The sequence below is a fragment of the Carassius carassius genome, chromosome 39 (assembly GCF_963082965.1).
Source record: "Carassius carassius chromosome 39, fCarCar2.1, whole genome shotgun sequence".
NCBI classification, from domain to species: domain Eukaryota; kingdom Metazoa; phylum Chordata; class Actinopteri; order Cypriniformes; family Cyprinidae; genus Carassius; species Carassius carassius.
This window is the reverse complement of record NC_081793.1, coordinates 13,628,918-13,773,096: the sequence shown is the minus strand read 5'-3', so window position 1 is coordinate 13,773,096 and position 144,179 is coordinate 13,628,918. Positions and strand designations below refer to the sequence as shown.

The following is a 144,179-nucleotide window of genomic DNA, read 5'->3' as shown; positions in this document are numbered from 1 at the left end:
CCCTCCACCAGCTGGGTGATCTCCTCCGCGGTGCCTGGCGGTGGCACTGGACGGCCCTCGGCGGACGGCACGACACTCCTCCGCCGCCCGGTGGACGGCGACGGCTCCTCCGGTTTTGGGCAGCCGGCAGGAGTCCCCCGTTCCCTGCTCCTCCCCGTTCCGGCGGATGGCAGCAGGCTCCGGCCACCTGGCGAACGGTGCCGACTCCTCCGCTCCCTCACGGACGGCAGCCGTCTCTCCACATCGTGGGCGACCGGTAGCGAGCTCGCCCGTCCCCGGCAACTCGCTCCAGCCCACCGCCTCGAGCGTCCATGGCGGCACACTCCTCGCCTGCTCGTTGGCACCGCGGATTCACCACAGCGGCGAGGGATCTTCAGCAGCGCGTCCCTCCTTCTCCCGGGTTTCGGCACCACTGTAACGATAAAGACCTTCATATTCGGAAGAAGGAGGCGGGAACCGGCGGACAATCAACATGAAAATTTAATTACAAAAATAAACACAAAACAGCGCACCAGCCCCTCACGGACGACTGGTGCGCACAAAATAAAACCAAAACACAACTAAAATCCCAGGCCTGGTCCTCTCTAGTCCTTCACTGTCGTCGCTCCAGTTTTATATCCTTCCATCTCCTCCGTGGGCCTCGAGACCGGTGGGTCGAACAGGTGTAGCTCATCTCCAATCACTCCACCGGCCTCGCTCCCATGTCCCTCGGCCCCGCCCCACTCGTCACAGATATAAAATAAATGAAATGCCATATGAACATACAATAATAAACCTTTGTTTTTATCAAAAGTAAATCATGACACCACAAAAAATATAAAAAGGTGTAACAATTTTTCCAGTTTAATAAAAATAAATGAATACTAATAAAATAAAGTGTCGGAATGTTTGAAAACAGTATACCATCGCTCAGCCTTTTGGAACTTCTTTTTGCCCCCAAACGAAAAATTATAACGAACTTTGTTTGAAGTATATCTGGGCCTTAACAGTGAATTAAACCTGCTTAATACATCTTATTAACCACAAAGAAACCATTTAAAATACATACAGCCACATCTAAACAACCACTCAGAACACCCTAGCAACCACATAGCAATGTGCCACCAATCGGAACACTTTAACAGTGGTCTAAACCACTCAGAACACCCTATCAACTTTAGTCTTGACACAACACTTTAACATTGTGCTAAAACCACTTGGAACACTGCATCATAAACACTCAGCGACCGCATAACAATGTGCTACAACCACTCAGAACACCTTAGCAACTCACACTATCTAGAAATGCCCTCGCAATGGCATGGAATGACGAGAGTTACTTAACTCTACAATCTAGATTGTAATGTTTAAATGTGTCTTATTATGCTCTTTAACAAAGTTTTGATCTTGTTTTGGGGTTGTACTAGAACAGGCTCTCATATGAGGTTGTTTGAAAATCACATTATTTTTCACATATCTTACATTATTACAATTCTTCTCTCCCCAGTCTGGCATGAACGGCTCGAACATTTCCTGTATCAAATGAAGACCCGCATTCTGGAATACTAGATGTGCTGTGATTGGTTAGCTGGGCCAGTGTGTGTTATGATTGACAGCACTCGGCACCTGGTTGGGAAATGTCCTGCCTCTTACCATAGCTGCCAATGCGAGCTTCAGTTCAAATATTGCATCAAAATCAAATCAATTTGAGTGTGATTTAAACCCAGATGATTGTAACCACTCTAAATTAATCTGTCTTGGGAACACTAGCGCGTCTCCGACATAGTGATAACACTCATTGTCTTCTCTAGTGCAGCTCAACCAGGTCTCTTCCCATTCGTCGATCTTTGTGATTTCACAAATCCCAGAAAATATGCGTTGTAGTCCAAACGAGTTGTGACAAGTTATTTCTGTTAAATAAAATATCTACTTTTGAATTAGACTTTGAGCTTTGTAACTTTGCAGATATTTTTTATGCTCAAACAGCAACATTTCAAACAAACTAAAGTTGAAGTGGGGGGGGGGGGTGGCTTTGGGGTTTGGGTTGTTGTTTTATTTGATTTGGCTAATTCCAGAATTTCTTGACATGTTGCCATAAGCTTTCATTTTAATTGAGGTTGGTTTTATTTTTGTCAAGAAAGAGTTGAGAGAGCTGGATTTCCTGAAGCACTTTTTCTTGGTATTAATTTGCAATTATTGAGGGGGAAGTGATTGCTCTTTAGAGGATGATTTGCTGCCATAAATATGTATGTTAATGAAACTGCCTCTATAGGATTATGAAAGCTTTAATACACCATCATTTTGATTTCCTTTAGTTAAGGCTTTGAAACCTCTCTTGTGTGTGTTTGTGTGATTCAGTGTGTCTGTTTATCATTTTGTGTGTCTTAATATGATTGTGGCAGCTTCTTTGAAATATCCCTCTGATTAATGTTTATAGAATTTCAAGGTTTAATCATAAATAAGAATTGAATAAAGCAGTTGCTATCGAGCTAATTTGTAAAGAGAACTTTATAAAGCATCAATATCCTATATTCATGAAATCGCCAAACCAGACTGAACTCAAACCGAGAACAAGCTATTAAAGGTAATGGCTATGAGTGAAACTGTAATGGCCTGCTGCTTGTGACTAAGCCTTATTTGTTATTCTGCTCACTCTCATCTTCAACACTCAAGACCTACCAATGTGATTTTTAGTGTCACTGTGCTTTTTACATATCTGTTCTCCCAGTGCACGATGGGAAAGAGTGGGTACACTTATGGTATTGCTCTGGGTCATGGATCATGAGAAATGTTTTTTCATCAACGTGTTTGTTAGTGTGTATGAATGCTGCAAAATTCAAAACAATTCAAAATTCATAATGTATGATAAATGAACTCTCATTTGTGGTTCATATGAAAAAGTTAAATTAGTTAACATCATGTTAATTGTTTTAGAAGTCACATCTTTGATTTGTGCACTAACGTTAAAAGATTATTTAAAACAAGTTTATACTGTTATTCAACAAGGACAAATTAAATCGATCAAAAGTGATAGTGAAGGCATAACATTAAAATAATTTTGTTTCAAATAAATGCAGTTCTTTTGAACTTTCTATTTATCAAAGAATTCTGAAGAAAATGACTCAGTTTTCACAAAAATATTAAGCAGCACAACGGTTTCAACCTTGAATAGTAGGAAATGTTTTTTGAGAATCAAATCAGCTTATTAGAATGTGACACTGAAGACTGCAGTAATGGCTGCTCACAAAAAAAAATTACATTTGAAATATCATAAAATAGAAAACAGATTGCAATAATATTTTATGATGTTACAGTTTTTTTGCATTTTTGATCAAATAAATGCACCCTTGGTGAGCAAAAGAGACTTGAAAATTAAAAAAAATATTTTCATCAGTCACACTTTAGTTTCGAACCAGTTCTAAATATTAACTACAGTTTTTGTTTTCTACCGGGTGTCTGTTGGATCACAACACTGGAGTATAGAGCATTATGAATTGTTCTTCATCCGCACAGTAGCGGAAATTTTTAACTCTTAAAAGAAATGGCTCAATAAACTATTGCACAGATATATTACCTTCCGAATTTATAACCCCTTGTGTTGTTTCAAGTGCGTCATGCTGCGCACGAGAAGCATATAAACGCTTTGTGTCGCTCTGTATGCAGTATGGAGCCTTTCATGTTTATAATTCTTTTGCGGAATGAAGGATTAATAGCTTTTCTTGTTGTCTTATCCATCATGTGTTGCTGCCTCATTACTGTGCTATACATTTAAAAGAATTGTATTTTAATTGTATAATAGCCTATATTAATGAATATACCGTATTTGAATGAATGTGTTTTGCAACAATACAAATAGCAGTGTGTAACGTTTTACTAGATTTAGCCCTTCAGTTATTCACTTTTATTTGTTCCCCACTAAATGTTTTTTTTCCAACTTAAATGTTTATATTTTATAAAATTATTGTGCACACAGTAGTAACTTCTGCTACTGATTTATCCACTAACATTGTTTATAGTAGTATTTTTCTCATAGATCATTCTTATTTATTTTTTTGTTTTTTGTTTTTCTTTACAATTTAGTTGTTACTGTAATTTGATTACTTTTTTAGTAACGGAGTAATCTAACGCGTTATAATTTTCAAAATAGTAATTAGAGTATAGTTACAAGCCAAAGTCTCTGTACGTTAATGCCGCGTTACATTGCCGACAGAATGCAGTTATAATCTAGAGATTGTAACGAGGATGTAGCACATGCACGGTCAAGTCAAGTGCCAGTGGATTAGAGACCTTATCCCGCGAGACCCGATGCAACAGAGTGCAGCGCGTGGGACAAGACTTAATAGGCGAGTGCAGAGACTCATGTGTGTGTGCGGGATGCAGGCGCAAGTGTATGCAGAGTTTCTATTTAGACTGTATCACGTGTTTGCAACGTTGAGCAATGCAATGCTGAAATTTGCATGCTCACGTTTCCTTTCATTATAACATACAAATTGTAGACATTATGAAATATTAATTATGCACATATTTATTGTGTTATAACAGAGATTTGTGAGATTGAGATTAACTGAGATGTCTTTTAGAGATTATAAATGCAGCACTCTTTGCTTGCATTCTACCAAACCATGCACACAGCAGCCGCTTGGTTTAGTTAAAAAATAACAGTGTTCTGTGAATGTTGATGCTTTAATAACAAATATTTATCGGGAGCATGTATGCTGGGATTTCATAAATTTCATAGAGAAAAAAGTAATGTAACTTGTAATGTAACTAATTACTTTTGAAATAAAGTAATCAGAACAGGAATGTGATTACTTTTAAAAGGAGTAATCAGTATTTGATTACATTTTCAGAGTAACTTGCCCAACGCTGTTTATAAGTACTAATAATCAGCCTGTGTGCTATTAATATGCCTGCTAATAAGCAACTAGTTAATAGTGAGAATTGGTCCCTAAACTAAAGTGTTACCCTTTCGTCACTGTTACTATGGGTACTGGCTGCAAGCTGTTGCATAAACAATAGAAGAATTACAATGGAAACTTGCAATAGCCCGTAGAATGCAGTTTTAGTCTTTAAAGCCATTGCAGTTATTTTGGTGTCTAGTTTGCATGCATGATTTTTTTAGGTTATTGCACTGACGCTGTAATGCCAGTGGCTTTAGATCAGCTTGAGTTTGACACTGTCAGCCTGGCCTCGCAGGTGCTAACATGCTGTTAGAGTCTAACCTCTCATGAGATCCTGTTACTAAAGCCAGACATGCACACTCTCTGCCTTGCGTCCCCGGTGGATTCACTGCTGTCTGTTCAAGAGACTTAAGCATGCGCTTTGCTGTGATCAGAGGTCTTGGTTGGGTAATTCGAGCCAGGCTCCTCTGTCCTGCTCTGAAGGAGGAAGCGAAGTGTGAAAATAGCATCCCTCTTCTCCTATCTCTCTCCTCTTCCTTGTGTTGTTGTCCCTGCACTGCACTTCTAGATATAGTCCCTTATGTCTATCTGGCTATGGCACCATGGGAAACCTGATGCAGATGCAAATAATAACGAGACCAACAACAGCAAAATGACACATCAGATACTCATCACTGTAACCCGTGACATTTTCTGCATTTTTTTTTCAGGTGTACATTAGAATCTTGGACAACGAGTGGAATGTGTACCGGCGCTATGCTGAGTTTAGGGCACTGCACAATTACCTGCGGCCGCAATTCCCACAAGTCGACACATTCAATTTCCCACCTAAAAAAGCCATCGGCAACAAGGTATGTACTGCGGGTTTTCTCTATAATGGCAGGTTCTCAGGTTTTTCCTTGTCCTTCTATTGTTTGGCTCACCTGAAAATACAGGATTAGTAGGCAGGTTAGTAGGTAGGTTAGTAGTAATTAGGAGTGAAAAGGGGTTGAAATTCAATAGAAATTTCTATAATTGCTATAAGTGACACACTTTGAATATTAACTTGACATAGCCTTGTGTAAAAGTTGAAATCCAGATTCACATTTTGAATCCATTTCTTAAATTTAGAATTTGGCATAACTCTGTACTGCAAAGAAAATTGCGTCCAGAACAGCATAGCAAGGTGAATCTACAAACTTTTACTCTGACGTAAATGTGTTTTCAAGCGATTCACAGTTTTGGGAAACAATGTATCATGCACTCGAAAGTTGATTGTTGATTCTGTGCACAGCTGGCAGAAAACAATGGCAATGGCAAAGTTTGTAGGCCGCAACATTTAAACTTTTTAAATGACATTAATCCAAAAATATGAGATGAAAACATGTCAGCAGAGCACAAAAGGCAAAATAAAGAGAATGCTACAGAAAAGAGAACCAGAGCCACCCAAAAACAAAAACTTTCCATCAGTGCCACTGTAACAGCATGCATGACATCACTGTTAGTGGCTGGGCCCCCATCTCAGCCCTCACAGTTTTTGTGAAGGTAGTTTTGCAACAAAAAGTGTCGCAAAACTGCAATGCTGTAATCTGCTGTCTTTGGCTACTTCTTCAGCACTTCCTGGACTGATCGTTCTCTGTTCTCTGACTGACTGGTCTGAACCACACAACAAGATCTCACAGTACCGGGGCAGAAATAAACTTTTTTATTAAGGGGCAGTATTTACCCCTGAAATTGAAATGGCATTTTTTTACCTTTAAGGAAATTGCCTTATTAAATGTGTAGTCTTCTATGACAAATATTTACATTTAAGCAATTATTTTAATCAATCAGAATGCTACAGAAGAGAGTCCAATACAATTTTATCATCATCAACAAAATCTATCCTTAACTGCAAAGGTGGAAAAAGCAGCATTTATGTTGAATTAATTGACATGCAGAAATCGTGCAAAGAACATTCCCCATCACTAAAATAGTCCATGACCTCAATCTATGATAGCAGCCCTCTAGGGACACTTTGGAATTTGAATCGCCATTGGCTAGTAAATTTTTTAGTTTACTCACCACAGACTGATATGCCATATGCGTGTGTGTTTTATATATATATATATATATATATATATATATATATATATATATATATATATATATATATATATATATATACTATATATTAGTGCTGGGCAACGATAAATTTTTTGAAAATTGCGATTAATCACATTATTGTTTGCGATGAATTGCAATTAAATGCATTGTTATGTACAAAACTAATAATGCATTCAAAAGTAATGTTTTGTGCACTTTTTTTCATTTAAAAGTATGCCTACTGCTATATGAACAAAAGTGTATTAACATTTGGTTTGCAAACACTTTAAATAAATAAGGTGCTTTTTTACAGCAGTGTTCCTTTTACATAGTAGCAGTTAAAATATTTAGGACATTAATGTTTTTATAGAAAATTTTTTATAGTTTGTTATAGAAAAACAAGTTATGCAAGTTTTTTTGGCAGGCTAAAGAATTCCAAGGGAACTCCGTTATTTTGACAGGAAAACAACAAAGTATATCGTTACATGTAGCGTGTCAATTCTACATGGTATGCAAGACTCTCTCGCTTGCTCTCTCTTTGCATGTGTGTGAGACAAAGTGACGGTGAGTCATGCGCAGTTACACTAGAGTTTACGCTACGTCAAACATAGGTGTGATGGGCATCCATTCAGATGAACTGAAAAATATTACAGATTGCTTGACAGAGAGAGACTCTGAAGCGCTTAGTCTGTTCGACAAGTAAAAATATATCTACGCTAAACTCCAACTCACACACTGGCGAGTAAAATCCGAGAATTTAGCTAATTAGGCTAATATTACACATCATTTAGTCACCAAGAGTGAAGATTTAGTTGCATATGCAAGTGATTTACTCGCAATGTAGAGGGTTGAATTGGTAATACTCAGTGCTGTCAAAAACGTGTAAAAAGAAATCTATTGCAATATAAGCAGATCTAAGTGTGATGTAAACACAGTTGACACTTGTCATTCGTTTTCAGCTTTCATTTTAATAATAAAAAAAAAATGCAGTTATAGATTTAGTTTAACTGGGTAGGGTTATTTTTAGCTCCCTTTTCTGGAAATCTTGAAACATGGATAATTTTAGTGTTTCTGTTTTTGTCGTGCCAAGCAACCATTTTTTGACCCTGTAATATATTGATATATAGAGCTTGGGTGGCCAACTTCAGTTCTATCACCACTGATTTTGCCACTTTGGAGGTGTTGACACTTTTTCCCAGTTTATCTACAAGGCTGCTGTGCAGTGAATATAAGGGGAAGATTGCTGTGTCATATGTTCCTGCCCTCTGCCCCAGTGCTCATCAGCATCATCTGCGGGGCAGCACTGTATGCACTAATGTGGAGAGTCCACTCTGACAGCACTCTGATCCCCCACCTGTCTTTTCATTTTTCTTCCTTTTTTTCCCCTGTTCACCCAGGGGCAGATAATTGGCTTGTGGCAACGCTTCCTCTCGCTGCCTGTGATTTTTGAGAGTGTGCCAGGCAGAGCCACTGGCCCCTTCAAAGGTAGACTTTTTAGAGCGTGAAAGACAGACTGATTTACCAGGACCCAAACAGGGACCGCCAGCCTGCGTCCCACCTCAAGGACGGCCAATCAAAAGAGTCCATCAACCCCAGGGCTAGCGTGAAGATAGCATGCTTTGTACCTGCTCTAAGCACATTAGTTTTGCTCTACCAGCATTCGTTTGTTGCTCTGGACTTCAAAAAGAGTTATTTTTAACCCTGCGCCACATTTTGCCATCTTGCTTTTAACGTATCACCAAGGAGTGAAAACAACTGAGCAGTTATCAATTAGGGGATGTGTCCTCGAGTAACTCGCTCAGTGATAAGTTCCTGCCCTCTCAGGGAAGCAGGTTTCGTCTTTGTGCTGTGCTGCACACATATACATGACAGAAGGAGCCTCTCTGTTCTTGTTTTTTTCAGAGCCGAGAGCTGCTAACTGCCTTGTGCTGAAGTTTTAGCTGAAACTTTGACATGCAAATTAAACTGGAGAGTGGAAACCTTCAGGGCTCAGTTAGAACAAGAATTCAGGGAGAAAAAGGGTGCGTTGAGAGCAGGCGAAGTCGAAATGACTGCAACTGTGGAGGGTTTTGATGGCGACAGGCCTTTGTTGGTAATCATCGGCCAGTTGTGATTAGCTGTCATGTAATTGTTGATTCTGTTATTATTTTGTGGGAGCTCGGTGGCAGTTTGTTAAAAAGGGGCTGCGTTCTTTTTCCATGCTATAAAGGCCATTTCAAACATATACAAATATGATATCTGATCTTTCACAGACCTGAGCTTTGAGCAGTACTCTAAAACAGGGCCTGTAGAATAATTTTTCCTGGATCCACTTAATCAAAGGTTAGCAGGGTACTTCAGATTTATTAAAGGGATTTCACTTTCTCGTGAACGTGCATAAGACAGTTAGCGGAAGCTAGACATTACAGTTTATAAAGTTTTAAATATGGGTATTTTTCCTACACAAACAAATCAGTTCACTTCAAAAGGTCTTTATTAGGAGCCGTATGGAGCACTTTTTTATGATGGATGCACTTTATTTTGCTTCAAAATCTCAACCCCCATTCGCTGCCATTATAAAGCTTAGAGCCAGGACATTTTTTTAGTGTAACTTTGATTGAATTTGTCTAAAAGAAAAAAGTCATTTACACCTAGGATGGCTTGAGGGAGTAAATCATGGGTTAATTAACATTTTGTGGGTGAACTATTCCTTTTATTAATTGGTTCCTCATTATCAGAAATACAGAGCTCTGCACGTGCCATGCATACAAAAATATATCTATCGTTCCCACAAATTAGAAATTAGTTCTTTCTTGGGTAAGTCGTTTTCATGTGCTAAATCATTCTGTTGTTTCTGGTTTATTTAGTTAACATGGACACAATTTACTGAATTGGGGGAATGAATTCTTAACCCTCTGGGCTTCTTCGCCCGAAAACGGGCGAAAACTTGAACGTTTTGAAATGTTTAATTTTTTTGCTTCATCGGATGGGGATGAAACTTGGTGACTTTTGTTGTATTACCTATATGAACACACAAAAAAATCAAGGAGATGATTCTGATATGTTAAAGGGTCGTAAAAAAAAAAGTCACACTTAGCTTCCTCCCGCCCGAAAACGGGCGACATAGGAAATGAATGGGAAATACGAAAAAATAGGAAAACTCAGAGAAACTTTTGGTGGTACAAGCTACAGATCAGCAACTGTGCTGAAAAAAAGTGTACAGCAATGAAGGGGTGACACTCTAGAACATCAAGAGTGCAAAGAAGACCCCCCCACACACACACACACACACACCCACGCACACAAACACACACACACATACACAGATAAACTGGCGACTGCAACAGCAAATTTGTAGAATATTCCACATAAAATCAATAAATGAAACAAAAAACTTGCTCAAATGCACACACACACACAGAGAGAGAGAGAGAGAGAGAGAGAGAGAGAGAGAGAGAGAGAGAGAGAGAGAAAGAGAGAGACTGGTAAGACTGCAACAGCAAATTTCGAGAATATGCAAAAATAAATAAATAAAAAATACAAAAAGAGACTCTCGCTCAAATGCAACACACACACACACACACACACACACACACACACACACACACACACACACACTCACTCACACACACACACACACACACACACATTGTGTTCCCTTTCTAACCAAATGCTATAGTTTGATTGTAATCATAATGCAAAACCTGATACTTATCTAAACATTTTTGTTAAGAAAATAAAGTAATCATCTTTTAGAATATCTAAATGTATATCTAAATAAAAAAAAACGAATAAGATAGAGAAATCATGTCTAAAACAACAAAAGGAATCAACAAGCCTTTCTATATAGGATATATAGGAAGCTATAGGCAGCCTACAGGCTGGTACAGGACATTACACAAAAGTGGCTATTTTTTAAAGCCACTAGATGAAGTTCTTCTCCTGGAACATTTTTTTTTTAGGCTGGCACTCTATTTTGATGTGAAATGCTGCATTTATTGAATTTTTTTTTTTAATAAATATAAAATAAAAAATGATATATTAATTCTAATGGAAAAAATAGCTCATAAAAATTATATAATTAATTCAAAGTATCATAAAAAATTCTAAAAATTCTAAATAATAATCAGAAAACATTATAGAACAAAAATATATTTGATTGGTTATCCTGGGAAAAAGTAAAGTACAATTTTAAGGCTTCGCCCGTTTTCGGGCGGGAGGAAGCTAAGTGTGACCCATTTACGAAGAAGCCCAGAGGGTTAATTAGTGAACACAATTGAACTAAAACGAGAGAACGAATTAAGAAGTGGGAATGAATTCTTAATTTGTGGCCACACTAAATATATTTTTGTCTGCATGTCACAGACAGGCCTCTGTACACATAAGATGAAATAGGTGAATGGATATTCAGACAGCTTCAGAGTATGCTTATTTTTATTCTAATATCTTAAATGCGTGTTTGTGCTAAGTAAAATTCTTAATTTTATGTAATAAAAATAAAATATTCACAAACATCTTCAATAATTGTTTAAAAAAACTCATTTAAAAAAGTAAATGTTTTTTTTTCATATATTAAAATGAATTTTTTTTTAATATATACATTTTTTATACATTATTTTGATGCAACCTTGCTGAATAAAAGTATTAATTTCATTAATCAAAGATAAAAGTTTTACAAAAATATTCTATTTCAAATAAATGCTGTTCGTTTTGTGATTAAGTATAATGGTTTCCAAAAAAGATCTCTGCCACTAGTTACAATGAGAAGAGTAATGATAAGGAAATGCAAATAATGCCTCTGTTGAGAAAACTTATGCCCCTTTGAAAGTGTGTGCTGCTTGTTATCTGTACTTGCTGGATGAACAAGCCTTGTGTAATCTTCATCTGTGAGTCTCTTATTGCTAGTCTCATCATTCATCTTGAGACAGCAGCTTGTGCAATTACCCATCCAGACCTTTCATGTGCCTCGTTCAAACCAGTGCAACACTAATCCTGCTCTTGCGTCTCTGACATTTGGTCTAAAGAAACTGTTGCTTTGTTTTCCACCACTTAGTGAATCAAATAGATGTGATACTTTGGTGATTGCACAGAAATTCCAACCATGCAATGTTAAATAATTTTTGGCCCTTTTGTTCATTCACCAGGTATAAAAGTCTGACACTTTAGGAAAAATTTTAATGTAAAAGATTCCTCATAGCTTCCATACATTGTGTTAGTGTGTGTAATATCCTTCAGTCTCTGAGACTGTAACATTATTTCATTCCTTCCGGATTGTCGTGAAGCTCTCTGAGTTTTGGAATGGAATATGAATTTGGTGTCTTGTTGTGTCCATTGCTCCATCTGCAGTTGCTGATCAGCCATACTGACAGCTCCTAAACAGCTGATCTGTCAGAGGCTTGCCGGGCAAACACGCTAAACGCTCCTCAGCCTACCTGTCAGATGTGCCCTGAATACATAGCAGAGCCGCGCTGAACCCAGCTAACCACAGGAAGAATGATGACATCAAAGAGAGGCGACTGTCAGCACTCCAGTCAAACTGTCAACTCATAAGCTCCTCAGCTGTTTGGATTTCTTTTTTTTTTTTTTTTTTACATTTTTATGGCTGAGTTTTTTTTAGTTTTTTTTTTTTATCAGGATCACATTTATAGGCTCCATTTTGAATCTGCATTTTCTTGTTCATGCTTCAGGACTTTAAAGGGGAGTAAATCTTAAGGGAGCAATTGAGAGATCATGGAAAGTAGCCAGTGTTATCCTGTTAAAAACTCTTGGGATGAGTAGTTGTCTTCTCACTGACACAGGTAGAGTTTCTTAAATAGATTTAGGTCAAACTCTCAGTGCTCTGAAATGGTCAATTGGTTCAGGGCTGGAGTAACATTTTGCTCAGTTGTCCACTTTTGCTGACCTTATAAACTTAAACCATAGATTTTTGGGGGGATGTTTTAATCTCCCCCCACCCTTTTTTAATTTACCAATGGAAATGTCATTAAAAGATAATTTTTTTTAGCTAGCTGTTGTTATAGTTGTATAATTTGCTGTTATTGTGGATGCAGCCAAATTTATATATATATATAGTGAGTGTGTGTGTGTGTGTGTGTGTGTGTGTGTGTGTGTGTCACAGTGTTGAATGAAGGATCCAAAAGCAGAGATGACCGGAATAACAGTATTTAAAGAAATAATAAATAACAAAGGCAGTCCGTCATTAAAGCACACCAAACTGGTAAATGGAACTTGAAAGGAAAGACTCCTGTCTTGTTGAATAACAGACGAGGACTCCCTTGAAGCAGACTGGAAGCTCAGGAGTAGACAACTCAGTCAGGGTGGGAGAACCGCAGAGGTTTATATACAGCAGCAACACAGCAAATACTTTGGGCTAGACTGTTCCAGTCAAACAAGACAAGAATTCGGTGAGTACTTGTCAATACAGACAGGATGAAACTGCTGACGAAACACATGACATGTAACAATAATCCGAAAAAGAATCTACCAGAGCAAACACCAGATAAAGGGTGAACACTTAGGGCAAAGTAGAAACAGGTGTCAAAGCAAATCAGCGCAAGCGCTGATTGCAATGACAAACAGGTGCATGAAGAGAGAGAGGTCAGCAGAACAGAGAAAGAGAAAGTGTAATATGGTAATGAGCTAATAAGGTGTATGTGCGTGCGCGTGTGTGTGTGTGTGTGTGTGTGTGTGTGTGTGTGTGGGTGTGGGTGTGTGTGCAGGTAAATGAGTGAGAGAGAGAAAAAGGAAGAAACCTGACTCATGACTATATATATATATATATATATATATATATATATATATATACACAATTTACAAATTTTTGAAGAAAATATTATTTTAATTGATATTAAATTAATGTAATACATAATTATTAATAATAACATGGTAATTATTATGAAATATGATACTGCAAAATGACTTATTATTATTATAATTTTTTTATTTGTTTGTAAATTATATCAAATTAATTTAATAACAATAAATATGTCAGAGAGAGTTTGACTTCTAACCCTTAGGTTGTAGGTTCGAGTCTCGGGCCGGCAATACCACAACTGAGGTGCCCTTGAGCAAGGCACTGAACCCCCAACTGCTCCCCAAGCGCTGCAGCATAAATGGCTGCCCACTGCTCCGGGTGTGTGTTCACTGCTGTGTGTGTGTTCACTGCTCTGTGTGTGTGCACTTTGGATGCGTTAAACGCAGAGAACGAATTCTGAGTATGGGTCACCATACTTGGCTGTATGTCACTCACTCACTTTTTCACTTTATGATGGATTTTTCAAGACTAATATGCTTTTCTTGTAAAATGTTTAGAGATACAATAATATAAACTGTTGTGCTTGTTGTTCTTTGTCTTCATCTTCGTTTTTGTATTTTTGTTCATCTTTCTTTTTGTAATTGCCTCCTTTGTTTTTTTTTCATTTGTTAAGTTAAACAAATATAAAATTCTGTTTAATTAACATGTTTTTAATATGTTAGTAATAGAATAATATAAGCTTTCTCTATGCCCCTCACTAGAGTTTAGTATTCTTGTATAAGTCTTTGCATCTCTTTTGGTTCCAGATCGCTCATTTTCACTCACCTGAGTGTTCGTCTAAGTGACTGTGTTGTTTCATGTGTGTGTGTGTGTGCTTTTGCGGTAGGTTTATTTCATCCACTCATAGGTTGAGAGGCTGATGGAGGGATTTAGTGAGTCTGTCTGAGGTCTATTGCGGTCTGGGGATTGGCTGTTTATAGGATGTGAGAACAGAGATAATGTGCATGTGCTCCCCAGGCACCGTTCTCACTGTCCCTGCTCTCAGCTGATAGCCTCACAGCAAAACAGGACAATGCCGGTGTGTAATACCTGCTCGCTTTACCCACATATGCAGACAGATAAGTATAGCGATGTATCACTATTTCCTGGGTGTTTTGTAGTAAAGGCATATATTGATGTTTGGAGCATAATATACTTCCTTGTCATACGTTTAACCCAGCTGTGTGTATTAAGAACACGGCCCTATAGACTGTGTAATTGAACCATTTATTTATTCTGCTATTATGACTCATTTTCATTTAAAAACTCCTTGTCAGAAAGTGGCGGAGGTGATTTCTGCAACAACAATAGTAGTTATTAAGCTGATGCTTTAATCTAAAGGTACATTTATTACAGTAAACTTGACACAGGGCCAATATCTAAGTGTTTTGCTCAAGGGCATAATGGCGTTAGTTTATTGATTGCCGCTTATGGTATTCAAATCTACAATCTTTAACTTCACTGCCTAAATATGTTACCATTGCACCATACCACCACAAACTTACAAACAAGGGGTTTGCAATTAATCAGTCCAGAAACTGATGTAAAAATGTTTATATACGGACACATGTACAAGAAAAAAATGAGAGAACCATCTTTATTTGCAAGTGTGAATAAATGAGAACTTAGTTTGCAAAATGACTAAATGTCATTGTAACTTGTTGAACTGACTGAATGAATGAAAAAAAAATGGAGACCACATAAGACATGCACAATAATACTCCAAAATGACTACAGAATTAGTCATTTTCCTATTATGCATGCATTATGTCAGTGTCTCAGTACATAACAGTGTAATAATTTTTTCTTCAAGAATCGATCAAAAGTGAAAGGATCATCATCATACTAATATGCATCACTTTCATCATACTAATGTGCACCAAATCAGAATATTAGTATGATTTCTAAAGGATCATGTGACACTGAGACTGGAGTATCTATTTAATATTATAATAATATTTCTCAATATTACTGTTTTATTGTATGTTTGATCACATAGATGCAGCCTTGTTGGACATAGATGGCTTCTGTGCCCCCCCCCCCCCCCCCAAAAACCTATTCAATTCATCCTGTTGTTGCGGTTATGAATGTAAATAATTAGTTTGAATGCATTATTCAAATGTGGAGTAATAAATGACTAGAGACGTAGAAAAGATTAATAGCTTGGAAAGAGTGCTTGTCTTAGTTTATTTAAAATACATTTTCCATGTATGCAGAAATAAAAAGTAGCTATACACTAGTGAACATGTAAACCTCTTTTCAGATTAAAGGTTTAATGAGAATATGGACTTTAATCTGAAAAATGTATGTAAATGTGGTCTAGGAATGAATCTAACACTGGTTATTAATATTAATCTGATTAGAATAATGAGTTCTATAAAAGGGCAAAGCTGGGGACCTTGCTAACGTCACATTAAAAATGAATAACCTTTGTCTAGATTATCTGTGCACTCACATTTTACTCATATTGTTCATCACATCTCTTGTCTCCAGGGGGAACAATTACAGACCTTTGACCATCCCTGTGACCCACATTTAAAATGATTAAAATTAGCAAATGTTCAAGGTTTTTCTTCTTCTTTTTTTACGCTTTGGTACATACAGTGTGATCTTCACTGCAGCTGGGTTGCACAGATGTAGAGAGAGATGATACTGTACTAAATAGCCACAGGCCAGAAAGAGAGCACAGATTCAGAGGTAGTTTAAGGGAATACTTAGATGTTGTACAGCCTGTGTCCGAATATACTTTCTTCCCTATTACACAGGATGCAAAAAAAGTATGTCAAATGGTCTGGATGGCATAACACTTCTGTATTAAATGTATAATGTAAACCCTGTGGTGTAATATACATATATATATATATATATATATATATATATATATATATATATATATATATATTTATATATATAGACGGTTTCAACGGCAACAACATAAACATAAACGTTACTGCGCATGCGCGCTTTTGTGGACCTAACTTAACTTCCGGTAGACTTCCAAATAGAATCAATAACAACAGCCAAGTCCCTCTAGAGTAGATATTTTTTGATAACAAACAAAATATGTCTGCTGCGTGGATCAGGCGGACTTAATGAAAATGCAAATTCATTCTTTGCCAGCAGGAGATGTTTTAAAGCATAGACATAAAGCGCGAGAAATAGAGGTTTCCCCAGTAACAGTTGTAAACAAAGCAGAGCTCGTACGCTCACACGCTGCTTTATCAGGCATATAACATGCAAGTCTTCCTTCAGAAATAAAGCGATATAAAAACACCTGTGCCTCGTTTTGATATTTAAACATATAAATGTAAGGAATTATTATTATTAAACGTGCAGTACATAATGTTACTCATGTTTATTCAATGAAGCCTTTTTGAAAATCGATCAGTTTTAAAATTGTGATGAGTCTCCAAAAATAAATAAATGTATGGGAAACACATCCCGCAGCACAACCACCTGAGCCCAACTTCAGTCTACTCATCACCTTGACTTTAACTGCGTTTGTAGAAGGCACTGCAGCCAGACTGATATACACAACACAGAAGTTAACTTAGGTCCAGGCGCGTGCACACGATGAAACCGTCTATATATATATATATATATATATATATATATATATATATATTAGGGCTGCACGATATTGGGAAAAAATTACATTGCGATATTTTATTTTTCTGCGATATATATTGCGATATGAAATCTAATCTAATTTTTTCTTACAAATAAAAATGGGGTGAGCAGATTTACATTCTCATTTTAAATTATTTAAACATCGACACCATCGTGTCAATTGATTAATATGCGTGAGGGAGAGAGAGCAAGACAGCGCTCGTGTTGTTTGAAGCGCGCTTTCTCTCGCTCCCTCTCCCTCTGTCTCTCTCTCTCTCTGTCTCTCTCTCTCTTTCTCTCTTTCTCTCGCTCTCTCTCTCTCTCTGGCGCTCTCTCTCGCACTCTCTCTCTCTGTCTCGCTCTTTCTATCTCTCGCGCTCTCTCTCTCTGTCTCGCGCGCTCTCTCTTTCGCGCTCTTTCTCTCGCGCTCTCCTGCGATGTGACTATCATGGATTCATACATCGCGATATCGATGCTTAAACGACACATCGTGCAGCCCTAATATATATACACATTTCTTTTGAGTAGAGCTGTTGATTTAACATGTTAATTTGGTATGATTATGGAAAAATCCACAACACTTTTGAGTGGAGGTTGAGACTTCCTCTTCTGACCCACCTTCTGCTGTGTGCTGAATTATTCACTGAAATTCTGCAGGTTCTTGTGCATTTACTTGTGCATTGACCCATTTGTTCTCATCATTGGCCTTTCCCAACACGTGGTTTGATGCATTAGTATCCATATTTTCTTGAGTGCAAGAGTCTAGAAGATTCTTTATGGTTCATAACATGTGGTCATTGTGGGACCGGCTACCTGCATCATACATTATTGATTTCCCCCCATTTGGCTTAAAAAAGGGTTGAGGGATGTGCAAAAATAGAAGACAGTCTGTTGTCTCTTTTGACTTCTTGGGCGCAGCTTTAATTGAACTCCACATTATCTTTGCATTAAAGATGACAGCCCCAGGAGGATCTGCCCTGTTCTCATTAATGCAGTGTTTGCCATTTCTGCTTTCACTAGTCAAAGTGAATAAATTATGACTCCTGTATTTTGTATGCATATGCAACACGGCTGATGCGTGTGCCAGTTGTTTCTTGATCCAAACATGTGCAGAGAACACACAGGAAACATGTGATCTCTCATAACTTGCTTGGTTCTAATGAAAACTTTCTTAATGAAAAGGTGTCAGAGTGTGATACTGCATTTGTGAAGTACCTTATCCATATCCTTAGATATGGTACCTTAGACCATATCCTAAACAAACCTGATAGGACAGATAAAAAAAATAAAAAATAGAGCAGTAGACAAATTGCTTGTCGTTGCATTAATAATGTGTAAATGATTGTGCCATTCAGAATTGCATTGAAAATGTCTTGTGAATTCCAGTTCAATTCTTAATTTGAATAGAATTTAAAATGAGGTAACACACAAAATGCATTTAAATGTGAATTTAAGAAAGTCGAATTTAAATTCATTTGTAAATTTGTACAAAATGTGAATATTGGCTTCACAAAGCCTTGTTTGAAGGCTTAAAGTCTGTAGCTTTATAGGTCTTTATAGGTCTATAGGAAAGAGTGAATGATAGAGACAATCGCAGTTTACATGATACTCAGGATTTTCTCCATCATCGCATCTTCCCACCTTATGTATTTTGTACCGAGCTGAATCAAATAAAATTTGTTCATAACTAAAAAAGGTTTACACGCAATTTTTGACTTTGTAGGTCTTCTGGCTTCAGACCTTTACAAGTACTGATTATCCTATTTTCTCTTCTGATAAAGCACAATAAGTGTGTTCCATTGTCTAATTTTCCCTTTAATAAATTAGCTTTTGTGTTCCAGGGTGAAAGAACATTGTTAAATTTCTGTAAATTCCAGTTCGATAAATTCCAGTTCATCTTCTTGTAGGATGTCAAGTCATCTTTATTTTTGCAGCACTTTATTCAATAGAGATTGTTTCAAAGCATCTTAACATGATTAAACAGGAAAGTAGCATAATCTGTGATGAAAATTTAAATACATGTTCTCCTGTAAAGTATCTCAAACAAGACAGTGTCATTATTCAGCTCCAGTCAGTTCCTGTGAGTAGGAGCTCAACTGTAGACAGTAGTGTAATTATTCAACTCAAGTCAGTTCAATGTTGATTCAGTTTGGTTCAATAACAGAGTTGTGAACAAATTTGGGCAATAAAAAGCATCTCTACAGGAGACAATACTGTTTATTATTCAAATCAATTCAGTTCAAGTTTTGTTCTCATCCAATAGTGCTGGTGCAGTAAATCGATAATATTACTGAATATTAAATTAATATTAAACTCTAACTAAGCAAGGCAGAAGAAACCGTCACAAGGAATCCAGATTTCTTCAGGTGATAGAAATGGAGAAGAAAACCTTGGGAGAAACCAGGCTCAGTGGAGGATCTCTCCTCCCCTGGCCAGTTCAGTTCAGTTCTCAATTCTGAATTTTGCACAATCCTGGTTTTGTAAAATGGCTTTTTCAATGACTGCGTTAAAAGTTGGAGTCACAGGATTATGTCCGGAATGCGTTGTAAATCATTTTGGATAAAACCGTCAAGCAAGTGCATAATTGCTCACATCATGCCTGGTTCGTTACTGCAGATATGCCTAGAATGATTGATCGGCTTGATGTGGTTTGGTACAGTAAATCCAGTTTGTCAGACAGTTGTGGGCAGTGGCTACGTAAAGTGATAAACTAGAGTAAATATTTACCATCAGTTTTTGTTTTTAGGATGAATGAGGTTATTTCCCCATTCAAAAAGCAATGTACAACCACTTTTACAGCAACCTTCAGTGGGACGGTCAGCGTGATAAATCACCTCTTTCAGTCATAACAGTTTAATTCCCAGGCAGAGTATGATGGGTTGTGCTGCGCTTCACTGTACCAGCTTGAATCACCCTCACACTTTGTCATTTTGATGAGGTGTCTCCTTCATTCAGATCTGCACACGTGTCCATACATGCTGCACGTGTGATTGGACAAAAGCGAACACAAACAGTTTTCATTGTATACCACCAGCTGGCTAAAGTCCTGGTCCAGACAATAGCCTGTGAAGTTGGAGAAGCACTCCAGCAAGTCTTTAATGGCTATAATAGCATCGTTTGGCAGTGATTCTGTCAGACACAGACGATCAGCAGAACTGTGCTTTGAGGAATTTGGAGAGAAGCCTGTCGTTTAAGGAAAGAAACAAAACTGGCCCAAAGACAGAAGCCTGAGAAAATTATTTGCAGAGAAACACTCTTGTTTTCATCAAGAGAAGAGATTGCAAAGTGCTTTTCTGGTTTTATCACAAGTTGTTTGTGTGAATTGCAGGCTGGTGTTTGTGTTAAAAGATTGTCTGTAGGTCCTACTGAAGCTCCATGCATAAAAAACTTATTGGATGCACATGCCATAATGCTGTGCATGTGTGTGCTTGACTTGTTTAATAAGGTGTTTGGTCTTAATGGTCCCTCAGTGAAAAGATGTTTCAGTATTTTGTTATCCTGATAGAATCCAATTAGTAGCATAATACATCCTCAAACTAGGAATGTGTTCGAAATAATCCTTTTCCTAAGAAAACCAAAGGCTGTCATATCAAACCATTTACCGTATTTTATGAGTATAAGTCGCATCAGTCCAAAAATATGTCATGATGAGGAAAAAAACATACAAGTCGCACTGGACTATAAGTCACATTTATTTAGAACCAAGAGAAATCATTACCATCTACAGCCGCGAGAGGGCGCTCTATGTCTTCAGTGTAGACTACAGGAGCACTGAGCAGCATAGAGCGCCCTCTCGCGGCTGTAGACGGTAATGTTTTCTCTTGGTTCATTTCTCTCAGTTCATGTCAAATTAATTGACATATAAGTCGCAGGACCAGCCAAACTATGAAAAAAAGTGTGACTTATAGTCCAGAAAATACGGTATATTGAAGGAACGGTATGATATTTGAGCCAGTTTATACTATTAGATGTAGTTTTCCTATTAGATATTTTAATGTTTTTGCTACGTGAGCCTCAAGTATGCAGATATGTATTTGGTACTATATATATGTTTTTACTTAAGTCCTAAAATACAAATACTAATTTTAATACATTATAAAGCAGGGTGTCCCTGCTTCGTCTCAAGGGGACATTAATAACATTTCTATCTTTCTCCCGATGTCCCTTGTTCTTTCTCATTAGCTTTTGATGTCACCCCCACCACAGCGCTGACTTTGATCTGGTTATCTATCAGCTTGAAATGCTGGGTACAGTCTTGTTGATAATGTTTTGATGCTGTAAATTCAACGCAAGTCCTTGCTTTAGAGCTATATTATCATGTTTATATATATATGTATGTATATGTATATATATATATGTGTGTGTGTGTGTGTGTACAAACTATGTATATACATAATGGATATCTTCAGAAGTCATAGAATAGCTTTGTTATGTATAGACCCATATCTGAGTCTCATAATCTTCATTTACACCAAAGCTCTCAAATCTCATTTAAGTTTGCATACTCAAATATGGCATTTTGATCATCAAGTACATTTTTATATGTAATTTCGCAATTACTTCTACAGTATTGTCTTTGAAATATGGGTTGATTTTATGATGAGCTAAAATATACTTTAATGTAATTTCTATTGAAACTTGTATGTTATGGATTTAAATATATTTGTAATTACACCTTTCTAATATTTAAATTGAAATTTAGTAATTTAACTTTCAATGTAATATAAAATAACACTACAGGTAAAATGATCAAGTACTTTGCAACCACTTCAAAATAAGTGTACAGTAGTTCTTTGAAGCATGACTGAAGATGATCAAAACAATGATTTAAAATGTACTTTAAAACATTTAATTTGGCATTCTATAAAGTGCACTTTTTAAATGATGTTCTTAAGATTGTTAAGAAACATACACATTAAGATGCACTCTGAGTACTTTTAAGTGGCCTCTTATTTAATTAATATGTTGTCTGCAAGTACCGTTTTTTTTTTTATACTTTTAAGATGTTAAGTTGAAGTTTGAAGTTACAACTTTTTCACAATGGTTGGAATGACATTAGGGGAAGTGAACAATGATAATTTTATAGCTGAACTCTTCATTTAAGACACATGAATTATGTATTTGTTTCAATTTATAGGATGCAAAGTTTGTAGAGGAGAGGAGGAAACAGCTGCAGTCATACCTGCGTATGGTGATGAATAAACTGATCCAGACACTGCCTCAATTCACTGCCCAGCCCACAAAGGAAACTTTACTGCAGTTGCTGCCTTTCTGCCAGTGAGTACATACACACACTGACGCAATAAACATCAACTTTGTGTAATTCATCTCTATAAAATCTATATGACACTGTATTTAAGTGCCTCGATGGATGATACATGCCATTTTGAGTTGTCACTCAAGTAGGCCAATGCAGTCAAACTTTCAAATGCCACAAATACATGCTGAAAAAAGAAATGACACACAGGGGGAATTCACCAAGAATGAATTGCATCCACTTATAGTGCCACATTCACACTCGCCATTTGTGCTGCATATGATTCACTAAAGGAGGAATAAATTTTTTTTTTTATTGAACCGTTTGCACGCTAAAATTCACAATTCACAAGTGTACTCGACTGCATGCTTTCTGGATATATGCCCCATTATAATGCTTTTCCCCATCATTTGATGAATTATTACTGCTATGATGAGTAGGAAATGTACACAAATGTGACTTTTTAATAAACTCTATTTACCGCCTGCTTTCAGTGGGCGGTAATAGTATACCGTTAATTACGGCTTTTTTTTACTTTTACAAACTTCCTAAAGTCTTATTTGCATAGACAGGTGTGTTTGTGCTGAAAAGAATGACAGTGACTTTATTTTAAATACCCATTGCTCTATTTCAGCACCTGGTTAAGATAGATTACGATGGTTTGTGAATATGACATGCGTTTCTTTATTGCTTCATCTTCAAAATGCCAATTTTACACAGAACAAATTGCGTCACCAATCATCTCACAGCTGTTCTTTTATAGGAATTTTGATTTGGACACTCATGTGTCCGTAGCACTCAAATTATCTCCAGTCTAGGGCTGGGTGATATATCTAACGATATGATCATGCGCACCTAGTCAGTAAATCCGGTTCCATGATTACCGCTAAATCGCCATCACCTGCTTTCAAATGGAACGGCATTTAGACAGAGCTGTAGATCACGGATAAGCTACGCAATATCGCATTCATTATTGAAGGCAATTCATCTTAGATAATGACGAGATATTGTGTAGCTTGTCAGTGATCTACGGCTCTGTCTATTAAATGCCTCTCCATTTAAAAGCAGGTGATGGCGATTTAGCGGTAATCATGGAACCGGATTTACTGACTAAGTGCACATGATCATAACGTTAGATATATCACCCAGCCCTAGACTGGAGATAATTTGAGTGCTACAGACACATGAGTCCAGTTACTTTTTAGTTGGGGAGAACTAACTGAATTGGATTTCCTTTGTGTAGATACAGTTCACCGTTCACCAGTTATGTTTCTGCTTGTGTTTCTGAACATGCGGTCTAGGAAATGTGTTTATTTTCAATAATAAACAGTGTGATTTATGTGCTTAACAGTTCTGTTCTTGTGGTCAGGAAGTGGCACTCAGACCTGGAGTAGCTGCTCACAGTCATTTTAAACACATTAGTTATTACATATCCGTTCCATGCCAATAAAGCAGCCTCCTGGCAAACAGACAGAGTGGAAAGCTGTCACACAGAGGTTATAGTAAGCTCGCTTTGCCAACTAGGGAATCCTTTCATTTTAAAACAGCTCTTGTGTCCTTTCCTGGCATCTCCTGACTGTCACTGTCAGTTTTGAGTGGGTATGACAAAGGTCTTTTAAAAGACATTCTTTTGAGAAGGTTTCTGTGGAACAAAAAACGTTTTCAGACTTTGAGAGACTTCAGCTCTGAAGTGGGAGACACTTGAAGTCTATGCATCGTTACAGTGCAGGGCTGCTTCAAAGAGTTCCCAGCAAAGGTGGTCTCACCATGGGTCATCGTTTTGGTTTTGATGACTTCTAGTGGAAGTCTTGACTCACTTGGTGCTCTAGGCAATATTAGACATGACCAAACACAAAAACACTTTTTAGCAACTTGAAGTTTAGGATACAGGTACAATCAGGTTATTGTGTGAGTGTGTGTACTGTATGTAGATAGATGCTTTTGTTGATAAAGAGACATTTTTCTGGATTTATTGACGAGAACAGCATTCATTTGAAATAAAATTATTTTGAATGTAATGTTAAATCTTAGAAATGCCTTTACTGTCACTTTTGATTAATTTATTGCATCCTTGCTGAATAAAATTTTAGCGTCTTTCAAGAAAACAATAGTGTACAGTACATATAATTTTGTGTATTATTGTGTGTGTCTGTGTATATACACTCACTGGCCATTTTATTAGGTACACCTTGCTAGTACTGGGTTGGACCCCCTTTTACCTTCAGAAGTGCCTTAATTCTCCATGGCATAGATTCAACAAGGTGTTGAAAACATTCCTTTAAGATTTTGGTCCATATTGACACTGTAGTCATAATGGATGAACATGGTCAGCAACAATACTCAGGTAGTGTGTGGTGTTTAAATGATGCTCAGTTAGTACTAAGGGGCCCAAAGTGTGCAGAGAAAATATCCCTCACACCATTACACCACCAAAAGCAGCTTGAACCATTGAGACAAGGCAGGATGGACCCATGCTTTCATGTTCTTTACGCCAAATTCTGACGCTACCATCCGAATGTCGCAGCAGAAATCAGAGACTCATCAGACCAGGCAACATATTTCCAATCTTCTATTGTTCAATTTTGGGTGAGCCTGTGCGAATTGTAGCCTCCGTTTCCTGTTCTTAGCTGACAGGAGCGGCACCCGTTGTGGTCTTCTGCTGCTGTAGCCCATCTGCTTCAGGGTTCGATGTGTTGTGTGTTCAGAGATGGTATTCTGCATACCTTGGTTGTAACGAGTGATTATTTGAGTTACTGTCGCCTTTCTATCATTTCTAACCATTCCGCCCATTCTCCTCTGACATCAACAAGGCATTTTCGTCCACACAACTGCCACTCACTGGATATTTTCTCTTTTTCGAACCATTCTCTGTAAACCCCTAGAGATGGTTGTGTGTGAAAATCCCAGTAGATCAGCAGGTTTTGAAATACTCAGACATCCCGTCTGGCACCAACAACCACTCCACGATCAAAGTCACTTAAATCCCATTTCTTCACCCATTCTGATGTTCGATTTGAACTTCAGGGAGTCGTCTTCACCACATCTAGATGCCTAAATGCACTGAGATGCAGCCATGTGTTTGGCATCTAATTAGCACCTTGTGTTACCAAGCAATTGAACAGGTCTACATAATAAAGTATCCCAAGTTTACAGCAATACGTGAAATTGCATAGACATGAACAACCATCAATCACTTAATTAACCCTCGCATTGAGTTCCTCGATGAGGTCAAAATTATATTAGATACACCAGTACAAATCAGAGTCTGGAGGTACATTGCCTGTGTAAAGGTGTCCCTTTGTTGTCGTTGAAAGGGGGTTTCCCGATGTCGCTGATTGGCTCGAAGTTCAGTAGTCGCTGAAGTGACGTCTTGGGAAGCCCGTGGTTGGGCGTTGGCTGAAGACGCGGAGTTGTGTGGGCTGGTTGAAGTTGAACGGGCAGTCGAGGTCAGGCGTCGGAGACTCGACGTTACAAAACTTAACTCAGAACAAAAAACTCTCAAACAGAAAAGAAAAGAAGTAAAGTTTGGCGAGATTAGGTGGTGTTTCTTCTCATCGTGGCTAAGTAGCAGCAGGCGTGCAGGCCGAAGCATGCTGGAACCGCTCTGTGGTTGATGAACAGTGATGACTAAAAGCATGGCTAAAAGCTAAAGCTAGGAAGCAAAGCTACCAGCTAAAAGCATACTAAAAGCAGGCATGACTGATAGCAAAAGCTAAGCTAAAACTAAAAGCAAGATTTTATGGTGTCCTAAGTATTTAAACTGTCCTGTTGGCCACACCTCAAATGTTGTCTTGACCAATCAGATATTGTCTTGGCTCTGGGGTATCATAAATCATATGTTATCTTATCAAGCATGTGGTCCGAATTTTCCCGCTCTTGCAGGGTCTAATTTTGAACATGATTCCTATAACAAGAATATGATACATTTGACAAATAACTGATGGTCATGACTGTTTCAAGCAAGCACATACATATGAAACATGAATATGTATCCTTAAGCTATCCAATAGTTATTAAAAGACATACACAATAAGTGATTATAAACATGATAGTCAAATGTGTGGGTTACATATAAATGAATAAGGAGTGAAGCGATGGACTGATATTCATTTATAAGTCTTTTTGAGTTCATTTTGGTCCATATATATGTAGAAAAGACAGTTTCTGTGCCATTCTTTTGACAAAGATTTCTGTGGAGACCAGAGTTTAAAAGGTCCCCTTAGGAATTTCAGTCTGGTTCTGCTAGGTGGGGGAAGTGTTTAAGGATATGGTGTATAACTCTCATGGGTTTACATGTGATGTCCGGTGTTGCATCTCAATTACTTGCCCCAAATTTGACAATCTCTTCTCCGAATTGAAATTGTTAGTAATTGTTCTAGTGGTGTTAATGTTGAAAGCTGTTCTGTGAAAGGGTTGGTTGGTTATCTTGCTTGGGACTTGTGGCACAGAATGTTTTATGACTTCCTGTTGCCTTTCTGAGGAATTCGGCTCGTGTTTCAACCACAGTCCTAATCGACTCTTTAATTTGTCTGATTCGGGTCAGATCTGCTACAATTTATTTATTTTGTATTGTTTAAAATCTACTTTGCCCAAAAATCTTAGGGAAGAGGTTGATTGGACATTGCTTCTAGTCTCACACAGAGAATTATTGACTATCCCAGTGTTTTTCCAATTGAGAGGGGCCACATCCAGTAAGGCTCGATTCAGTTTCAGTGTGGTTGAGCCATTTCAAATTTGCTTCATAGATGTTACCCACCTAAATCTATAACAAGAAGCCTCTACAGCAGAGTTGCAGGGGCTAGACCGATAAGAAGGGCTTGTGTCATGGATAAATGAAGAGCCGAATCTCTGTTCTTAGAGGTTATGCAACACGTGGAAAGTCTTTCAGCAGCTACTGATTAGACTGAAGATCAGCCTCCTGCTGCATGGACCCATCCAATAGTATCTGCATGAGAGAGAGAAAGAGTCTGTGTTGCTTTGTGAGGAGCTGAGAATGGATGGATGGAGAGATAGATTTACTGGTGGGGGGCATCACAGCACCCCATTTACCTGCTTCCAGCTTCTTCCCTGCTGCTCCAGCCTGATTGAAAGCTGCTCAGCACTTCATTCTTTTAATGTTTTTTTTAGCTCTCTCCCTCATTCTTTCCCCTCGCCCAGCTCTCGTCTTTTCTCTCAGCCCTATGCCAATCTGACAGCAGCAATACAGCAGAGGAGAAGCCGATCATGGTGTGTTGCGTGTTGCATAACCACACTTCTGGCTTACTGTTCAAATTTCATTTCCTTTGAAACCTCTTGAATGTTATTAGTTATATGTAATCAGTACAGCTAGATTATGCTGCTCTCAGACCAACGGCTTCATAACAGCTGTTCCATCATACCCTCACAAAGGTACATTTAACACAAAGGTACTTTTGTTTTTGGTCCTTTTTGAGAAAATTACAAATTTCCTACCCACTTTAAGATTATCCAGTTGCAGGAAAAAGTATGTGATCATAGATTTTTGCATAAATTGGTTATAAAATTTGATGCCTCGTGGGATAGAAAGAGTGTGACTGTATCCAATCAAATTCAAACTGTTATTTTGAGTGCCAAACATTAGTAATATAAAACCACAGCACAGAGCAAGTAACGGTTTTTTTTTTCATCTGATGCACAAACATTTTCAAGAAAAAAAAAGGGGAAAAGAATTTGCATTTTCTATGGATTTATTAAATTGGATTTTATTTAATTAAAAAGTGAATATTAATATTAAACATTGGTAGTAGTAGTAGTAGTAGCCCTTTATTGTCACTAGTCACAAGTACCAGCGAAATTAGCCATCAACCTGTCCATACATACACAACATACATACAATGGGGTAGACAGAACATATATATTCTAGCATCTCGTTGCCATGCTTTCCAAGGGGAAAATTTGTTATCCAGCCAAGGCCAAGCTGGGAGTGGAGCCGAAAGAAGATAAGATACCAGTTGTTTTGGTCTAGTAGCCGCATTCCAATTTAACGGTCACTATGATTGTCTTTTTTGGTCTCCAAAGCCTCTAATTTCCTTTCCAAAGCCGTGAGCTTCACCGTGATGTTATCCATATTGCGGTTAATAGTCTCAGTCTCAATGCTGACCGCTCTGCCCACTGCTTCAATCATGACGGGCAGCCTTGTGAGGCTTTGGACAGCTGTTCCCGTCTTCTGAATTTTCCGATAACCCAGGGCAAAGCCTAATCCAATCTGCAGAAGACCTGTTATCATGGTTCCGAATAGGTAGATGTCTTCAATGTCCTCCACGGAAAGAGCCGCCAGACACACGACCCGCCAATTCGCCCACGCGTCCATCGTGTAGCCAGCTGCAAACGTTCCGGCAGGGCAGTCAGGTTCCCCCGAACTTAAGCTCCTCGTTGAGAAGATGGTGTCAATTGTGTTGAGAGAACTATTTATCAAATCCATGTTTCAGTTTAGGAAAGCAGTGCAGAGAGTCTCTCAAAGTAGACGAGACAAGAGACAGGCAAAGCAGGCAAGGCAGGGGAGGAGAGGAAAGAAATGCGACCGCCTCCATTGAAAGCTGAAGTAGTTATTACAGTACATTATAATTATTCATTTAGATTTTGTATTATTATTATCATTAAGCTCTGATAGCTCTGACTCCGGTTGACTCCAATTAAGTTAGTCATTAACCCAGGGCTCATTATAGATGCAAACTTCATTTACTTACACAACAAGATATTCATGATGTAGTTAACAAGGAAAATTTTTTTTAATAAATGTAATTTATTCTGAAGCAGTAGTCTGATCAGTGTTCTATCGGGTCTTATTTTAATCAGCATATCTGTGATATTTTTATCTTAAACTCATTTCTAGGACACTTTTTAACTTCATGAAGGGCAATATTTTCCTAACCATATTTAATGTGTGTCATCATTTGTCAAATTCTTACATTTTATCAGTACATTCAGTTAGCATAACAAGACACTGTATGGTTGTTACCATTCAAATTAAATCAGTATCAAACTCCATCTTTCCATGCAGAGGAAATACAGAAGCTGCATTGCAGACACTTCAACACTTTTCATTTCATTTTTCACTTTATATGCGACAGTGTGAGAACCATAAAATAAACATTATATGGTTGAAAACAGTCAACCAGCCAAAGCACAAAGGCAGATTTGAGTTGAGCAGCTGATGATAATCACACCGGTGTGATCGTATCAAATTTAAAAAATATTATTTATAAATTAGCCTATTTTTTGTCTTTTGAAAGCTGCATTCAAAATCCGCTTGGGTCAAAAATCTGAGGTGCACGTGCCCCCTCAGTTTGAATGGGGTTAAGGGCATGATGCCTCTGCTCGGGGGCTCTCATGGACGGCGGGGCCCCAAGCAGTTGCATGGTTTGCGTGGTGCCTAAACATGCTACTGGTCAACATTTGCACTGAAAGTAATAAAATCAGAATAATTCTCGCCAAAGTTTTGGTGCTGCCCTAGTTATTGTTTGTTATTGACACTTTGACATATAAGTAATTTTAACAGAAATCCATTGTTCATCCACACATGTTTTTGCGCAAATCTAGGTGCATTCCGTTTGACCAAACCATTTATTTGCTCTTTTTGGCACTCACTTTACACACAAAGCACACACCATCACTGTGTGAATTAGATTGGATGCAGCCACACACTTTCCATCCCATATGTCCAAAGTTTATGATGCCTTGGCTTTTTCCTTTAGCCACAATCACACAAAAACCATGATTCTTAGTGCAACACTGGATTTTGACTGCTCATACAGGCACACAGCTCTCAGACACACACACCACTTCTCTGTCACTCATCTACGGCAGTGTCATGAATTTGCAACTGCCCTCCTTCCCACCTGACACCTTTAATTGTGACCCAATGTGTATTTTTCCCTTGTGCACCTTCCTGCTCACTATCGGCACCATCAAAATAAGGAAAATGAAAAGAAGATGCTGTAGAATAAAATTGAAAAACAAAACAACACTCATCATTAGAGATGTTCCGATACCCTTTTTCTCTTCCCGATACCGATTCCGATACCTGGGCTCAGGGTACCGGCCGATACCGAGTACTGATCCGATACCTGGGTCTGTATCTGTATATACAGCTGTATACTACTAGCCCTGTGTAAATTGCTAGAATTATTTTATGGTGTGCTTCAGACTTATCCCTTCATAAAACATGAACAAATACATGGTGAACTACTGTATTTATTACAGTATTTTTATTATCTGACATGAATTTGACAGTAATAATATTTATTTTCTTAAGCAAAAAAGTATCTATCACCGCAAACTAAAATAAGTCTAGGAATATAAAAAATGATATATTAATCAGATAATCTCTTTACAACAAAACAAGTAAAAAACAAGCAACCGTCTAGGCATAATTATTATTATTAATAGAGACGTATTATTATTACTACTTAGAGACATAGCTAAATCTACTGTAGGCTACAACAGTAGCTTAATATATTGTCAATTAACCGATGTTAAACCGAACAGTTTTCTCAAATGAAATGGTAAATTCTCATGAAGTGACAGTATATGCGTTCGTGTCCTCATATAGTGACACACGGCAGAAACTACAAAACAGTGAGCTCCCGCGCATCTGCGCCCATCACCCACTGAGATGTAGAATTTGCAGGAGTAATATTTAAATAATATTTTGCCATTTAATATTCACAGACACTAGTATATACATTCGGCTACAGTCTGGAGTCCTGCGCTTAGACTAACACGGAAGTGACTGAACGCAGCTGCGGGTACCGAATATACTCGGGAGTCGGTAACTTACTACCGGTACTACACAGACGCTGGTATCATCACATTTTTAAATTTTCAGCACCGACTTGGTAGTGAAGTGCCAGTACTTGTGGCATCCCTAGTCGCCGTTTTACTGTCTGGTTGGTCCAGTCTGAAATATTGCTAAACAGCGGACATACTGCTAACCACTGATCTATAATATAGAAGTGGCTTCACTGTCTGTTGGCAGTTTAGAACACAATGAGCGATCCAGTCTGCTAACGCGCTTTCATTTCTTCTTCGCTGCTCTAAACAGGGGTTGCTTGTGGCAACACAGCACAACTTCCTGTGTTTGCAATGCATTCTGAGCAGCGAAGAAGAACCGTGCAGCAGTATGGCAAAGCTAGCGGTCATACCTAGGTCTTGTTTAAGAAAATGGTATCGGATCGGTATATGGGTTCATGTACTCGCCGATGCCGATGCCAGAATTTGTTGTGGTATCGGTGATATTTCCGATACTAGTATCGGAATCAGAACAACTCTGCTTGTCATCAGTATAGTGCTACAGTGAGGATGTCATTTTTAGGCCAACCCAGAAGTTACAGTAGCATCACCCTGGTTACCTCAACAAGAAGACCCCTTTTTCCCATTGCCATTTGGACTGCAGAAAATAAACACTCTGACTAACAAAAGTTGACAGTTCTTACCATCGTTTTATACATTATGAACTTTATGACTTTCAGGACGATGGAACAGGAAGTGCCGAAATGCTAACTTGTTACCTTCTTTTGGCAGACAAATATATGTCATCTGTGAAGAACTCTGCTGAATTTTAATTTAGTCAAATTTCTAATTAAAATGTGGCCCTGTTACTTACTAATAGTTATTTGCAATTTTAATTGATTTAAAAAAAATAAAAATAAAACATGGAATTTTATTTAATAAAATTTTTACTGTTTTAATTAAATTTGTTTTTAATTATATTATTTAATCTTTAAATGCTTTTAGTTAATCATTATCTTATTTTATAGCACACAGAGGTCTACAGTACATTTTTACATTATTTATTTACATTTATTTGGGAGAAGGCACCATGTGAGCCATCAGTGCCACTGGCTCCTAGACTCCTCAGCTCATGAGTGGCATACTGTAGTTGTCATGGTATCCAGGCTGGAGTTGTCTCTGTACGGTGAGCCGCAGCTGTGTATGTATAGTGCCTAACCCTCAACTCCAGCTGATGTCTATACAGCCCTCCCTCAGGACTCACACACTGTCTCTGACACACTTTCAGCCTCGGGGGGCTTTCTGCTCGGGGCTCAACTCGCAGACACCTTTCAATTTCAGTTTGTTAGCCATGAGTTATGGGTGATGTCAGTGTGTGGTCTGTGAGGATGTAAGGAAAGAATGTTATTGCAAAGAGCTTGTTTCATTGTTTATTTACCTGCAGTGGGGACTCTGACACACAGTAGCATTTAGTTATTGTAAAGAGAACATCTACGAACCATGCTTTCCTGCTCCGTTTAAGCATTTAGGTGCCTGGTGGGAACTATCTGTTTTCCAAAGGTATTACAACACAAATGAACACCTGGAGTCAGGCAGGAGAAGAAAGAGCAAAGTGCCCATGGGGTTTACCGATGTTTGTGTTTGTTCTCTAACAGGGACAACCCGACAGCTAATGAGAGTGCTGCCAAAACTGCCCGATCCAAAGCCTCCAGCCGCTTCCCCAGACTAGGCCGTAACTCAGGCCGTGAAGCCCGGAATCCCGAACCCCAAAGCGGTGACCTTTAGCCTCTGAGCGCAATCCTCAGAGCTCATCAGTATGGATGCACCGAGCCAAGGACCTTCTCTTCTATTATGGATGTACATAGCGCCACTGTTGGGGACTAGCTGGGTCTAGAAACGATGAACAAAATCAGCAAGAAAATGTGGTGTGTATCGGTTTAGTGGCAGAAGTTTCGGTTACTCTTGTGCCTAGTGATTTATAACAGATGTTGTTTTTGGGAAAAGTCGGGATGTCATTTTGACTAACAGCAGTGACATGAAACTTTTATGAGACTGTGATGAGAATTGTTCGATTGTCTGGAAATAATTTGCACATCATATTATTTGACACATGGGACTCAATTTTATCTTTCTGTTTGTATACATTTTGTTACCCCGCTCTGCTATGTATGAGGCACAAAGTTAGATGTAATTTTATTATGACTGCACTTATAATATATATATACAAAACAATCACTTTTCATTTTCCTGTTAACAATAAACCCGAAAAACATGTTTTAGATTTTAGATGAATGTCCGGTGATGGTCAGAATGTGATGTGTTAGTCGGGTCTGGGCTCACACGCTCCAGAGTCCTTGTCTTCTGTTCCAGAAAACCTTTCATTGGAAATTTCCCTGGCTGCCATTATCCTGTATGTCCTCAAGAGTACTTTTCCACAGAAACCGGCTGGATGGGGCGTATCGCATTGTGTGGACTGAACAGAAGAGAATTTCATTGCAGGGGAACCTCATCTGAGTTTCCACTGAGAGATCATTTTGCCCTATTTTAAATACAAGCAAAATAATGATTGGGATTCATTACTAATAAATAGTATTTATGGTTTTAATGTTATGTTATAATGTCAAAGAGAGGAACCATGATGTGTTTAAATAGATAAATAGTCCGCTATCAAACTGAATGTGATGTAGGATTGCCATCGGATTCTGTTCAGTAACACATACAGTAGCAGATCTGTTGTGTGCTTTGCATATTTGTCTATTTGCAACCTTTTGTACTACACTAGTAAGCAACTGTATGTTATGGTTTTTCTTAAACAGTGTATCTTTTGTCCTAAATGTGACAGGACGCAGCTGTTTTGCAGCCGCAAGAACGGTCCACAACGGCTAATTGTGAGCTGTGTTGCCATGGTAACTTGAAACAAAATCAGGAGGATTTTACACAACACCTCCAGGTCAATAAGAAATAAATGGGTTGTCTTTAATTATTGGTCCTTTCACAAGTGTGTCATGTGGTTTTTATTCCAAAAAATGGTGCTTGCAAGGCAGCAAGAGATTAGTGTTAGGAATAGTTCACCCAAAATAGAAAAATCTGTCATCAGTTACTCACCTTCAAGTTTTCCCAAACCTGTATGAGTTTATTTCTTCTGTTGAACACAAAAGAAGATATTTTGACAAATGTGGGTTACCAAACAATTGATGGTAGGCATTAACTTCCATATTTTTATTAAATTTTTTTCTATATGTTAATCACTGGCTACCGTCAACTGTTTATTTCCCAGCATTGTTCAAAATACCTTCGGAACAACTTGAGGGTAAATAAATGATGATAATTTTCATTTTTTGGTGAACTATCCCTCTAAAATTGTACTTTTTGTTGTTAGGCTTTGATTCTGTGTAAACGAAATGCTGCATCAGAGGTTTGCTGTCGTCACAATCACAATAATCCACAAGTAATCCACAAGTAATCCAGTCAGAACCTGAATTTTTGAATACACATGAGGGACAACTTGGATAGTCACACTGTTTCCTCCCGTAAATGATTTGGCTACAAAAAGTTAATAAACAAATAAACCATTTTTGCTCAGAAGAAAAACAAAATGCAGTTCATTTAACATAGTGTGGTATGTTGTCACACCAAATATTTTTAAATGCCTTTAAAGGGATACTCCACCCCAAAATGAAAATTTTGTCATTAATCACTTACCCCCATGTCGTTCCAAACCCATAAAAGCTTTGTTCGTCTTCTTCAGTACACAATTTAAGATATTTTGGATGAAAACCGGGAGGCTTATGACTGTCAAGTAAATAAAAGTGGAAGAAAAAGTGACGTGACATACAGGCAAGTATGGTGACCCATACTCAGAATTCATGCTCTGCATTTAACCCATCCAAAGTGCACACACAGCAGTGAACACACACAAACTGTGAACACACACCCGGAGCAGTGGGCAGCCATTTATGCTGCAGCGCCTGGGGAGCAGATGGGGGTTCGCAGTCTAGCACAGAGAGTAAATTCACAGCTGAGTGAATACAGGCCAGACAATCTGTGCACTTCCACTTGGAAGACCATATAGATATTGTTACTTGTGCTTTTGGTCATAGCAGCATTTAAAACAGAAAAACACAGGTAATTTATTTCACTGTATAGGAGGCACTATAAAAGCCCCTGTCAAATCTACATTACAAAGATGTAGTCATTCTGAGTTAAAGATTAAAGTACTTACCTTTAGCACTCTGTGTAATGTTACGTTTAAATAAGCTGTTTTATTCATGTGATGCATTCCTAACATTTATTGTTCTGCTGAATATGATTTCCATGAATTTCTCTGCAGAGCGCAGTGACCTTACTTATGTCGAAGCTGTTGTATAAACAGTCCTGAGTATTTTAGTGGGAATTCAAATACAACAGCCATGTGTTCTTCTCTTTTCTTTTTATATAGTCGATTTGTATCTCAAAACTCTGGATGTGAATGTATAAAGGAAGCATTTAAACTATTGAAATATCTTTTAAATGGTTTGTATAAAATATCTTTTAAATGTATCTGCCGAGAGCAGCCTTACCTCGGCATTACCTTCTGACATTCACGCTGGCTCTGATGTATCTTTAATCATTAAACATAAAATATAATTTGTTTTGGGTAAATCTAACAGGTAATCTTTGGTCTGTATTCAATTTATCTATATGTTAAAATGAAAATAAAAAAGGCAGCTGATATAATATTTCATTTCATTGTAATGGCTATATATATATATATATATATATATATATATATATATATATATATATATATATATATATATATATATACACATTTCCCTGAACTAAGTACATTTCTGCGGCTATTATTATGCTCAAATGAAAACGAAAGGAGGCAGTGGTATTTGATATCCTATTTCGTTTTATTGTAAATATACATTGAGGAAGACTGCAGTAGCCAAGTCGAGCTGACTGATGTTATCAAGTACGCTGCTGTTTGCCGGATTTGCGTCATCGCGGACATCACACTCCCGAGTCGAATGCGCAAAGTCCAAACTACAAAGGATGCAACTCCGAAATTTACATACTTTGTATTGAGAAATGTGCGCGGACCCACGTCACCAGACTATTTGCCTAATCTTCCCGGTACTTTAGACCGCTGTGAAAACGCAGAAAGCAACAGGTCTGGGGGGAAAATAGTTCCTGGGGAAAAAAGTTCCTGGTACAATTGTTCCGGCTAATTTCGGTGGAAACGTGGCAAAGGATTTTCTTTTAATGAGACTAGGTGCAATCGTGATGATAAACAATTTAAGCTACCTATATTGTACTGTTATTGAAAATGACAAGACAGAATGATGCCACAACATATTAACAGTACAGTAATAATGTTTCATATTATCCATTTATTACAGTATAACCAGTTGTCACTGTCACCGACTGGAGTGCATTGGTTGTCCACTAGAGGGCACTTCATCCCAGACTTCTGCCACTATCAAGGACCTAATTCCCCATAATCCTCTGCCCAGTCTCATCAGCACTCATTGTTTGCACCTGTGTCTCATTAGCATGATTAGCTCACCCTATATAAGCCTGGTTCTTACTGTCATTTGATAAGATTTGCTAAGTGTTGTATTTGTCATTACTGCAATTCTAATCCTTGTATCATGGTTCTCCCGTATCTTGATTCCTGGACACACCATACACCATTTACCATTAACTATACACTATACACCATACACTGTACATCAAGCTCCGCTCCAGAGCCCCTTTAGTCCATGAATCTGCTCCAGAGACCGCACTCAAGCCTTAAAGCTCAGTGCTAGCCTGTGAGTCCCCTGTCTGTCCTGTATCAGCTACAGAGTTTACCCTTGAGCTCCCTGCCTGTCCAATCACGGCCAAGAAGGCAGTCCCTAGACTCTCTGCCTGCCCTGTCATGGCCAAGGAGGCCCCCTTTGAACTTGCAGTCTGCCCTGTCATGGTCAAAGATGCCGTTTCTGAACTGTCTGCCTGTCCTGTCACAGCCACAGAGGCCGTTGTTGACCACTCTGTGGTCTCTATTGCAGTCCCACCTGATCCACCTTGGTAGTCATCTGCCTCGTCAGCTCCACTTTGATGGACATCTGCTCAGCCGGAGCCATCTTGGTGGTCCTTTGCATGATCGGCTCTGCTGTGGAGGCCCTCTGCTCGATCATGGGGATCTTCAGTCCTGCCTGCTCTGCTGTGGAGGCCTTCTGCTCCACCGTGGTGATCTTTGGTCCCATTTGCTCTGCTATGGGGTCTTCAAGCTCCACCTGCTCTGCCCTAGTGTTTGATTATGTTTGTGGATTATCCCTTCAATAAAATACTGCATTTGGTTCCTCTACCTTTGTGTCTCAGTGCAGTTCATGACACCAATAATGTCAACTGACAAAATATGTGTGCATGTAAACCTGCTCATCAAAATATGTCATATGCTTTTTAATAACAACTAAATAAATTATGTGAAGAATTCACAATATTTTGACAGTGGTTTATTGTAACATTATTTCAGAAGATTTAGTTTTCACAATAAGAACCGTTAATATAAGATGGATTCATGTAATTTAGCACATTCTGTCAACTAAAATTTTTGAAGTTTGAAGGGCAAATGTAAAATAAAAAATAAAAAAATAGATGGTCAAACTTTCTAAATGAAAATATTGACCAAATGTGAAGGATATTTTTGTCAGAGGACAAAGATAAAAAAACAATAAAATTTAATATTTATATAAAAAATAATATATATATAAAATATATAAACTGTGGATCCACCTACTGTGAACACATAAGCGGAACAGTCGATAAAACAGGAGGAAACATGCTGTCATTCACTAACCACACGCACAATTCACACCCAGTTCCAAATCAAATGCTTAATGAGCAGAAGCAGCCGACAGGTTTTAAATACAACATGTGTCTCTTCCATAAACAGTTGGGGCTGGAAGACAAGCCAGATTTAGATGGTAATTCAGCTTTGCTTGGGTATCATCTGTTGCTGTTGGCTCTGTTTGCTGTGATGGAAAAGCTGGGAGGAGACGTCATATCTGGCCCATCTGGGAGCGAGGTAAGAGAGAAGGGCCTTACGTATAAGAAAACATGGCACAGTATGTGATTTTATCTGAGGAACACAAACAACATCAGTCACCCAACACCCCAGTCGAGTCACTATCCTACTGTACAAGTGTATCAAGATTCAGAACGGAAACTGCAGGTAGCAGTACAAGAAGATTGGCCCCATTAGAAACATGTTATTTCTATGCTGTTTTGCATGGAGGCTTTGTGTTTATTGCAAATGTAATTATGATTTAATTATTGTGATTATGTTAATCTAGAGTGTACGAGTCTTATCGAGACACACACACACAAAAACACTCAACAACAGACAACAGGTACTTGGAGAAGGAAAGCAAATGAACTGGGTCTAATTTGGCAATTACAGGAAGTGGATTCTCCAGCACCATCCATATACCTAGATAGGAAGTGACTTGCTACAGTAGGTGAGCTCTTGACCTCTGATATGGATATGATTTATGGATATGACAGCACATGCTGCTTCCATTTATTCACACATATGGCGGAATGGCCACATTAGATTAACCTTCCATGGATCCAGAAAACTGCTTTAGGCCCCTTTTCTTTAAACCAATCTCACAATATCTCAAATAGACTTGTCACATTGCAGAAGGGTTGTATCTCAGTAACTTTAAGGTTTTGAGTCCAAAAGTCCAATCACTTATTTGTTTTTTTAATTGTTTTTTGGTTTCAAAAGTCTATATGTACTAAAAAAACAGAGGTTTCTAAAAGGGTTTTTAGCAAAGTAAAGTGACCAGTTTTTAGAATAAGTTTCGTAGTGTGAAGAAATCAAAATAAAATCAAAATAACTTTTTCTGTGGTCAAGAACCTTTTGTGCATTGGAAAAGTTTAATGGTTGTTGAAGCTTCTTCATGAAACAATAGATGCCAATAAAGGACCTTTCTTTTTTAACTCTGGCCTATAAACTAAAACGATACATTAAAATATATTTTTACTATATCTATAAGGAAACAAATGGACACACTAAAACAGCACTGACTTTATACTTTACACTATACTTTATATTCGGTCAAGAGGCATCTATATAAAGTCCTGTGTATTTTAACTGAATGTATGAACTGTTCTCCAGACAAGGGTATTTTTCATAAATGTCAATTTGGGGCAAGTTGTCACAATGTTTGTTTGTAATTTCATACAACCTGTTCTATGCCACTTCAGTTGGCCAAAACCTTGATTTTTGTATTCCATTTTACCTTTCTTTCGGAGTAGATTTGTGTTTTGTAATTGTTTTACATTTTGTGGGAAGCACTATAATGGGCAGTTTAACCCTGTTATTAAAGCTGCTACACACCATACATACATAGGACAATAACTATGATAACAATAATGATTAAGTTTTAATAATTACTCCAGTTCTACACCACACCACAGCTAAAATGATAATAACACAGAGAAACGTTATCTTTAGAATTGCTTTTAGAAAAATCTTTTTAGCTAATGAACATTTCCGCTTCAGTAGATGAAAGATAAAAACATTGTCAGCCAATCAGAATCCTTTAAAGTGCTCTGAACATTTAAAGCAGCAGATGATATAAACAAACAGAACATCATCAACCGTTAATGTAGATGGTAATATAGTTATTCATTTTATAGTTATTTGTTTTTGTAGTGACCAGAACTTAAGCTCGTAATACTGTATGTAAAACGGTATCTTTTCTCCTGAGCAATAATGGTGGAAATGTTTAATAGCTTTCAATCAAAGTTCTCCCGTTATTTAGCCTGTGGTCTAACTGTTTTTTTTTATCACATCAAATAGTGACTGATGGTGGAAGCTGAAACCCCTAGAAGAAGAAAGAATTGGGAGGAAAGTCAACCACAACACAAGTTTCCTGTGATTTTACATTAAAAGCCTAATAACATATCACTTGCAAAACCTAAAATACCTTTTAAGTAAGATTGCATTTTACAGTCTTTCTCAAACATATCACGTCCTAAAACATGTTACATTTGCTGTGAAATACAACCACGACAGGGAAGGTCAACCACCAACACTCCCAGAATGCTGTCAGTATGAACTCATCTGAGAAACGGAAGAAAACTTCATTCATCTAGCACTACAAACACTTTGTGTCTGGTCTGATAGGCGAAGGACACATAAACGATGATGTGCAAGTCGACAGAGGTTAACCCCCCCTTCTATTTCTATCTCCCTTCAGCCCTTAGATTGATGCTCTTGGATGTTTCCTTGCTAAACGAGGCTTGCAACGCAGGGGTCCATAGGTTGTGTCTTCATGACGAAAGTTCATGAAATCCAAAGTTTTGCCCAACAAAGTTTTGTCCCTCAACTATACAGTCACAAACGTGTTACATTTCACACTCATTCACCGTGGTCTTTCCCCTCCTCACACAGCGCGGACGATTCCTCACACTTCTCAACGTGCATGAAACAAAAGGTACTTTCTTTTCAGTCTCTACAGCATCACACCATCTCTGTCTCTGCTTAGCAGAAGCATGTTTTTATTGGCACTGAATAGCGATACCTTATTTGAACACTTTAAACTGTCATCTCTCTCGCACCACTTTACTAGTGAAATCAAACCCTTGATGACAAATAAGGATGTGTAAATAAAGAGAAACAAGCCAACGTGTTGATTTCTGTCAACAGTAGCAATATGTCAGGCTGTTAGTTTTGCCACTTTTGGAGCAGATTGTAATCTTCTGGGTTCTTTTTTAGCAGTGTGAGGTTGTGCTAAACAGCTGGGCCAGTAATAAGAGCTCTCTCAGGCCATATTCCCTGGCGATGTATTGTCATCAAGAAGAAACAGCCTAAAACCAAAGGGACATTATTAATGTCAAACTGCTGTACGGGCAATAATGGTTGGTATACTGTAATTGTATGTATTCAGGGTGTTGAAAGTTTTCTTAAAGGTGTCAGGTTTTCTATTTTATAATACTTTCTTCTATCCTAGTTTGAGAGCTATGTGTAAGCAGTGTTGCTACAAGTAGCAAAGATATTACTTCATCCTCAAAACTGTTCAGGCTGAGTAAATTTCACAAATGTTGATCTTCAGTTCAGTTGACATGACAACAAGAGAGTTTGAGCTATCTTTGGTGAAGAGAAAAAGTTTATTAAGTCAAATGTGCCTCAAAAATAGAGAACTGTGACATTGTATTACTGTATATTGATTATCACAATGTTTTTGTGTCTTGTTAATATGGTATTTGTGGATACATGCATGTTTGTAGATTTGTGGAGTCAAAAAAAAAACATGAACATTTACAGTACTTCAGAACACGGAGAACACAAAATGCACTGGAAGATTTTTTTTTTTAACAATCCACTGTATTCAAACCTGCACATGTGATATCATTTACAAGCGACAAAGAAATTCTTGATCATATTGAACAGTCTGCATGTACAGCAGGTGAATGACTTTGGACTTCAGGTAAAGACCAGACAAGTTTTAATCAAAGCACTAAACAAACATACCAAAACGGACCAAAAGTGTTATTACTGTTAAGAACAAATATATTTCTTTGTTTTTTTTGCTAAGTATTTGTCATGTAGCTTCAGATTACTTTTGCCAAGGAATAAGTAACACATTACTTTTAAATTTACAACAAAATATGAGAGTTACTTTTTCAAATAAGTCATGCAAGTTACTTTGTTTAGCCATTTGTTCACTGACAGCTCTCCTGGTCGAGAAAAATTGGAGTGAGGTACAGAGGCACTTTCTTCAGTCTGGGATTATATTAATTAAGGGCCTCATAGTTTCCAAAAATATAACTTTCAGTTTTTTTCATTTTCCCCAACACTGGTAGCTTATAATTTAGCTATCTAAAGACCTTGACGATAGTCAAGAGAAAAGTCAATATTTATTTTTAGATCTGTATGTTGTAATAACAGTAAACGGATTGATTGCCTATACAAGTGGATGTACCTGAACATTAAGTTAAATCAGCCATGATTTACTGAAATTAAGTATTTTTTTTATGTTTAGACCCCACAGGGTTTCTGATCTGTTCATGTGCCTGGACATGTTGAGAGTTTCAAGCAGATATCAGACTGGAGTCCCTATAAGTGCATGATCACGTTGTCCTTGAACGTCAGTTGCATGATATCTATAGGGACACATCCTTGTGGAGTGTGGCCCAGGAAGCTAGGCATTTTATTGTTTTTGTAGTGCACATCACATAATTCATTGACATGGCTGCATGGTCAAAGAACAATTACATGATAATTACATGATTCAATTCTTCCTCTTGAAAACGTCATTGTTTCTCGAGAGTGCATTAACGCATCTCCTGTTAAGCATGAGGTGTTTTATAGACATTAACACTTTGATATAATAGATTTGTTTTGATAATGCATCATTTTTAAGCCATGTCATGTTAACAGATTTTCCAAGTTAAATGGGATGCCGGTCTCTGTCTAGCATGTACTGTATGTGCATCACATACAGGCTGAACGTTGCATGCTGGTGTATGTCACCATGGCAACATCTCATGCTGTGATTTTCTTTTGTATGAGGGCGTTTGTGAGGAATGTAAAATCAGATGTTTCTGCATGATTAAAATCAAGCCACACATACAGCAGCAACAAAAAGAAGAAAAAAAAAACATATTTCAGCAGAATAAAAATTGGCAGAAAAATGCCTCAAACCAAAGAAATAAATAACTTCATCAAAATCATCCACATTCTGTACACACTCGACTGTACCAAAAAGATCCTTCATCTTTTGTTTGCCTCAAAATCTCCAAGATCAAACCCTTATCAAGATAAAGCTTTCTTCTGCTATGGTTAGTCTAGTTATCCTAATCTTATTTGCTTTGTTCTTGTTTGTGAAAATTGATTGATTAGTTTGATGAACTGATAGTTTATTTTAATTAAAGTTTTGGTCTTTTTATTGTTTGTTTGTATTTTTAATGTCTATAGTTTGTTTAATTATTATTATTTCAGTTTTAGTTAATTTAGTGCAACTTAAACTAAAATTAGGAATATTGCCTGTCCATGTCAACTAGCTGAAATAAAAGCATTTTTATATATTTTATGTATTTTTTTATGTAATGAAAATGTTTTTATGGTTTTAGTTTTATTTAAAGTTTTATTTAATTATAAGAGTATTTCTTTTAGAACACATTTGTTTAAATGACAATATGGTGCAGCATAAGTAAAGTCATATGCCACTTCTATGCATCTGCACCATATGGATAGTCTTGATCACACAGGTGTTAAAGATCATCACATCTGGTCTCTTCCAGAGGTTAGACTTCATATCTGCTCAGATTCACCCATGAGAATAATAATATCTATTTCACCCTGACTACACACACAGCCCAGCTGAGGACCTGCTATGTGAGGAAGAGACATCAAGATGTCCTGACCCAAATAATGAGCTCAGCCTCGAGGTTGTCATGATTCAGTTTAGTTCAATTCCTGTCATGGCTGTTATGAGTTCTCATTAGTTTCTATGGTTACTGATTGGTTATTCCTTGTCCAGCTGTTCCTGTTTAGTTCCTTTATTTACTATGTGTGTAGATCCTATTTAGTTCTGTCCTTTGTTGGTTGTCTTGTGTAATTTGTTGTTCTACTGAATCTATTATTTACATAATGTCTGTACTTTGTTTGTTATAATGAGAGAATTCGAGAGCTTGCGTAACTCAACAATGAACAAAACTGGTGTTTAGAGCAGTGAGAAGACGCTTAAACTTAAACACCGCTGATTGGCCATTGCATTCAAGAAATCAGCAGATATGTCTGTGATTGGAAACACTGCTCAATGTTGTAAAAACATGTAGGAAGCTCTCCTGATTGCAAACACAAATATGCATTTGGACCATTTGCCAAATCTGTTTCACTAGTTAACGCTTACATATAATTAGCTGCGGTATGGTATGCGTATTTGGCGTGCTGTCCGGGGAAGGTCTCCGAGCTCAGGAATGGCCCGAAACTAGAGTACCCCCACTTCCCCGTCTATTTATAAAGTGAACTCAAAGTGAGGAGATGGGGTGGAGGAGGGATGCTGATAAACCGTCAAAGGATAGAGGTAAGTCAGCGATATTTATACTGTGGGAATGATTACTTGATTATGGTCCAACTGTGTTGATTAGGCTAAGTATCTGACGCGCTCCTCCCGAATCTTGTTAATAAAAACGTCATTTCACTAGTTCACGCTTACATATAATTAGCTGAGGTATGGTATGCGTATTTGGTGTGCTGTCCGGGGAAGGGCTCTGAGCTTGGGAATGGCCCGAACCTAGAGTACCCCCCAAAAAGCAAATGTATAAGAGGACAGCCGCCAGTTTAAAGAACGCCCCCTCAAAAATAGCATAGAGTACTGGCGGGGGCTGATTTGGTTTTCTGAGAAGTTGTCTGGTTGGCAGGCTGGAAGGGCCTACGTACTCCAGAGGGAGCGACTTCGGTCGGTAGGGCTCGAGCCGATGCTCAACGGGAGCTGTGGTGTTGGAACGGTGAGCCCTACCGGCCGATGAGGAGGAGCAGCATGGTTGTGGTGCCCGAGCGGCAGGACCCGAGTTGCCTCGACTGGAATAGGTCACGGTGTCGGCGTACGGGCCCTACTGGCTGATAGCCCCTGCTATTCAGTGGGCGAAGGGCTTAATGCTGACCGAGAGGGCCCATGAAGCCTCCGACAGGAGATTGAGACTCAGGATGATGGACGTCTGGGTCCTCTCAGTTTGGCAGATAAAAAGCTTTGGGCTGGCCGACAAGGAGGACTCTGGCCACATCCGAAGGGAGATCCCGACTCACGGCATTGGATGGATGAGACTCGCTTGTGGCCGGCAAGCATAGGCCCGACCGGGAGAACTCTCGCCAGACGTCTGAAGGGAGCGCACGCATCAGACGGGTAAGCCTCGCCAGGCGGGGTTAAAAGATGTGAGGGTTGCTGAGAGTTTTTTTTTTTTTCTTTTGCAGGATTTGGCGAGAGGTCGAGACTCGTAGTGTCGGACGGTTAAGCTTTGCCTACCGTCAAATGGAAAGGTAAGTTGCGTGGCCAAGAGACTCTTACTGACGTCCGAAGGGAGCACACGCATCGAACGGGTTAAGTCTCGCCGACCGTAGAGTGGAAAGGTAAAGGTTGTCTGTCCAGGAGGCTCTCGCCGGCGTCCGAAGGGAGCACACACATCGAGCGGGTAAGCCTCTCCGCATGTGGGACAGAAAAGGTAACATTAGGTGGCCAGGAGGCTCTCGCCAGCATCCAACGGGGACTTCCTGTTCCCGGAAACAACTGGGTAAGCCTCGGTACCCAGAGCTTAGCTCCCGGAATCGAACAGTTAAGGCTCGCTGGCCAAAAGACAGAAAAGGTAAGGTTGTCTAGCTGGGAGGCTCTCACCTACGTCCAATGGGAGCCCCGACTCCCTGCATTGGATGGGTAAACCTCTCCGTACGTAAGACAGAAAGGTAGCCGGGGGCTTTCACCTACGTCCGAAGGGAGTGTGGCTCTTGGCAACGAATGGGTAAGCCTTGCTGGCTGCAGAATGGAAAAGGTGAGGTTGTCTGGCCGGGAGGCTCTCGTCAGCATCCGATGGGAGCTCGAGCTCCTGGCATCGAAGAGAGAAGCCTCGCCGACCATAGGATAGAAAAGTTAAGGTTATCTGGCCGGGAGGCTATGGCCGGTGTCCGGTGTTTGTTTTTTGTTTTTTTAATTTGAGACACCAGATGGGTAGTCTCTCCGGCCATCAGAGGGAAAATTGAGATTGTTTTATCTGCGAAGCACCCGTTGGTGTTCGGCGAAAGCTTAATTTGCGGTATTGGATGGGTACATCTTGCCATCGGAGGGAAAATTTGTTTTAGCTGCGATGTACTCATTGGTGTTCGATAGGTACGTGTCGCAGATTGAATTTTATTTATTTTTTTTATTTAATCGGGTAAGCTTTGCTGGTTGTCGGATGGAAAGTCCAATATTGCTTAAGCGGGAAAGCTCTTGCAGCATCTGACAGGAGTTTAATACTCGCGATGTCATACGGGTAAGCTTTGCTGATAGTTGAACGGAGAAGGCAAAGGTTGGCTCAACTGGGAGCACTCTTGCACCGCCTGACAGAGAGTTCAATACTAAGGACGATTTGGTTGTCTACGAGGGTAGATGCTGTGAGGCTTACTTGAATAATTGTTTAGCAAATCCGATGAGCTGCTTCCGATAATGAGTCAGAAAAATCTTCGTGCAGTCATTGTATTCGAAATTAAGCGTGCAAAATATAAGTTGAATTTCCTGTACCAGTGTACCCCGAATAGGTGCCATGAATCAGCGATGTGGTCATTGTCAAATCATCATATTGTCGGCATGTGAGATCGATGGTACATATCGACGATGTAATCGTGCATGGGTGGAGTAAGAGAACGATTCTTTACTATTGTCAGAGCTTACTATTTGCCATTTTAACCATGCAGGTGCACGAAAAAGAGCCTATGGAATCACCAATAATCGAAAAATATACTTTCAGACGTACTGATAAACTGGCATTAAATATAAAATACTATATTTAGAACAGCTAGTTCATGTAGTTGGCACTACTGTCATCTCACTTGTCCTGTGACAAATTTTCCGCATCTGCACACGGAAGTTATCAGTCTAAATGTTCTGCAAAATCAGTCAACGGTGCAAAAACAATTGTAGATTTCATTTAAAGTCCAACGATTTAACACTAATATGGACGTAAACGAACACTTTAAATATAAGGTATTCAAAAACAGGTAAGTTCATATATTTGGAGTGAGTTCGGTTGAACTGATGGCTTGGTCATGCGCGCTCCGGACCACGTGCCTCATGATGGGACCGACGCGCCACCCCAGAAACAAGAATGAGATGCATTCTAATGTAACTGTGGCATCAAACTCCGTTAGTGAGAGCTCGTTTAAAATATGGCACGTATCGGATTACCTGTTACAGTACGATGGAATACCTTATATCTGCAACGATGTATGTCTATTTGTGGATGGAGACTTCTTCGCCGCCTATGGGCTCGAATCATCCTTTGAGAGCATGGGAGAGCATGAAAAGCAGTGCTGAGATGGGATAACGGAGCAGTTTGATAGCTGATTTATGGTAGGCCACCTAATAATGATAATAAAAAACGTTGATTGGAGAATGAGCCAAATATTGTCTTGGCTATCGTCGATACATGATACTATCACCGCAACCTAGGATGCATGGCATACCTTTCAAGCGGAGGTGATGTGAGGCAGTGAGGAGATACAGAAAAGTCTCCTGCGGGAGCAGATACTGCTGCGGCAGTGAGGAGATACGGAAAAGGCTCCTGTGGGAGCAGACACTGCTGCGGCAGTGAGGAGATATGGAAAAAGGCTCCTGCGGGAGCAGACACTGCAGTAGCAGTGGGGAGATGCGGAGAACAGAGAAGTAAAGGGGAGCATGAGAAGTGGAGCGGAGGAGAGATAGCTGCTTGGGCCGCCTGCGGAGCTTGCTTCGGCTGGTATAGATGTTGGCTGCGGGAAGAGTAAAAGGGTTAGTAACATTTGATGGGGCAAGCTAAAAAATGAATGGGTAGCCTACTGTGTTGCCAGCTTAGCAATTGGTTGCCTGATTTGACAATTCCTCAAGCCTTTTCCACATTATTATGTTCCTGTTGGAAAAGCATCTTTCCTCTCATTTGGCCTCCGGCCTTTTTAGACGGTCTCCAGATGGATACATTTGGAACGTTGCTTTCACATGGTAGTATGGACTGTGGAAACAGAGGCTTTTGGAAATGATGAAGCATGATTAGTCTTGTAAGACGTTGTACCGAAAGACATGATTATAGCAGTAACGTTAGCCCCTTACCAGTCACCCCCCATTTTTTGGCATGGAGACATAAATTACATACCCAAAATAAAAATGTTTCTGCTCATGATTCTTTCTGACTAGATACATGATCCACGAGCTGACACTTCAACGTTTACCCTTCAGGAATCGGAATCGTTTTCCTGACATAAAATTACTAAATAACTGTCACTGAAACGATGTTTTATCGAAACAAAGGTCAAATATCGAAGCTAGAGTCTTTAGATTTCAATTTATGCACGGTTTGTCCAGATCAAGTAAGAGAGTGATGTTTAACGTGCTGTGCAAGTGAAACGATGATAAACTTGGGCGATTCGCGATGTTTGCGAGCAAATGGGTTAATAGCAGTTGTGTGCTATTCGCTTCCAAGTGGTTTCTAAAGATATTTACTTGCCTGTTTTTGTATTACGGTCCTAAAAAGGCAACAGAAATTTTACTCACGCTTGCTGTCCTGCGTCAAAACACGAGGGCAGTTTTGGATGAATTTTGAGTGATCACGCCAGTGAATGGGGAAATTGGTCCCTAAATAAATTGGTCCTGCCAGAATACTTGCATGGAAATTAAAATTTAAAATTTTTTACCTATCATGAAACTTATGTCTGTATCATTTCAGTGAGGTTTAAACATGCGTGGTAAGGCGAATGTAATGTCTTGGACAATTTTGGTGTGGATGAAGACTCTGGAAATAATGCCTTGGCTTCGTGGTTAAAGTGGCATTGTCGTCCGACGGAACTACGTTTGTGTCTGTCTTCCAAATCTATGCGCACTCCACACTCCAGATCAGCAGGTGGCAGTAACGCACCTACTGGTTTGCCAAAACTGCCATGAAACACTAGTAGAAGAAGAAGACGGAACTGCGTCATGACGTCGTTTAACAAACTTTAGCCGCGAACCTGCTTTTAGCGTCTTCGCCTGAAAATGTATTGGTTTACGTCACACGGTCTGTGCCGCTAGAGGAAGCGGCCTCAAACTGAGCCTCGGCCGGAAAAGCTGCGTGAAAGGCTGAGCCGCGGCGGGAAGTGAGAGAGGCTTGCTGCGGTGAGAACTGGGGTGCGGCCCAGGCTGGTTGAATGGCTGCTACTGCTGCTGCAATCCAGCGCTCGAGGAGAGCTCGGTCTTGGGCGACACGATCGTTGTGTCGAGCGAGGCGAGCCCGGGGCTTGCACGGTCTATTTGCCACGACGTGTGGCTTGGCGAGGAGAGCAGCTGTCGCGATGACGCTTAATGGTGCTCAACGGCCGTGTTTGGCTGGGTAGGAATGATCGCAGGTCCGGCAAGAGCAGCAGATCTGATAAATCCCCGGTATAGCTCTCTTCGTTGGTAGGAAAATTGGGTCTGTGATAAGGTGACAAACGAAGCGAGCCAGCATGCTGATAAACCGTCAAAGGATAGAGGTAAGTCAGCGATATTTATACTATGGGATTGATTACTTGATTACGGTCCACCTGTGTTGATTAGGCTAAGTATCTGACGCGCTCCTCCCGAATCTTGTTAATAAAAACGTCATTTAAACGATCTCCTACTTTTGCAGCCTCAACTGAGAGTGCGCTTGCTTTCATTTGAGAGTGCTTAGCACCCAATTAACACCACCCGTATAACCAGAATAATGCCACGGAGTTCATTCATGAAATAGTGTGAAGAATAGCCTACATGACAACAGTGTGCATCTGAGCATGCACACTTTGGCCAGAGCTGTAATAATATGCAATATAATTGCAATATTGCCAAAATCCCATTATAATCACATTATGAGGGTGCATGTAAATGCACTCAATGTTTACATTACTTATTTTGTGACTACACATTACAGAATAACTGAACACACTAAAATATGGACCAGCGTTATGTCTCCTCATCCTGCCTGAGAGCCCAAGGTGCTCTGGTATTTGGGCTGGAAGCTCCAGAATGGCAGCCTCTCCCTTACAGCCAGCGAGCCCAAGATACCCAAAACCTTGTCCAGGAACCAGAGCTGGATACCATCAAGGCCTGGGAGACTAAGCATGCTGATCAGTCCACCCTAGAATCCTAGTATACACCCTAAGTATCTATGTATCCTAAGTATCCTCAAACCCTTGTCATCTTTGTCCTGTCCAGATTTTTAGATGTTATGGTCTTGTCCAGAGCCCTTCCTCCTTCAATGCTCCTCTCTAATTTCATGGTCCCTTCTCCTCCACTGGTTTTGGCCAGTTCACTGGATCTGTCTACTCTGCTGGGGTCGTCCAGCTCCTCTGCACCACCTCTAGTTCCTTTCTGCCTTAGGACTCCTATGGGCTCCCTCGTCTATCTGGTCAAGCCTCGGTCAGACGTCACTCAGCTTCCACCATGGATATCTGGGTCTTCAGCTACACCTCGACCCACCACCCCTTTGGTTCCAATGTGCTCCTCCCTTCTTCTAGGTCCTGTTGTCCTCGCTCACTTCATTGTCACCCCGGTCAGCAGAATCTCTATCTCCACCTTGGTCATGTGAGCCAGCTGCTCCACCTTCTATAATGCCCTGTCCCTGGAGCTTCTCTGCTCTTGCGTTTCTTCTACTCACCCTGGTTATGTCCCCTTTGATTGGCTTCTGGATGCCGCTCAGTCCTTCGGCCAAAGCTCCATCCTAGTTCTCCCCCACCATCGGTTCTACCATGGTGTTGGTCTCCTCCAACTCCTCCAGGTTCATGTCCTTCACCAGCACCACGACCTCCACTGAAGTCTCCGCCCTCTCTTCTCATGTCCGTCTACTTCTCCTGTCATGTTCCTGTCATATCTCTTATGAGTTCTCATTGGTTTCTGTGGTTACTGATTAGTTATGCCTTGTCCAGCTGTGCCTGTTTAGTTCCCTCATGTACTATGTGTCTATATGTATGGTTCTGTCCTTTGTCAGTTATTGCCTTTTGTAATGTGTTGTTCTACTCCTGCGTTCCCAGTTAAATAGGGATGGGCAAATTAAGCCTCAAGAAGCACTGAGGCTTTCCCCCTGATTTTTCTGGGAAAAGATTCAAAGCTTTGAGAGTGTCAAAAACAGCGCCATCTGGTGGTTGGCAGCCAAAAACCTGTGAAAGAAGCTTTGTAGGATGGAGCGTCCATCACACATTTCATAGATAGTTTCGTGTTTTGCATACAAATAAAGGTGTGTGAAATAGTGTGGGTGTGTGTGTTGAATTTCTCTCTGTGATCATTTACCCATTAAACTGTGGTATTTAATGCCAGTATCAATATGATGTAATAGAAGAATAATATACATATAGGCTGTATGAATTGCATATTGCAAATATATTGTTTTCCTGAAATTATTTGTATTCTTCATATTACTTGTATGATTAAGAACTGTATTAAAAAATTTAATTGAATAAGTCTGAATGAAACCTTACTTGTAAAGTTAGATCTTGGAGTTTGAACATTCCGACACACAAAGTGAATCACGTGTGTGATTGGACAGGAAGTGAGGCTTTGTTTGTCACTGGTCACATGATCTCTATATTAACAAAATACTTTGGATTGAATTTCCTTGGTGAGTCTTTGTAATGCAACGGCTAAGGGATTGATGGCAAACTTCAAAATCAAATCTCTTGATATTTTTTCCTCATAGAAAGTTATAGAAACACTATCATGGATTTTTTCTTTTGCTATTGGAGTGAATATGAATGCAAAAAATATATTTGTTGTAGTTTCCGTTCACCACTATAGAAGTTCACCTACAAGTAATTTCTATAAGTTTACATACAGAGGTTACTTACAATTATGACGAAAATTATCTGCATGTTATTATTAGCCCTGATAGATAAGTGCATCACTGCAAAAGAATTGCAAGACAACATCAAGTGTGCAGTTTGAGACAGGTCCATAACATTGATCTGTTTGTGATCTTCCACACTTTGCAATTGTTGTGCTGTACGTGAAAAGATGCAAAGATACTGCATTGTGGGAAAACAGAATACCAAACTGTATTTTGCACTTATCTTGTTAAAGTGGATATTTTTTCAAGTAGTCTGCCATTGCAGACTATATACATATACAGTAGTTATATATGAGAAGAATTTTCAAAATTTTTATAGGGAATACTGGTGGTAGTCTTGACTCACTTGATTCCATGGTCACATAAGACATGATAAAAGGGGAAAACACTTTTTAACAACTTAGCACTTGTACTGTGAGTGTACAACAGGACAGTGTATTGGCACATTTATTTATCGTGTATGAAAACAGTTGAATAATTTATTATATTATTTATTTAAAATAACCTGCCAAATTACAAATGAAGTTGATGATTGAATTTTCTGTTTAAAGCAAATGGTCTTGGATTCAGTAGACTGGCCAAGTGATTCCTGCCACAGCATTTGAGACAAGTTGCATTTGCCTCAAAATCTGAGGAGGCATATGGACCCTGATGGACCCTGAGACTCAATTGCACACCATTACACTCTGCACAGACTAAATGTATGGCAGTCATTTGTTTGGCACTGTAGCTTTAAAGTACCATTTACTCTGGAGAAAAAGAGTCCAATAACATAAAGTAGGAAGCTGACCGTTTGGTGACCATCAGAGTTTTGTACGTTTCCCAGCTTATGTACAATATATGATCAACTGAGATGCATTTACTGCAGTGAAACTGTTAGAGCTGTTAGAGAGCTATACAGTGATTTTCCTGGGTAGTTCATGTTCAAAGCACAGTCATGAATAAGACACTGTCAGTAAATGCAAACCATTATTTACGCAGACTGATATTTTTGGCTATTATGTCTGATAAGACCATTGCAAATAATTCTCATTTCAGTGTAATTGCAAGCTTTGATGTTCTGCTTTCTTCAGATGGTTTTCCAGAGAGTAACGAACATTTTCATTAAGAATCTTCTGCTCTGTTCCTGTTTCAAAAAAAAAGAAAAAAAAAAGAATGAAAATTAACCCCTTAGTGATCATGAAATTGCTCCCTTTGGGAAGTTTCTTTTTTGTGCATTATTGAAGAATGTTAAGAGCTCTTCTTCTTCTCATTGAATCAGATATTATTCAGTATACAGTAGAAAAAAAATCACCATTTTTCTTTCCAGAGTTACAAGGTTTGTTTAACTTTAATATACACTGAACAAAATTATAAACGCAACACTTGTTTTTGCTCCCATTTTTCATGAGCTGAACTCAAAGATCTAAGACTGTTTCTATGTACACAAAAAGGCTATTTCTCTCAAATATTGTTCAGAAATCTGTCTAAATCTGTGTTAGTGAGCACTTCTCCTTTAATAAAAGGCCACTCTAAAATGTGCAATTTCACTGTATTGGTGGGCCCTGGGGGGTCCTGGGAAAATCAGTCAGTATCTGGTGTGACCAACATTTGCTTCACGCAGTGCAACACATCTCCTTTGCATAGAGTTGATCAGGTTGTTGATTGTGACCTGTTGAATGTTGGTCTACTCATCTTCAATGGCTGTGTGAAGTTGCTGTCTATTGGCAGGAACTGGAACACGCTGTTGTATACGCCGATCCAGAGCATCCCAAACATGCCCGGTGAGTATGCTGGCCATGCAAGAACTGGGATGTTTTTTTTTAGCTTCCAGAAATTGTGCACAGATCCTTGCAACATGGGGCCGTGCATTATCATGCTGCAGCATGAGGTGATAGTCGTCGATGAATGCTACAACATTGGGCCTCAGAATCTCGTAAGGGTATCTCTGTAAATTCAATTTGCCATCAGTTAAATGCACCCGTGTTTGTTGTCCATAACATACGCCTTCCCATACCATAACCCCACCGCCACCATGAGCCACTCGATCCACAACGTTGACATCAGCAAACCGCTCACCCACAAAACACCATACAGTACATGCTGTCTGCTATCTGCCCTGTACAGTGAAAACGGGGATTCATCTGTGAAGAGAACACCTCTTCAAAGTGCCAGATGCCACAGAATGTGAGCATTTGCCCACTCAAGTTGGTTACGACGACGAACTATGACGAACTTGTGTACATAGAAAAAGTCTTAGATCTTTGAGATCAGCTAATGGGGCAAATGGGGGCAAAAACAGTGTTGCATCTATAATTTTGTTCAGTGTATGAACTGATGGTGATTAAAATTTTTAAATTCATGAAAAACTTGTTTTGCTGGTTGGTGGTTGCCCAGAGTGGGCCAAGGCCACAATTGGGTGTGTTGAAAGTTTTTTTATTGCAACAAAATTTTATTCAACAAACCACATCCATTGTGATTTTCAAGTGCCTAGTTTACTGAAGCAGAACTTTAGATCGGTAAATGAAACCATGTCATTCCACTCGCACCTGAAATGTTCCATTTGTGGCTTGAAGTAATTATGTGTCTGAGAAATGACAGCCTTTGTATGTCCACCGAATGGAGCAGAACAGCTGACCTGGAAGGACACAGACACTGAAGGTGGAAGCACTGAGTGAGTCATTGTGTAGGACTGACCTCTGATTTCTGAATTTTCCTTTTTGACACACAATGACCATGAATAAGGAACAACAGTCTGCTTGTCTGTGTTTGCAGCATTCTAAACCAGAGTATGTGAGTGGTGCAGACATTTCATGAATAACTGAAAAAAATGTATCCTGTGCTCCCACAGCCAAAGTGTACATTTTTTATTTGTTTTAGAATTTTAGTTTTCTAAAAAAGTTTAGAAAAGTTTTCCATTGTATCAGAGCCTCACTTTCCAGGAAGCTCCAGTATCTAATTTTAACTGCAAGTAATCATTACTGTCTACAATCAGTTTAAAATATGATCTTTTCTGGGGAGTTCCACTATCATCTAGCTCATATTTTTATGCACTGCTTTAATGTCTTTTTGTTGTCCTCATATATTCTATTCTCTCTCCCTGTCTTTCTCAGCTCTCCATTTGAATGCACAAGCGAAGATTGGGGAACTAGTGCCTCTCTTGAAACCTGTGCTGGTCTGTGCCACACTATCCAATGAGCCATTCTCTTTTCAAATTATACACGGCACCACTTCCCATCTTACTGCTAGTACAAAAGGTGTGTCCTCATCACTGCCTCTTTCCTCTACATTTTTACCCAGTGTATCATCCGTCAGTCTCCTTAACGGAGATACAAACATAATCCGATCATTTCTGTTCCAGTGATTTTGCACATACTGCACCCTGTTATGTAGACTTTAAAAATAATGGCCCATGAGGCATGGCAAATGAATACATCGTTTTCTTCACGGTTGAGCGATGTACTTTATGTGCCGCTTCACTTCCAAATAGCACCTAGTTTTGTTGAAAGTTTTATGTCTACATATGTCACTGTCAGACAAGATTTGGAGAGATTAGATGAAGGAATATCTTTACAAAAGTCATCACCTGGTGCAGTACCTCTGAAGTTTTTATTTCTTGATCAAGTCTTGTAAGGTGGTTAGTATGTTGCCCTCTGGCAAGACAAATGATAAAACAAATCAGAAAAAGTACAGTGAGCAAAAAAGCACATTGTGATACAAATAAAAAAGAATTACTCCTGGCATTTCCTGCAACCACAAATTGGAAACTTAATGAAGCTCATTAAAACATGTTTTACTACATCGCACAAAGGCCATTAGCTGTCTGTGATTTATTCATTGCACTTAAAAACTATAAATATGGAAATGAGGGGGGGAGGGGGGTTCAGTATGTTAACTTCTTATAATTAATTGAAGGTCATATATTTGACTCATCAATTAGGGATAATACATAATTCCTGAATTCCTTTAAATAATTTTTGAACACAGTTTCTCTCTATTTTCTTTTTCTCTGACACAACAAACGACCATTAAGCAAATTATGCAGATGATTTTAATGCAGAATATACAGAGTTTAACCGCTGAGTGTTCCCATGCATTCAGCATTACGTCTGGTCCACATATGTAGCATATGGAAGGAGATAGCAGGGCAAAGTCTAATGCAGAGCCAGTTGAAACATAATGGAATTTCAGTGGTTTCATTGTTATGATATACATGTTGTACATTGAAAACTTTACCAAAATTCAAATACCTTTGAAAAAAGAATGTTAACAATTTGGTCTGGTAAATCAAGATTTTTATAGATTTTTGCAAATGAGGCATTATTTAGAGCATGATATAAAAAAGGAAAATTATGATGTTGAGGTAAACATTATTAAACTCTTTATTTCCGCATACCAATCTTAACTAAACAAGAAACTAATTTCGAAGATATATTCAGGGATAGAAACTTTAAAAGGAGACGATACACACTACATGGAACAAAAATGGGAAAATGAAGCAAATATAAAATTATCATCTCATCCCGAGTGTAGATCTCACTCAACAAATATGGAGAGTGACATCATCCTTAACTTGGAGGGAACATGGGTGGAAAAACTTAGTGAGATATTTTAGAACTCCAGCTCAGACAAAATATCGGGATACAAGCTGTTGGCGGGAATGTGGGGAACAGAATGCAAATCATGTTCATATTTTCTGGAGTTGTCCTTTGATGGAGAAATATTGGATGGAACTCAAACAATGTATGGACAATATATTACGGGTTAATCTCCCTTTCAATTTTGACACATTTTATTTGGGAAGACTTAATATGCAAGGCAAAAAAAATCTGAATTGTAAAATGTTTAAAATTATGCCACTAGCAGGAAAAAAGGGAATTACTAGGAAGGGGCTAAAGGTGGATGCGCCAAGAAAGGAAAATTGGGTTGATGTGATGCATGATATTTACATTATGGAGAAACTGACGTACACTGTTAGATATGAAATGGATAGGTTTGAGAGGATGTGGAATGGATTCTTGGAATTTATTAGGCCAATAAGATCAGATTTTGTGTAAAATAGAATACCTGGGACACTCCCCTTGTTTGTTCTTGCTACCAGTTTATTTTAATTTAATCTTATTGTGGTTGGAAGTTCTGGGGGGAAAAAAAGAAGACGTTGTAGGACAAGATCAAAATATGTATTATATGACCAAATGTGTATTTATGTCATGCAACTTCAATAAAAAAAGAAAAAAAAGAAAAACAGAATGTAACTTAAAGGAATAGTTCACCCAAAAATGAAAATTTTATGAAAATGTACTCATCCTAAGGCCATCCAAAGATTAGTTTGTTTCTACTTCTAAATAGATTTGTAAAATTTGAGAAATTTAGAATTACATCACTTGCTTACCAATGGTGCAGTGGATGAGAGCTGTCAGAATGAGTGTTCAAACAGCTGATAAAAACATTACAGTAATCCACATCACGACTGACATGCTGAGTGCTTGTAAGAAACAGATCCATCAGTTAGGCCTTTTAACTTTAAGTTTTGCTTTTGGCCATAATAGCAATCCATAATCCATGTTATGCTTGGACACAGGTAAATCCAAATGCAAGTAGTTATATACAGGGGTGTATATACATATTGAACTGAACTGAAGAGTAACTATTGAAACTAACAAGCAGAGGGGTGTGGTCCAATGAGTGTCCATGGCAACAAACAAGGGAACAGAGCAGCAGGGAGACATGAGAGGAACAAGGCAACAATAAAGTCAGACATACTGTAAGAAACACAGACAGGTCATGACACCATAACTGTGCTTCCTCTAGTGAAAAAGTCCATCCCATGTTGTTCTCTCTCTTATCAACATCTACCAACATATTTGGACTGTTTTAAGCTGTGCTTGGTCTGTGCATATTTCTCCCCTGATTCAGACCAGATGACTTTTTCACTAGAGAAAGCTAAATTATAGATATTCGACTTTTATTTCAGCCAGAAGTAACGGGTTGTAGTTAAAAATGTCTAAATTATGGATTTCAACTTCATGATCTCTTATTCTGGTGGCACCCATTCATTCGTGAGCAAGTGATTAAGTGTTAAATTTCTTTAACTGTTTTGATAAATAAACAAACTCGTCTACAAATGCCAAAACCAATAAGTAAAAAATATTTTATTGACATTATTTATTTATTTGACATTTATCTAAGTCATCTCAGATCGTTCCTGTGGTGCTAAGTGACTCTTTAGCATTACAGTAACAATTTTGGTTATTACTATTAGAGTCAAGCAATGATTTCTGAGCTTATCCTATCATGACTTGCTACTTGCTTATCTTGTATATTTGTTTTTTCTCCCTTGACAGCTGAAAAGATCAAAGCGAAAAACACGGTTCTGCACACTGACTTATGTAACATGAAAACACAGATGTTCCTAAGGATGTGCTGAGCACTGGAACATCTCAGTGGTCTAATGAATCTGGGCTGTGGTCTCTGGGGGGATATGTACGTGAAGAGCGCACAACAATACTTTCACATTCTCTGTATCTGACAAACATTTTCTACTGTGCTTATCTGAGATTAAATTTTAACCTGGAGCAACACAGTAAAAGGCTGGATCCAAAGCAGCTCTCGATTTACAGATAAAGAGCTTCAGTTTTTGCCCCCCAAGCTAGTATCTGAAGAAGTACCTTGTTGCAAATGACATTATACAGAGAGACATGGATAAACTGCATTCAAAAGGCCAAGGCCAGAAGAGCCTGGAGTGTTTACATTGGTATGCAGCTCAGAAATCTTCGTGGTCAGTTTGGATCAGCTCTGTTTTTTTTCTCCTAGTCCAGATGTGTCGTCAATGAGTCTTACTGATGTGTAAGATCCTATTCACAATTGTCACAGCAGTTTCAGCCTGAAACCAGATTAAATCATTCTGAATTATACAGGTCCATTCACAGGAGTGACACATTGACAGGTTTACTGTTCATAATTATTGTAGATTAGTATTTACTTCTTGCTAGTTCCTGTTTTTAATATAGTAATATTTTCTTTGTCCTTGCTTAGTTTTATGCATAGAATGAGGGCATGTCATACAACCTGTTCATGCTGGCATCTGTAACCTAACTTGACTAGTATCAAATGACAGATACATTTGTGCCAAATACAAGTTTGATAGCATTTGATGTCCACAACAACATATTTTGTGAAGCATTTTCTGCTGCTTCTCCTACTTTTCAAGCTATGCACGTTATATGTTAAATTCATAAATATTATTATGTTTTTACAGCCTTGTCATAAAAGGTTGACTTTTTAAAAGACTTGACACAGATAAAAGTTTTTCAAGCAGCATAAGAGATTTTTCCTAAAAAATAATAAAATAACTTAAACAACTATTTTTATTTTCAAGATTTTTGTTCTTGCAAGCCAGGATTTCTTCATTTTTCTTCATTGTGACTTCAAGAAACTCTTTTTTCAAGAAAACATTTTTGACATTGTTATTTGACAGTGTGAATTTAGTTTTAAAAATGTGTATGGATTACATTTTTAATGAACTTTTGAATTCTTTAAAATAGATAAGACATTTGATTAATTCTCTGACCCAACTGTGGCCAGTTTCAGGTCATAACCAACCTAATCAATATGAGTTTCATTATTTATTATTGTCATCAGATTTTAACACTCAGTTTCTTTGCTCAGTATTTCATCCAGTATCCTAAGAGTTCCTTCCAATATTCTGGGATCCGACTTGATTTTGGATCAATATTAACATTCAAATCTTAATATAATCAATGCTCTCTTCCAGTAGGTTGCATGATCTGGATATAAAAAAAATAAAAATAAAAATCTGGGCCTGATTTCACACAATTGCATCATTTAAGTACCATGCTGACATCTCTGTCAACATTGACAATGGAAATATGCAGATAATCTAAATACAAAAGAAAATGCATTTATCTAAATCCATACAGGCGAAGGGTGCATATCGTCTTTTCACATGAATATTAATGAGCAATTAATAATTTATAAATGCAGTATGGAACAGGTACAAGAAAGTCACTTTTTATTTGAAAATGTACAGTCTGTCTGTTTATTTCGAATAATCTTTTCCTAGTCACTGTGAAGATATGCCTTGTGGTTGCAAACACAGACACCTCCACCATTTAAGTACACACTCAGCGTCTCAATGTAAGATTAAATCAGGTTTATGAGTATCCACATCTTGTGGAACCAGACAGAGAACCCTCCGAGGAGGATATCATACGTTCAATTTAACTCCATGTATGATGAGGATCAAGAGCACAAAAACCTCACAGAATTTGAACTTTCTCTGGGAATTACTTTACAGTGCTGCACTAACGACGCCTGAGGGTAAATGCCTTCTCACAGATCCTCCATTATGTGGGGAAAAACTTGTGAAAGTGAAAATCAAATGACACCAGGGACTGTCTAGCATTTACAGAAAAACACTACAAGCTCATGTTGAAAATATCCTTCTCTTTTTGAACCTTAAAAGCATAGCACATCCGAAACAAAAAATACTGCCATTTAATCTCTTGTCATTCCAAACCCCATACAGGTATGCCTGACTTTATTCTTCTGAGGGGCAACACTAAATTTTGAATAACCATACAATTATGATAAAAGCAGCCCACACTATAATGAGCTATAATGTCTTCTGGAGACACACAATCATTTTGAAGTTGTTGTTCAATCAAATTACAGTCATATTCATGGGAAAAGTTAATGAGAGAAAAGTAGTGATGCCTGATGCTTGAATTAATTTTCTTTTTAGGCAAATAATCAGCCGATCCAATTCACGAAGCCATAGTGTGGATCACTATTATTATCATTTTAAAATGCTTTTTTTTTGTCATTTTTTAAGCTTGAAAGCTTCAGAAATTGCTTGGTGAGAAAGTCATGGGTTTGGAAGAGCATGGCGGTGAGTAAACAGCAGAATTTAGATTTTTATGTGAACTGCCTTAAAGTATTCTTTTCATATTGTAGTGAATTTGTTTGAAACCTATTTTTATTGGTTTGCAATTTTTATGAACATTAACAGTTTTCACTGGCAGATTTCAAAACTGTAAAAATGTCGTACACAAAAGATCCTTTTTGCCGGCAAATGTAGATAAATATTTCAAATCAGTGGATACAATTTTTTTTGTAAAATATATTGTATATACTGTAATTATATTGTATGTTTTCATATGGACAGATAATCTCTCATGGGGCTGCATCAAGCATGAAAGTCCTATGAAGTATTTTGCCTCGAGCATTTTAGAGATATAAAAATGGCTTTGTGTATAATTAGGTCAGATTTATTCGTCTACAAATGCATTTAATTTCAGCTCCAGAACATTATCAGTGCACAACATTTATGGTGTTATGTGGAGCTGTTATGTATGCATCATAAGGCTTCCTAGCCGGTTATCTGTTATATGCTCTTTTGCATTTCACCATTATAGTATAGATTTGAAAAGCTTTAATGATCTGCATGTATTCTGTAATATTGTATATGTTGTATGTGGGCTATATTAGTAGCCTTATGATGATGTTTCATAGTGACTTTGAAATGCTAATATTTCGTTTTCACACACTTTTCTTTTTCTTTTTTTGGGAGGAGGAGCGAGATTAGCAAGATTTGCTCCAGCTGTTTTTCAAAGTGCCGGAAATGAGCAATTGAGTGTGCTCTTGTGAAGCTTTATAGAGATGCTTCACTCTTGGTCAGATCTGATTGGTGTGGAGAGCCTTCGCTGTATATGACAACACCTGCACATCTCACAGTCTACGTGCATGCCGTATATTATGAAGTGTGACAAATACCAGGTGTGTCTTGTTGTGGAGACAGAATAGCAATGAAACAAATTCCAAAGTCTTGTACATGATATTTGTTCGGTGTTCTTACAAATGCTGATCATTTGAAAGCACAAACAACTTATAATGCTCCTAATTTCATATGATAAAAACGTTTGTCTTACAGGGCCCTTACAAAAGGGTACAATCACATCTCATTGAATAAGGTTCCAGCAGCTTTGTCACACATTCAGCCATCTGTTAATGCTGGCCAAGGGCCCAACACAAGGGCACAACCAGTATGGCCAGGTTGGCTCATGCCCGAGGAGTGAAAATTAGCATGAAACAGGAGAAACGATTACACAACAAGAAACAGCTCCATTACACTGCATACACACTTGAACAACACCATATGCATTTCATCTTATTTGTTCTTGATTTTGGAAATTAAGTACCCTTTTTGGTTAATTTAAGGGAAATTGTGATTAAATCTCTATTAAGAAAGTTTCACATTTCAGATTGTGTCGTCGTGAACCATATGCAACATGTTCATTGTTCCCCAAGTTAATGAAATGTTAGTAGCTATGCTAATTAAAAGCTACTTAGACATTAAGTTGCACATATAATGTTTGTCTGTAAGTGGAGGGCTGAGCTACTGATGGATGATTGTTTGCTGTGCTGAGTATGATGAGGAAACTGATGAATCTTTCAGTGGTTTGATAGAGTCAGTGCTAATATTCTTCCCACAGCCATCAGCAAATCTACTGCAATCCATATTCTTTCAGGGGAAATAACACTGTAAACAGTGCAAGAAATTGCTGACTGAGGGAGGAGATATGAGAAAGTTGAACTCGCAGAGTCCTTTTACTGTCATTACATAAAGTATTTGACTGGCACCACAGTCTGTTGGTGAATATTTTAAGTTTAATTGAACAATACCACAATAGCAAGAACGCTGTTGTGATATTCACAAGTGTGTTGTATAAAAATAATTAACGTATGTAATATTGCTTTACACAGCAGTTCAAACAATATTGAGTAAATTTAATTTTAGACACAATATTGTGATACTTTGTCTACTTTTGTTTTGTCAGCAAAATAGTTGCAGATGAAACTGAATTAACCATTGTGCATTTCTGAGGAACAATACAGTAAGTGGTTTTGTTCTCATTTGAATCAGTGTTTTTGAGCAAGCTGGTTAACTGAATGATTTAATGACTCATCCATAAAAGCTTGATTTGTTCCCGAAACAATCAGTGTGTTTGAATGGATGGGTTGAATGAATGAGCTGAATTAACCATGCATTTCTGAGGAACACAATGTAGTTGTTTTTTCATGCTTGAATCAATTACTCACTTACTTACTTTAAAAAAAAATAATGATTGAATGAATATGTTTGAATGTATCAACTTGAATGAATGATTCAGTGACTCATATATTGGTCAGTTGTTGTCACCACCTGTAACATATAACCTGCAGAAACAGTTATTAAACAACAGCAGTCTTTTAGTTCATGTGAAGTTGTTTAAAGTTGATACTTTTTGGCAGCTTTATGAAGCTCAATCACTTGTATAACTAATTTAATTACTTATCAGACAGACCTCAATCGGCCTGCTTTGCACCAAATGTAATAATACTTTTTGTAAAACTTCTGGATTTGAATACACACTGCTTGCTGTTCATACCAAACTGATTAAAATAAATCTAAGAATAAAAACAATCAAACAATCAAAAATGTTAATGTTGGACGGTATATATGTACAGTTTGTACCTCTATACCTGAAAAGATATTCTGCTGTTTTGTGTTTTCTTGTTTCCATGTTCCATTCTTAGTTATTTCCACAGCTTACACAGAGATAGGATCCTGTCTGGCTCGCTGGAATAGGAAGATATCTCATGCTGATGAGTATGTTTATGTATCTGCACTTGTGTGTGAGTGTGTGTACTTGAGTCTCTTTGCTTAATGCCTGCCATTCTAATTGTTTTCTCAGATAAGCAGCATCTCTCAGTGGGATGAAGCTTCATTGTCCCCGAGTGTAGAGTAAAGCTCGCCTGTTCTCAGTTGAAGTGTGCAATGTTTGTGTATGTGCAGTTCTCTCATAATGAGAAACACCATAACATCAATTTAGTGTAATTATTGATATACCCCCTGTGTCATACAGCATGATAGGGCTGGCTAGATGTATTTTTTTGGACGTGCTTTGTTCTGTGCCGGTTGCTATGGTTAACAGATGCTCATACCCTACATCCAGTGGTTTGGCTTAAAATCTTGTAAGTGACAAGAATAGAATCCTTCAGTCTTTACAGTCCCACTGATTTACAAGCTAAATAATTTTCACAGTTTTCTTGCAGATGCATGCACTCATTGTTTTTTTCTTTTTTCTTTCTTTCTTTCTTTCTTTCTTTCTTTCTTTCTTTCTTTCTTTTGCTAAAATCTAAATCATAAAAGCTGAATTGACTGTCAGAAAAATAAGTAATGTTAAAAGAGGACTTATCTGATGTTTTGATGAATATGCATAACCTAATTTGTTACCTATCTAGGTTCTAAACAAAAAGTATTTGAGATTTAGTTTGCACTTTGTCTCGGGTGATCATTCTTGGAGTTTGGACAAGTTGAACTGCTGAGTATTGTTTGGGTCTATCTCAGACAATCACGCTAGTGAATTCCAGAGCATAAACAATGCACCCAGCACTCCCTCCCTCCCACTCACTCCTCCATACCTCCACCCCCTCTCCACCTATCTACAGTTGTTGCCGTGGAAACATACAAAGAGATTTGTAAGCAGGCGGCTCAAGTTCTGTTGCCATGGCAACGGTTTTCATCAAGGCTTTGGTGGTCTAGTTCTCGCAGATTTTCTGAAATTTGTCAAAGTGGCCACCGCCAGACTGCCGACTTCACATTAAACCTGCAGTATAAGCTGTAAATTACCTGATTGTGAGGAGGAAATATTCCTTGCTGAAATGGACAGCATAGCGGGGGCTTATTAAAAGGCGCTTCTGGCATCTAACGTGACCCAGCTTCTCTTTCTGGATATGCTGTGCAAAACTCATAAATTATCGCTGATGAGAAAATTCCTCTTCCTCTGAACATTCATTATGGCCATAAAATGAGAAAAGGCTTTATGAAAACCTAATTGTTGGATCTAAAGGCATTCAAATGGCCCGTGTGAGCTTCATTTCCGCTGAGCACTCGCCTGTCATAATTTCATCATAACATTATTCAGGAGCGCAAATGAAGCTAAAGAAAACCCGACAGTAACAAAAAGGTATTATTAGAATTTCCCAAACTGCCACTCATTTCTTAATTACTGAGGTAGACTAAAAGACTGCTATGAATATTATTACAGCTCAAGTCCCTCCTGTGATGTGACCTGTCTTATGACCCATCATGATTTATGTTTCAGTCTGAATCTCCATGTTCTGAGCTTCTTTAGGAACATGATGAAAGGTGCCGTTCACACAGGAAGCTTTCCAAAAAAAAAAAAGAGCTCAGGTAGACAGAATGTGGTGGAACAGAAGAGAACGCTGGGGTCTCTGTTTTTTATTTTTATTTTTTAAAAGAAAATCTTAAAAACTAGGGATGGGAATTCTGACTCATTTGGGTGGATTGATTCAGTGGTTATTTCACGTCATCTCATGGTCCCTGACATCCTGGCATGGCATATATGTGCTCTATGATGTTCAAAGCCAAATGTTGCAGCACATATTGCTGAAATTTTATGTGGTAACACTTTAGTATAGGAACCAATTCTCACTATTAACTTGTTGTTTATGAGCATGCATAATACTAGCATACTGGCTGTGTACTAGTACTTATAAAGCACATATTCTACGTGACTATGTTATTAAACCTTAATCCTACTCAATACCTAAAATAACATCTACCTTACTAAATATTAATAAACCGTAATTACTAATTTATTGAGGTGAAACGTAGTTAATAGTTAGTTAATTGTGAGAACTGAACCTTAAAATAAAGTGTGACCTTGTTAGGTTGGTTGCAGCCATGATTCAGCTCATAAAATGCCATCTAAAACCATTGTATAATGTAAATTAATTATAGTTTTAGTCTGATCATTACTCAAGTGAAAATTGGTTTTTACATTTAAAAATATGCTATTTAATTAAAAATAGAACAATGGCAACATTACAGCTGTATTGATCATATATTCATATTTTATCTTTTATCACATTTAGTACATATTCGTAAAATATTGTAATCAGACACAGATAGTGAGTTGTTGGCCCAGACTGTTTCAGTTCAGTTCATGAATAAATACTTCAAACTGATTGTGTGATCCGGTGAATGGATTCATGACACAAATTAAAGTTTACATGAATTCACATAGAAGAAAACAGCACAGATGGAAAGATTGTCTGTTTCATGAATGAATCATTCTTTGAACTTGAATCTTTCCAATGACCCGGTTCACCCACATTCCTAGTGATTCATTTACAAATCTAATGGAATTTTCCAATGTATCCTGTGTAAACTGCCTCTGGAAAGCTATTCAGTCTGACAGCCATAGTTGCAGCCCCATAACACAAACTTACGCCAGAGGCATGATGGGAATGCTCATGAAATGCAAGGATCTGAGCTCATCTCATTGGTGGGTATTGGTAAGGTTTTGTGAGGAGTCTCTTGTGTGTCCTGCACTGGTTTGTTCTCTCACAGATAAAGAGAAACAGTGCTCTGAAGGTTTATGTTCCACCCAGAGTCAGTCACTTGTCTCAGACAGGAAGTTAGTGTTACAGGAGCAAACACTCAGGGGGAAAACATTGAGAGATAAAAGTCTACTTCATGCATAAATATTCATGTCAGCTGTAGATGAGAGTTGAGAAATTGAATCTCTTTGCAGTGACTCACCATGTGACAGGCGCTAGATCTGCAGACTCAATGTGTTCACAGGGCTTTCAGTAATCATGCCCTTAGACCAAGCAGCGGACTGGTGGGTGCAATGGCCTATCATCTCCATGAACCAGAAAAACTACAACATGGATGAGCAGAATAACTCAGGCTTGAATGTGTATAATAAACCGCAGCAGTGCACACAGCCTCTGCAGAAATACCCATAAGAGATCAATGATTGCATCAGTGATTGTTTTGTGCACTTCATTGTGTTCTGGTTCAAACCAGTATCCTAGTTCAGAAGAGGATATTTAGAATTCAGCGGGTGGCATCTGTTTGTCTGTCTGTCTGTTTATCATCTATCTGTATAAAGAACATGTGACTTTTCAACATATAATATGGATGAAATAAACTTGGTATTTAGCATTAGTCAGTACAAGCAAAAGCTTTTTTCATGAAATCATCCTCACTGGTCCAAGCTGAACAAGAGAAATGCTTGATACATGCAAGCTTGGCATTAGTATATACCTGTGCAAACAAAGAAAACCAAAAATCTCTAATCATGAATTTAACAGAAGACAATCCTAATTGAATTATGAATCAATCAATGTACAGTTAAATGAACCTTCTTTACCAATGGAATTAGTTTTGGGTATCTTTAATAAATGTCATGTATACAAAGACCCTGCACAAAAATGGTATTTACATTACTGTTATAAAGTCAGCTTGTCGATCGGAGACCCAGGGAAACACAGGAGACAAGAGATCCAATCGCAGTGTGGGTTTTAATGGGTAATCCAAATACGAAATCAACAAGCAGGGGTCAAAGCCATAAATCCATCCAACAAAGAGACAAACAGGAACAGAACAGGAACGGGAACAGGAACTCGGACGACGAGGAAACTGGGTGACGGAAAGAAAGGACTCCATGAAGACAGACAGAAAAGGCTGGTTAATATAGGCAGGGTAATGACTATCAAGTGAAGACACCTGGGTGCAATCAACAGGAGTACAATTACTGTGATGAATGGGACAAGGCTTTGTGGGAATTGTAGTGCCTACGGTGAGGTGCCTATGGGGAAGTGAGACCACTAGTGGAGACTCAGGGAAACAGAGACCAGACAGCGTGACAGCTATGTGGTGATATATCCTAATGTAAAAGCAATGTAATAGCATTTTACACTCATAGATAAGAACAAGTAGCAATACTGAAATATGAAAAGAATAAGATAAGCCCTTGAATCTGATTAGTTTCTCATTATCCATTATAGGTCCCAATTACCATTTTCCAACTTCAAATTAATCATAACCTCAGAACAATCATACTTATCTCAGGCTCAGTCCATTAATCACAGTCAATACCATTTCACAACCTCATTTCTCTCTTAATTGAAACTAGGTTGTGCGCATAATTTGGAGATTTCTGACTGGAGTATAAAATGCAAATCAGTGAGTGCTTCATATTTGTGAATACACTGCATAATTTGGTCCTAGTCATTATTTGTTTTTATGTGTATAGGAAATGAACTAACCTAACTTATATTCATGCATTAGTTGATTTATAAATGAATCATATATTGATACAGAATGCAACTTATAAAATTTCATCCATTCATTTATATTACCCTGTTATCTAAACACTAGTGTTAATTCACTCTAAAATATGAAAACATAAGGGCAATATACTGTGCTTTCACTATTGTTTCACTGCTCCCACTTTCATGTATTAATGCACATATATTTTTGTCCTTTTTTATGTTTTAATATTTCTCATTATAAGCCACTTTGGATAAAAACATCTGCTAAATGAATACAGGTAAATGTATTGCTTTTGCCTTATGCTGATATAATTTAATAATATTTAAAATTACCCACCACGTAACCTGGCATACACAAACTATACAGAATACGTTTTCTGTAGAATAATATCTTTTTTCTCTCCAGTTAATGTAGACGTTAAAGCCGTGGAAAAATGCGAGGCTCAGCCCGAGACCTCAGCAAACAAATGCAAGTGACTACCCGCTCTCCTAATACTTTTTGCATGAATGCCGAACACGCCGGTGCTGATTCGGTTAACTAGGTCACTCGCACCCTCAATCTTAATTCACTGAGCAGAACTTTGATTTCTGGCAGCTCAACAAGGCCCCCACAGAAATGGGCTCATTCAATCGCTGGCTGTTTCCAGGCACCTGTTCAGAGGTGAATGCGTGCAGCTGAGGATTGGATTAGCTGACTTATTCCTGCTCAAAGTGCCTGAATCAAATCAATCAGAGCCCTTTCCTTTCCTGCTCCTCATCTGGGACTTCCTCGGAATTGCAGCAGATGAAAGACTCGCTGCCTGTTCTCTGGCTATTTCTAACAAAATGCCACAACAGCCTTTGATGGACCTCAGAATGTGGCTAGAATGATTGTGTGTTATGGGATGTTTTTCGTTGTACACTTCTCATGCATCTCTTTATTTCAGATTTAATGCATGATGGAACTCCTTAGTGCTAATGCACACTACATACAACAGAATAAGCTTGGCGTAGCTAGATATTTTATCAGGCGGTGAGGCTGACAGGATCCGTCCTAGATTAGAGTTATTCCACATGATCTGGTGCCCCTGCAATCAGACAGAAGTGCATGAGCGGGTCAAGTTTTTTGGGTTGATATTTCCAGGTTTACGCATTGTTGAATTAACTCAATTGGATACAAAAAAGTTAATCGACCTGTTTATGAAAATCTCACAATGCAACATCCTGTTAGCATCAAAGACAGCAATGGAAGGGGAAAAATAAAGATAAAGAGAATGAGGAAAGAAAAAGCTTATTTTATTCCAGTTTAAAGTACATCATCTCCAGAGCTACATCATTATAAGATGATGATGTAGCAACAGAAACATTTTCTCTCAAACACACTATTGAATAAAACAGAAAATAAATAGATATATTTAAATAAATAATGCTGAACACAACAACTTCAACCAGCTACTTCTTGGCACAATGCATTATATAATTTGCATACTTACTGTATACTGGCAATGGTATAAATATACTTTTATATTATTTTTCATCGTGTGTCACATCTGTTTGGGGGGGGGGGGTGTAAATAAATAAATAAAATGTACCTTCTGCACAACACATTTGTAAAAGTTCAAAAAACCTTACGGTACATGTGGCAGCAGGTATACCTACTGATGACATTTTGACAAATATTTCAACATGCTTGTATGCGCTTGAGAGTACACATAAAAAAAGTAATGCCAAATGTACGCAAAAAGAGACCAAACACGTATTTCCAAAAACACAAGTTGTGCCCAAGCTTCTATGTTCTTTAACAGTGCTGCTCATGGAATGGCAATGCTACCTTCACATGAAATATTTAGTACATGTGACCACCGCTAATAATACTCTTCGGACTCCATATTTCAAGCATCAGTTGTTCAGTTGCTTGACCGAGATGCTTTTTAATGACAAAACAAAAGGCACAGCCTCAAACCCAGTGTCTTTTACGCTGTCTTCAACAAATCAATATCACAGCCGATACATTTTCTGTATATTATTTCAGATGAGAGCATCGCCCTATGTTTCATAATCCATGTCAGCCCTTTAATATCTGCGATCAATAATGCAGTATGTTTCATTTCTGTAATGTCTCATCTCTCCATAGTCATTCTCTTTCATATACGTTTATTACATCTTATTGCTATTGATCTGAAACTTTTCGTGTGCCAAATCTTTACATCTGTTTCCTTTTACCTTTTCATTGACGGAACACAAACACATCATTGTTACAGTGAATATAAATAGTGGTGAACATTTCGAAGTAACGCTGGCCTCACTGTCAGCTGATGTCAGTTGTCGTGAGGACATGACATGCTCACCCATGTTGTGCCTCCAGTCCACTAGGGGCAGTGTGGAGAGTCTTTTCATGACGATAATCACTTTTGGCTCTCTGCTTCTTGCTTTGAAATGTATTCAGCCTCTTACACAGTCACCTCTGTCTTACTGTTAGTTACAAAGTATGGTTGCGTGGGAAGGTAATGATGACTGCGGGCAGTGTGTAGCTGATTAACCTGCTCCACCGTGCACATCTTCCTAGGGCCGTAGGTTTTGCGTCGTCCCGCAGTCTCTGCAGCCTCCCAGTTTCTCAGCATGCCGGGATTTGCGATGGTATTGGAGCTGTAGGCCATTGCGGGATGGGACACGTTGGGTTTAATGCTCCTGGGCTTCTGTCCATTTTGCTTGAGGCATGGGACCTCTGTGACGTAGGAAGCTGTGGGTTCCACGAGCTCCATTCTGACCGGATGAAGTGGCAGGCTTCCCTTAGCAGCCAACTCGACCAAATGGCGGTGTTGCTTGTTGAGGAAATCACCATTGGCTTTGGCCGCTGAAGAAAGATAAAGAGGAAAAATTAGGCTAGTTGAGATAGCATGAGAAATTGATTTTTTCTTCAGATAACAGAGGTTTATATATTGTACACAGTCCGAAATTCATTAATTGAAATTATGCTGCAAAAATGACCGTTCACTGGGAGGTACTGGAAGAAGTTATATACAGTTAAAATGTAACATACACTTTGCATATCTGATTATTTTGCCAGAATCATACAAAATATTTATACTGACCTGAATAAGATACTTCACATAAAAGATGTTTATAGTCCATTAGAGATAATAATAGTTAAATGTATCAATCAAAAGCTTTTTATTTAACAAAAGTTTACATACGCTTGATTTTAATACTGTCTTGTAACCTGGATAATCCACTGCTTTTTTATTTTTTTTATTTTTGTGTGACGGTTGTTCATGAGTCCCTTGTTTGTTCTGAACAGTTAAATTGCCTGCTGTTCTTCAGAAAAATCCTTTAGGTCCCACAAATTCTTTGTTTTTTTCTTTTGCATATTTAACCCCTTTCCAACGATGTCTGTATGATTTTAAGGTCCATCTTTTCACACTGAAGACAACTGAGGGACTCATTCGCAGCTATTACAAAAGGTTCAAATGGTCACCGATGCTCCAGAAGGAAAAATGATGCATTAAGATCCAGGGGTGTGAACTTTTGAACAGAATGAGGATGTGTATATTTTTCTTATTTTGCCTAAATATCATATTTTATTCATTTAGCACTGCCCTTTCGAAGCTACAGAAGATACATGTTTCCCAGAAGACAAAATAAGATAAGACCTTCAAATTCAAAAGCTTTCAACTCTAGGCTCTAAATGCATCATGCTTCCTTCTGGAGCATCTGTGAGCACTTGAACTTTTTGAAATACTTGTATGTAAGTCCTTCAGTTGTCTTCAGTGTGAGAAGATGGATCTCAAAATCATACAGTCATTGTTGGAAACGGTTCAAGGGTCATTTTTATAAATTCAACAATTATTTTCTCTATGTAAACATCTTTTATGTAAGAGATGTATTTTGTATGATCCCTCTTATTTTAGTAAAAAAAAATTGACCACAACAGTAAATGCTATAATTCCTATATGAATTTTTTTTAACAAGACTGTTTTGGTGCAACAAAAGTAACATTATGTTCAGTTATTATTGTTTTTATATTAAAGTTGGACACTTTGTGCTGTGTGTTGTAACTGTAATGGCTATTTTTGGCTGAAAGGTTATGCCAAAAAAATAAATGTTAACTATTGTAGAGATGTTGAAGAGGTCTTGTCCAATAATATATCATAAAAGATAATATCATAAGTTTTTAACAATTTATTATTAACAAATATTACTCTTTTTTCACATTAAAAAAAAACTAATAATAAAATAAATATATCATATTTAAAAAATAATAAATATAGAAAACATGAAATATGACCCCTTTAAATCTTGAATTTATTAGATCTTGAAAAATTTAATTATATTATTTATGACATAACATTGCAAGTTGCAATGTAACTGAAGTAGAGAAAAAATCTTTTCTTTCATACTGTGACCAAAATGATCTAATTATCCATCGGTTGTTGATTAGATAAAGGCAGATCTGAATGTGAGTTTGAGGTTGATTTTAAGAAAGCGTAGGGGTTAAATGATAGGAGAAGCCTGGCATATATGTCTTATGTTTCAATAGTAGATCAAATTACGCTAATTTGATTACAAAATATGAGCTATCAATCAATCATAATGAGATCAATAAGATCACAAAAGGAGTTAAGGTTTTCAATCTGTGGTCAGTTGAAGTACAGCATGTCACGCTCCTTTTGGATATGTGGTCTTTTTACCAGGTGATTCATGTTTATAAGGGAATCATTACTCTTAGGGTACCAGGCATCTAGTGTGAATTTTCCTTAGTCTTATATTGATGGTCGGCTGCTTTGACGACCTTGAAGATAAACTTTTTATGCTTAAAATAAGTTTGGTCCGCAGTGTGACAATAAATCTTATTTATCACTCGTCTGCCCCTGTGGGAGTAGAAGAAGACGTCATGCACGGTGGACATTTTTCCACCGTTGCGCCGCTCCTTATATCAGATACACGGATCATCACAACAGACGGGTGAATCAATTACAGTGCTCAACAGTGCACATCCTCAAGAGCCATAATCAAGATAAATCTAGTGGTTTTGTAACTAGTGCCTCTAGACAGAGTTCAAATATCTATCGGCTCACAACTCCGTGACTCCATGTTTGGAGTTAGTGTCATCTGGATCTCAAAGGGTTTTTGTGGGAAGATATTTTGGTACATGCCTTTATTAGAAGCTCCTCTTCTCTATTTCAGGTGGAAGTCTAGTTCTGTGACCTTAGAAATGTATTTGGGGACTGAGAGAGAAGTATTCATTTGCAGAATTGGGAATTATCAGCTCTAATAATTCTGCACCTTTGAGAATTTTCATGGAGGATGCAATTAAATAAGAAAAAATAACAATGACTCCAGAGGGTCATTTTTTCTCTGTCCGATGATCTCATATAGTTTATGTCATCCATGATGAGGTGAAATTAGAACATTTATAGGGGCAGGAAGGAAGCCTGAAGTAATTCACAGTCTAAATAACATGCATTAGAGACACTCTCTTCAGGTTTCATGTCAATGAGAAATCCTTGAGTAAGCAGTTGGAGAAACAATGGGATTAATATACCATGGTTAAACCATAGCTTTATATTCATGCATTTTTTTTTATTAATTTAGTTAACATTTAAGCACTTTAAACAATAGCAACTTTAATCAAATAGTTCATTTGTTTTCAATTACCATAATTTTCACTATCATTGTTGGTTTTGGTTTAGTTTTATTTTCTATTTTATTTAAATTTAAAATGTTAAACAATTATAGATGTTAAAAAAGTTTTGTAGTTTAGATAGTGTAGTTTTAACAGTTATGTTTTTCTTTCTTTCTTTATTTTTTCATTTCAGTAGCCTATACTTTATACACTACACTGTCAGAAAAAAGGTATAAAAGCTGTCACTGGGGCAGTACCCTTTCAAAAGCTACACCTTGGTACCTAAAGAGTTCATATTGACACCTTCAATGTACATATTAATACCTAAAGTGTACATGTCAGTACCTAAAATGTACAAAAGTGTATCACCCCAGTGATTGCTTTTGTACCTTTTTTTCTGAAAGGACCCTTGAAAAGTTTGGAGTCATTTTATATATATATTATTATTAAATAAATGAATACTATTATTTATGCAATAATGACCATTAAATTAACCCCAAAATGGCAATAAAGACATTTAAATGTTATGTTAAAAATATTTGAATTTCGAATAAATGTTGCTCTTTTGAATTATCTATTCAACTGAGAATCCTGAAAAAATACATCACAGTTTCCACAAAACTATTAATCAGCTTTTTACAATGCTGATAATAATAAGAAATATTTTTTGAGAACCAAATCATCATATAAAAATGCCTTCTAAAGGTACATATGTGTTAAAGTTGGGTATTAGCTGGTGTAGGAATAAAGTGCTTGTGGAGGGTCTTGATCAAATGAGGAGTTTACTGAACATCAAAGGAGATTACAGACTATATACAACACGTTAACATCATTATAACATCAACTGAACTCACATCACATTAGGTTAGGTTACAATATTAATCACGGACGAGGAACAAATGAACAGACAGGGTATTTGAGAACACAGGAGGTAATCAGGGAACTGGAGACAGGTGGGGAATAATCAATTAACAAAACAAGAACAGGAAGAAGACCAAATAAGGAAACAGAAAGTTCATAAACGTAACAGTTCGCCCCCTCCCGGAACGGTGTGTCTTCGCACTGCAAGAGGAATACCAGCGGAGGGAGGGTGGGGGATCTGGAGGCGGGCGTGGGGTAGGCAAGAGGCAGGCGAAGAGGGAGCAAGAAGGTAGGAACCAGGACGGAGTGGATGGAGGGAGGAGCCCGGAGCAGGAGGAGCCAGATGGTGCTCCAGAGACCAGCCAGGATGGAGATCCACGGTGGAGTCGACGGCGGGAGGAGCCATGGTGGAGAATGGGCCGACGACACCAGGGGGCCGACAGATGGAGACTGCACCGGTGGGTGAGGAGCCCAAGATGGAGCAGCGCAGCCGCAGAGCCAGGGTGAAGCCGAGGATCCGGAGAGCCTAGGTGAAGCAGAAGGCTCAGGCGACCAAGGTGGAGGCGGGGCCCTGGAAGACTGCTGCAGAGCCGGAGTGACTGAGAATGGAGGTGGAACTAGAGGGAAGGAGGAGCCTGACAGAGCCGGAGGGATGGAGTGACGAGGTGTAGCCAGAGGAATGGAGTCCCGAGGCGGCGGATGGTCGACGACTGACCAAGGTGGAGCCGGAGGAATGAGGGAGCATGGTGGAGCAGGTGGGATGCCAGGCCACGGTGGAGACGAGGGAGCTAAGAGCCAAACCGGAGCCGCTGGGTTGAAGGACCGAGGAGGAGTCCAGGGCTCGGAGGCTGGAGGCGGAGACAGGGAATCCATACGCCAAGGTGGAGCTGGAGACTGGAAGTCCTGCGGCGAACCATCGCACCCAGATGGCGCGGACTGAGGGTGAGCTGCGGGACTGACTGGTACCAGCAGAGATGAGGTCGAAGAACTGGCTGGTCTAGGAGAAGAAGAGAGAGGCAGGATGGGAGAAAACACAGGAGGATCACGGCTGGACAGAGCCAGCAGGGAGACAGGAGGTACGGAGCTGGATTGAACCAGCGGAAATGGAGCAGGGGAACTGGCAGGTCTAGGAGGAGGTGGGAGAGGGAGGCTGGGAGGGAATACAGGAGATTCGGGGCTGGGCGGAACCAGCTGAGAAACAGAAAACTCAGGGCTGGGCGGAACCAGCGGAGAAACAGAAGACTCAGGGCTGGGTGGAACCAGCGGAAATGGAGCAGAGGAACTGACTGGAGGAAGTGGGAGTGGGAGACTGAGAGGGTATACAGGAGGATCAGGGCTGGATGGAACCAGCAGAGAAACAGGAAATGCAGGGCTGGATGGAACCAGCGTAGAAACAGGGGATTCAGGAATTACCTCCATAAACCAGTCCATAAGGTCCATAAATTGCTCCATACAAATTTCAGAAACCGAATACAGCTCACCCTCAGTCGCTGAAGTGTGGGCAGGGCTTTCCTCCATGCCCTCGATCTCCACTAAAACTCCCACGACGCACGGTGTTGCCGGCTCACACACCTGGTCAGTTGCGCTCTCGAGGTCCTGCTCCCTGTCGATGAAAGGCTCGGGCTCTGCGGCTGTGGTGGGCTCTGGCTCCATGCTGCGTGATGGCGGCTGGCTGGTCTCTGGGTCGGGAGTGGGGCTGGAGATATCCTCTTCGGCGGTGCAGATGGTCCATGAAGATTCATTTTTCTCCAGCACCCACTCCACGAAAGCGGCGAAATCCTCTCGGGACCGTTCGCTGGTAGGCGTGCCTTACACCGCTCGCTCAGGCTGGTGTAGTAGAAATTTGAGAGCGAGCGGTCGGGGAAGTGGGTAAGGCACGCCAGATCGAGAAAGTCCCTGGTATGGTCCTCCAGCGAACGGTCCAGTTGCTCCAGGCACAGGAGTTGGACTGCTGGAATCGCCATTCCGGGAGAGGGAGGAAAACAAAAACCAAAAAGAAAGAAAAACGCCGCTAACTAAACTGTTTTGGTCCGTGATTCTGTTACAGTTGGGTATTAGCTGGTGTAGGAATAAAGTGCTCGAGGAGGGTCTTGATCAAATGAGGAGTTTACTGAACATCGAAGGAGATTACAGACTATATACAACACATTAACATCATTATAACATCAAATGAACTCACATCACATTAGGTTAGGTTACAATATTAATCACGGATGAGGAAGAACTGAACAGACAGGGTATTTGAGAACACAGGAGGTAATCAGGGAACTGGAGACAGGTGGGGAATAATCAATTAACAAAACAAGAACAGGAAGAAGACCAAATAAGGAAACAGAAAGTTCATAAATGTAACAATATGACACTGAATACTGCAGTAATTGTTGTTGAAAATTACATTTTAAAATGTATTAAAAGGGTCCTATGATGAAATTTCAAGTCTCTCTTTCTTTTTAGGAGTGTTACAAGCTGATTGTGCATAGATAAGAACCCTGAAGTTGCAAAGACTAAAGTCTCAAAACCAAGGAGATATTCTTTATCAAAGTTAAGACTCTGCAACGCCCCCCTAAAATGGCTCATTCAAACACGCCCCCACATGTCTACGTCACTGTGTTGAAATATTTGTGTAATGCTGCCTAAATATTCATGCAAAGAAAGAAGGCGTGCTTTCAGTAACCACAGGCATGGTGCATTCAAGTTATGTCGGATACATCGTATCGCACATGAAAGCCACCACAAAGTCGTAATTACAAGTCTTAACCATCCGTGGCTTGTGTACTGCAAACCCATATGAGCTTCATCACTGTGTCTGTCACGCGACTCTGTTCCCCTTTCGGGCTTAAACTGATGGTAAAACTAAGGACATTATTAACTGTCTTTACATTTATTTTGAAAGATGAAGCTCATGATTATAGAAAGGGGCATTACATTTCCGACGAGTGTTTGCTGTGTTCAGCCAATCACAATGCATTGGGTCAGTTGGCCAATCAGAGCAGACTGCACTTGTCAGAAGGAGGGACTTTGAAGAAAACGACGGTTTAAGAGTGACAGGGCATAAAGGACCTACAATAATGTACAGTATTTGAAAAATAATGTGTTTTTTTAAAGCATGTCATCTTATTCTATACCAAATACACAAAATAATGATCTTTAAAAAAGCATCATATGACCACTTTAAAATAGAAAACTATTACTTCATACACACACACACGCACACACACACACGCACACACACACACACACACACACACACACACACACACACACACACACACACACACACACACATATATATATATATGCTAATGATATATTTTTTAAAGTCAACTGCAATGAAGTACAGTGACTCTCTTTCAATACAGACCCAATAAGATTTGGGAGAAGTCTTATTCTGGGATTCATTAATCATTTGTAAAATATTCTGTGGTAAATGCTATGTTCAGTAAGAGGAATAATTTATGAATGTTGTACAGGAAAGATCCACATTAGAGTATAACACTGACATGCTAAAAATGATCCTTTTGAGTATACATCCTTACCCACAGCCTTCAGTGAGGCATATTTGTTGAGCTCTTTTGCCGATTGCTGGTGCTCATAGACATGGGACAGCTGGCTGAGGGTTGGATACGGGTGTGTTTGCATCATGTTGTTTATCTGGCCGCCTTCTGCAAACATAAAAAAAATATATATAAAAAAAAATATTGTTAAAGGGTTGCATCATTATTTTGTCTTAATTTACAGCATTTTCTTAGTCATCCCTAATAATATGTCTTGTTTACTGCTGACGTATGTCACTTGGGATTCATTTGCCACTAATAATAAAAGAGAAACAGACACCTAAAGGCTCTAAAACTTTCTCTGCATACAGTAGGTCGCAGGCAGATAAAAAAAGAACTTGACTGAATGGATCTGATAATGAGCTGTTTGATATGTAAGTGCGGTTAGTGTCACAACCCGGTCCAATATGTCTCCTTTGATGTGACAGACAAAGAATAAGCATTAGTATGTATATACAACCAGTCCCATTGATTTCCTCCCTTGACTTCCTCTGGTTCAAAGAGATGAATTTTCAGTGGTGAGTGACGATCAAAGAGGTGTAACCTGCGTGGCAGAGCTGTCAGCGCAGAGCTCCTGTTGTGACTAATTAATCACTTAGCCCTGCAGCAGGGTTGCTGACACATGTCTGCACTGAGCACCGGGTAGTGAGTCATACCACACCAGACATCGCACAGATTACTGCTCAACAGAACTTCAGAAAAACACTATAGACTACTGTACACAAATTAGCACTTAGAATGCTTGTTTTCTCTAATGTTTTCATCAAATAACAACAGATTATTTCTCTCTGTTTTGCTAAAGAGTGTGGAAAATATTGTTTATTTGCTAATAGTACATCATTATTTTCTGTTATGTAATGTTAAAAATTGGATGACTCAGGGAAACAGATACTGAGCGCTTTGAGTGCACAGACTCGTACTGTGCAAACTTCACATGAATGTCTGGACTTATGTACACTATTATTTAAAAGTTTGGGCTCAGTAATTATTTTTGTTTTTAATACAATTTATATTTTTATTCAGAAGGGGTGAATTTATTTGCTCAACAACTGTCAAGGATTTCAAAATGTTACAGATAAATGTTCTTTTGAACTTTCTATTCATTGAAGAATCCTGAAAAAAAAGATTATCAAGGGTTCTACAAAAAATATTAAGCAGAATAACAGTTTTCAACATATTAATAAAAAGCAAACAAGTATATAGGAATGATTTCTGAAGGATCACGTGACACTGAAGACTTGAGTAATAGCTTCTGAATATTCAGGTTTGCTCAACACAGGAATAAATACAAATTTAAATATATTACAAAAGAAAACATTTATTTTAAACTGATATTTCACAGTATCACTGTATTTACTGTATTAAAGAAATTTTGCCTTGGTGAACATAAAACAATTCTTTTAAAAACATGAAAAAAACATTACAGAGCCTACACCTTGAACGGTTGTGTTCATGGGTGATTCTTCAATTAGAGGAACTTTTTGTGCCCTTAAAATTATTTAAAATTTTATTTTAATCTCATTTCAAAAGTCAGATAGCTTTGAAATGTTTTAGTCTGTCTCTTTAATTACATTTTCTGAGTTTCTTTTTTTTTTGGTTAGTGTGTAATCGGCAGAAATTCACTGTATTATTAAAAAAGTCCTATTTTTAATTTATTTATGTGTAACACACACACACACACACACACACATACATACATATATATATATATATATATATATATATATATATATATATTTTTTTTTTTTTTTTTTTTTTTTGAGTATTAATATCCGATAAATATTTAATCTCTAACGGGCAAATGTAAATAGGACATTATTAAGTGGGCTGAGTCTCCTTCTCCAAGTCCAAAGAACTGTGACCTCTTCTGTGACCCCTGGCAAACTGTAAGTGGCAAGATGAGCACATAATAACTGTGTGAACCATAAAAAAAACAAGAATCAATTTCAAGTTTGCCAAGGTCAAAAAATTTAATAAACTTCAAGAAGCCCAGAAGAAGCTCATAAAAAAATAAAAAAAACATAAACACCTCTTTTTTGAAGAACATTTGTTGTTTTTTTGGGCCAAAACTTTCCTGTTAACCATACATGCTGTTCATTTTGTACACCACAGACTTTTCGGCCTACTCTTTTGAAAATTTGACAGAAGTAGCAGATAAGTGGGAGTGATCCCATGCTTGGTTCTATTCAATTTCCTGGGTATCTTAGTGTTTGTTTTGTTTTGTGTAAGAAGCTGACTCATCTCCACTGGGAGAACTTCCTCCCAAGTGTTTGGTTGCAAATTGCCTTTACACCATCTTGTCCTTGTGCTATCGCTCTCGTCATGGCAACACAAGCATTTGTGCACTGTTTGTGGTGCATGCAGCCACCCACGTGCTAAGCAAGCTCAGTGTTCACAACTGATGGACCTTCGGTGTTTGTTCTCATGTTGTGAAATCTCCACTATAGCCTGCCAAACAAGGAAACATTGACATGCATTAATTAGCAATTGTTATCTGTCACTGAAGAGAAAGATGGTTTTGTTGGGGTCACATCCAACTTAGCAAATAGTGGACTGCAGTGTGATCTGCTGTGATGGATCGGGTTTTAATAAAATATGTAAACGGCCCACAGTGGATGATCCCTGTCACATGGATATAATACAGACCTATAGGGGCAATTGTTGAAATTTAGCTTAAGTGGTCTCAGCCTTCATCAGCATGAGCTCAGAGGAACTTTTCTTTCTTGAAGTCTGAGAGGTTTAGAGTATGAATCTTGCTCAACAATATGACGATATATCAGTCAGTGTTTATTTTGTTTGTATTTAGTTTTTCTGTGACATCACTAACAGCTGTGTGATGTCACTTATATATCCAGGTCTGCTTTGACTAGATGGAAGCGGATGCGAGTGTAAAGTTTCAACCTAAGGAAAAGATTCAGTGAAATGACAGCTTACAGCGGTTGCTGTTTTCACCAAATGTGAAGCGAGATAACAGAATTTTAAGAGTGGTGACAGCTGAGTTTGTCACAGTTTTTAAGGGAGGTAATGAGTTAAAAGAATAAAAATAGTCTATGCAAACTTGCCTGCTATATTTATAGTGGAAATGTATACATGTATGTAATGTGTATGTATCAGGACCCGACAATAAGAATAGTGCACTGACCCTGGAGAGTATTTATGAATTTATCATTACATTTTGTCTTTTTTATTAATTTATTTTTTACAACCTTTTTAAATTAATGAGAATTTTAGTAAACTCTTTTTTTTTTTTTTTTTTTTAGAAAACAATGTTTACATACATTTACATACATGTTTACATAGATTCTACATTGTAGAATCTGCAAAATGTTAATAATTTTATCAATGTAACAGTTGTTAACATAAGCTCACAAACGCAAAGTGATATAGCTGAATTTACACAAATGACCCCACTCAAAGGTTACCCATCTGTTACCTGGATGAACAGTTTTGTTACACTACCAACTTTTCTTCAGAAAATCTTCCAGATCCTGAACAGTCTTCTTTGATTGTCCAGCATCTTCTGCATATTTTAACACTTTCCAGCAGAAACAGTATGATTTTTAAAATCTTTTCACACAATTAATGGACACAGCTATTACAAAAATGTGCAAACATTTACTAATGCTCAAAAAGGCAACACAGTGCATAAAGAGGTGAAAACTATTGAACAGGATGGACGTGTGCAATTTATTTATTTTTATTTTTTTTGTAGAAATGTCATTAAGACTGCATTTCAGAAGTTAAATATGATAAACACATGTTTCCTAGAAGACAAATTAAGTAAAATTTGTCCTGAATCCCCGGCCCTTAATGCATCATGTTGCTTTCTTGGGCATTAGTGAATGTTTGCACCTTTTGTTAACAATAGATGTGTACAATCAAACAGTTTTGATTGACAGGTTCATTTGTATAAATTCAGTTGTTATTTTGTCTTGTGGACTATATGTAAACATCTGTTACATGAAATACAGCGCAGTGCTAAATTAAAAAAAAAACAAGATGCAAATTTTTCAATTTCATTTATTTTCTTAAAATTATTAACACTTTGCAGTTTCTGCAAAGTGAATGTAAACTTACGACCACAACTATACTCTGTTTATATGGCAGTGGCACATTACATTTAATTTATTTTGTGATTTTACTGACTTGATTAACTTGACCAGTATTATTTGTCACTATTAATAACACCCATTCAAACAGACAGATAGCAGAAGAGGATGAATAGAAGTATAAGCTGCTCAGAAAAAGTAAGGTCACAATTCATTGTAACTGTAAGAAGAGGGCACAATCCTGTGAAACAGCTGCGGATGGGCGATAGAAAAGTGTGTATGAAAGCTGTTTGCTTCTATCAGGATCCACTATTGTGCTCTAAATGGGCTAGCTTGAGGAAGGCAGAAAGTTTTCTTTCTTGAAAAATTAAGTCAAAGTGCACTTGATCATAAAGGTTAGCTTTAAGTGTTCGACCTCTTGCCTTCTGTGTACAGCTACTTCACACTGCATGACACATGACAAGAGGAGAATGATAATGTTTGGAATAATTGAGATTGTTTTAAATTAAATGTTTATTCAGTGATGTTTCTATACTTACCAAGGCTGCATTTGAACAGCATTACTGTAATACTGTAATAATTGAATAATAACTGAGCACCATATCACCATATTAGAATGGTTTCTGAAGGATCATTTGGCATTGAAGACTGGAGTAATGACTGCTGACAATTCAGCTTAGCCATCACAAGGATAAATTTCACTTTTGTGAAAACTGTTTAGAAAACAGTTATTTTTAATTGGAATAATATTTTACAATATTGCTGTTTTTACATTTTGTTCAAATAAATGCAGCCTTGGTGAGCACAAAAGACGTCTTTCAAAAACATAAAAAATCTTAATTATTCCAAACCGCAGTGAATACACTGGCAAATGGACAATGGGTAAACGTTGATAAAAAGAGATCAGTTTTTTCACAAAGGGCAAGATGACAATACAGTATACAGTGTAAACCATGTTTAATATCCATAAATGTGCCAACACTTTGAGAGAGTGTGAGATTGGACTGCTTGGTGTTATAAACACTGATGTCCTCATTATCCAGTCCATATGTTTATTTGTTCACTAGTGCTCATTAGACATGCAGGATGCTGCCTCTCTTAAGAGAGCGCCACAGAAATCCACATAAAGTCATTACCAACAATCTACAAAATGTCACTATATTGTTGCATTTCAAACTGTTTTAGTCAAAGAAAAGATGAAGCACAATATATTTCAGATCCATGGAGCTGATGTGAGAAAGAGTATGAATTAAAAATAAGAAACAGGCAGGCACTCAAAATGAGAGAAGCATCTGAAAATCTGATTTTGAAAATTACTTATGGGGTTCAACAATAAGACTTTTTTTAGTTCAGATTTTTACCTGCAAGCCTAAAAAGATAAAGATTTGTAAATAAATATATAAAAATACATATATAAATATGCAACTCTGTCAGTTATAAATGTATAAATAAACTTTTGGAAGAAAATTATGCTAGTTGTTACAGATTTATCGTATTCAATCCATTTTAAATAATGCTCCCAATATATATTGTTTAGCCTTGACATAACTGCTTACATACTGATATAATATATTAAATAAAAAAGTACAACTTGAAATTAGTGGAAACATTAGAAAGTGGGAAATACAAGTCCATTCTTATTCTGTGAAAATAATTCAGATTTACAAACCCGATTCCAAAAAAGTTGGGACACTGTATAAATTTGAATAAAAACAGAATGCAATGATGTGGAAGTTTCAAATTTCAATATTTTATTCAGAAAGCAACATAGATGACATATCAAATGCTTAAACTGAGAAAATTTATAATTTTAAGGGAAAAATAAGTTGGCATCAACACATCTCAAAAAAGTTGGGACAAGGCCATGTTTACCACTGTGTGGCATCCTCTCTTCTTTTTATAACAGTCTGCAAACGTCTGGGGACTGAGGAGAGATGTTACTCAAGTTTAGGAATAGGAATATTGTCCCATTCTTGTCTAATACAGGCTTCTAGTTGCTCAACTGTCTTGTTGCTTCTTCCTCTTTATGATTCGCCAAATGTTTTCTATGTGTGAAAGATCTGGACTGCAGGCTGGCCATTTCAGTACCTGGATCCTTCTTCTACGCAGCAATGATGTTGTAATTGATGCAGTATGTGGTCTGGTATTGTCATGTTGGAAAGGTCTTCCCTGAAAGAGACGATGTCTGGATGGGAGCATATGTTGTTCTAGAAGGTGGATATATAGTACCTTTTAGCATTGATGGTGCCTTTACAGATGTGTAAGCTGCCCATGCCACACGCACTCATGCAACCCCATACCATCAGTTTTCCACTTTGCCACAGTCCATTTTAAATGAGCCTTGGCCCAGAGAAAACGCCTGCGCTTCCGGATCATGTTTAGATATGGCTTCTTTTTTGACCTATAGAGTTTTAGCCGGCAACGGCGAATAGCACGGTGGATTATGTTCACCAAAAATGTTTTCTGGAAGTATTCCTGAGCCCATGTTGTGATTTCCATTACAGTAGCATTCCTGTATGTGATGCAGTGCCGTCTAAGGGCCCGAAGATCACGGGCATCCAGTATGGTTTTCCGGCCTTGACCCTTACGCACAGAGATTGTTTCAGATTCTCTGAATCTTTGGGTGGTATTATGCACTGTAGATGATAATAACTTCAAACTCTTTGCAATTTTTCTCTGAGAAACTGCTTTCTGATATTGCTCCACTATTTTTCACCACAGCATTGGGGGAATTGGTGATCCTCTACCCACCTTGACTTCTGAGAGTCTCTTTTTATACCCAATCATGTTGCCAATTGACCTAATAAGTTGCAAATTGGTCCTCAAGCTCTTCTTATATGTACATTTAACTTTTCCGGCCTCTTATTGCTACCTGTCCCAACTTTTCTGGAATTTTTAGCTCTCATGAAATACAAAATGAGCCAATATTTGGCATGACATTTCAAAATGTCTCACTGTCAACATTTGATATGTTATCTATATTCTATTGTAAATAAAATATAAGTTTATGAGATTTGTAAATAATTCCATTCCTTTTTTTACTCACAATTTGTACAGTGTCCCAACTTTTTTGGAATCAGGTTTGTACTGAAATTAAAACAAAAGAAAAAAACAACTCATTTTCAACTTATTTGAAAAAAAAAGTGATCCAAAATGTTTTAGTGCATCTAACCCGTTAAATGAATATATGCCCCCATAAACATCTATCTAGATTTCTGATAGATGCTATGAGTGAAACAACATTGGATTTTGTCTTTACATATATGTTCAAGGCCATGTAATGGATGTAGGTTCTGAAAGTAATTTATTACAGGTTCGAAATACGACTCCACATATTATGTAAGGTAAGATCCAGGCACCGCCTGAACAGTCTAAATGCTCCACTGAATCAGCTACAGAACCAGCCAAATATCATTCAACTAAATCCCCTTGAAAGCACCCGTCCTTTTCCTTAAGAATGCAAAGGTTTGCAGAACATCACTCACCTCACCCTGTCTCGTTCCAGCACCCCATAGTTAATACTTTATTGGCCTGAAAAAGAGGCTTTTATTAGATGTAGCACCTTAAGTTATGCATGGGTGTTTTTCTTCACATATCTGGGTCAGCAGCCTCTTGTGTGTCTAAAACAGCAGATAAACACTTCCAGCTTTTACACAGTTGGACAGTGCCATTATAATAGGCCTGTGGATATTAAAGAAAATGATTACGCTTTCGTTTGACAGCTTCTACTATGCAATTTTTCATGAGAAAAGTAAAAATTGCTCTGCTCTCCAGGAATCACTTGAATTAAGAGAATAGCCATTAACTGAATAGAACAGCAGATGTGTTGTATACGTGCCCTACTGTATGTTCACTGCAGCTGCTGATGCATAAAATGTCACCAGTTTGATTGGAGAGATCAGTCCTTGTTAGACTGATGATGGATGGGCTTGATCGCCATTCCACCTTTGATTTGGGGTTTTGTAATAAAGGCAATGTTAATTAAACAAACATTGGTAATTGGAGATCTATCTATCTGCTTCTGTCTGTCTGTCTGTCTGTCTGTCTGTCTATCTATCTATCTATGTATCTATCTATCTATCTATCTATCTTATCTATGTGTTTCTAGACTCTCATTTTACTGGGATGCAGACAGGGCCGTATTAACCATTGGCCAAGGCGGGGCCTGAGCAAGGAGGGGGCCCGTGATTGGCTGTGGAGTAGATTGACTGGTTTGCCAATCGGCAAAGCCACCACAACCCAACTTATTAGCACTGTTATATTATGTAAATTTCATGCATTACCATTTGAAATTGAAATGTAAAGTCTGAATTGGGTTTACCAATCAAATGCATTCATTCTATATTTAACTTTTGAACTATATGTGCACGCCGTTGATCGCTGCCCAGCATGTCTGCATTTACCTCTCTTCACTTCGTTCTACAGTAATCTGGAAATGGCTGCAGAGAGAACAATATTCGATAAGTAAAAATGACAAAAATTCTTAGATAGAGGAGCTCAAAAAAATTTAAACTTAAATACAAATAACAGAAAAAACATGATTTAGTAAATTCCCCAGCTATCAGGTTATTTTACTAAAGCTGATGATGGAGTGGAAGTTGTTTGATCATTATTGTGATGGGGGGCCCTGCAGTAATCATAGCCCTGGGTTCCAGTGTGGTCTTAATGTGTCCCCAATTGTGTCCATTTTAATGCTGTTTTGGATAAAAATAATCTTTACCAGCAGCACAGAGTCGTTCACAACCTGCAAATGCAATACATTTCATAAACCTTGATCTGGAAGCTTTTAAAATGTTTTCAAAAAAGTCATGCTTTTGCTTTTGTCAAGCATTCAAAGCTCTCATGGAATTATTTATATGAATCTATTTGAATTTTAGTTAATTGTAATTGCTTTTCTTTACATTCAAATTTTAATGGCTATTCTGCATCCTGATCAGTTCAGGAAATCGAAATTTAAGAGGCAGAACAGAACAGAAGGCAGAAATGGCAGAATGTACAGAAATATCTCTTAATGAAACTTACTCTGCCAACTGTGGGTAGTAATAGCTTACATTAATAGCATCAGGCAAATAGTGCAGAATATTGTGAATAAGATGCAATCTTATGCCTAATTTACATAGAAAGCGGGTGTTTTTTTTCTGCTGAATAGAATGACAGGTTTTCAATTTAAATACTGAAACTGCAGCACTATTTAATGGTGCAAGAGTATTTACTGGTTGGTTAAACTCTGTTGCACTGAAATAACGTAAGTGATGCAAAAGTGAGGCAACAGTGACTTCGCCCCAGGATCTTGTTGACATTGCTAGACCCGAGTGAAAATCACAAAAATATTTTGGCGGAAAACATGTTTGCATCTGCTTTACTATCTGTCTGTCAATCAAACCTATGCCATCTGTTTAATACCCCCATTTATTACTATTAATATATTTACTATGATTTATCTTTGTGTCATTTCTAACCATCCGCTGCATCTGTGTCTGCATCTGTCTGAAAATCCCCAGACTCCTCAGAGTGTTTTGAGGTTAAATATGTCAAGGTTATCACAAAGCACATAGACTGAGAACAAGTCAACAATGTGACTATAAGATACCTTTCCAGTTTCTCATTAAAGATGCAGGAGGGTATTTCAGGAGCTGCACATCCCTCTGGGATGGAAGCGGCAGAAGGGCATCTGAGTTTGCAAGTGATATCTTCTGCAAATCAGAGAGGACTATTCTCTGCGTGTCCCCCTCTTGCTCTTGACATTAGCAAAATGCAGCCATGGCAGGAAGAGGGAAGCACTGTGATTGCCAGATGTCAAGTATCATCAGCCGTGAGGCACTCATCCCCTCTCTGTAACACCATTGTTTTGAGGGTTTTGTTGTATGCTTTGGGTACGAATGAGCATGTGGACTGTGAGGTCATATGAGGCTACTGTTAATTAAGTCACACGTCTTTTGCATGACAATTTTAATGTGATGGAAAAAGCATGAATTTAGCAGAAAATATTCTGAAATGTAAAACAGTGAGCATGAAATAAATAACTATATGTCAAATAATGAATAAGTTCTGTTAAGTATGTATTTTTTTTTCAATGGTCTGGGGTAAAATCTGCAATAAGAGTAAATATAGTCAACTGTTTCTGTAAGGAAATATTTCTAACTGTTAAATCCTGCAGTCATTCAACTTTTTCCATTAAAACAAATTTTTGATAATCAAAATATATATTTAAACATATTTCCCATGAAAATAATTTTTTCATGCCTTAACATTTTACACACTTACTGCATTTATTATACAGACACAGAACCATAAATATGCAGATTAATCTCCACCTCCACACGGTTAATTGAAGTAGTAAACGCTACATAATGGCAAGCGACAATATTGGATTAATTCAGACAGATATGTTTAAACCAGAAAATGTTTCTGAAGAAGAGGAAGAGTGAATTATACAGGGTCGTCTACAAGTTGATGTATCAGAGTGTTAAGGCATTTTATGTATCGCTCTCTACAACGTTGGTGTTCCGATCTCTAGCTGGGGTGCCCATGAGCTCGGCTAGAGGGCACCCCATCCTGTACCCGTTACCACTCACCCAGGACTCCATTTCCCATAATCCTCTGCCTGGACACATCATCAATTGCAATCACCTGTTGTTCATCAGATCTCATCATCAGTTTACAGCTGCCTCACATTAGAAGGACTTTAAAAGTAGCACACACACTCTCTGACTTGACAGGTGATTGAATGTTTAACCTCCCGTGTCTTAGCTTCTGTGTTTCCTGGTTTTTGTGTTTGATGACTGGACTGATACCATGTTTTTGATTTATTGCTGCCTGCCCTGACCATTGTCTGTTTTGTAGATAACTATTTTGCTTGTGCCATGGATGTTATTATTTGCTGCTGTTTGACCGGCATCTGCTCCAGAACCTACAGAGGTGTCAGTGGTATCCACTTATCAGCTCTCAGTCTGTCCTGTCATGACCAAGGAGGTCGTCTTTGAACTCTCTGCTTGTCCTGTCTTTGTCTAAGGGGCTGCCCCTGAACTCTCTGCTTGCCCTGTTATGGCAAAAGATGCTGTTTCTAAACTATCCTTCTCTCTAAATTCTGCTGTTCTATATGATTTTGAACTGTCTGTCTTGCCAGTTTCAGTGAATGAGTCTAATTATGAATTGTCTGCACATCCTGTTTTCCCTAATGAATCAAATTATGGACTGTCTGCCTGTCCAGTTCTCCCATATGTGTCTGATTTTGAACAGTTTGTCTGTACCACTTCAGTCAATGCATCTATGTTTAGACCTTTTTTCTGTCTAGTAACTGTCAAGAAGGCCATCAATTTACTTGTAATACTGTGTGTCATGGCCAAGGAGACTACTGATAAACTCTCTGTCTTCTACCTTGGTCTTTGGGGCAATAAGTAGACTGGTTGTTTCCTATGTTTCAGTTCCTATGAGGTCTCAGTCTCAGTCCTGGTATCCTCATTCATATGCTCCACCGTGGGGGTCTTCTTATCTGCTCTGGTGGTCTTCTGCTCCATCTGCTCCACTGTGGTGGTCTTCTGCCTTGCTCTGGTGGTCTTCTGCTTCATTTGCTCTGTCTTGATAGTCTCTAGCTCCGTTCTCCTAATCCGCAGTCTCTGCTCTGGCTCCCTGCTTTACCTTTGCTCCGGGTTCCACCTTGGCTCTCTGCTCCACAGGCCCCTCCTTAGCTTTCTGTCTCGGCGGCTCTGCCTCAGTCACCCGTTTCCTCAGTTCCTCATGAACCTGGCCCTCCATCCCTCCCTTTGTTCTGCCTCTGCTCCACCTCCCTCCTGGACTATGGTTTGTGAGTGTCTGGAAGCAATTCCTTTTTAGGGGGAGTGGGGGTGCTCTGTCACAATCTCTAGCTAGAGCACACCACATCCTGCACACTTTACCACTCACCCCAGACTCCATGTCCCATAATCCTCTGCCTGGACACACCATCAATTGCAATCACCTGTTGTTCATCAGATCTCATCATCAGTTTACAGCTGTTTCACATTAGAAGGACTTTAAAAGTAGCACACACACTCTCTGATGTTGCTGGTGATTGAATGTTTAGCCTCCCACTGTCTTGCCTTCTGCGTTGTTCCCGTTTGCAAACATCTACCTTTTAAAAATTAACATCCTTAGAAATGCTTTGCTTAAGATATGAATTTAAAATATATAGGGGATCATCATTTAATGAGTCTTGCATCATAAAGTTTGAAAACCTTGAGAGTATTTACAGCTTGCATTTTTACTCATTGGATAGAAGGTATAAATGCCCTGCAAGACATTTGAGATAAATAATAAACTGATCACTCGATCTGCCTTAGGAGCTTGTTCAATCTGCATAGCTAAATGTTAACTCCTTCCAAGTGGCAGTATGTCAGCAATTGGGATGTTGCGGGCTGTGCAGTCCACACATGGATTGAGCATTTTATTTATGTCAAATATATTGTTGAGATCACATATTCAAGTCCAAAGTGCCTCTTCAAGACCTCCTCTCTTGTTCTCTATTTGTCTGCCATTATTTTCCAATTGAAGGATCATTCCAGGATATGAGAAGGGGTGACAGCAGCAGTATTGGAGAAATGGTGCTGCAAGGCAATGGATCTTGTGCCATTAAATGAAAAAAAAAAAACTGATGCCAAGGCACACTGTTCTTCCAAGGGTGAAAAATCCTTGTAAAAGGTAATCTCATATGGAACCTCAATAAGCCTTTGAGCAAAGTCTAAAGCTCTCTTGCCAATGGAGAACATGAGAACATGAAAGTTCAAGAGATGAGAAGCGGATTATCATATATCACAGCAGGATTACAGTGAAACATTTGTGCTGTCAGAAACAGCTTTACAAAATCATCTGTTATTTGTTTGTATTGAAGAAAATTATATGTGGATATACCATGGTGTCCTTGTGTTGGGAACAACATGTAGCTTTACTAACTTTATTTGCTGATATAAGTTATACCATTGGTTTTTGTGAATCTTAGCCAAAAAACTGGACACAGCATGTTATTTTCTCATGCTCTCATTCATTTTCTTTTGATATTCTTTATTCCCTTTTGGCATTTTTAAAAAGAAGTAGGACAGGAAACAAGCACAACAACTTAGGGGATATCCAAACCAATAATGGAGAGAGACTCGACCCTGATCACAGCTCTGTTCTAAAAGAAATGCTAAATTCATCTACATATGTAGAACAGCAAAATAAATAGGCTTTTATGAAGGAAAGCAAAATGCTTCACATATCTGTTGTTGTTAATTACAAAAACTGTGCATCCAGTCAAACTCGACACAGTATTTTGACTTAAACTAATTTGTCAACTGGCAAAAGCAGCCAAATGAGACAGATGCCAACAGGTTGCCTAACATGGAAAAACAAGATCAAACCCCATGGGTTCACAGATAAATCACTGCTGTTTCTGCATAATTATTAGTTTTCCTAGTTTACACAGATATTAAAAAAAAAAAAAAATTTGTAAGCTGTTATGCTCACCAAAGTGCATTTATTTGATAAAAATACTGTAAACACAGTAATATTGTTAAATATTATTAAATGTAATTTCCTGTGAAGCAAAATTTTCAGCAGCCATTACTCCAGTCTTCAGACTTACGTGATCCTTCAGAAATCATTCTAATGTGCTGATTTTCTGCTCAATAAATATTTCTTATTATTGAAAAACGGTTGAGCTGCTAAAAATTTTGTTTAGACACAGTGGTATGTTTTTTTTCAGCATTCTTTAATGAATAAAATGTTAAAAAGAATAACATGATAATAGAAATCTTTTGTTACATGATGCATCGTGATTTACTGTCACTTTTGACCAATTTAATCCATCATTATAATAAAATTATTCATTTCTATTAAAAAAACTTAGTGACCCAAAACATTTGAACAGTTGTGTATATTTGATTTTAAGGGATTTTTATTTTATTTACTTTTGTACAATTTGAATACTTTCAGTGCCCAATATAAAATCTGGGTCCTGAAGCTAAACTGGTTGAGAGCCACTGAGTTAGACTGATTGAATGTATAATGATGCGGCTATAATGAACTTTGTTTAACTTATTATGCTCCTGAGACAGCTGTGGGCCTCCTATCTCTCTCACACACATATACCCACAGGAACTTATTAACAGCACTGTTTCAAACTGACAAGCATCAGATCCATTCACCTTGACACCTGTTTTACAATTAATGCCAGTCATTGCCTTCAGGGGAAATTTGCCATCACTATAAAATCTGAATAACATTGCAAGCATGTCTCGGATGCTCATTATAAATTCCAACCTGGGTCCTGCCCCTGCTGTCTGGAATTACATTTATTGAGGGAGAATTCAATCATGAATACATACTCATTTTCACTGTGGCGTTTGATGGAGTGGCACTCATCCATGTTCACTGCATTAAACAAGCATATTCAATTTATTGTAGCTTAATATCGCCTGTGAAAACTGCATTTGGATCTCCTTTTGCCCTCTTGGGGAGCTGATTATTCGTTAATGAACAATGATTAATGATTCATTAATGTTACCGAGAAAAATGAAAGCTGGCTGTCCACTTAATGCTGAAGTTGAACAGACAGAGGATAGAAATGATTCCCGTTTCTGTCATGTCTAATGATAAACAGTCTGGAGTTGCTAAGTGTTCTGCAGAAAATACATTAATCTGTCATTTCCCCATGCTGCTACGTGCTACATTAAATAAATTATGCATAGTTTTTGGGCAGTGGTGTGTTGATCTAAGTATTGGGGGTTGTGTGTTTTTGTGCTAGCATGAGCGTGTCCACCATGCCAACAGATCTAATCCATCATGTAGGCAAAGGAGATCCACAAGGAATTATTCAAATCAATGTATACATGAATGGCATGTATAGGTGACAAAGGCAGTGTGGGATTGATGCCACTCAGTAGATGCTTACAGGGGAATCCCCTTCCAATGGTGCTCATTCTGCTGTCAACCCATGTGGGTTTTTGATCTAATTCAATTCTCTTTGGTGTCATTTCAGAATCTTCCATGTGTGTGTTATCTGTCTTGGACAGTGGCAGCTATCAGTTTGAAACCGGAGTGATTTTTTTTCTAGGCAGATGGACATCTCGGCAATGGCTATGGTGCAATAAAGTGAAAAACCAAAAGTGTTTCCTCCAGCTTCCCTGCTTTGCTTGATCAGCGAGCAGATCAATAGCATTCAGACTGCTTTCCTTCCAGTCCATCCGTCTTCGCTTCTTTAAATCTGCCCTGCACAAAAGCCTTCAGGATCAGCAAATCAAATTTTTGAGCAGTTCATAAGCCACTAAGTAACTGATAAGATCTTGGTGTGATATACAATCCATGTTTATTGTACTTTTAAGTTATATTGCGATACAAAAATGGTACATTTGCATTTAGATCAATGACGAATAAGAATATCCACAACAGGAAACAGGAATAGCCAACGAAAAAAAAAAAAAAAAAGTTTAAAACAGATGTCTCAAGTAGAAATGTACTGCTTGTGTGGAAGTTGATTTTATATGGTTTTCAAAAACTTTTATACCGTCATATTTTGTTTGCCTTTCTAGCAATAAGGTGCATGTTTTTGCAAGAATTTGTAACACTCAGAATGACTTGTAAGTGTTGTGTAATCCTCAGTCATTTAGATACCCAGGTTTCCTCTGTAACTGTTTACAAAGTCAACAAGTGTATGATGCCTATGGTGTTTTAAAGTCTGTTTGACATTTTGTGCTTATGCATGTTGGTAGAACCACAACTTTTGCAGTTAGAAGTTTCAAATATAGTAGTGATGAATAATAAGCAGGGGTCTGTTACCTGTACAATGACGTAACTCACTGATTAACCACCATACAATGGATTGTTGTGGAAACAAACTAGCCAGTCACAGCTGTTTCCTGAACACGGTCGCATCTCCTTCGTTGGAACCACATTAGTTCAACAATTCAGGGCCATTGTTAATGACCTCACAAGCATGTGATGGAGTAATAACTTCTGCTAATTGATTAATTTGAGATCTCTGAGATGCTGCTGTATTGGTTTTGAGAAACACTCAGCAAAAGCAAGAAATGTTGAAAAGATTCAGCTGGGAGAACATCTAGCAACCAATTAAGTTAACTGAAATCAGGTCTGTAACATGATTAGCTATAAAAAGCATGTCTTAGAGGGGCATGTCTTTTTTAGTCTCTCGGTAGTCAAGATGGGCAGAGGCTCTCCAATCTGTGAAAGAGTGTGTAAAAAATAACGTTCCTCAACATCAGATTGTCTACATCTACAGTGCATAACATCATCAAAAGATTCAGAGAAACTGGAGAAATCTCTGTGCATAAGGGACAAGGCCGAAGACCTTTGTTGGAACCATGCAAGCGAACCAAGTGTGAACGCACCATAAAGCTCTATCGTGAAAAAGGAAGCTATATGTGAACATGGTCCAGAAGCACCGTCATGTCCTGTGGGCCAAGTTTCATTTAAAATGGACTGTTTGGAAAAGCTTGAAACCTATATCAGGCAAGAATGGGACCAAATTCCAACATCAACACTACAGAAACTCATAACCTCAAAGCACATCTTCAAACTGTTTTGAAAAGAATAGGAGATATACCATGGTAAACATGGCCCCAACACAACTATTTTGAGACCTGTAGCAGGCATCAAATTTGAAAGAGCTCATTTTGTGCATAAAATTGTCGTATTTTTCAGTTTAAACATTTGTTTTCTATGTTCCATTGTGAATAAAATATTGGCTCATGTGACTTGAAATTGCAATACTTTCCATTTAGGCCACCTTATGCTGCCCACACACTACACCATTTTAGCTCTGATTTTCCACTCAGCAACAGTTTATGGAGATCACTGAAAAAGTACAAAATCTGAGGCAAAACAGTGCTACATCAGTGATGATGTTTGAATTACCAAAGACAATCTGAGAGAAGTGCTGATTATTAGCCGGCAAAATCCAGTAATTTCAATAGAAATCCATGCTATCAGGAATTTCACACGAGGGCTAAAGATTTCAAGTTGGTCAGGTTGGTTCCAGTCACGCATACGTTGCACTGTCCACCAGAACTTATTTCTGTGTAAGCTGTGCTACATACATCACTGTTGACAATAGACAATGGACCCTTTTTTGCCCATGAATCTGGCTTGTATGTGACCACACCTTACTCTAGAGTGGTGAGCCAGTCAAAGATGCAATTCGATGCTTCTATTTTAATAATAAAACCATACAAGAGAGTCGTCATTCTGTACAATGAATTTTCCCTTTCTATTTTCTCTCGCAAAAAAAATTTAAACAAAAAAAAAAAAGAAAAGAAAAAATATATATTTTTATCATGCAAAAATTTGTTTTGATTACTAGGATTGGAGTATCAAAGGTGGTATTTCCATGTGACAATGGGCACCATGGTTCTGCATGTGAAGTAAAATAAGCATTGGCATCAAGTAGCAGACCTGTACGAGCCTCGTTTCAGTGACGCACATCAGATGGCCACATATCCCTCTTTCCCCAATGTGCTGGAAGAAATAAACTGCCAGCCTGTCTTCTAGGTGTGAAATCAGAGCCAATTCTCCTTGGTTGGGTTCTCAGAGCATGGGGAGACCACGCTGACCTGAATACAATCCCAATGGGGGGTTTCTGTAGCATGGCAGCAATGGTGGCTACGGTAGCTGAGCCAACAGAAATATGCTGCTTGCCTCAAGGAGCATGAACTGTGGCCCAATAAATGAGATTGGGGTGGGGGGGGGGGGGGTATGTTGCACATGCTCTGTTCTTACACATAGTCAGCGCTTGCATCAATCCAGAAAAAGAAGAAAAAGATTGCAAAGATGGGGGGAAATGGCTTACAATGTAATTGTAAATTAAATAGATAATTATATTATCAATTAATTTATTGTATTGCCATTAGAAACACTTAAATCTTACAAACAATTAAATATCAAGTGACAAATCTTTCTTTGAAATTGTTAATTTAAAAAATATCACTCAGACAAAACAAAAATTGAAGTAAAACTACACCTAAAACTGTAAATTAATTCAAGCTAAATATTAATAAAAAATTAATTGTAAAATAAAAGCTAATTAAAAATATGAATAAAAAAATACAACGGCATATAAATTAAACTAATAACACTGTCTCTGAGCAACAAAGTAGGGGTGTTCCATTTTCAAATGAATCAGCATTTTAGAATGAATCAGCTGAATAAATTATTCACTGACTGGCTTATAAAGACAAACGCATGTCGCCACTTAGTGGCATAATGTTGTAACCTGCAGAAAGAGCTACTGTGATTTGTTTAAAGATTTAGGAGAAAAGAGAGAATAGACTCTTCATGTGTTTTAAATGAATATTACATAAAGAGTTTGATATGATCTTGGAGAGTTATGCTGGCTCTGTTAGCACTTCTGGTGGTGGCAAGAATAATGTGAACTTGTCAAATGAAAGTTTTAGCTTTGTTAAGACTTAAAAAAAAAAGGTTTGGACTAGTCTAACAATTTAGTCATCCAGTTTTTTTCTTTAAGACTGACCATAATTATATATATATATATATATATATATATATATATATATATATATATATATATATATATATATATATATATATATATATATATATATATATATATATATATATATATATATTAAATCAGTTATTAAATCATAGATTTGTCAAAGTTGAATCCAAAAATAGACTGATTACTTTTGTTGATTACCCCTTTGCTCACTGCTAGCTGGTCAAACTTGTACTTAAGACACAGTCTTAACATAGAGACTAAGTTTATGCAACTAGCCCTAGGATATGTGTGGCAGCTTTTTTAAAGGGCATTAGTGACATTCTCACACAACAATATTTAATAATAGCATTTCAAAGAGTGGACATATTATTTCAAGATGAATCACCCTGTCATTTAAAAAAGATTTCAGTATAATTTTTAGATATAAGCCTTTGGCTTTTAATAAAATAAAGTAGGAGTGAAGTTAAAAGTTTGAGATCTATTTGATGGCTTAAAAGCTTGCATGCCTCTAGACATCAAATAATCTTTTTTTTCTTCTTTTTTTTGCAATGAGAGAATCCTATTACAAAGACATGCTTGTACTAGCAATGACCTAGGACAATTTGCTGTAAATGGACTTATTGCTAGTAGTGCCAACGGCAAGAATAATCACATGGATGAAGAATGTAATAGGTGAGCAGAAACCATTCTGTTCTCTCCACTTTTTATTTGTTGTATTAAGTTAAAGTGAGATGGTTAAGGACAATAGATATGCTCTCTGATCTTTACCAAGTCCATACAGAACATGCAGATGTGTCTTCTGCACATGCATATTTGTAAACAGATCTTGTTTCAGGTGTTTGCGTTGGCACAAGGCTTAAAATAAATATAGCATAATAGATTTCTGTTGTTTCTTTTGGGAACCCCCATTAAGGTAATTATTTTTGGCTGTGGCATTGGAAAAAGCTCCACTTCAACTGCAAGGTTCAGTTGCTCAGTGCACTGTGGGAGGAAATGCTTTTGTTCTTTAATTCAGGTCACTGACATGCCGAATTTAACATCCTGTACTGTACAACGATTGAAATCACACTGGGTTTATGTTTTGATTATTTCATGCCATGACCAAAATAATTTACCATTCTGTATTTGATACTTCTTTTTCATTCTATTTTTTCTTAAAGCCACCAGTACTCTTGTAATGTCAAGCTGTAATGGTAATGGAACACAGTATTGTTTCTTCCTGAATCTTGGATCACTGCGGGAAAAAAGGTCTAGTAATTTTGTACTTTCAGTGACTAGACAGACCTCTTTGATTGGATCATTCAGCACACGTTGGGTGAGCATCTGGAATATCAAGGGATGAGAATGCCAGTACACAGTTACGGCTTGATTGGTTTACGTGAAAAAATAATTTCCCAGAGAGTCCAGAGCATGGGCAAATCTGAATACGACAAGAATATAAAATAAGGAATATATTATATATTTTCATCTTGTATGCCTTTAAATCTTTAAAACATTCTCAGTAACACATGTAAGAGTGATTGGGGGAGGGGCAGTCGTGTAATCTAACTAGCTTTACATATTGAAATAATAACAGCACTTAACTTACAGCACATGCACAATCTTTCTGTTATATCATTGTTGAAAATCTCAAATATGTCATTTACGAATGTTTGAAGTTCTATTGTGTCACATAAAGCAGATTTGATAATCTTCTGTAAACCGGTCTGTTGGCATTCAAATAACAGGACATTTTATCTATAGTCTTAGGCTTTATTCTTTGAAATCTTGCTCTTAGGGCCGGTGTCTGTTCTCTTGATTTTGGTTCAAATCATTATCTCATACAGAGTAACTCAGAGGACTGTATATTAAATCATTGGGTTCAGAGGTTCAAAGCAGTCCACATAATTACACTCTGGATTATGGATTAAAAGCCAGTACTGCAAGAATAATGATCATGATCTGTGAATAAAAGGTGAGGCGAAACTACTCTTTGAATGTATTTTTATGTAATAGAGGACAGCACTGACATTATACTGATTTCATAGTTACATTTCTAAATCAAACTGGTTAATGGTTGGTGCGACGTTCCGTATGTAACAGTTGTCTGCATGTGAAATAAAACTTTAGAAATATCATCCACATACTGCTAAAAATATTTCTTTTTTTATCTAATTCTCTCATTTTGAATGCATCTTTTCTTAATTAAAACCATTTAAGAGGTTACAGTGCAGGTGTAGAGCAGGTGGATAAATAAAAAATAAAGCAAAACCCCTCCAGACTCATATGAAAAGGCTCTTTCACAGCACCACTGAGGTTCTTTATATCACTTTCAAGGCATGATTCCTTTTGCAACTATAAAAAAGAGAACCCAAAAGGGCTGTACTTCTGTTAAAGACAAAAGAACCCTCACAAATCCAGCACTTTTAAAATTATTTTCCTGAGATATGTCTTCATATTATTGCTCTTAGTCTTTATTCGTGGTAAAGAAATGTAGCATAATCATAAGTCTAATGGAGATACCTACAAGATGCATGGCAGTGAAGAAAGAGTGACATTATCTTTGCAATTAGATGAAAGGGAAATTTCTCCAGCTACTGACTCACAGCGTCAGTGTCAACCAAAATGGATCCCTCTGAGGGGGGCTTTGATATTCTCACTGTATTTTGTGTTATTGCAACACAGATATATTTAGGTAGTTGATAACCATGGAGAGGGTGATGTTATCAGAATTGCAACAAATGAGAGTTTGAACATTTGTGAGCCATTCATTTCGAGCAGTTTTAAACAATACCTTACACACAACCGCAGCAGCAGCCCACGGCAGTGACCATAAATAGGCTTTTTTCACAACAGCATTGTGCTCTCAGCATCTCCTTTCTCTTACATATATCTGTTACACGCTAAGCATAGAAAAAGAAAATCAAAAAGTGGTGCAGAACCAACAAAGTTTTGCACCACAAGCAAAACTTTGAATACTTAATATGTTATATGTATCATTTATAACTACATGTGTAATTCAGTACACAAGTGCATTGTATTGTATAGAGGATTTGGTATGATAAGCACTCGAGCCAAAAGAAAGCATGCTTTAGACTGTTTTAGGGTATTTTCATAAGAGCATAAATGTTGTGAATAGTATATGCTGTGTTTGTGGGAAAAGAGAGGATGTAGGTTACAATCAACTCACGCATGTTGTTTGCTCTCGCCTGCACAGTGTCATAATGCTGTGTGTGCATTCCGATGGCCTCCTCATGCTGACCCTGACGGGCACCTTGCATGACGCTTGCAACAGCTCTGTTGAAGAACAAGCATGCATTAGATAAGTATTCCATTGCATTGTGTAATAGGTCTGTATTTAGATGTCAAAGCACAGCTGAACGGCGTACAGTGATATAATGTCAGTAGACTGACATCTATTCATTCAGTGTTATAGTTGCCGCTGTCCAGAGTGCTGATTCAAAAAGAACAGGTTTTTCTGTGAGCAGCTCTTTCAGCAACCTTCACACTGTGGGCTGTGAGGCTCTCATCAGAGGTTTTGACCCACAGAATCAGTAGGAACAAGAGATTTCCACCTCCACAATTCAAGCTGAGTAACTAAAGGGTAAAACACTGACAAACGGAAGTTATGCAATATAATGTAATATCTCAAATGGTTAGTACAGTTTTTCTGGTTTACATGTGCAACCGTGTTTTCATGTGGATCTCTTGAGATCTGTGATTCAAGAAAGCCTTTTAAAAGAGAGCTTGCATAACACAAATCCATGAATATAGAAAGGCTATTGAAGATCCAAGGGACTGTTTTTGCTCTAATTATGCATGAATATGCTTGGGCAGAATAGGCACAACAGTAAATGCAGACAGAGCTTTAAAAACCAACACTTTTGGCTCAAAAGTCGCAGAAGATTGGGTTAGTGTGAAAATTCTTTGCCTGGATTAAAAAAAAAAAAAAATTATTATATACCCATTCTTGGATGGTGTAAACATTTTTCAGCCGAAGATACCATTCAGACCATTTTTTGCTGTTTTTAAACTGATTTTAATTACTGGACTATGGACACACATATGTACGCATATATCTTTCACTGTTGCTTTGCTGTTTTTTCAGTGTCTTGCACAATGAGCGCCTTCACTCTTTCTCTCCCTTGGTTTTCAGTATCGAAATTAAGTTAAAAAATAAAATCTTTAAAACAAAACGCATTTCTAAACACCTGGGTTCTCTCTCTTTTTTTATGCACCATGAGTGAAAGACCCAAGCGGTCAAACACACTGGATCATTGCTGCCTTCAAAAACAAAGAGATGCACAATGGAATGCCATCTTCAGATGCGTTTTAAACTTCTTTTAACTTGACAGTGATTAATAAAATCGCAGATCTCATGGCACAAGATGGAACATCAAAGACATCCACATAGCAAGCACACTTATTAATTACAAGAAAAAATAAATAGAAAAGCACACTATTCTTATCATAAGCATTTTGGCAAAATTCAAAAAGAAAATGAGGACTTCGTTAAGAAGCCAACATAGCTACTTACCGAGACATGCTCTCTCGGTGAGGTCTGTGTGCCTTTTCTAGTCCAAGTTTGGTAAATATCCCAACCAGTGCCATTATCGCCACTACTCCACATATTATATATACAATCAAGTTTGTTTTATCCTTGGTTGGATCGTGTCTAGGGTCAAGGGTTTTCTTATATGGAGGCTGTCCTGTTAACCACACTGGTGTATCGTAATTTTTGCAGGTGCTTTGATCCAAACGAGAGTTTTTATAAGCGCAGCAAAATCTGAAGCCACAAGTGCCGCAACAATATAAATAATTGCCAGTTCGGCAAACGAACGGCGGGTCCCACTGTCCCATGACATCATAGTAACCCCGACATTTTTCCTCAGTATGTGGAGGTTCAGAAACGCTCTCCTCATCCCGGGACCCATTGGATCCTGAGAGCATTATAAAGCCCTCGAGCTGCTGCTGCTGCGCCTCCCCGACCGCGCTGCACAACAGCACCACAACTTTGACCAAGAAGTATTCTAACAGCAAGACTGTCCATTTCATCCTGTAGTCTCCTGGAGGCTTCTTTTTGAGTACAAACTAAGACAGAGAAACGACTTGGTACTACCAGTGACAGAAGGAAATAAATCCACACAAGTGAACAAAGCCATACGTGGAGGTTTGCATTTTAAAAAAAGGTAAATTAAGACCGCAGATGTTTAGAAAGTCCACTCTGACAGCTGTCGATCTCAATCCCACTTGTTCTGTTGATTCTCAAATACTTTTTTTAGCGCTCTTAAACCACTGCGCCAACTACCCTGGAGGCTGTCTTCGTTTTTGACGATGACAGGAGAGCTGAGACAGAACAGTGGAGCGCGCGCTGAGAGTGGGAGAGACAGCGCGTAAAGGGAAGGAGGAGACGTGGGAGGGACTGGACAAGAAAAAAAACTGTTCTGTAGTAAAGAATCACGTGGAAAGTTGCCTTCTAAGTTATGTTAGGCTACTACGTGCAACATGCAAACGAATATAATTTCTTAGGCGCGTAAAATACCAATTGGCTCCTGTCTTGAAAAAAATTAATTTGCAACATACTGTTACCATATACAGATCGCATACCAGTTCCATTTAGTGTAACTTGACTATGCATATGAGAAAACACAAATGATAAATGGTTTCTGGATTCTTTGCTCAATGGGTGGGTCTGCGAGTTGCGTTTTGACGCTGCGTATCATATAAAATCATTTAATTTAAGTCTTCATGATACTATAATTTTCTGCTCGTTAAGTGAACAGAAAAGAGTTTGCTTTTTGGATATCAGTGAAAGGATGTTTCGTTCGTCTAAGTATTCCAAAAAAAAAAAAACCCTAACCCTAACTTGGGGCTTTATTTTATAACTGTGACGAGTGGGGCGGGGCCGAGGGACATGGGAGCGAGGCCGGGGGAGTGATTGGAGATGAACTGCACCTGTTCGTCCCACCGGTCTCGAGGCCCATGGAGGAGATGGAAGGATATAAAACTGGAGCGACGACAGTGAAGGACGAGAGAGAACCAGGCCTGGGTTTTTAGTTGTGTTTTGGTTTTTATTTTATGCGCACCAGTCGTCCGTGAGGGGCTGGTGCGCTGTTTTGTGTTTATTTTGTGTTATTAAAATGTTGTTGATTGTCCGCCGGTTCCCGCCTCCTTCTTCCGGATGAATATGAAGGTTGATATTCATCCGGAAGAAGGAGGCGGGAACCGGCGGACAATCAACAACATTTTAATAAAACAAAATAAACACAAAACAGCGCACCAGCCCCTCACGGACGACTGGTGCGCATAAAATAAAAACCAAAACACAACTAAAAACCCAGGCCTGGTCCTCTCTCGTCCTTCACTGTCGTCGCTCCAGTTTTATATCCTTCCATCTCCTCCATGGGCCTCGAGACCGGTGGGACGAACAGGTGCAGTTCATCTCCAATCACTCCCCCGGCCTCGCTCCCATGTCCCTCGGCCCCGCCCCACTCGTCACAATAACCCTTCCTTTACATCATATCATTTTAATCTGTATACTGGCAGAATTGGAAGCAGTGAGATCAGTGGTACCATTCCAATCCTGTACTTACAGACTTTGCAGATAGGATTTATTTATTTGTTTGTTTGTGATCCCCATCACTTTAACTGATAAGAGAGCTATGAGAGTCATTCAGGACTGGAACAACATGATGACAGCAACGACCTCCACATATGCATACCACATTTGATATAAAAATTTTAAGCTACCTGATGTAACCAGCAGCAACTGATTGATTTACAGTGTTTTTCTATATAGCTAGGCTACATTGTGTTGCAATAGGAAAAAAGGATAATTAATAAAAACATATATTCATTAAATAATATAGATTTATTATTAGACACTGATATCACATATATTTATAAAAAAAATAAGCTACATTGATTTATAAGACGCTAACTGCAACCGGAACAGTCTATCGTCGGAGATCTATTCGTAGCAAACGCTGATGTAGATTTAAAATTCCACCGAGTTAGGCCCATTGTAAAACAATACAACAGAAGCTTAAAAATAAACATATTTCAGATTTTTATTTATGTATTATTTATTTAGTTTAGTCAGTATTGTAGGCTATTCTCGTTTTATCCTGACCTGTTAATGTCTGTTAAAATAAAAGTATAAAATACTGTGCATTTTGAAAATAGTGTAATTGTCGCCCTCTTTGGTCATTTTTGACCGAAAATTTTTATATTTTGAAATGTAAAAAATCGTAGCTTCAACGGAATGATATGACACTTGGTGACTTTTGTCACATTAGCAATATGAACACACAAAAAAATCATGGACATGATTTGGATATGTTAAAGAGTCCAAAAAAAAAAAAGTCACACTTACCTTCTTCATGGTCAAAAATGACCGACATAGGAAATTAATGGGAAATACGAAAAAATGTGAAAACTCAGTTAATCTTTTGGTGGTACAAACTACAAATCAGGCACTAGTCAGGAAAAAAAGTGTCAGCAATCAAGGGGTGGCTCTCCAGAATATTAGGAGTGCAAAATAGACACCAATCAATAAATAGAAAAAATACAAAAGGGGCTCTCTCTCTGTCTCTCTCTCTCTCTCTCTCTCTCTCACACACACACACACACACACACACAAACACACAGAAATGAACTGGTAAGACTGCAAGAGAGCACATTGTGAGAATATGTGAAATTAATTAATGGAAACAAAAAACAAAAGGCTTGCTTTCTCTCTATGTCTCTCTCTCACACACACAAATGAACTGGTAATACTGCATCAGAATAAAATCTTTTTTTTTCAGTTATTGAAATAAAATCAAAAAATCATAAATCAAAAAATCCAAAAGAGATTCTCATTCTCTCTCTCTAATATTTAAGTACATTGAATAAAATATTAATTAATTACAGAATGTTTGTATAGTGTTTTGAATGATCACTTTTCATTCCTTATTTTGTTAGATTGTTTAATTATCAAATACTGAGTAACAAAAATGCTTTCTATGTGTTCCCTTTCTATCAAGATTTTAATGTTTGACTGTAATCATAATGTAAAACCTGATACTTAGCTAACCAAAAATATCTAAACCTTGACAAAAAGTTATCTTTTAGAATGTCCAGATATAGATCTAAATGCAAAACCTAAAAAAATGAAGAGATGAGGTCTAAAAAACTATGGGAATCCAAAAGCCTCTGTATATATCTATATAGGGTGTTAATACAAGAGTTTACGCAACATTACACAAGTTTTTACTTTTTTAATGCCTCCAGATTGCCCAATTATCACATCAAAAAATGGTTTTTAAATGCTTTCACTCTATTTTAACGTGAACTATTGCATTTATTTAAAAAAAAATAGTAAATAAATAATGAGATAAAAAAATTAATTCTAATGGATATAAATAGCTCATTAAAATTGTATAAATATTGCATAGTATCATAAATTTCCCTAAAAATCAATAAAAAAATATTATTGAACAAAAATATATTACATTGGTTTTCCTGAAGAAAAAAAAAGTAAGTGTGACTCCTAAACTAAGAGGGTCAGAGGGTTAAATGTATCCATAGTAATTCTTTTTCAGTCTGTTGTTTAGAGTCACTGCGAATATTCCCAGACATTGCTAATAGATCACCAAACGCGTCGATTCACAAACACACTACTGTTAGTAAAAGTAACAGATGACTTCGTCAGATTTAGCAACGAACGCCCAAACACGATAGCGAGACGTACGAAACATAGGTTGAACGGTTTATTATCCTATACCAGGTAGCGAACGCGTTTCAATGGCAGGAGACGAAAGTGTCTTTCTGAGAGCGAAGGATCGGAGTTATAAGGGGCTGACAGAAGGTACGCTTAGCTAATGCTAGCTAATGTCGATTGTTATTTATGCTTTGAACTATGACAGTATGTTTTGGTTCAAGGTTGTTTATGTATTTTGGAACGCTGCTTGAAATCTAAGCTTACAGTCCTCTGTAAACTCGTTAGATGTTGACCGGTGTACCGTTAAAGAATTCCAACAAGTCTCAGAAAAACGCAGACTAGGCTACTATCGACTTCACAACAAAGTATTAGGATACTGTTAGCTATGTCAGGATTGGAAAAAAAAAAACACTGTGCATTGAGCTGTAGATAGTTGCAGTGCAGTTTAGATAGAAACCCTGACATGTCATATGACGTACACAAAATAAAGTTAACCTAACATATTAGGGCAAACAGGTTAAAATGTGCTAAATCAGCCACTCAAAACCGGGATTGCTGGGTGCCAATTGGTCATTCAAGATCAAACATCAAAGTTTATAGTGAACAAAAATCTCATTAAAACCAAAACCAGAAGCAGTATGGCCAACATGTATATAAGAATACAAACACACACATATATATATTAGATTAGATTAGATTAGATTCAACTTTATTGTCATTATGCAGAGTACAAGTACAGAGCTAATGAAATACAGTTAGCATCTAACCAGAAGTGCAAGAATATAGTGTTTTATATACATAAAAGTGCAGAGTAAGTGAAGCTATGATATACAGAATGTACAGTGGAGTTGCTATATACAGTATTGAGCAGAGTATGTACAGAATATAAATAGGAATGCAAATGTAGGGATTGTATGTACATTATGAACAGAGCAATGTAGGATTATATATACATTATGAACAGCAGCAATGTGAGAACAGTGGTAATACAGTTGGATGAGTGTGTAAAAGTATTGTTAAACAATGTATTACAGTATATACAGAATAACTAGTGCAATGATGTTTTTATAGAAATAGTTTACTGTGCTTTGTACAGTAACCGCTTTAGACAGTTTACAGTAATAGCTAGAACAGTGTGCAGTTTGTGCAAAATATGATTAGTGCAAATGCATGTGTGTAAAGTACTGTGACCAGTGCAGTAAAAGAGCAGGTGCAGGTTAGATTGGTGGTGTGGCGTTCAGAAGTGTCACAGCCTTGGGAAAGAAGCTCTTCCTGAGCCTACTAGTGCGAGAGCGTAGACTCCTGTAACGCCTGCCGGATGGAAGGAGGGTGAAAAGTCCATGGTTAGGGTGAGAGGCATCCTTAATGATGTTCCTTAATATATATATATATATATATATATATATATATATATATATATATATATATAGTTATAATCCTGTAAGGTGCAATTAAACAGTTAATTATTTAGCATTGTTTTTCCCTACTTTCCATGACCTGTATCAGAACAAAAGCTTCAGATAAATGCTTTAGAAAATTCCCAATTAATATTGTGATGTACACTACCAAAAACTCAAATTTTTTAAAGGAGTTTCTTATGCTCATCATTGCTGCATTTATTGTGAAATATGATGTAAAATAAGGTTTTTCCATTTTAATACATTTTACAATCAAATTTTTTCCTGTGATGCAAAGCTGAATTTTCAGCATCATTACTACACTCTGCAGTGTCACATGAGCCTTCAGAAATCATTCTAATATGCTCATTTATTATCAGTGCTGGTTTATATTTTTTTGGAACCTGTAATAGTTTTCTGGGTTATTTGAATAAAAACAAGAGCATTTATTTAAAAATATAAATCTTTTCTAACAATATACACTACATTTCAAAAGTTGGGGGTCAGTAAATTTTTTTTTCTTCAAAAGAAATTAAAGCATTTATTCAGCAAATTTTTAATAAGTGATAGCAAAGATTTCTATTTTTAGAAAATCTTTGTTTTAAATAAATGCTGTTCTTTTTATTTAACAAATCCTGGAAAAAAAACACATTTCCCAAGAAAATATTTGGCAGCACAACTGTTGCAAACATTGATAATTCTAATGAAAACCAACATATTAGAATGATTTCTTAGGGATCATGTGTGTCAATCTACTGCTGTTAGGGAGACAAAGGCAGAGGTTTGGCCGGAGGACAGACACCAGAGAAGGATGACAAACAGTCCCAGGATCAGATTGGAAGGAGCCACAGAGAAGACAGGAAGGAACTGGAGGAGCCAGGTGGGACCAAGGCCACAGCCATGATGGCAGCCCACGGTGGAAATGACAGAGAGAGGAGCCATGGTGGAGAAAGGGCTGATGGCTCCACAATGCTGAGCGATGGCGGCGGAGCAGGTGGTGGAGACCAAGAGTCGGAGGGCCAAGGCAGAGCAGGTGCGACAGAGGACCAAGGTGGAGCCAGAGGGAAGGAGGAGCCTGACCATAGGGACGAGGTTAAGCTGGAGTGGTCTCGAGGAGGTGGATGGTCGACGACAGACTAAGGCAGAGCTGGAGGGACAAGGGAGCAAGGCGGAGCTGGTGGACTGACGGGCCACAGTGGGGATGAGGGAGCTAGGAGCCATGGTGGAGCCGCTGGGTTGCCGGGACTAAGAAGCTGGAGGTGGAGACAAGGGATCCTCCAACCACAACACTGATGGTGACTGGCAGACCCGCGGCGATCCTACTGCACATACAGTGGGCTGAGGGTGAGCAGAAGGGCTGTCAGGAGACTCCGGAGGCAATGAGGACTAGTACAGAGCTGGTGGGAAAGGGAGGCTGAGCGGGAGTTCAGGGGGCTCAGGACCGGTGTGCTGCCAGGCTTTTGCTCCGCACAACCAGGGTGATGGTGGGATGGGCTCCGAGTCTGGATCGAGGGTAGACGCTTTCCAGATAACAGAGGATTGCCTCCCTCCAGCACAGTCCAGTGATGTCTGAGAGCTCAATGGTGTTTAGCCTCGATCCAGAACAGTGAGTTTAGCATCGCATCGTCGAAAGCTGTTAAAATGGCGAGCTTGCTGAACTCATCAGCATTGTCCAAAAGTGGAAGGTCTTGACGGGCTAGGGTGATGAATAGGTCAGCAATATCCATAACTAAAAATAAAATGGACAAAAACAGAAAACAAAAGGAGTGGAACACGCTGCTTATTTATTCTTTGCGGATCCAGTATTCTGTCATGCTACTGCTGTTAGGGAGAAGAAAATTAACAACAAACACATTTAATGGTAATCCACAAAAAAGGGTCTAACACAAAGAGTAACATCAACAATACCAGACAGAATACAGTGAACAGAACACAATTTAAGGGCTGGCAAATTAAGATAATTAAGTAGACACAACTGAACCAAATGAGACAGAAACACAGAGAACATGGGGAAAGAAAACACAACAAACTGTCTAGGGGTTCTTCTCAATATCCCTCCTCATCTCCTCGCTCCTCCGTCCTCCATCCTATGACCCGGAAACCGATCGAGCACAGCCATCTTGAAGGACATCTCAATTCTCTAATTGCACCACGAGGAGGGAGGAGGCTTCATGAGGAGCGATGAGCGAGGATACACGTGTATCCTATGCAGAAGCCTTTTATCGACTTAACGTGACGCACTTATAAATTCTCCTCCCCCTTCACATCTGTTGTAATCATTTTTATTTATATTTTACCTTTTCACTTCACATAAACCATTCATGTCATATATTTCAAACATTGCATCTTGCTTTATTAATATTTATTATGAATGTCTTAATTAACAAACTTTAACAACATAAGGGCAGATCCCTTTAATTACAGCTGATGACACTTTGAAGTAATGCTGAAGGGAGCGAGGATAAATCATTTCACTTGATTCAAGTCCTCCTTCCTCACGTCTTTTCCTTGCGTCCTTCCCTCGCATCCTGAAGAGGTGGAGCTAAGACACGAGGAAAGGAAGCGAGGAAAGGAAACGAGGATGCACAAATAAGAATTGAGAAGCACCCTAGGAGTGTGTCGTGTGACACTTTATACTAGAGTAATGGCTAATGGAAATTCAGCCTTGCATCACAGAAATAAATTATATTTTATAGGATGTTAAAATAGAAACCATTAATTTATATTGTAATAAAATTTGCAAGATTACTGTTTTTTCTTTTCTGTGTTTGTGATCAAATAAATGCAGCCTTGATTAGCATAAGAGACTTCTTTAAAAACATTACAAGTCTTACTGATCCCAAACATGTGACGGGATGTAAATCATAGTGAAAAGGATCGTCATAACATTTTTGATGAAAAATTATGAGACCAAAATGAAAAATAAATAAACATTAATAGATAAATTGTTCAAAATGACATCAATAATAATGCATTTAGAAAATATATTTATAATTGTAAATTTGTGTGGACTATAAGCTTTGACTATAGCCTTTGGTGTTTTTCAGTGTGTATGTGTTTTGAAGTGTTTTGTCCCTATTTGGTTCCTCTGCTTGGCTGTTTATGTAAATCCAGTCTGAAATCTTTATCTCAGACTAATTTCTTGCTTATTCTTTGCTTTGCGCTGGCAGTGTTCCCCTTTCTTTGTGCGAAAAAACTTAAACTACAGCAGTGGCTGTTAGTGGATGCTGTGAGTTGAGTTGATATTTTAATGCTTTATCACTGGAGGCTTTTATCTTGACTTATGATTAGGTTAGCAGTATTTGAAAGCTCTGGGAATCATCTGAGATACCCCTCTGATTTATCTTTGCTAAAAGAGGCTTGTGCTCATTGGCTGTCATCGGAGCTTTGTCTGCTCCTCTCAATTCATGTTGTTTAAAGTTGCCTGAAAATAGTTTCCAGTCTCTGGGGACTGTACATGAAAGCGTTAGACAACAAACAAGATTCCAGGCAGCAGATGGTACATTTTAAATGCCTTTAGAATTGGTCAGATATCATGTGTTTCTATTTTATTTATTTATTTTAAGCAGGTTTTGTGCTTTCCCAAAGAGATGCTCGAAGCATAGCAAACCCTTCATCTTGTTAGAATGACAAAACGATTGGAATAACATGGTTGCTCCATGGGGACTGATGTTGAAACTTCATGGGCTGTATAACTAATTAAAATGAAGCTCATTTGGGAATAATTCTTTTTTATTTTTTATAAATTACACAATAATTTCCAAGAACTGATTCTTATTCAGAATTCCTTTTACAATTCTTCCACAATACCATGCTGAAATACACTGACAGTTTCCTGCATTACTTATTTAATGGTGCTTCAACAACGCTATCTAGAGTGATGAACAGTGAGCATACACCGCAACCTATGGCTGCACGATATATAGTCTCAGCATCGATATCTCGATGTGCGCATGTATAGTATAGTGATCGTTTATCCATATGGACCAGGTACCAGGGTTCGAAACACAGGTGATTCTTGGATTAATTGCAAAGTTTAACCATCATACAATGAAGGTTCATCATTTTCATGTGTTTTAGGTCCTGTTGGATTAAACATTCAAGCAATTTGAAACCAGTCGAGCGTGAGAAGGCGCAAAATAGAGCTCAATTATAAACATACATACAGAGCTACACAGATGCACATGAACACAGAAATCCATTCATTTCGTCTTCGTTTGTGTCTGAAATGTCACTTGTGTGTAAAACACACCTTTTCACACACTCAGTGTAGGTGAGTTTAGTGGAAGGCAAAGACAAGACTTGTATAATATTCCCAGCAGGGGTATTTTATTTATATTTTGTATACATTTATATTTTGACCAGGTTTTAATGCTGGAAGTTTCTCAAAGAATCACGGGTAAAAACTGTTTCTGAGCTGTATTTGTGCTGTAAACCCAGAGGTGTGAAAATCGACTTTTTTTTCCCTGCCGTTTTTGTTTCCTTACAGCACAAGAACTGCTGTGAAGGTGTTATTTACAGCTGAAGTTTCTATAAGACAAGCTAGACGAACGTTTCCACACGTTCCAGGTGTTGGAGCTGTGCCCTTAACTGACTCTCTCACTTGAGATAAAAAAAATTATAAATACTTTAAACAGTTTGATTTTTAGCATCTTATGTAATGTTTAATTATTCAAAACATTGTATGCATTATCCACAAACAACATAATACATTTAGATATTTAAAGTAAATAGTTTGTCATCTTTAGGTTATTTTTTCCTGTTCTTTCCAGATGAACAGAAGGATTGGAGTGGGCCCTTTTACTTCGTCCAGGCTGCGGACCCCCAGCTTGGCCTGATGAAGGCGTGGAGAATAGGAGACTGTGATTCAGGAGGGGATGAGTGGACTGAGGAGGTTCAGCTCACAAAACAGGCAGTTCAGGCAATCAACAAACTACAGCCCAGACCTCGCTTCTTGGTCCTGTGTGGAGACCTGGTCCATGCTATGCCTGGTAAGCCACCCGTTCCACTGAAATGGTGCAGAAATTTTAGACCTCTATAGTAAAAAATATACTTTAAAGGGTTCCAAACGGGGCAATTTAGTAGAAGGAACATTCTGAGTACTCCAAAGAACCTTTCTGTGAATAGTTTTTAAAATAAGTAAAAGAAGAACTATTCTTAGTTTGAATAATATTTAAATAATCTGAAGAACCTTTTCCATCTATATATATATATATATATATATAAAGGTTTTTTTTTTTTTTTTTTAGATTTGGCCACTCTCACTTGAACTCTCTTAGTGTAGCAGTATTGAGTTCTATGAAATAAAGCTGAATGTGAAAAATAAGCTGTGCAATAGTTTTGGGCACATTTGTGTAGATTTGAATACTTGTAGTCACTTAATGTAGATTAATTGCAACAGAAAAAAACTGATTTGATTGACTCAGTGAACCATACCACTGCAAACACAAGTCCAACCAATCATGAAAAAGGATGTTAAAGGTACTGTAGCTGATTGCTAGCTTTGCTTCTCTACTTGAAAGTAACAGCATGGGAACCATAAAATAACTCTCTAATGACCTAATAGGCTAATTCGTCCATTTTAATTAGGAGAAGGAGACAGAAATTATCACAAAGGTATAAGTTTTCTGTCCCAACAGTCAGAAATATAGTTAGAAAATTGAAGGCCACAGAAACAGTCCTTGTGAAGGAAAGATGTGGTAGGCTGAGAAAAATATCTGAAAGTCACAGAGTGGTAATAATGGTCACAGACAAACCACAGACCACCCCCAAAGAGCTCCAAGAACATAATAATATTGTCAGTGTACATCTATCCAAAGTCCAGTGCACTTTGCACAAGTAACAGCCCAATGAAAGGGTGATGCGTAATAAGACTTTTCTGCATACTGCCAGCAAGCCATTTGAGGTATGCAAAGGCTCATCTGGACAAGCCAAATCATTTGTTGTGGAAAGATAACTAAGATAGAGATATATGGTCACAACCAGAGATGCTTTGATTGCATGGTGTAAAAAGAACACCATATTCCAGGAGAAGAAGCTGCTCTCTTCTGTAAAATTTGGTGGAGGGTCCATCATGCTGTGGAGCTATGTGGCAAAATTCCAGCAGATTATACAATGGAATTATGATAATTATTATGGATACCCAAACTTTTGCAAAAAACTATATGTAGTGTGGTAACTATATTAAGTGTGAATCAGTAGAGATTTTGCTATATTGTGTATATTGCTACACAGTAGGGCTGGGTGATATATCACATGTGATGATCACACGCATCTCGTCAGTAAAGTCGGTTCCACGATTAGCGGTAAATCTCCATCACCTGCTTTCAGATGGAGCGCCATTTAATAGACAGAGCCGTAGTTCACTGACAAGCTACACCATATCGCTTTCATTATCGAAGACAATTCATCTGCGATAATGAACACGATATTGCGTAGATTTTCAATGATCTACGGCTGTGTCTATTAAATGCCACACCATCTGAAAGCAGGTGATGGAGATTTAGTGGTAATCACAGAACCGGCTTTACTTATGAGATGCGCTTGATCATCACATGACCTATATCGCCCAGCCCTACTACACAGTATATCCGAACAGTCTTAAAATGATATCACTATAATATACCTGCTGCTGTCTGTGGTGTTGGTTTGAATCAAACTGCAAAAGAAAACAAAACAACAATTCACTGCTCTTGACACAATCTTTGTTAGTTGTAATAAAGATCAATATGTTTCATTCATACTGTGAAGACTATGCAGTGTTTAATTTTTTACATTTGATTATTCAATTTCTATAGTATTTCGTACCTGCATAGTACTGCTGCCAGATAGAGACCAAACGCTTTATTTCTTTATTGTCTTATTGCCTGTAATTTGCTCATATTTTTAATAACAAAAATAAAATATCTTATAATAAACATGAAGAAATGTTTACTTGTGGAATGCTTCGATTCTACAAAACATTGTATTTACTGTATTTAAATAATATTAAATAGTTTAAATATAAAATTAAATAGTATTAAATAGTTTAACATTTCAAATACAAAATTCTATATTACTATTTATGTTTTTATTATTAATATAATGATTCTTTGCAACAAAATTAGTGTGTTGAGTTGCATATTAGTAATTTGAAATAAGAAATCATGCAATTGAACTGGTATTGCTGTTGACTATACTAACATTTTTGAATAGTTAGACCAATATAAAAGATTAGCTGCAGAATATAAATAAGAAACAGGATTATTTGTAGAACAAAAAGGATTGAATTTATTAGACAAAAAGCTCACTTTAGGGTTAATATAGTTGTATTTCTATATGATTGAAGAGGCAAGAGTCTTTTTTTCAAGTCCATTATAAAATGGAGCTTGTGGAGCTGAGGGCCATCTACAATCTCTGCACTTATCTAACTGCCTCAGCTCAAACTGCAAAGCACACAGAGAAATAAAAACTAACCTCTGAAGGCTGGACGGTAGTTATCCTGCACACATGAATGTTCTGGCTGGAAGTCACCTGTGAAGGTGACGAGAGTGTTTGTAAATCATGTTTCGGGTCTCTGAGTCAATGTTTCTTGCACTTGAATGTCTTGCACTTGAGTGCCAGTATCAAAGTGAAAGTACATTTAAAGCTGTCATAACTGTTTCTCACTGCATGAATTTAAATCACCCAAATGTTGACAGTAACTGTTTTTTCAATGGCTGACTTATCAGATTATCCTCTTTTAGGATCCCAGGGAACTCTGAAGTGTCTTATTTGCTTGATTTAATATAAGCACAGGTTTGTGGCTTCCCTGCTGGATGTAATTTATAGGTCAGGTTATGATAAGCTGCCTGTAAAGGCACAGCTATGGAACTTTATGAGGTTTGGAGACCTTTAAATGGCCTGGTGTCAACACCCATTAGTGTCAGGCTAGAAGAGCAGGCAATGGATGCCATATGCATTACACGCCATGTCTGTCATGCAGCGTGTTTCCTGTCTCTGCACCGCACAGGCTTCACCAGACTTACACCACTTCCTCTCCACCACTTTTTCATTAAGCATTAGGGCTTTAATAGCAGAAGTCAGTGAAAGAGAACAGTTAACTCAGCATTTTACTTGCCTTTGCTCATCTTTGATCTTCAATCAGAATAAAAATCAGAGAAATATAACAACACACCTACAGAAAAATAAAAACAGCAGACAAATAAAAGAAAAACAGGGGTGTGACTCTGATCTGACAGTCTTGGGTGAAGGTTTGTGATATCTAGACAAGGCTGCAAAACGTGTTTTGACAGCTTCTATAACAATTTTCATTGTTGACTCAAAGAATACATTTTTCATTTTTGATTCAAAAGAAATGGTTTTGTTAAAGTCCACCTAAGAGTAAAAAAAATAAAATAAGGTGCAGTTGTTGTGAGATAAACAAGGAAATAAATACACATTTTTAAGATGCAGTTACAAGACTAAAATTGCAATTTGTGAGAAACAAGTCATACTGTAAGATATAAGTAAGATATAGGGCCCTATTTTAATGATCTAAACGCAAAGTGTAAAGCGCACGGCGCAGGTTCACTCAGGGCGTGTCCAAATCTACTTTTGCTAATTTAATGGAAAAACTGTCCGTGCGCTGGGGCACATTTTTGGAATGGGTTGTCCCTATTCTCTTAAGTAATGGGCATAACGTTCAATAAACAAATCAGTGTTATCTCCCATTCCTTTAAAGAGCGAGATGCGCTCGCACCATGGCGGGCGCTATTTACATGGCGGAATTTGTTGGCGGAAAAGCTGAACGCTTCTCAAGCGAAGAAACTGATCTACAAGCAGGCATCCACCAAAGCTTCCCGAAGTGAAGAAGGCTTGGGATGAATTAGAATTTCATTCATCATTATAAGTAGTTATAGGCTGAATTGCAAATAGGTAGCCTAATTCTAATACACGCAATGACTATCCAATATTACATTTTTATATTTATGTAGGCTACACAATAATATTATTTTACACTGTAATCCTTTTGTTTTTTATATTTGGCATGTTTGTGTGATGCGCATCCCTGTGTGTAATAAGCAAAGTCTGTGCACTGTGGACCCGCCCAGAGGCGCATTTTCTACCAAATTGCACCATTGACTTTAGACTTTAGACCAGGTTTGAGTTGGTCTATGGCGCAGTCTATTTTCAGCTCCTTAAAATAGTAATGCGCCAGCAATGCGCCTGAACACACCTCTTTTTTTAGACCAGCACCAGCAAATGCATTTGCTAATTAAACGATGAGGCGCTGGATGGAAATTGTGAATGGCGCCGGACTGAAACTAGCAAACACACTTGCGCTGCGTCTTGTGTTGCATTGTGCCGGGTGTATGATAGGGCCCATATAGTTTTTTTGTTGTTGTTTTTTTAAACCGGTGGCTTTCATGTTATTTTTTTAAATTAGCACCTTACCCCTTACCTTAAAATCTCCTATTTATCCTATTATTAATTGTTTATTGTTAAACATCAAATCAGATACATGTACAAAGTTATATTTAAATGTAATATAAATGTAATAAGCCAGTTTTTGCCTCAAGAGTAAACAAAAAAAAAAATGAAGAGTTATAAGTCACACTATGAGATATTAACAATCATGACTGTAAAAGCTTTAATGTACCTTAAAATGTGCACAGAAATCATTCTATTATTCATTTATTACTGAAGTTATACTTAAAATAATTACTTATTCAGCAGATGCACTGCCAAAAAGATGTTCTTGCCTACCCTGGTGTTAACAGCAGGTGCTGTTTTGTAACCACATGTAAACATTGCATAACCTACGGTTTGTGTCTTTTTAAGTTATACACATGACTGGGTGATGAATAAAACTCCGTGCCATGTTAAAAACAAACAAAAAATATAGTTAAGAATTATAAGGGAGCAAGTAAGTGTTAAGATTCTTCCACTATATTCTAAAGTGCAAATTATGAGGGTGTTGCAAAATGTGTTATGAAGTTCATATGTACATGAGTCCTCATTAAGTGTATGGATAGTTTGGGTGAAGGAGCTCATCCAGAACCTCTTAGTATTGACCCCAAGGCTTTCTTACTGCAGCAGTGAGAAGAGGCTGTTTGGATGGCAGGGATCCTTAATGATTTTTTTGGCTTTAGTCTTGCTCTTCCTGGTGTGGTTATCCTGCAGGTTGGGAAGTATACTCTCTGTGATTCATTCAGACTATCACACCTTGAGCAGGTTCTGTGTGGTGCAGCTCACACAATAGACAGTAATACTGCTGGAGAGGAGGCTATAGTACACTTAGTATCTGTATCTTGGGGGACACCCTGAACTTTTCCTTGGGAAAGAGGCATTGCTGTGTCTTTGTGATCGACTTTTTCTTTTGACTAACATAGACTCAGAGCAGAACTGAATTCTGTAGTTTCAACTGCTGGAAGCTTGCTATATATTTTTGATTGATGATCTTACAGAGCTTACATATTTCTCAATGCTGGAATTTGTCAATCATCAGATATCAATTTGTCATCCTTAAATGGAAGTTTCACCCCAAAACGAAAATTCTGTCACCATTTACTTTGTCATTGAAAAGCTTTGTGACCCACTCCACACAGTAAAGTTGAATGGTGACCAGATGACTAAATGTAAAATAAAAGTAATCCAAAAACTTTTGTGCTGTAGGCCTATTCCAAGTTTTCTTATACCATGTGTTAGCTTTGTGTAAGCAACAGATTCTTAAATTAAATTGGTATTCAAGAAATTTTCTCTGCAATTCTGAATTCTGAAAGAGGTTGGTAAGACTTTATGTATTTGAAAGAAACATTTTATTTAATCAAAAATACAGTAAAAGTAGTAATATTGTGTACATTATGTATGTCTCATAAACATTTGTGACACACTTTGAATATGTACACATTTAAATCATATTAATGTAATGACATTTTATAATTAATAATTTGTTAGTGTTATCTACTTTACCATTGGTCACCATTTACGTAAATATTATAAGATCTATTAGATACTATTAGATCCTGCATAATATCTCTTATTGTATTTTATGGAAGAAATGTCCTACTGTAACGACATGAGGGTTAGTGGAAGAATTTTAATTCTTATGACCATTGAGAACAACCCTGTCAGTCAATATTTCCTTCATTAAACACGTGCTTTAACACTTCAGACCTCATTGGCGACCTAATCTGATTTTATTTCAGCCATTATTCTACCTCCTGTGTACTGCTTGCAATAATGAACAGTCAGCGGCAGCATGTTGGACAAGCAAAGATCCACTCAGTAATTGAAGGGCCGCTCCTTGATATCGGCACAGAATCCTTGTGAGCTTTCCGGTTCAAGGACTTCTCCTGATTGGCAGCAGGAGAGATCATCGAGGGAGGTGATTAGATTTGGAGAGCACTTAACCTGATGCTTTCCTTATGGGGACTATAAAAACGTTTGCCTGCTGCCTGCAGCCTTGTGTGTGCTTTGGTAGGGGACAACTCAGAAGGTGAAGTGGAGGTTTTCATATCCTTCTGTTTCCTTCCACACACGTTAGGTTTTTAATTGCTTTTAACAGAAAAGTTCTCTGAGGAGCAGCTGCACATCAGTGGGCTGACTGGGGGAAATCAGCTCTGGAAGAGCCCTCTCTTCTCTGTAAGTTTAGCAGATAGAGATCTCTTTTGGGAGAGATTTTAATAGATTTCTGTGGGATTTGGCACAGCTGGGAGAAATGGGGGACCTGTTGAAATTGAATGTTACGTAACTCAGAGAGAAAGTCAAAGTGAGGCTCTGATTCAGATATTGGGCATTGATAATGGCAATGTATCACAAAAGTAAGAGTTGTAATTGGCCTATTCACACAAAGAACACTTGCTTTTTTTCAGAGAACACACAAAAAAGAAGTTGCTTCATTTTTATTTATTTTTATTTATTTGAAGCCATCATGAAAATTCTGTAATTTATTATTAAGTAGTAATTTATTATCTTTTTTATTTAGTCTATTATCTGTTTTGAAACCTGTATGAGCTTTGCAACACACACACACACACACAAATAGTTATATGGACTACTTTTTTATTGTTTGCTTTTTTTTCTCTGGGCATGGAAGTTATTAACCATTGTCTTTTTGTCAGTGGAAAAGATCTTTGTTTCACCATCATAACAGGACCATTTGGAAAAGAATAACCTTTACATTAATCATACCAGTTCTTTACATCAGACTCTCTTGCGTTCTGTCTTTGTATGTATGTGAGAGAAAACATTCATAAGATACAATATACAGTGAATATATATTTGATCTGAACTACTAAGGCCGGGCATACGATTTTTATCCGATTTTGAGACAAATTCTGACTCGTGCTACTCTTTTTCGGGTCGGGCCGATTTTCTGTATTTTCGTGCGTTGTTTGTCGTGCAGTGTTCGTGCAGTGAACAAGGGGAAACGAGAGGCGATTAACCTCTCCCGATCGGCAATCAGTGGACTGAAGTGATGGAGGGAAAACTTGTGGAGTTATGGCAGCAACATGTCAGCCTTTTTGACTTGTCATCCTCAACTTACCACGACAGGAATGCCAGAGAGAAAAGTTGGGAGGATATAGCTGCTGAGCTGCAGCTGCCTGCCTTTTTTTTTTTTTTTTTGACGTTTCATCACACAAAATTGCACATATCACCAAAGCAGTGTGTTTATCCCTCTATGGTTTATCCCGGAAAAGCATGTTTATTCTTAAACAGGCACAAACATCCGGGTTCTGAGGGATCCTACGTGTTGATTCCCCACGTATAGTTTGAGCAGTCAAATCGCAACTCGACGATCTTACCGTACAGTGAGCGCATAATAATCGTGAGCTTTGGCTTTACATTGCATGCGATCTACGTACTCGTACAGTGTGAGTTGGTACATTGCTATTTTAGCCTCTATCTCAGGGGTTCTCAAACATTATCAAACACACCCGAACAAGCTAATCAAGGTCTTCAGGATCAATAGGAAGTTACAGGCTGCTGAGTTTGATCAAAGTTGGAGCTAAACTCCAACAGGAAGGTGGACTTCGAGGGACAGAGTTGAGAACATGGCTCGAACTCAGTGGCTATTGACAGGCATTCTTTAGCTTCCTGACACGCAATTTGGTTACATATGTGATTGATTTGCTTGCATTGTAGAAGGTTGCTTGATAATTATCTTAAAAATATATATATACTTTAGTACACATTTTAGTAAGGTGTTGGAAAGGCAGTTAATTCTCTCCATAGATTAGAATCATGGTCTGTTGGTTTAGTTTTCTTTGTCTAGCATTCACAACACCACAGTCACTAATGCCAGCTCTAATTTCAGCTCCGCTACTCATTGAGTTTCAAATTCACAGCAGGCAATTAGCAAGATGCCCTACTTGTCATATTAGAGCTAACCTAAGGCTGTTATTAACGAGCTTCAGAACTCATCGCTTGACAGTCTGACTTTACTTTAGAGAAATGCGGTTAGACTGGATGCTTTCCTATCTTCTGTGTGAAACAGAAACTTTATTCCGAATCCTCCACATATTACCTACTTCAGTATTCTTTTGAAGATTGAAGGAGCCATTGAAGATAGTATTTATATACTATCACATGTCTGGTGCTGTATCTTGTTTTCCACTGAAAGCCGACTGTTCCAGCTGTGTTCATCGCTGCTGTGCTCAATATTGCTCCAGTGGATTTAACTGTAGTTTTTTTTTATTTTATTTTATTTCATTTTTTTATGTACATAGTCTTTTTTTTTCTCTTGTTATGCACAAATCATCTGTGCATGTTATTCCAGAGAAGAAAAAATAAATATTTGTTTGGGATAATGTGTGGAAATATAAAAGAAATGTCAAATGAAAATGTATGTAATTTTGCTCTGCGTAAAACCAAGTCCCAAATATCCTGAATATCCTGTTTTAAGAAATGGAGCTAATTAAAGAATTCAATTTGGTTGCAGATGTTTTTGTATTGACATACTAAGACATATACAGTACTTGCTTAAATGAGGCTTTTCAACCAAGAAAAATCTCTCTTAATTTTTCAGGATGCCCATTCAGAGAAGAACAGGTTAAGGACCTCAAAGAAGCACTGAGAGGAAGTGACCCCGACATTCCTCTAGTGTTTGTCAGTGGCAACCATGATCTCGGCAACACACCCACTCCGGAGAGCGTAGAGCAGTTCTGCCGTGACTGGGGCGATGATTACTTTAGTTTTTGGGTGGGTGGTGTTTTGTGTTTGGTGTTGAACTCTCAGTTCTTCTTCGACTCATCAGGCTGCCCTGAGTTAATGGAGGCCCATGAGGTCTGGCTGGAGAGCCAGCTGCAAAGAGCCACCCAGACCCTCTCCCGCCACGTGCTTGTCTTCCAGCACATTCCACTCTTCCTCAATAAACCTGACGAAGAGGATGACTACTTCAACCTGCAGAAGGGAATCAGAGAGCGCTTGATCCAGAGATTCAAACAAGCAGGTGAGAAGAAAGCACTTGAGCTTTACACATCAAACAAGACAAGTTGCAAGTGTTCATCTTATGTTGTAAAGCAGTGGTTCTCAACCTTTTTTTCCAGCGGGCCGCACTATGGTCCAAGTGCAAGTCTCACGGGCGTACGCATATAATTTACATATTACGTCACCAATACAAACCAACCTGATTTATAATATTATAGCCTAAATATTATGATATCTAATCTATTACCTACATTGAAATAAATAAATAATTATACTCCCCATAAATAAAACACCTGATGCTGTCGGGAGCTAACCAATTATGTGAGATTCAGCTCGAAAGGAGTAACAGCACAAATAAGTTGCGATTGTAAAGCCTGTCATACTTTCCGCATGAGCAATCCGGACGCGTACACGGCCAGCGCGGACGCAGACTTCTTCCATTATACTTCCGAAAACGCATGCTGATGGTCCGCTCTGCAACAAACATGTTAACAAACAGTTGCCCAGAATTATTGCACATCTGACTGTCTTTATATTCTTTTATTTGACGGATTGCACAGGTTCGAGTAGCAATGAGCTTCTTCACTCTGCCTGCACATGTGCAATTGTGCTTTTGAAGCCTACTGACCACGCGCACCTGTCCGTGCGGTCGTCTGATCAGAGCCTCACAAAAAAATTCACATAAAAACATTAGGATATAGCTTATATTTCATTAGTAGGCTAATTTTTTTAATTAATGTAAAAAATAAAATGAATTGTAAAACTGAAACTTTTTTTTTTTTTTCATCAAATGGTGCGGGCCGCATTTGAATTCGTGAGAAAGGAGAGAAAAGGTAATATATCAGTAGTATATATATTAACTAGTCTACATTATGGAATTTTGAATAATTTAGAACTTTTCATATTCAACGAAACAACTAATATATATATATATATATATATATATATATATATATATATATATATGCATATACATACAGTTGTGGTTTTCACATAAATGACGCTTACATATAATCCACAAGAGAAAATAATATTCAAATTTATAAAAATGACCCTAGTTCTAGTGTTGTCACGGTACCAAAATGTCATTATTAGGTATCAATACCAGTGAAGATCCACAGTTCTCTGTACCAACTTTGGAACTCGAGCAAAATATACTTTAATTTAAGCCAAACTGTGGACATATTGAATTTTAAAAGGCGTTTTAATTTTAAAGCCAAGAATAACAACTAAGTTAGATAAAAAAAAGGGCCCAGAACTGCTTTTCTGTCTGATATGACACAATGTTAACCATTTGTAAACTCTCTAAATGCATATTTTATATTCACAATTTATTTAAAAACCTCTGGTATGAAAATAGTTAATATCATCATGTCTTCCTGTTTTTTTTTAGCCTGATAAAAGTTATAGGAGCTTTAAATAGTTAAAGAAACTTCATTCTAATGCTCATTATATGAACGTTAGCCGCGCTTATGCAAACGATTAATTACTCTTATAACAGCGTTCATTTAAATCCGACATTCAAATTAAAATATTTAATATTATTCATAACAGTGGCGTTTTCTATTTGTTGCGGCATATATATGCAAATTCATTCTCTGCCAGCAGGAGGAGCTTGTAGAGCAGGAAAGATATAGGTTTCTCCGGTAACGGCTGTAAACAAATAAGCCTGCGCTCACAAACGCTGCTCAGGCATTACAAGCTAGATGAAATAAAAATGACATCCATAATTTTCTGAAGACAGTCAGTTTCCTTCAGAAATACAGTGATATAAAAACACCCGCACAGGGTTTCGACTTTGACACGTGCAGTGCTCATGTTTATTCAATGAAGTTAAAGCTTTTTGGGAAATCTATTTGTGGTGGTCAGTTTTGATATTGTGGCAGGAGCCACAAATAAAGCAATTTATGGGAAACACAATGAAACTTACCTGCTTGAACTCTTTCAAAGTGTCTGTCTTTTAAAGTGTTTTGGTAGTTTGGTGTGTTTCATGCTTTATATGTCGCCACGTCTCAGTGCTTTTATGACAACCGGTTCTTAAAAAAAAAAACACCGGTTCTTAAAAAAAAAAACTTGTACTGTAACATTTTCATTTTTGTAGTACCGACTTGGTACAAAAGTACCGGGTCTTTTGACAACACTACCCTGTTCAAAAGCTTAGATATGCTTGATTCTTAATACTGAGTTGTTATTGGATGATTCACAGCTGTTTATTTATTTATTTTTGTGATAGTAGTTCATGTGTCCCTTGTTTGTTCTGAAGAAGAAAATTGCCAGCTGTTCTTCAGAAAATTCCTTCAGGTCCCACAAATTATTTGGTTTTCCAGCATCTTTTGCATATCTGAACCCTTTCCAACAATGTCTGTATGATTTTGAGATTCATCTTTTCACACCGAAGACAACTTATTTTTTAAACATAACGATTACAAAAGGTTCAAACGGACACTGATGCTCCAGAAGGAAACACCATGCATTAACAGCCAGGGGTATAAACTATTGAACAGAAATATTTTTTTTTATTATTTTGCCTAAGTATCATATTGTTTAATTTAGTACTGCCCTTTAGAAGTTACAGAAGATGCATGTTTCACAGAAGACAAAATAATTTTTCCCTGATCTTCAAATTCATGCAAATTCATGCACTTCAATGCATAATTATTCCATATGATCTCTCTTATTTTAGTAAAATAATTAACATTTTGCAGATAATGCAATAAGTGCATGTAATGAAAAAACATAACTTCAACATAAACATGACTTCAAGCTTATATATATAAGTGTGTGTGTGTATGTATATGTATATATATATATATATATATATAGCTAAATGAGTTGAAGTTATGTTTTTTCATTACTCATTTATATATACAGTCATGGCCAAAAGTTTTGAGAATTACATAAATATTAGTTTTCAAAAAGTTTGCTGCTAAACTGTTTTTAGATCTTTGTTTCAGTTGTTTCTGTGATGTACTGAAATATAATTACAAGCACTTCATACGTTTCAAAGGCTTTTATCGACAATTACATGACATTTATGCAAAGAGTCAGTATTTGCAGTGTTGGCCCTTCTTTTTCAGGACCTCTGCAATTCGACTGGGCATGCTCTCAATCAACTTCTGGGCCAAATCCTGACTGATAGCAACCCATTCTTTCATAATCACTTCTTGGAGTTTGTCAGAATTAGTGGGTTTTTGTTTGTCCACCCGCCTCTTGAGGATTGACCACAGGTTCTCAATGGGATTAAGATCTGGGGAGTTTCCAGGCCATGGACCCAAAACTTCAACATTCTGGTCCCCGAGCCACTTAGTTGTCACTTTTGCCTTATGGCATGGTGCTCCATCGTGCTGGAAAATGCATTGTTCTTCACCAAACTGTTGTTGGATTGTTGGAAGAAGTTGCTGTTGGAGGGTGTTTTGGGACCATTCTTTATTCATGGCTGTGTTTTTGGTTAGAATTGTGAGTGAGCCCACTCCCTTGAATGAGAAGCAACCCCACACATGAATGGTGTCAGGATGCTTTACTGTTGGCATGACACAGGACTGATGGTAGCGCTCACCTTTTCTTCTCCTGACAAGCCTTTTTCCAGATGCCCCAAACAATCGGAAAGGGGCTTCATCTGAGAATATGACTTTGCCCCAGTCTTCAGCAGTCAATTCACTATACTTTCTGCAGAAGATCAATCTGTCCCTGATTTTTTTCTTTGGATAGAAGTGGCTTCTTTGCTGCCCTTCTTGACACCAGGCCATCTTCCAAAAGTCTTCGCCTCACTGTGCGTGCAGATGCGCTCACACCTGCCTGCTGCAATTCCTGAGCAAGCTCTGCACTGGTGGCACTCCGATCCCGCAGCTGAATCCTCTTTAGGAGACGATCCTGGCGCTTGCTGGACTTTCTTGGACGCCCTGAAGCCTTCTTTACAAGAATTGAACCTATTTCCTTGAAGTTCTTGTTGATCCTATAAATTGTTGATTTAGGTGCAATCTTAGTAGCCACAATATCCTTGCCTGTGAAGCCATTTTTATGCAATGCAATGATGGCTGCACACATTTCTTTGCAGGTCACCATGGTTAACAATGGAAGAACAATGATTTCAAGCATCACCCTCCTTTTCAACATGTCAAGTCTGCCATTCTAACCCAATCAGCCTGACAGAATGATCTCCAGCCTTGTGCTCGTCAACATTCTCACCTGAGTTAACAAGACGATTACTGAAATGATCTCAGCAGGTCCTTTAATGACAACAATGAAATGTAGTGGAAAGGTTTTTTTGGGATTAAGTTAATTTTCATGGCAAAGAAGGACTATGCAATTCATCTGATCACTCTTCATAACATTCTGTAGTATATGCAAATTGCTATTATAAAAACTTAAGCAGCAACTTTTCCAACTTCCAATATTTATGTAATTCTCAAAACTTTTGGCCACGACTGTACACTGCCCGTCCCAAAAAAAATCACACACTAATATTTCATTGGACTGCCTTTAGCACTGATTACGGGACGCATTCACAGTGGCATCATTTTGCTAAGCTTCTACAAAGTCACAACATTTATTCCCATCCAGAGTTGCATTCATTTTTTACCGAGATTTTGTATTGATGATGGGATAGTCAATGGGGTCAAGGTCTGGCTCTGTACTCTGTGGTGGCCAATCCATGTGTGAAAATGTTGCATGCTCCCTGAATGACTCTTTCACAATTTGAGCCCTATTAATCTTGGCATTGTCATCTTGGAATATGCCATCAGGGAAGAAGAAAAATCAATGATGGAATAACCTGGTCATTCTGTATATTCAGGTAGTCAGCTGACCTTATTCTTTGGGCACATAACATAATCATCCATGCAGTAATTATCCAATGGGAGTACCTTAACTATTAGCTTAGTTAAATCCAGGTGGTGACTTTTTTTTTTTGCTAAAAAATAGTCAGGGTGTATAAGACCCTGAAATTATCTATGCAAGAATGTTGCAGTAAATGGCACATTTATGGTCACATGGTGGAATAATGCCATTGCCTTGCCTGTGGCTATTTAATTATGCTGTGAGTGCCTTGGAGTGCTTTTACCGGATATATAATTAAAGCTTTACGGACAAGAAATATGCAAGTTTTCAATACACAAGATTCTATTATAAGTATAGACTCTATAAGAGACATGTTGTGCATAGGTTAATTATTGATTATAGAACTCAGAGAAGGCTTAATCAGAGCGGATGTTGCTTTATTTAACAGCTGTGTAGACATACTCGGTATATGTTGCTCAATACTCTATTTTCAAGATAATATCTAATGACCATTTTGGGGGTTTTCAGTCCCTTTGCTTAAAAAAAGATTTCAGCTATTAACAGGCAACTCAGTATTTTAGCCTGAAAGGACTGAATCTGATTGTTGTTCAAATTTTAAATTCCTACACCAGGATGTTATCATGTGGCTAGTCTCGAGGAGCCATACCTTCAGACTGACAATTGAAGGTCTGGAATCCATGGCTGCTTTCATTGGCCAATGCCCGCCCATAAGTCCGTTTGACCGACATGTCAAACAACCAATCACAGTTTGTATAGTTCATCGTCACGTTTTGGGGCATGGAAATGTTGCCACAATAACAGACAGGTGTGTAAAATCTCAGAGGTATTTTAAAGATTATATGCCACAAACGTAAATTTTTTCACATACTTTAAAAAATCTAGCATTTATTTGATTCTGATAAGCACTCGTCGTCACAGTTGTAATCACGACGGCTTTCTTCTTTCGTGAGGGGGTTTGGCTGCACGGCATCTTTGATTCCAGGCGAAACGTTAAAGACTGCAACACACACGTCTCCCGGAAGTCCTGTATAATTCAACCAGTCCGATGACAACTTCGAAACTCCTTAATTGTTTCCAGTTTTGTGTGCATCAGAAGTTTATAGCCAGCGGTCTGAGGCTAACACTATCATGTGGCTAAAAGGATTGGCAAACTGCAATGGTATTGTTACAGCTATCAAATGACACACATTTTTGAATGTGTCAGATAAGTTTACTCTCCATTTATTTACAGTTATACATCAGTTCTGACACCAGAAACCATAAAATGAGTCTCTGTCCTGTGTATGTTGGAAAAGTAATAAGTAAATCCAATGGATTAGTGATTATGTTAGCCATAAGGGAAAAATATAGATAATTCTTTGTTTCTAAGGTTAGTGTTCAAAAGAAATGATCCAACGATCCAATATATATATATATATATATATATATATATATATATATATATATATATACATATATACATATATATATATATACATATATACATATATATATATACATATATACATATATATATATACATATATATATATATATATATATATATATATATATATATATATATATATATATATATATATATATATATATATGGTCAGAGATGCATCATGGTGTGTTGATATTGAAAATCAGGCAAAACAGAGATTCAATCTCAAAAAAACTAAAAGTGACATTGGATTCAAACTTTAATCTCATTTTATGTACAGGTGCTCGTCATATAATTAGAATATCATCAAAAAGTTGATTTATTTCACTAATTACATTCAAAAAGTGAAACTTGTATATTATATTCATTCATTATACACAGACTGATGTATTTCAAATGTTTGTTTCTTTTAATTTTGATGATTATAAGAACTAAGGAAAATCCCAAATTCAGTATCTCAGAAAATTAGAATATAACTGAAGACCAATACAAAGAAAGGATTTTTAGAAATCTTTGCCAACTGAAAAGTATGAACATGAAAAGTATGAGCATGTACAGCACTCAAATACTTAGTTGGGGATCCTTTTGCCTGAATTACTGCAGCAATGCAGCATAGCATGGAGTCGATCAGTCTGTGGCACTGCTCAGGTGTAATGAGAGCCCAGGTTGCTCTGATAGTGGTTTTCAGCTCTTCTGCATTGTTGGGTCTGGCATATCACATCTTCCTCTTCACAATATGATTTTCTATGGGGTTAAGGTCATGCAAGTTTGCGGGCCAATTAAGAACAGGGATACCATAGTCCTTAAACCAGGTACTGGTAACTATGGCACCGTGTGCAGGTGCCAAGTCCTGTTGGAAAATGAAATCTGCATCTCCATAAAGTTGGTCAGCAGCAGGAGGCATGAAGTGCTCTAAAACTTCCTGGTATATGGCTGCGTTGTCCTTGGACCTCAGAAAACACAGTGGACCAACACCAGCAGATGACATGGCACCCCAAACCATCACTGACTGTGGAAACTTTACACTGGACATCAAGCAACGTGGATTGTGTGCCTCTCCTTTCTTCCTCCAGACTTTGGGACCCTGATTTTCAAAGGAAATGCTAAATTTACTTTCATCAGAGAGCATAACTTTGGACCACTCAGCAGCAGTCCAGTCCTTTTTGAAGTGAGACGCTTCTGACGCTGTCTGATGTTCAAGAGTGGCTTGACACAAGGAATGTGACAGCTGAAACCCATGTCTTGCATACGTCTGTGTGTAGTGGTTCTTGAAGCACTGACTCCAGCTGCAGTCCACTCTTTGTGAATCTTCCCCACATTTTTTAATGGGTTTTGTTTCACAATCCTCTCCAGGGTGCGGTTATCTCTATTGCTTGTACACCTTTTTTTCTACTACATCTTTTCCTTCCCTTCTCCTCTCCATTTATGTGCTTGGACACTGAGCTCTGTGAACAGCCAGCCTCTTTTTTAATGACCTTTTGTGTCTTGCCTTCCATGTGCAAGGTGTCAATGGTCGTCTTTTGGACAACTGTCAAGTCAGCAGTCTTCCCCATGATTGTGTAGTCTACAGAACTAGACTGAGAGACCATTTAAAGGCCTTTGCAGGTGTTTTGAGTTAATTAGCTGACAGCTGGCACCAGGTGTCTTCACTATTGAACCTTTTCACAATATTCTAATTTTCTGAGATACTGAATCTGGGATTTTCCTTAGTTGTCAGTTATAATCATCTAAATTAAAATAAATAAACATTTGAAATATAACCGTCTGTGTGTAATAAATGAATATAATATACAAGTTTCACTTTTTGAACGGAATTAGTGAAATAAATCAACTTTTTGATGATATTCTAATTATATGACCAGCACCTGTATGCTGTGTGTTCATGGAAATCGAGTAGTGTGTGTAAATGAGTCGGGTGCTGTAGAGGGCGACAGATAAGGGCTTGATCGGAGCAATGACACATCAACTTTTGCTATTTCAATTTCCACAATGATCAAAACATTAAGGATGCAAAATTGAGGAATTTGCTTGAAAAAAAAAAAGAAACCAATCCTCTTGGAGATCAGAGATCACTGTCAGAGGAAAACACAGCCACTGCCCACAGACTAATTTTACCGGGCTCCTTGAGCTCGTAGATTTAATATCCTGCTGCAAATTATATTTGTATGATTTAAACCGCATTTTCTAAAAGGCAGCAAGGCTGTGTAACATCTGCCTTGGGTGGAAAACATTCTAATCACTCCAGATGTAAGCTTTTTGAGGTTTGTACAGTGGGTGGCATTTGCAATGGCTACATATAATATACAGTTCTTGATATAATAAGCTGTTTACAGACCTATATTCCTCTGCATCACTGACATAGCAGTAAAATACTGTTAATCTCTAATGCCCCGTCCGTCAGGTCCTCTGTGCTTTGTGTTAAGTTAGGGGTGTGGCGGTACTAGTATCAGTACCGAACGGTTCCCGGGCAAATTCCAAATGGAAGTGATCATCCCTATCCCCTTAGAGTGGGGACTTTGGAGTAAACAGTGAACGTGCGTGCCATTTAGTCGTTAGGAATGCACTTTGCTAAAAGAACAAAATAATTTCCTCATCATCGTCAGCTGGCATGTTCCCGGCACAGCATCAGCAGATGTCACTTTTTTACTGTCATAAATGTTTTTTTAATTGTTGTTAAATAAACAATAACAAATAAACAAATAAACATACATTTTATATTTAAAAAAAGTTTTTAAAATAGCTATATATATATATGAAAACTAATATATATAAACCTATTTAAAATATAAAATGTATATTGTGTTTATGTCGATGTCCATCAACGAATCTGCTGACGGACACGTGCTGCGTTATCACGGGAACATCCCAGCTGAAGATAATGTAAGACTAATCTGGTCTAAAATGTTTACAGCTACCAATAAGAGAGTAGAATTTGTATCCGTTTAAGTTTTTCTTACTGTATAAATACATTGCACATATTTTCTCCCTAAATCAGATATATTTGGGTATGATTGTAGGGTGTTTTGAACACCTGAATACTTGGGATGCATTTTTTTTTTTTAACTCATATGTACAGAAGAAACCCATGAGACATTTTGTTGTTTCACATTCAAGTCTTTTCTAATGGCATCTTTTATAAGAGCCATGGTTAAGTGAAGTTGAAATGTTTGTGTGCTTTGTAAAAAACAATTGATTGCATTGATTTACTTATTGGTAAATGTACTCTTGACAACAGTACTAAACACACAAGTAGAAATAGAGCTTGTGCTATCTTAAAAGGCAACTTGTGTTTTTGAGCCCCCATTGCATTGCATTATAATGCATAAACCTTTCTCACACTGCCAGTGGTGCTATCTTGTAGTGTGTTAATTAGCAGTGAAAAGCCATGTGTTTCCTCTGCTATTTCAGCTGTCTTAATGCTCTCATTCAGCACACGCCAGTAGAAATGAGAGCGGGATTTGGTTAATCAACACAATGCTTGTCATCTGCAGAGAATTGTAGGTAAGCTGGCATGCGTGTTGTTTTAGGCAGACATTGAAGAATAGTGTGTTCTGTGGAGGTTACAGTGTGATGGAGTGCCCATTGTTATCAGATTTCCTTAAGGAAAGGCTTGGCTGTTCATTTGTGTCTCTTAAGGTCTTGCATCATTGTACGGAATGTTTCAGGGGTTTAAAAGACAACTACCAACTGAACATTTTGCAAAAAATTACTGAACAGGGTCGGTCCACAAGCCTTTGATTGCATTTGGGGTTTCTTTGAGTATTTTGTCTTTGATTGGTAATTTGGGTTAAAGGAATGGTTCCCCCCAAATGAAAATCCATTATTAATGCGTTAATTAATTTTAACTTAGCGCGTAGGAAAAGCACACAAGTGAGTAATTTTGGAACATCAAGATAAATAAAATCATGACACAAAACACGATACTTTCTTCTCTGTGATTAATATATCCGTTCTGAGACAGTCAGGATTATACAGCCTAGAAAGTGCACAAAGAGCGCTCCCTCTATAATCACTAAAAGCTGTCAATCACTTCAGTTTATCGCAATCTCATAATGTCCCGAGAATCATTGAAGCTGTCTGCATTGCACAATGAATCTCTTATTTAGATCGTATCTACACATTGATATCCTGAGAGGATTCGCAAGCTTGCAGAACTCAGGACTTGACAAAAACTTTGCGATTTGAGCGGTGAGTGAAAATTTGACACTCTCTCCAGAACACAAATACACACTGGAACATTTGCCAAATATGCAGAGGTGTCAAGTAACGAAGTACAAATACTTCGTTACATTACTTAAGTTGAAATTTTGGGTATCTATACTTTACTTGAGTAATTATTTTTCAGCTGACTTTTTACTTCTACTCCTTACATTTTCACGCAAGTATCTGTACTTTCTACTCTTTACATTTTAAAAATAGCTTCGTTACTGGTATTTCATTTCGGCTTGTTTTCATTCCGGCTTGTCATCATTCAAAAAAAAAAAAAAAAAAAAACCTATCCAGATAAATCGCGCCATCCGGATGAAGTGAATTGGATTGTGGTTGGATGAGAAGTATAAACAAATACCATTCCGACACCCTATTGGTTTGTACGCGATCCATCGCACCTGTACATGACACAAATCACATCACACTCCAGACAGGACATAGCCAGTGTTGGGTTCGTTTATCAAAAAATATATTTCTTAAAAGTAGGGTTGGGTATGGAACCGGTATGCACCGAACCGAATAAGAGGAAGCAGATTTCGGTGCCTTTTAAATACCTGAGCGATCGATTGAAATTTGTCCTGGTTCTCCGAAATGTACACAAAAAGCACGGGCGTTTCTAGGCTTTTTTAGCGGGGCTGTAGCATTTAGCTCCATAAACTGTACACAAATTTGCGATCGCCTCAGAGTCAGTCCCCTTAAATTTTAATATGAAACCGGCGTCAGTCCGGTCTTTTCCCCGTCTTTCAGCGCGCTCTTCAATCCGCAGACTGCGAGTGGAGCAGTGCATGCGCACTCAAACACAAACAGAGGACACAAGGTATGTGTTTATTGACAGATTGTTAGAATATCTGTATCTGTGCAGTTCTTTGTCATAATTACAGTTTACAAAAGGTCACGAGGAAGCAGTCGGTTTCTCATCTACTATAAAGTTTTCGCTTGTCACCGCTCATCACTAAACAGCTGTTTCCTCCAGCGAAAATCTAGCCCTTAAAACATATGAATGAACACATACTTTAATTACACTTATTTAAATATACTTAATTTAATCATACGTACTTTATACATACACTAGCTACTGTGCAAAAGTCTTAGGCACATTAAAATTTTCACTTCAAAGAATGGCGTTCGGCCAGTTATTTATATATTTTGCTGTAGTGTGTCAGTATAAAATATCAGTTTACATTTCCAAACATTAATTTTGCCGTTGTCAAACTGCTTGTGCATTCAAAACTGCACTAGATTATTGTTAAAATGAATGGCAAACTGATATTTCCTACTGACACACTACAGCAAAATATATAAATAACTGGCTTAAAACCCTTTTTTGGGGTGAAAATACTAATGTGCCTTAGACTTTTGCACAGTACTGTGCTTTACAAACGACATTGTTGCTAGGCCTACTTTATAAAGAAGGAGCATACAGTAATTCACAGAACTGATTAAAGACAGTGACGGACAGCACTTATTTTAACTAAATATCAGAGACATTGACAGAGATACAGTAGAAACATTGTGTAGTTTTGTATTAAGTAATGACCCAGATTTGTTAAATACATTTATTAGCCTTAGATTAAGGGAAGCACAACTTGGGAAATGTGAGCATCCAAGGTGAAAGCTATGGACTTATTTTAAATATTTGTAATGTTCTTTAATGTTATCCATAGTTTTTTTGTGGCTCTTTTTTTTTTAAGTATCGGTTCAGGCACCGTTTAGGCACCGGTACCATTTTAAAAGTATCAAAATGGCACTGGATCCTACTTAAAAGTTATTATTTCTCACTGGCACATTTACCAAATGGGTGCTTTCTCTTCGTCCTCCACAAATTAAGCTACTGTAGGTAGTTCGGTAGCGAGACGTTTTAATAAATTATCGTTTGCGATTGATGACGCGATTGACAATGTTGTGATAAGTAGGCTGTACCAACTTTGTAACTCGTCCCCCCCCCCACACTGGACATAGCAGACCTATGTACCGAATACAGGAAGCTATCAGTCAAAAAGGTATCAGGATTATGAGTTATTTTTCATTTTTAGTTTTTGATTATTCACTTGGATTAATCATTCATTTTGACAGCACTACAATGTTTATTGTATATAGACAACCATACAAGGGTAATTGTTTCTTAGCCTGCGCCAATGTTCTTGTCCGTTGCCCTTTCAGATTCCTGTAGCTAAGCTTTGATGTACATTTACAATCCATTAAAGGTTATTGATGCCTCTGAAGTTTGACTTTTTGCACCATAACAATACTTATAGGCAACTACCGTATTTTTCGGACTATAAGTCGCACCTGAGTATAAGTCGCATCAGTCCAAAAATACGTCATGACGAGGAAAAAAACATATATAAGTTGCCTCACATTCACCCATTCATTCATACACCAACTGCGGTGTCAGCCATTCAAGGCACCATCCAGCTCGTCAGGAGCAGCTGGGGTTAGATGTCTTGCTCAAGGACACCTCGGCACTTGGTCAGGTGGAGCCAGGGATTTGAACCACCAATCTTCTGGTTTGTAGACAACCTACATGAACCACTGAGCCACTGCCGCCCCGGCGACAATGTTGTAATGCTAAATTTCTCCAAATCTGTTCCGATGAAGAAACAAACTAATCTAAATCTTTGAAGGCCTAAAGAGAATGAATGTTCAACAGTGTTTTTGTTTTTGGGTGAACTGTACCTTTAAGGTAAACTGCAGATGGTAAAAAAAAAAAACTTTCGTTTTTCATCAATCTTTGTACTGATTAAAAACTAATTTATCAGTTTTCATGTTATATCATCTAATAAATGGCCATTATTAAAGTTTTTATTTTGTATAAATACATTTAAAATATAACACTAAAAACTAAAATCAGTCATTTTAAATGCAACAGTGAACTGTCACAACGTTATAATGTACAGTATAGTATGAAATCTGTTTATTAATTTTGACATTTATAAAGGTTACTTTTAATGGTGTTGTTAAAATTTGTGTTTTTAAAGAATACGTAAGCAGAGAAAGTAATCTAAATGTAAAAATTGAGAATATGAACATGATGATCATGTTTTTAAAGATAAGAAACAGCTCTGCTGTGTAAAGGAATCGGGTTTGATTGAATTTGCCAAGCACTATGCCAGTTGCCTTTCATGCATATATTGAAGAAATCATAATTACACAACTCCATCCCCATTTAGAGGATCTACAGTGATAAATGGGTGCGATATATGACCAGCATAAGCAATGTTCTCCTTGCACAAAATCATTTTGTTCTTCCTTATGTCTTGCTAATTATTTCTGTCAGAGTTTGTGCATAATGTATCCCAGTGGCCTAATGACAGCACACACAAACAGGCAGAAACACACACAACCCTCAAACTAAACCGTTAATGCAGTCTGAGTAGTTTGAATAGATGAGACGAGATGAGGATTTACATATCATCCAAATCTGGCAGATCCGTTAGTTCTGTGGCTTGGAATAGAGACTCTGGTAGCACTTTAATGTGTCTCCAGAGAACTGAGCACAGAGCAGCATCATACTTACTTATTGGACTAGATCTCAGGCTTATTTTATGTGAATGTTTATTTTTAGTATGTATTATTCTCTCACATTCTCAGCAAATTTCACCTCTCTCAGCTAAAAGGCATGTTGATCCCTAGATACTACTCTTCTTGCAGTAATGAGCCCATTAATTAATGGGCTTATAAATGGGATTTTGTTAAATATATCTACAAGATGTGATATAAAAAGCAATTTATGGAAATAAGTCACTGCAAGGAGTGGACAAAGTTCAGGAAGAATTAACTGGGGAAACAGTACAGAAGGGTGCTGCCATATTACTGCTGCTGGCGTTGATGTAGAATCCCAAAATTCCCAGCAGTTTGGCATTTTTGATCATCTTTAGATGGATATCTTCTTATAAACATGCAGAAACGTCTTACTTTACAACAAATCTCCACCATCACAGCTCTGTTTGTTGTTAAGAGATCACAGCTTATTAATCAGCCTGATTACAGAACTGGTGGGAGTATGGACACACTGAAATGTTAACAGTCAAAAATCACAACCGAGAAAAGAAGAGACTGCAAGCATGCTGAGACACTGTTGCAAAAATGCATTCATTTTTATGGCATGCAAAGCAAAAAAATGTCCAAACAGAGACACAGACTAATGTGATTACTGTAGTGTATTTTCGTCGGCCATGGATCTGAGGAATCACACTGTCTCAGGGTTCTGTCTCCAGAAGAAAGATTTTATTTTCAAGAGAAAACAAAACCGAGAAAGCTCTGCAGAACAGTCTCCCGAGTCTGTGTCGGTTCTCTATTTTATACAGTGCTTCTGAAGGCGTGCCCATGTTCAATACATTTCATACATATGGATCTGTCTCCAGCTTGATTTTAGGATGTAGAATTTATTTTAAGTGAAACGAGGAGGCCTAATAATATATTGTGTCTTATGTCAAAACAGTGTGTCCAACTTTACTATATGCTGTATTTTGGTAATGTCTGCACCAAGGAGGTCTGATCATATATTTTGTCTAATGTCCAAATAGAGTGTGCAGATGCACCATATACTATACCCCTGCACTCTCTGCACATTCCATTCTCAGGCAGGCCTCTACATACAGTCAAAAGCATGATTATAACAGTAGAATAACTTGATACATAAATGGCTAGAGTCACATTGATTATGCCTGATTAGTTTACATATTGACCAATAAAAATCTTCCACATTACATGAATAGAGGGAAAAAAAAAACGTTTATTTTAAAATCTTGAGATAATTATGAAAAAAGACTATCTATTGTAGCGTTAAAGTCAAGTCACCTTTATTTATATAGCGCTTTAAACAAAATACATTGCAACAAAGCAACTGAACAACATTAATTAGGAAAACAGTGTATATATCATGCAAAATGACAGTTAAAGGCAGTTCATCATTAAATTCAGTGATGTCATCTCTGTTCAGTTTAAATAGTGTCTGTGCATTTATTTGCAATCAAGTCAACGTTATCGCTGTAGATGAAGTGACCCCAACTAAGCAAGCCAGAGGCGACAGCGGCAAGGAACCGAAACTCCATCGGTGACAGAATGGAGAAAAAAACCTTGGGATATGTGTAAGCCAGGTTAAAGAGATGGGTCTTTAATCTAGATTTAAACTGCAAGAGTGTGTCTGTCTCCCGAACAATGTTAGGTAGGTTATTCCAGAGTTTAGGCGCCAAATAGAAAAAGGATCTGGCACCCGCAGTTGATTTTGATATTCTAGGTGTTATCAAATTGCCTGAGTTTTGAGAACGTAGCGGACGTAGAGGATTATAATGTAAAAGGAGCTCATTCAAATACTGAGGTGCAAAACCATTCAGGGCTTTATAAGTAATAAGCAATATTTTAAAATCTATACGATGTTTGATAGGGAGCCAGTGCAGTGTTGACAGGACCGGGCTAATATGGTCATACTTCCTAGTTCTAGTAAGAACTCTTGCTGCTGCATTTTGGACTAGCTGTAGTTTGTTTACTAAGCGTGCAGAACAACCACCGAATAAAGCATTACAATAATCTAACCTTGAGGTCATAAATGCATGGATTAACATTTCTGCATTTGACATTGAGAGCATAGGCCGTAATTTAGATATTTTTTTGAGATGGAAAAATGCAGTTTTACAAATGCTAGAAACGTGGCTTTCTAAGGAAAGGTTGCGATCAAAAAGCACACCTAGGATCCTAACTGTTGACGAATAATTGACAGAGCAACCATCAAGTCTTAGACAGTGTTCTATGTTATTACATGCAGAGTTTTTAGGTCCAATAATTAACACCTCTGTTTTTTCAGAATTTAGTAGTAAGAAATTACTCGTCATTCAGTTTTTTTTTTTTTTTTTTTGATAAACTCTTATATAAAATGAAGGTACCAATTAAGGTCAAATGCCTGTCAGCCCTCTTTAAAATATAGTTTTTGGGCTATTCCACCTATCATGACCTATACCTTGAGGTGGGTCTTGGTCTTCTTGAATTTATCCAGCAATTCACATTATGCAACAGTGTCAGATTTTGACAATCTGTTAAACTGATATTAAATAAATTCATGTTTTCTAAATGTTAAGCACCTACCTTTGCAGACTATTCATAGAAAACAACACAAACACAATGTTTTTTAATAGTTTCAGGGCTGTTTTGTGCAGATTTGATGAAAAAGCCCCCTATTTTGTATCAGGTTTCAGGCTGATGTGTAGTTACAGCCGATGTATGCAGTCATTAACAGTATTGCATGCCTAATTATTCTATCCGTTAGTGCAGTAGAGAGGATGTCTTTAGAGAAAATGACTTAAGAAGTGCCTTGATTTTTCTTCCCCCTCCTCATTTTCACATCTGAATTCTCCAGATAATTGGACACTTTTTTTCTCGTCATGTTTCTGTTGCTTGTTTCCATCGAGTGTATTAGAGTCTATGATATGATATGTGAAAGATGCTTGAAATGTGCATAATCTTCCAATTTTACACGCAGTTATAATTCATTCTAATGTTTTAATTGTTTTTTAATTTTTGGAAAGATTTCCGCTTTATGTGATGCACTAAGTCTTCAAGTGTCAAGGTGTTTGTAATTGTGTTGTTTCATTAGCAGTGTCCAACAGAGCATGAAAGCTATCGTGTGCATGTGGAACAAGAACAACTTGTGAAATTTAGATGAACTCTGACAGCAAGCAGCAATATGTAATTATACTTTTCAACATTGTGTTCTGTCATTATTATTTTCTCCTTTCTTCTTCTTCTTCTTTTATGTATTCTGCCATCATCCCTGTGGTTTTTGCCACCTTTGTGCTGTGCGAATGAAAAATTCATGTGAAATTTTGTTTCCTGTTTCAAAATGCATCTATTACCTCGGTATGGGGGTACCACCTTTTCAGAATTCTCTTCAGAAAAGAAACCTCGGCTGAAATGTGGAAGAGCCACCTTCAGCCTCACGTCCCTCACCAAAGAGAGCTCATTTGTGTGTCTCACTCTGGGTGACTTGTTTGATGAACTACAGTGATTCTGCATTCGGTCCATTGCTTTAAACCTCTGAATGGCAGACCTTCGGCCACTGCTGCAGAGGAGAGATGAGAAGCTTCACAATGGTTATGCAGATTTATGGGCAAACTGAATTCGAAGCAGTCTTCCCCATACCCAGGTGTTTTTGCAGTCAGTTCTACCAGCATGGAGACACAGTCAGTCAAATAGGAAATGCAGATGATTCAGTGGCAGTGTTGAGCTCATAGCCTCAAAGTTGGTTTGATTATAGTCTTGTGCATAATTGTGGTCTACATTGCAACTCATGCTGGTCAAGAACCGAATGGAACATCTTATTAAACATCCAAGTCTGCATTTATTTGATTAAAAATACAGTAAAAACAGTAATATTGTAAAAAATTATTAAATAAAATAAAAATTTATGCATTTAGCAGATGCTTTTATCTAAAGCGACTTACGTTGCATTCAAGCTAACAATTTTCTAACAATTATAATTTAAATTAACATTATAAAATAACATTTTATTGTATATTAAATCTATTAAATCTATTAATAGATAATATACATTATACAATTGTATAATCTATTATTAATATATTCTATTTTAATACATTTTAAAATGTAATGTATTCCCATGATGGCAAAGCTGAATTCACAGCAGCCATTACTCCAGCCTCCAGAGTTACATGATCCTTTTGAAAATATAGTAATATGTTGATAAAATACTCAGTAAATTGTTGAAATAAGCTAGGCTACTTAATATTTTTCTTGATACCATGATACAACTTTTTTCCAGGATTCTTTGATGAATAGAAAGTTTAGAAGGAACAGATTTATTTTTTTTAATAACATTCTTTTGTACATTGAGAAATGTCTTTTTTTCACTTTTGATCAATTTAATGCATCCTTGCTGAATAAAGAATTAATTTCTTTGAAAAAAAAAAACATTCTGGTCCTATGCTTGACAGAAATGTCACCTATGTTGGTTTTGTTTTTAAGTGCCATTCAAAGGTAGCATGACTACGTCAGACTTCGTACTTCTGCTTAATTTCAAACGTTATGTGATTGGCTTATGGGTAACCAATGATTTTAAACTTCAGACAAGCACCCCACCACCAGAAAGAAAACGCTTGTCAATTATGCAGAGTTTGGTATTACCAGGCTAATTTAAAGGTGGATTAGCTAAAATAGACTATCACAATAAATTATGTGTGGAAGAAATTCCCATATTCACCTGACCTAAATTTAACTGGATGTCTCCCAACACCAAAAATGATTATCAGGTGTCTTGACTGCATCGGCAATAGCTCTGACTGCACCGGAGAACCAGGCCTTAGACAATTCGGTAAAGAATTACAGCTACCCAATGTCTATGAGTCTCACTCGGAGTTAGAGGATGACTCGCCCCATGAACACTATTACTTGGGACTAAGATCTCTAGTGTTCCACCAACAATAACCAGACAGACTCCAGATGATGCCTTTGGATATGCTTTATTTACAATCACAGAGAATCCATCCAGCAAAACAGATACAACAGTTTTCATAGAATAGGTGCATGACAAAAGCAACATGCTTAATTTTTCTCTTAAATGATTGGATTATCTTAAATGTTCCGTTAAGCAACAGACATATAGCCGTCTTTTACATATGCATCAATTATTGCAAAATACTAACTAAAGTTTTGGAACATTTTGTTCTAAAATAATATGTTTGGCCTGCAATGAAGAGAAAAGATAGTTATGATATGATTTAAATGATTCATAATAAATTCCCTTTACATTTGACACACAAAGGACCTGGAGAAAACAACAACAAAAAACAGATATTATTTATGGACTGTGTGAACTGAATTTCTACCCATCCAAACGGAACAAGTACACAGACAAAAGTACCTCAAATAAAACTTTGAACTTCTTTCAATGATTATATGTTACTAACCTTTCAAAAGTTGGTAAATCCAGGGATTATTTCATCCTAAAAAAGACCCAGTATCAACCTGGCAAGTACACCTTAGTTTCTAGGTAGATTTAGATTTATTCACTTTTATTTAAAGATCGAACAGGTGCATTAGATTTGTTCATATGTATCTGGTCATCAAATGGACCGTGTGCATCTGTAGACATGAAACTGAGATTGATGTGGTCATGAATTAACTGTTTTGTGGGATTTCACTGGAGAAACATTTTATTTTTAACTAGACTTCTACTATATGTCTCTCGTTTCAGGGGTGAAAGCTGTGTTCTCCGGGCACTACCACAGAAATGCAGGGGGCTGCTATGATGGGCTGGATATGGTGGTGAGCTCCGCTGTTGGTTGTCAGCTAGGAGATGACACTCACGGTGTGCGAGTGGTAGTAGTTACTGAAGATGACATCATCCATCGCTACCATAGTCTGGACCAATTAACCCAAAGAGGAATGGACGAAGACCTGAAGAAATTGTTGGTTTGAATCCACCTCCAGGTCACTAATCATGTGATTGCATCTTCATCTTCAGCATTCATTCTAGAAACTGAGCCGTTGATTGTACAGTTAGAGTTTTCAGGTGTGTTTTTTACAGGAATGAAAAGTCTTACATTCTGATTACATTAGCAAGCATTAAAAATTCGAACCAGTGACTCTTTTGATCTTTGATACTCACCTCCTCTGTCTCCCTACTTTTATCATGCAAATGTGTCTGAGAATTCCTTAAACACTGATGTTAAATCACCTCATGATACTAATGGAGTGAGGAGATGCTAGGATAGAATGGTAGTTTAATAGTGCTGAACATTTTGGATGACAGTTGGATGAGTTCACTCTTTGCTCCTCTCTGCTCGTTACTCTGTTCCATCTCTGAGTGGAGGAAAGAGGCAATCTCTATGGTAACTATTGGAAGACGTGGCTGTGGTGACCGGGACATTGAGTCACTTGTTCTGTGGGTGGATCACCGAAAACATAATTGCTGACCTCACCTTGCACTTAGAAGCGCCCGAAAACAGCAGGGTGTGACTGAACGACTTTGGTGGCAAGCATGCAGCAAGAAAGACATCTTAAAATGACCAAGCTCTTGTCTGAATCCAATCTGTCACCTCGTAGCTTCCTCACCAGTGTCATACATGCTAAAATTAAACTAGATATCTTCCAGTTATCTTTCAGTCTTTTCATGTAATATTTAAATGTAATGTCTAATGCTATGATCATACAGAGGGGTTCAAAAGTTTTCATTTGAATGTCCAATGGTGTGACTTCTTCCTCTGGTTGTGCTGGTAGCAATGCAAAGGGAAAAGAGCAGGAATCCGTTTCAACAGCCTTGAGCATGAAGCGCTATAGGATGCTGATCCCCTGGAGCACCGAAGGGTCTTAAAATCTGGAACACAGACTTGGCCCTGGATTAGGTGGAGAAGGTCCTGGAACATGCAGATGAAAGTACCTTGAAGTGGAGGTTTGCACGCTGGAGCTTAATCTTGTTGCAATGTCTGTATGTCTTGTGTCTCTCTTGTCTAGAGACTCAGAAGTTGGTCAATCTGCTTTGTCTCTCTAGGATGTAGACTCAAGACATGCTGCATCTGTTTTTGTCTCACAACATCAAAAGATCATCGAAAGAATGGGCAGAAACGGCATTTTGACCAATGAGAAGTCCTGTTCTTCCTGGGCTTGGTATCAGATTTCCAGATCCAAAAAAATGTTGCAAAGCTTTGTCCACTGTTGTGGTCCCCACCCTAAACTGGGCCCTGGAATGTGCTGTTCACTACAATTATGTAATTAGCATTCAGTTTGAATGAAATGTTGAAACTGAAAATTATTGTCAGAATGTTCCAGTATTTGATTTGTGCCCCTTTAGCACTTAAGCTGCATCTAACCGAACACGTTGGTTGCAAATTTACGGTACTACTTTACAATAAGGTCTCATTTGTTAACTAACATAAACTAGCAATGAGCAATACATTTGCATTAACCTTTGTTAATGTTCCAAATGCATTTGTTAACTGTTTGTGGATAATCAGAGTGCATTAACTAATATTAAGAGAGAAAAAAAAAAAAAAGAAAAAATATTTTAGTAAATTTGGAAATTATTTTGATTGAGACTAATAAAACCTTTATAGTATTGGTCATTGTTAGTTCTTATTAACTGATGTTGGTTAATAATGTTAACAAATGAAACCTTATTTTAGAATTTACTACTTTGATTAATTACCTAGAAACCTAAGTGCAAAATCTGAAACATTTCTTAAACTTTTACATTGTTTCTATTGTTTAATAGTATTAGATTCAGTTAGATCTTGAATTCTGTACATGGTTATATTTTTGTACTATACTATATATGTACTATACTATACTATGCAATGAAATTAATTGAAACATGTAATGCTTTGTTTCTGTTTTCACAAATTAGCTTTTCATTTGATTTATACATCAAAGGCTTTAGACATCAAATAAAATTCACACAAATGCAACAAACATACATAATGTAGTTGCAACTGGGAACAATTACAAAAACTGTCTATGTGTCAGTTAATTCTTAGAACTGTTACTGAGTTAACAACTGACTTGTTTACTGTCACTTTACTGTACAAAAATACAGCCAAGATCACTAGAGTGACAGCATCAAATGGGAAAAAGAACTGCAGTTATTAAATGAATCAGTGATAAAAAAAAAAAAAAAACACCAATGGCTTTAAACCAGCAAAAACATTCTTAAAAATGTACAGGTGCTTCTCAATAAATTAGAATGTCGAAGAAAAGTTCATTTATTTCAGTAATTCAACTGAAATTGTGAAACTCATGTATTAAATAAATTCAATGCTCACAGACTGAAGTAGTTTAAGTCTTTGGTTCTTTAATTGTGATGATTTGGCTCACATTTAACAAAAACCCTCCAATTCACTATCTAACAAATTAGAATATGATGACATGCCAATCAGCTAATCAACTCAAAACACCTGCAAAGGTTTCCTGAGCCTTCAAAATGGTCTCTGACAATCATTGACCCCCTTCACAAGGGGTGTAAGTATCAAAATGCAATTGCCAATTAAAGCTGCAAGCAGCGATGAACGGGCCCTCGCACCCGGGCTCACCGCCAGCGAGTTGATTTAGTAAAAAGATGAACGGTGAGAAATATGCATTTCATGTCATAAACATAATTGCAATATGTCAAAGTCATTAATATGTGCCAATCTTCATGTTGCCAGCAGGTGGCGCTATCATTATAATGGAATATTGGCCTTCAGATGTGTTCAGGCCAGGACTCTTATCAATCATGTGAAGTTTGGGGAAGATTGAACATTTTATGCCTGAGTTACAACAACTTCTCTTGCTGTGGCGAGACATCAAATTTTGTCACAGCGCCATTGACACGCCCTTAAACAAAAATTCAAGATCTCCACAATTTAACATTGCAAAGACCTTTAGATTAGACTGACCAAAATAAAATGTTGATGTCATTAAATTTCTAGGAGTAGTTTGTTACAACGTAAAACATGTCACTTCCTGTTGCCAGCAGGTGGCGCTATGGCTATAACTGAATATTGGCATTTAGATCTGTTCAGGTCAAAAGTCTTATCCAACATGTGAAGTTTGGGGCAGATTGGACATTGTATGTCTAAGTTACAACAACTTCCTTTTTCATGGCGAAACATCGAAATTTGTCAGGCCGCCATGGACACACACTTTAACGGAACCTCAAGATCTTCGCAATTTAACATCGCAAAGGCCTTTAGATTTAACTGGCCAAGTTTGATGTTGATCTGAATAAATCTCTAGGAAGAG

The 144,179-nt window shown here is 37.8% G+C and overlaps 3 protein-coding genes across 3 annotated transcripts in view; 2 read left to right on the top strand and 1 right to left on the bottom strand.

Annotated features, from left to right (window-relative positions):
* LOC132121424 (sorting nexin-29-like) overlaps window positions 1-34,193 on the top strand; it is a 146,065-nt gene extending 111,872 nt beyond the window's left edge. Inside the window, exons 19-21 of the mRNA XM_059530782.1 lie at window positions 5,591-5,731; window positions 22,463-22,602; window positions 32,986-34,193. Of these exons, the coding sequence (XP_059386765.1) occupies window positions 5,591-5,731; window positions 22,463-22,602; window positions 32,986-33,115 (411 nt within the window). The 3' untranslated portion in view covers window positions 33,116-34,193. The remainder of the gene's footprint in view (window positions 1-5,590; window positions 5,732-22,462; window positions 22,603-32,985) is intronic.
* Window positions 34,194-69,253: 35,060 nt separating this feature from the next.
* LOC132121423 (protein shisa-9A-like) lies at window positions 69,254-101,895 on the bottom strand. The gene is made up of 4 exons (XM_059530781.1): window positions 101,067-101,895; window positions 99,720-99,826; window positions 77,999-78,124; window positions 69,254-70,832 (listed from the first exon to the last, which is right to left on the bottom strand). The coding sequence occupies exons 1-4, from the start codon at window positions 101,582-101,584 to the stop codon at window positions 70,429-70,431; spliced, it is 1,155 nt and encodes a 384-aa protein (XP_059386764.1). The 5' UTR covers window positions 101,585-101,895; the 3' UTR covers window positions 69,254-70,428.
* A 3,276-nt stretch (window positions 101,896-105,171) lies between these two features.
* Window positions 105,172-141,067, top strand: LOC132121421 (serine/threonine-protein phosphatase CPPED1). The gene is made up of 4 exons (XM_059530779.1): window positions 105,172-105,380; window positions 111,403-111,621; window positions 120,621-121,043; window positions 140,659-141,067. Exons 1-4 carry the CDS (start codon window positions 105,317-105,319, stop codon window positions 140,880-140,882), a joined length of 930 nt encoding a protein of 309 aa, XP_059386762.1. The 5' UTR covers window positions 105,172-105,316; the 3' UTR covers window positions 140,883-141,067.
* Window positions 141,068-144,179: the final 3,112 nt, after the last annotated feature.

Excerpts from the sequence above, each read along its gene's own strand:
- LOC132121423 (XM_059530781.1), bottom strand. The coding sequence starts at position 101,584 with ATGAAATGGACAGTCTTGCTGTTAGAATACTTCTTGGTCAAAGTTGTG. Across the intron at positions 99,827-101,066 it reads CACCGAGAGAGCATGTCTCG|AGCTGTTGCAAGCGTCATGC; the intron begins GTAAGTAGCTAT and ends GTTCTTCAACAG. Across the intron at positions 78,125-99,719 it reads GGCGAGAGCAAACAACATGC|AAGGCGGCCAGATAAACAAC; the intron begins GTGAGTTGATTG and ends TTATGTTTGCAG.
- LOC132121421 (XM_059530779.1), top strand. The coding sequence starts at position 105,317 with ATGGCAGGAGACGAAAGTGTCTTTCTGAGAGCGAAGGATCGGAGTTAT. Across the intron at positions 105,381-111,402 it reads TTATAAGGGGCTGACAGAAG|ATGAACAGAAGGATTGGAGT; the intron begins GTACGCTTAGCT and ends TGTTCTTTCCAG. Across the intron at positions 121,044-140,658 it reads CCAGAGATTCAAACAAGCAG|GGGTGAAAGCTGTGTTCTCC; the intron begins GTGAGAAGAAAG and ends CTCTCGTTTCAG.